The sequence below is a fragment of the Rhinolophus ferrumequinum genome, chromosome 20, assembly GCF_004115265.2.
Source record: "Rhinolophus ferrumequinum isolate MPI-CBG mRhiFer1 chromosome 20, mRhiFer1_v1.p, whole genome shotgun sequence".
In the NCBI taxonomy this organism is placed as follows: domain Eukaryota; kingdom Metazoa; phylum Chordata; class Mammalia; order Chiroptera; family Rhinolophidae; genus Rhinolophus; species Rhinolophus ferrumequinum.
The window spans coordinates 1,928,335-2,050,230 of record NC_046303.1 but is presented as its reverse complement, the minus strand read 5'-3'; the positions used below and the strand labels follow the sequence as shown (position 1 = coordinate 2,050,230).

The window sequence follows — 121,896 nt, the reverse complement described above, 5'->3', positions numbered from 1 at the left end:
TTCTCTATTCTCATATTTTTAATGAATCAAGTAATAGACAGTTTCATATGGACCTTGTGCTTTGTAAATATTATCTCTTCTAGTCTGTGTTACAAACATTAATTTAATTGCCGTGGTTGGTACCGTGACTCCCGTTTTACCTATGAGGGATCTGAGTCAGAGGCCAGCATTCAGTAAGAGCAGGACTGGGATTAACCAGATGCCCCCTCGCCAGCGTCTTCACGGCTCCGTTCCATAAAGCGAAGGGGCCACACCTGTCTGGTGGGATACTTAGGATCCATGTTACATGAAGGCTTCGGCCTTTGTCTCTGGTGATGGTGATTCTTGGAGTGGAGGAAGCTGACGCCAGGGAGAGAGGCTGCTGCTAGGCCGCCTTGCTCCTCCTCCTCTGCCGGTTCCTCCAACCCGCCAAGCAGCACGCCCAGCCCTTTTCCTGGAAGCATCAGGGCGTTCCCTTTGGATCAATTTGCTCTCCTCTTTCCTTCCAGCTGGAATGCCCCAAGTGTCTTCAATACTGAGCGTAATATTCTCATCTGTCAGGTATGCAGGAAAATGGTGGTTGGAGATCTTTTCGTGGGTCCACCTGGGAGCTAACTGATGTGTGATAAACTCGCACACGACCTGGCAGATGCACTTTCACGAAAGAACTTACAAATATATATCATTGTTTTCCGTCTACAGCAAACTGTCTGTGATTCAGAAATGTAATAAAGCAGTCTTTTACCATATTTTCCCCAACAGTCTGCTAAAAATGATAACAGAAGCAAAGATTTTACATTCATGTGGTATTTTGTAAAGCATCACACATATTTGTATATTTGTAAATGATGCCATTTAAAATGACTTTTTTTTATATTTTCAACTGCTGGCTCTATGGAATCAATATTTAAAATTCTTTGAAAATCAATTCAAATCACATGTAAAAAGCACCGATACACAGTGTCTAGACAATGCTTCTCCCGCCAGCTCCAAACACACAGTGAGAGTTTGTGTAGCTGCACCCACACAGATGGCAGGCAGCTCCCCCAGGCTACACCCAGGCCCACTGACCGCTCACACCCAGCTTCCGTGGCTGTGGGGCTTAACGGGAACGTCCAGCCACCGGCTCCGTGCTGCTTTTGTCTTTTGTTTTGATCACATCCTGCTTATCCCCAGACTTGTATTTCAGATCTCAGTGAGTTCAGAGGGTGTCTAACAACTTGTGTAGATGTGTGCACACACGTACAGGAGGAAAGCTTTGGCCTGGGAAATTTAGATAGTTCTAAGGAATGAAGCGAGGGAAAATTATCTCACCCAAAGACTACTGTTGTTTTCTTCTTTTCCTTAAGAAATGGGTTCAGTTTGTATTAAATTTTTGTCAGTATTTTAAAGGTTTCTAACACACCTCTTAAAAGCCATTGTGGGGACAGAGCCAGGAGTACAGTTTCCAGGCTTTTGGCCTCACGTGGAAAGGTGCTGGCTCAGGTAGTAGATGGCAGTCAACTGTGACTAGTTGGCCACCAGCTGTTACTGGTTAGCCATTAGCCACTGATATAATTGCCATGGCTAAGCTAGCAAGAGCGGAGTGTGGATTATGGATTGCAGAGAGGCGCGGATTGCAGCTAGCAAGTGAGATTGGTTGGCAGAGAAGCGGACAGCAGGTTGCGGATCGTGTGGCTCCTGCTTCCTGTGTCTCCAACCCAGCCACCAGCAAGAATATAGTGGTATCACTCCCCTACCTATGGCTCTGTGGGTGTTCCTTTTTGGACTCACCATGTCCTGCGTTCTTATGTGGGGAGTGGGACCAGAAACCCCACATGACACCCTGCGTGACACCCGTATTGTTCTAAATTTCACCCATTCGATTTGGTTCCAAATCCACATCACTCGGTCCTTTTACGTTGCCCTCCGTTTTTATTTAGTGGTATTTGTCCTCTTAAGTGTGGGCACGCTGTTTATTATACCAAAAATGTTTCTTGTAAAGACGTTTCATTTAGGGCTCAAATGGAGGGCATGTTTTGTTTCTCACTCAGTGTTGCTATTTGTAGGATCTATATTTTTATGGTATTGATTTGTCAGAATTAATCAACAGCCTACAAGAAGGTAGATAGGAAGTAAAGCTTTTATATGTATGAAACCACTCTATTGCAATGATGCCTATTTTTTAAATGGGAATGCTTTCTTCTAGAGAAAACAGTGAGGGAGGTAGGAGCAGTTGGTGTGACCTGGCCTCTGGTCTGCCAGCTGGTGACTGGAGGGAGCTCTCCAGCCTCCCCCCACCCCCACCATGGCTGGGGTTGTCTGGATTGGGGACAATCTTTGGCTTTGTTTTGAAAAATTACAGATTTAACATTATGTAACATGGACATACTACTTTATAATTACTTTATATTAAATTTAACTGACGTTTGTGAGGATTAAGTGAAAAATGTGTGCAGAGTGTACTGCACTATAACTAACCCAGGAAGGCACTTAATACTTTTTTTTAAATCATCAGTTCCATAGGGATATGAATTCCTCATTGAACCAGTAACGACTGCCGATCAGGAGGTAGCAAAACTTTGCTTGAAATTATAAATGGTGATACTGATGCAAGTTAATGAGTTTAACACAGACACATCCTGTGCCTGAAAGAATGAATCTAACTTGAAAATCTGAAATGTCAGATTAATTTCAGAATCACTCTATTGCTTAATATAAGTCGCTTCATATTTTTGGATATAAACATAGGTTGAATAATTTGAAATAAATTCATGCAATACATTTGTAAGAATGAGTTGGATAATCATTTCACAATAATTATCAGGTAATTATGAAACAGACCTATTTGAATTTGGAGATTTATGGCCCTCGAGAACTTCTGAACTTGAAAAATGAGGCTCCCTTTTTAGTACAATGCCCACACTATAATATTTTAGAATCAGGTGATTTGGTTCACACTTTCCTCTCTTTATAGTGAAGTTATTGAGGGTATCACACTTGTTGAATAGAACAGTTTCATTGTTAATAATCTCAGCAAAGTGTTCTATGGGAAAAGAGAAGAATAAAATGTCATCCCGATATAGCTTTACAGATGAGAAAGTCTAAATTAATGGCGAGAAACAGTAACCGAAGAACAGCTGGTCTCTCATGGACAAAGGTGCACACGGCCTCCTTGTATTTCTGGATGTGCAGGGTCTGTCGCGTGTTCGCTCACGTCCTGCTCTGTGGGAAGAGGGACGCGGGTTGACAGCAGACGGGAGGGAGGAGAGTTACTTCAGCTCAGTCACAGCCACCGAGCTCCAGCTGTCAGCGGTGTGCCTGGGACACAGGCGGGTCACGCTCCTCCGGACCAGGGACCGTCCATTTCCCAAGACGATATTGTGTTCTCGCTCCATATGCAACAAAACGCCAGTGTCCTGAAATTCTCCAGATGTTCAGGTGCCAATGCCATCATATGTGAGCTCACCGCCCACCCCGGTGGCATTACATCGCCAAGGGAGGCAGCAAGGCTGTGGGGAGAGAAGAGCTGCTGTGTCGTTACGGATATCATGACCCACCTCCCACAGAGGCCAGGGCCATTTGGGGGCAAAATCATAACGATACAACCTGGTCTAAAGTATCCACCTTGGTAATGGTGAGATGGCTGGTGTCTGGTTAACTTTCGGGAGGCTGATCACACCTGAGCCACTAGCTGATACTTCTCCTGAGTATTTGCGTGAACATTTCATGTGCCTGGAGCTCCTCTGGTCCAAGACGTCCTTGAGAAACAAGATGAAGATGCAACAAGCCCATTTCTGGAGGACTCAGTGGTGGTTTTCTGTTTATCGCTGTCCACAGTGGTTCCCCTTGTCAGGAATGACAGTGTTGTCAGTATTTCTTCACAGTTACTCGGCCGTTGATGATGGAAGCGTCCTGACAGAGTGAATGCTTTTTTCCTGTACCCTCTGCTCTTCCCAGGAAGACTTTCTAATCTCCCTTTGCTCAGCTCTAGTCAAGCTCCCAGCACAGCACACTGTCGTTTCTTATGTATGTTATGTCAGAGGCCAGAAGTCCATAAAAGCAAGAAGCCATGCTTTATTCCCTTTTGTGTCATCACAATACTGTGGCCTTCACAGGTGCTAATTTAAAAGTGGGGGATGAGTCAACGTATTTTCACTTCAAGGCTTCACGTACTGACCATCATCCTTCCTCACCCTACACCTGTTAAAACTCGACCGCCTCTTCCATCAGCGTGCCCCATGTTGGCGTGACTGATAAGGCAGAGATACCCTCTAATGTGCCTTGTCACACTGGCAGGAGTCACGATGGCTTCTTTTATTCCCTGTCCAAATGGAGAGAAATGGAGTCGGTTTGGAATTATCCGTAACTACAGGACCATTGTGGGGGCAGGTGGCCTCCTGCTTGCTTGTTAACAACCTGCATGGAAGAACCGCCTTCTCGCACTGGGCTTGAGGGAGGGCTGAGACAGGCTGTCTCTCACAGGGCGTGGCTGTGTCTGCCACGCTGGATAGCTGGCCGTCCCATGACAGCCTGGGTCCACTGACAGGAGAGCTGGGCTGTCTGTGCCACATTCAGCTTGCGGGTATCGACGTGGTCAGCAGTTTGGCTTTCCTTAAGCCTCCTCCAGAGCGTTGAGGGACTGCCCCACTTTACCGCCTACTTCAAGTAACGCCAATCGTGCAGCCCACCCCGTTCCTCAGTTTAGGGCATGATTTAAAGTCATGCTCAGAAGAGAAAGTAATGTAAGTAGAAATGAAACACGTATGTATCCATCCAACATGGGAGCTTTGGAGGGACAGAAAAAAGTGCGTGTCAGTTATCTTAGACCTGCATTTCTTAGACCAAGTGACAGAGACCCGAGGGGATAAAAGCAGTAAATTGTGTGAAGGAGACATTATATTTGTGTGAATTGGACTGGATCTGCTGAGGACAGACACCTAGCGTATCTCTGTAATGAAACAGAATTGGGGCAGGATTTCCGGAGAAACCGGTCCCATTATCCCACGGTCCATGAATGGGTATAGGTTCCTACATGTAAGCAGAAGCAGCCATAAGCAGCTCGTGTGATGGGATCGGCACTGAAAAAAATGCAGGGCCATAGGGAGGAAGGTGACAACACAGCAAGTTTAATCTGTATCTATAGAAAACATTTATAGAAGCTCTCTGATGTGCAGATTATAGAAATACATTTAATATATAAGAGTGCACGTTAGTGTACTTACTGTGAAAATAGCACATTTATTTAGAGAGGGATTTCATGTCCAAAGTTCTTGTTGATGATTGGAAATATACCCATTCCCTCCTCTTACAGTAATTGTTACCGAGAAAAGCCACGGTGCCCGTAGTGTTCCATTATTCCTCATCAAAAGTCTTCTCCTTTTGCGTGGTATTTCCCAGAGTCACCGAGAACGTTCACATCAGTAGAAGATTCTAGAAAAAGTCAGAGTGTCCGGAGGGCCCAGCGCCTACATTTGCCGGCACTCGTGTCTTGTGCACATGGCCTGCCGCTCGATCCTCCATGTGCCCTCCTCGTAGGTACAGTGGCATATGGTGCACTCGTCCGTCTTCACTTCTCTTCCAGCTGGGATGACAGCAGTTTCTGCAAAGCAGTTTGGACCTGAAATGCAGAAGCAGGTTTTATATTACGTGTGTGCATAAATATATATTGTATTTAATTAGGCAGTTAGCTTTACAATGTATGTTTTATTCATTCTCTTTTATGAAGGACAGTGGAAAAGTTATAATTTCAGTAATATGCAGTGCTCCCACATTTTTATCCGATATATAACCAGTGTTTTAATATTTTGATGAGTGACAGCGCTGTGCTTTTCACTAACAGATTCTCCCACTCAGATTCTCTCTTATACACAGGCCAAATCTGCGATCACTTGATTTAATGACTTCTAAATAAGCATAGAAAAAAAACACCATAATGAATCGTGACTTTCAAAGAACCAGTCTCATTCTTCATGGCACTTTTAGGAGAGAGACCTTAAGCAGGCAAGCTGCTTGAAGTAACCCCACACCAGTGCGACTTCCACACACCTGTTGGAGCAGCTTCTCATAGGTCACCTGGACGGCTCCTGAGACAGGGCTGCTGGTCCCGCCCCCAGAGCTTCTGACTCGCAGCTTTGAGATGAGGCCAGAGGACTGGCTGTGGTAACAAGTTCCAAGGCCCATCTCAGCACGTTCCGGCGTCACTCCTGGGACAGTTGTCCCTGAGAACTGAGGACCCCTGTGATTCTGCTAAGGTGCCACACCCGCATTTTACAGAAGGACAAGGAGCTGTGGCTGCAGAACTGCCTACCACTTCCCTCTAACATGGAGACGTCAGCAGCCTCTGCAGCCTAAGGGCCCAACTCTGAGCCTGAGCGGCGGGCTCGAAGTCTCCTTCTCCCTCCCCTCGCTCCTAAAGTCTGATAACATGCTCACTACCGAAACACATTTAATTATAATGTGTGAAATCATAAAAGAGATGAAAAACGTTCACCTATGAAATTGTAAAAAGCTAAATGAACCCATCAGAGCCCCAGGATAAAAGCTGGCCTTTGTGTAACTAGTGGCAGTGAGTGTAAGCGCTGCTGCCTGTGAGTCAGCCAGTGTCACACCCAGGAAACAGCCGGGGTGTATGGCCCCGGCCCCTCCTGGAACTTTCTCGTCGTCCCCCACTCTACCGGGCCCAGGGCTCTTCCCTGGGCCTCTGCCATTCTCCCTTGGACACCTCAAAGCGTGACCGATGCTTTCTCTGGGAAGAGCCCCGAATCACAGTCTCACTGTACTTTCTCTCCTGACCACTAGTCCTGTGTTTCCAGAGGGCAGCTGTCCACACCGACTGCTGACCCCCAGACCCAGGCCCAGCCTGGGCCCAGCATGCTTTTGTGTGGCCTGACGGCCTTTATTGGTGGAAAAGTCACTCTCCTTCACCGCGTTGGTGAATTGTAACACAGTACCGCACCAGATAACCACATTTGGGTCACCCACAGACCGCATATATGACAGTGGTCCCGTAAGACCAAAATGGAGCTGAAAAATTCCTATCACATAGTGACGCCCTAGCAAGGGTAACACAACACATTACTCACGTTTGTGGTGACGCCGGTGTAAACAACCCCACTGCCTGCTTGTCGTATAAAAGGATAGGACATACAGCATGTACCATACATGACACGTGATAATGACAATAAACTTCGTGTTACTGGTATGTGTTTTTATACTATGCTTTGTACCGTCACTTTAGAGTGCACTCTGTCTACTTGTAAATAAAACTTGCTACAAAACAGCAGCCGTGTCCCGCCAGCAGCCGCCTCATACATCTCGTGTTTGCCGCGTCTCTTGATGGCATCATTTTCTCTTCTGCTTCATTTCATCTCGTGCTGTTTTATAAGCTTAGTGTAACCTAAGTGCACAGTGCTATAAGAAGGCTCCAGCCACCCACAGTCGTGCGCCAGGCTGTCACGTCCACTCATACTCACACTCACTCACACTCACACTCCCTGACTCACCAGTCCTGTGGGCTCCACTCATGCTCCGTGCCCTGCACAGGTGTGCCGTTTTTTATCTTTTACACCGTATTTTCACTGTCCCTTTTCTATGCTTAGATACATTTCCACACACACGCACTTCCCACTGGGTGACAACTGCCTGCAGAGCTCAGTACAGTGACATGCTGCATGGGCTGTCGCCCAGGAAAGAGACTGCCCCACCCAGCCCAGGGTGCGGGAGGTTGTGCCATGCAGGTGTGTGGACGCCCTCGGTGATGCTTATACCACCTGCTCCACCTCACTGCTGCCGACGCTCAGTGCCAGACCCAGTGCAGCGAAGCCAGGGTGGAGGACGGGTGTCAGTTGGAGGGAGCGCCTCCCACCCTGGCTGACGCTCCGCCATCAAGGTCCTGGAATGCAGGGTCTGTGTCCAGCCCCCATTCTGCCCTGGTCAGCAGCACACAGGAGCCTACGGCAGGTGTGTTCACTTAGCCAGTGCCGAGCACATCCCACCTGGAGCCTGAACCTTCGGGGACGGCTGTCATTTGCCTACCACCGCGCTCCTGTCTCCCAGAACTGCCGTCACAGTGACAGCCCTCGGTGCCCAGTGAGCCTCTCCCTTGTCTGGGGGCCGCTGGGGCACGGGACGTGGCTCCATTGCAATTTCATCCCAGGGTCTGGTCTGCATGGAGCTCAGAATACGGAGCGGCAAGTTCCGGGTCTACAATTAAGTCAGGAATTGACACGAGCAGAATGCTAGACTGATACAGCTGTGCTGATGAGTAAGTGGCCAGGATGTGTGACACTCAAGGGATGTGAGCCCCACAAAGACATGCTGCTGAGGAACAGGGACCCACACAGGTGTCTGGGGCACATGTCCTCCTCTTCCACGGAAGACTGAACAAAGAGACAGTGGGGCACACAGGACAACAGGGCGACGGAGAGAAACCCCGGCAGCCTCGGGCCAGCCTGTCTGGGGCACAGAAACTCAGAGCGAGCACCAATCATCTGCACGCTTCCCTCTGGAACCTCGAAGCAGGTGAGCGTAATTCCCAGGTGTGCTGTTTCTCCACCTCACTGTAGGTCCTGTCCCCTCCCCCAGCCCTGACTCCTGAGCACGAAGCCCCCACATTATTTACACTGAGGAAGCAGCCTCGGCTGCACTTCCTCCCTCACACACCTGGCTGTGAAATCCACAGGGCCCTGGCCTCCAGGGGGCAACTAACACTGGTTTTCTCCCCTGCATTTTCGGTTCACTGCCAAGTAAAACTACACAACTGAAACTGTGTTCGGGTGTGTGTTCTTGAGCACATGCGTGTTTTTCTGTTGAGGATCTAGTACAAAGTCATTTTCTTAAGCAAAAAGTTGAAAAGACAATTAAAATAAGGAAAAATGAAAAAGACACTCAAATATGCACGAAACAGAGTTCTGTTTCCTCTCATCGAAACTCTGTTTCCTCTCGTCGTTTCTTTGAGAGAAGACGATGCTGCCACGTGAACACCCACGCCCGCGTGGCTGGGGCAGCGCGATGGGTCACGTGGGCTTTGCTTCCTCTTCGCTCCCTGGGAACACGCCCGGGTTGTAGATTCCTGGGACTAGGAGGTTACTCCCGGTCATCGTATTCCAGCCCTTTCAAGTCGGTAACATTTACCATATACCACCCAGTCTCCGCCAAAAGTTAAAAAATAAAATACATGTCGTGCAGGAGATCCTGCTGACTTCGCCATGTGTCATGCCAGGTGTCATGCGGGGTCTCAGCTCCCACTCCCCACATAAGAATGCAGGACATGGTGAGGCCAAAAAGGAACACCCACGGAGCCATAGGTAGGGGAGTCACACCACTATACTCTCGCTGGCGGCTGGGTAGGAGACACAGGAAACAAGAGCCACACAATTCTCACCCCTCACTGTGCCGCTTGCAGGCTCAGCCACCATCTCCTTGCTAGCCCCCACTTTTTTTGCTAGCCCAGCCACGGCAGTTATATTAGTGCCCAATGGCTCACTGGTTACAGCTGACGGCCAACTAGCCACAGCTGATGGCCATTTGATCACAGTCGATGGCCATTTACTACCTGAGCCAGCACCCTTCTATGTGAGGCCGAGAGCCTGGAAACTGCTTTTTGGGGCTCTGTCCCTACAATACATCTTTATGTTTAAGTGCTGAAAGTCCACACGCTCTAAGTTCTCCAGAAGCGTTTTAGCAAATAATCAGGACCACTCAAAGGAAGGAGGCAGGAGAGAAGTATTTTCCAATGTTCTGAAATATGGTAAAAGTTTTCCGTATTTACAGAAAAGGTCTCCTCCGTCAAACGGGGTGGGTTCGTTAAACCTCTATGCCGATATGACTGAGAAGCTCGGAGACAGGACTAGTGTTTCAGAATCTTCCAAATTCACTTGACCATGGAGACCTTTATTCACAAACGTTATTATCTCGTGGACATTTATATCCTACAGCATTTGAAAAATGAAGCGATACAACGCGAGTAAACAGTGCCGCGACCTCTTCGCACAGCGCATGCAGAGCCCAACGATGGACGCTAGGGGGCAGTGCAGGCCAGCTCCCCGCAGGTGTCTGGGATCCCCGCTCCCGCATCACCTGCCGCCCCGCGTTTCCTCAGGAAAGGGCACTGCTCACCTTGTGACGGTGCCTCAGCCACAGCTCTACATTTGTACTGGCCTCGATTACAGAAGTATCAATTATATTAGTAAGTTACACCTGACCTACAACTATTAGGATGACAATCTCCTTATATCCATGTGGTTCTTCCTGCCGAGAACTCCTGTTCGTTCTTTGTTCCCACAGGAGCGGCTGCAACGTGGGGAAGTTGAGGCTGAGAATGTTCACACTACAAAGTATTACACCTTGGGCAGATCTTTTGTTCTGACTCCCTCAACATACAGATAGGAACATTGAAACAGAACTATGTACAGAGTAGAATCGAGGTTAGATATCAGACTTTTGCGAAAGGTATATTTGTCTCTCAAACTCTTTGGATGCAATCCGCCAGGCCAGATGGCCTCCCCACTTCCACGTTGCAAGTGTGACTGACAACACATGGGGCCGCTCGTTCCTGTTGCTAGGGACCAACTAAGGCTTCCGGATGCAAACAGACTATTTTAGAAACATGTGAATCAAGTTTCTCAGGTATTTCCAACACACACTTTTTCTTCTAATAAACTTTTAGCGGTCACTGTCGGACGCCAAGTGCAGACGCCTTGAGGAGCTTGTGGAGCAAAGGGCCCACCCAGGGCAGCAAGAAGGGTCGCCCAGGCTTCTGTCCAGGCCACAGCACTGCGGCCACCTCTTGTGTCCTCACATGTCACGGCTCCGGGTCGCAGCCCCGGAACCACCCCCTTTCTGTGGCCATTTTCTGCCTGAATTTCCAGGTTTTGCCATCCTCCTCTGCCCCTGTTCCCACACACGAGGCACAGACATTTCAAGCACATGGGACAACACCGGCATTGTCGCGAGTCTGTCTAAATGGTGTCGTCTTACTATTTCAGTCAGACCCAGCTTTATCCAACACTCTGGCATGTCATCAAGTTTAACAAGTAGCATCCTGAAACGCTCCTGAAAAGGGGGCAACTCCTACAAATGGCCCTTTGCCAAATTCCACAAATTTTCTAAAAAGTTATAAACACAACATCAGCGATGATGATGAAGTGAGCGTGGAGTGAGTCAGACATGAGGGGACAAAGCGCTGTGACGCACCACGCAGGGACAAAGGATAAACCTGCCATCCATGTCTGGTCTCACTGGCAATTCCATCTCCAGACCGCAACCTGCAGATGTGCGCATGCTCCAAGGGGCCCTCCCACCTGCCGGAGGGCGTCCCCCAACCCCGCCCCTGGGCCCTGGGATGCGCTTCTGAGCAGGGACGTGGGGGGACACCCGCCACTAGCTCCGAGAGTTCCTTGAGGGTCCCAGGTTCTAGCTCCTGAAGCACCCCTCCTTCTGAAGGGCCCCCTTCCCACTGAGCCCGTGCAAAGGCTAAGTGGGCTTCGCGAAACCTGACCGGTGAGTGGGGGATGAATGACAATGTTGTGAATTAGGAAGAAAAAAATCACCGTATCCCTAACGGAGTGAAACATGTCAGCCTGCAGTTCACGGCCCCGCTCTCACCTAACCCGGCACATGAGCAACAACCAAGGAGATGGAGCGAGGGGTCCACCACAGCTACAGAGCTAACAGAGACAGGCCACCAAGTCGCTGAGTACAGATGAGGAAAGGTCATCCCAGGAGTGGTTCTGTGTCACGTCACCCAGGATTTCACCCACAGGGCGCGAAAGAGGGAAGTGAATCTCGTGGGCCCTATCAGCGGTTAACAACTGGCTCTGAGAAAGAAAAATAAATAAATACAAATAAAAAGGAAAGAAGCCCGGAAATGAAGTTACCATCTGGCACTTGGCCCACATCCACCCTGGAGCGGCCAACGTGTGACGCTGGGCACAGCCGCATACCTGGAAAGATACGTGTGCCCATGAGCCCATCCAAGTGAGAAAGGTATGTAGAACGTGCTGTGAACAGGAATGGCTACTCGATAATTCTAACTAGTATCATTTTATGGAAAAATAAGACCTACGGCACACAAAAAGGAAAATCATGGGAGAATTAACTATAAAAACCACACATTTCACACCCTTCATAAAAGCAATTAGAAGTGTAGTGAGAAGATACTAAAGACACGAAGACGGGTCTGGCTTTGTGGGCTGAGCAAGCAGGGGAGACACACCAGAGGCACCTGGGGAGGGCTGCTGCCGCCCAACACTGGACCGTTCCCTCTCAGAATGCCCCTGAAATCATCGGGCCGCACCACCACGGAAACCGAAATAAAATACTTTAACAAAAGTATTAAAAAGGCAAAACCAAAAAAAAAAAAAAACAGTCAAAAGCAAAGTAAAAAAATAACTCAGTAACTGAAAAAAGACTCATGAACTACAAAGCAGGATACTAGAAGTCTTACCGGGTACAACAATTGTAAGATATGTATTTTCCTATGTACTAAAAGTTAAATGTTTTTGACTAAAAGCAAAGAAGCATGAAAATGTGGCTAGCAAGGAACATAAATACAAATAAAAACTCAGAAAACCTAAATAGAAAGATTAATTTTAAATAACGCATCATTTCTTTTAGAAAACAGTTCATCACATTATGCAATTTTATTATAATTTCCATTATAAAATGTTATAATATATCATTTTATAATGAAAAATAAAATTAAAAATACAATGAAGAAATAACATTTTGAAATATGCGCATACCAAAGGGCAGACCAATGAAATACTGAAGAAAGCCCATTTGAAATAAAAATCAAAACATGCCAATCACACCAATTCTAATCACCTCCATTTAGCATAAGGCGTATTGGATGATGGTTTATGGCTCAGGAGACATCATCACACTAGAGGTCAGGCTAATGTTAAAAGAAGTTTGCAACTTCAAATAGGAATGTGTTTATATCTAAATAATACAGAGCTTTTGCTAAAAATGACCCAAAGTTACACAGATGATTTCAATAAACAGAAGAGAAACCCCATTTACCAGGGACCCTCACGTGCCTCACTGGGCTCGGTGGTACCCAGGCCTCACTTTGTCTGCATTCACCCAGCTGGCGGCTTCAGACACGCCCAGCTCTTGCAGGGTGCCTCCAACCCCACTGCTCCCCAGCCTCTGGACCCCACTGCTCACCACCTGACTGCCCCACCCGCATGTCCCAGAAGCATTTCAAATGTATGTCATAGGTTAACTCCCATCCCCCCCAATTCCTCATTCGACCAGTTTTCCTATCGCAGGCAGCCTCCTGTGCCTCCTCTCTCTCTCATAGGCCACCTCCTGGGCCAACACGTCCCAGCAGGTCTACCCGGGGACAGCTGCTCACCACCTCCAAGTGGTGCCACCCCCATCCCTCTAGGCTCTCCCGGGGTCGGGGTCATCCAATCCTCAGAGCTTCCTCCTGCAGGCGGGCAGAGGGATGCAACCAGCACGTTAGCTAGACCGTCCGTCCTCCACACCTCGCCTCTGGCTCCAGTCATCGCCACCTGGCCCGTGGGAGGCCGCCTGCTGGACCAGCTTGGTGCTCATCAGGCTTCTTCACCCAGCCTGCCTTCCTTCCCACTCTGCTTCCAAGGCCAGACAGCTCTCCAGACATCCCTCCTCACCTCCGCTTTTCGGAAACCTCTTGCACATCTAACCCCGTGTTGGCTTCTGTGTGTCGGAGGTCACAGACAAGCGCAGGGAGGGAGAGAAAATCCAGGTAACAAAGAGACTGGAGGTCGGAAGAGAGCTGACATAAAACATTCAAAGGCCCATGGATGGAGGCAATGGAGCTGAGGGCGAATGGATTGCTGCTTCGGCAAGAACAAGATGCAGGAAAGTTCAGACAAGAAAAATGTGTAGCTGAAATTTATAAGCTTAGGGGTAAAAGTAGAGACTCAATCATTCCTTTTGATAATTTTTGCCTGTACTTCTCGAATGGGACAATTCTGACATGAGAGCTTTAAGAGGGTTCCACATTAGTCTCTTCAACTGAAACCTGGGGGCGGGGAAGTTAAAAGCTTGCCAGGAATGCAACACAAAGCATCTCTTCCATGTGCAAACTTTGGACAACTTCTTGCAAGAGAGGGAGTGTCGCCTCCATTAGTTTTGGTTTCTGGTACGTTAATAGGAGAACAGAACAAATACTGGTTACAGCACCACTTTGTTCTCAATTTAGGGCATATGTAAGTCTATTCTTAAATACTTATATACAAGTATTTTCTGTTTTAAATAATTTCTAAAACAGCAAAATAATCCGTGACAACAGTTAAGCGAGCAGATGGCACTTGGCTGCTAATATAGAAGCTGTGCACACAATGGGTTAAAGACTAAGTAAGGCTGGAAACCTTAACACTCCTGGAAGGAAACAGGGAACAAAATCCTTGATGGTGGTCTTGGAATAATTTCATGGATGTGACACAAAAAGCACAGGGGTAAAAAAGCAAAAATCAACAAGGGGGACGACATCACATTAAAAAGCTTCTGCATAGCAAAGGAAACCATCAACCAAATGAAAAGCAACTCATAAAATGGAAGAAAATATCTGCAAACCATTCCTGCATGCATTCATGAATGCATCACGGAAATGTGGTATATGCAAACAATGGAATATTATTCAGCCTTAAATAAAAGGAAATCCTGCCATTGAGGACAACATGGATAAGCCTGGAGGACATTATGCTAAGTGAGATTAGCCAGACACAGAAAGACAAACCTGAATGACCTCACTTATACAGGGAACCTCAAAAAGTCAATCTTATGGAGGGCCGGCCCGGTGCTGGTTCAGGTGGTTAGAGCTCCATGCTCCTAACTCCAAAGGCTGCCGGTCTTGAAGCTGAACGGCACCCTCCACAACTAAGATTGAAAGAACAACAACTTGACTTGGAAAAAAGTCCTGGAGGTACACACTGTTCCCCAATAAATTCCTGTTCCCCTTCCCCAATAAAATCTTAAAAAAAAAAAAAAAAAGTCAATCTTAGAGAAACAGAAAGTAGGAGAATGGTTAAGGAGGTCTGGGGGGCAGGGTGGAGAGATACTAGCCAATGGGTACAAACTTCAGTTATAAGAGAAATAAATTCTGGAGATCTAATATACAGCATGGTGACTAGAATTAATACTACTATATTGTATATGTGAAAATTGCCAAGAGAGATCATAAGTGTGCTCACCACACACAAAGAATTAAGTAAGTATGTGAGTGATGGATAAGTTAACTAGATAGATTGTATGAATCATTTCACAATACACCACATTGTACACCTCAAATATGTACAATTTTTATTTGTCAATCATACCTCAATAAAACTGGCAGGGGAGGGGAAGAAAGAAAATGTTTAAATCCCTAGATAAGTAGACATGACAACAGAAGGGGGCCGGGGGCACCGTGAGCTGAAGCTTCTGCAGCATCTGGGCAGTGAGGACAAGTGCCCGTCTGTATGAGACATGGACGGTCAAGGGCGTGGACTGAAATGTCTGCATAATCACTGAAAAAAGCAAAAGCATAGAGCTTTTGAGCTAACGGAAAGAGGAATAAACTGTGCTCAGTCATCTGAAAAAAAAACCAAGAAAGGTGGAGAAAACCCAACCTAAATGACACAGGACACTAAACCCTACAATTAGAATACGTTCTTTAACTGCACCCACAGAAAGCCCAGACTCAAGGGGAGGGAGCCAGATGGGGGAGCGGCAAGTACTGACGAGTGGGGGGTGGGAAATGATGGTGGCACTTTTGGAAACCACTACTTGCAAAATAATAGTAATAATAACAATAACAATACTGTAAATAAAAGCAGCTGATGCTGAAAACGTGATGATAACTCTCCAGGTGTAGAAGTTAGGACTAGATAGGAAGCTTGTAACCCCTAGGTCATGGCGCTCTGTGACCTCCACACTAATAGATAAGTCACCACAGTTCCAAGACCAGAATTGGTCCATCCCTGACTCTGAGCTTCGGTCATGGAAAAGGTCCTGCAGGAGGGTGGCCACGGATGAGTGGATGAGCAAGGGACTCGGTGAATATGTCTAAGCACCCACTGTGCACCAGGGAAGGCCAGGAGTCTCCCAGTGCATTTCACAACAGCACAGTGACGGACACTGGCGGCAACGTCCTTCCTTCCGGTTCCCCCAGAGGAGGCTGACACCCAAAGCTCCGCCACCCCAGAGCACCCTAAGGAATGAGCGGTTACCTGTCTTTGAGCCGTGCAAGCCTGTCAGACGGAATCGGGCCAGGACCCTCGAGGAGCCCGTTAGAAGCAGCGCCCGGGTAAATTTAGACTTTGCGTTTTAAGTCGACTTGGCAGGTTGTGTCATGTTCCTTAGATGTGAAGGCTGAGCAAATAAAGCCACTCTACAACTGTAATTAAGAGAATCGCTTGCAAGCTAATCATGCCATATTTATTCATCCCAAATAAAACTGTGTTGACAGGTAATGATTGAACATAGATACGGGCTGTCAGAAAAAAGCGAGGAGGAAGAGGGTCGTACAATAGGCTGCGATGTCAAGGCTCATAAAAAGGGAACTTCTTCCCCTAACTCCGGTCCTGCACTGCTCTGAGCTAATGCTCGTACCAGTCTCCAAAGAGGCGTTTCACTGAAACACTGAGTGAACTATGAATGATCTAAAAGAATATCCTTCCGAATTATTTCCATACGAGTGTGTGGTCTTAAGAGCTTTTACATCCATTTCATTATTTTTAGAACTCTGGGAGACAGGTGTTATTTTCCCACTTTACAGTTGTGGAAACGGAGGCTCATGGATGTAAAGTGACTTGCCCAAACTTGTCAAACACAAAATGGCAGACAGCGATGTTAAAATCTGGTCTTTTAAATAAAAGGCAGGTGTGTTTTCCACTGAGCCAAACACAACAGCTCCCCATGAGAACAATTTCCCTGCATTTTCCAATTTTCTTGGACAATCCATTTCGTATCCTGTCACGTGGGCATGACTTAGTCAGCGTCTCTGGAGTCCAGCTCCTCACCACGTTTCCTACCTGAGACAGCCTTCCACATGAGCCACCACCCACAGAACGGCCTATTTCCTTAGGATGAGCTTCTGCAAATACTTTCTTGGTCACGTGTTCTGAATATTTTCAATACTTGATACACATCGTTAACTGGTTAAAGAACTGTTGTGTGAGTCCTTGATTTTTGAAAATCTTCCCTCTCTCTGGACTTCTCCTCCCCCCTTCCCACCTGGAGAGTGGACACACACTGTTAGACCTTTCTCGGAATCACTTCCTCTACCGTCCTTCCTGGGGCCCTGGATGGAATGAGTCCTCCATTCACTGTGTCCTTCCCAAATGCTTAATCTACAGCAATTATCAGAGAATTCTGGTCAATGTCCGCCTCTTCTCCCAAATGGTGGGATGGCACATGTCACTCCTGCTGACGTCCACAGTGTCGCTGAGGGTTTCAGCACTCAGCTCGTGCTCCATGAATAGTTACAGGAAAGTAAGAGGAAGTGTAACTGTTTTCCAAAATGGTTTTCCAAAATGCCTGACAATTCAGACAGATAAACAACGACTGCTGTTTTCTTGAATTGTAGCTTATCCCTCTGGAAATTATACTCTAGAAAACCCTACATGTGTTTCAGACAGGAAAACTTCCTTCCATGTCACCTTCTCAGGAGGTGACCACGTGACTAGCTCTGGCCAGGAGACCATTAGCAAACGTAAGGCGAGCGGGCACCCTGGGATCTCTAACTACTCTTGCACCCCTGAGACCGTCATGGCATGGTGCCGAGCTGGCATTAGCCGCAGGAATGGGTGACGTGCAGAGGATGCAGAAGGGGTGGAGGACCTGGTAGTCAGGGCAGCAAAGGGACAACCAGCGTTAGATGGTGGTGAAGCAACTGACATCTGAACTAACTCGAGAACATAAAGATGTGCTCCATTTGCCTCTGGGTCTAGCTAAGAGTCAGTCTCCCAGCTGGTGGGAGAGAGATGAGCCTGACGTTCTCCAGACATTCAAGGAAAGCTCGACCAAAACACTAGCCAAACACTAGCTAAGGAACAGAGACTGCAGTGACACAAATGACAAAGAACACTGTCTCTGCAAAAACAGTTGAGAAAAGTCACCAACCAAACCTATGAGAACAACCTTCAACAGCAAGAAAACCAGCAAACTTGTGGAAGACGGTGAGACTGATTTCAAAGTTTATCACATTAATAATCAAATGCCAGTTTCACACACACAGACACACACACACACACAAATAAAAACACACATACCAAAATATATAGGATGCAGTGAAAGCAGTGCTAAGAAGGAAGTTTCCAGCTGCAAATACATTATGAAACAAGGAAAACCTCAAATCAATAACCAAATTTTACAAATAAAAGAACTAGGAAAAAAAAGAGTACACAAAACCCAAAGCTAGCAGGAAGAAAGAAATAATAAAGATTAGAGCAGAGGTAAACAACAGAATAAAAAAACAATAGTAGAGAATAAATAAAACCTAGAGTTGATTCTTTGTAAAGACCAACTGTATTGACAAATATTAGCCAGAATGACAATGAAAAACTGAGAGAAGACAAATAACTAAAATCAGAAACGAAAGTGGGAACTTACAGAAATAAGAACTGTCAGACTTACTATGAATAAGTGTACCCCACAAGTTGGATAACCCAGATGAAATAGACAAATTCCTAGGTAAACAAATTAAAATTAACTAATCTTGACTCAAAAATAAGTAGAAAATCTCAAAATGCCTATAACCAGTAAAGTTATAAAATCCCACGAAAGTAAAGTTCGGGAGTGGATGTCTTCACTGGTGAGTTCTATCAAACATTTAAAGACGAATTAGCACAAATGCTTCTCTAACTCTTCCATATAATATAAAAGGAGGGAACACTTCCAAACTCATTCCAAGAGGCCAGCATTACTCTGATACCAAAGCCAGGGAGACGTCACAAGAAAATAAAATATAGACAAATATCCCTAAGGCACATTGTGTCCCATTGTACCCTGGGAACTTGGAGACGCCTGAGGGCCAACAGGGTTTTGGCTCATAGTATTCGTCCAACGCCCCGTAGAGCACGTGGCACAAAGCAGACAGGCATCTGCTGATGCCAAGGAGATTTCAAGCATGTCCCTATGTGCCCTGGGGACAGCAAGAAGGCTCCGCTGTGGGCAGATGCTGGCGACAAGCCAGGCACCCACGCGGTGCAGCCTGCAGTTACCTCAGGAGAGCTTCTCTGCACAGCCTGTGCCCCCCACCCTGCCCCAGGGTTCCCCCTCTCTGGGCGGCCCTCCCTGCTTCAAATAGGGGTCAACACCACCCAAGTCATTGGCAGGTCATGATGTGCAGGCTTCGGTTTCTGTCTGAGCCTGCAGTTCAAGGATGCTGCCACCAGATGGCGCTTCCGTCTAGGTCACAACCAAACCTGTTCCATTTTGGAATTAGAGCAAAGGGAGGGTGAAGTTCGGACGCAGGGAGGAGAAGCCCAGGTCCCAAGGGCCTGTGCTGGACCAGCTCTGGAGGAAGTCAATTAAAACAGGGGCACTTACCCCCAGACACAGGCGATGGGGCTCCGAGGGAGGCTAGGAGACGAGGCACTTCTCCCTCGAACAGTCCCCATCATTTCCCCGCAAATGAAAGCGACAAGCCATGCAACCAGGAGCAACCACGACATACCATTACCCAGGGACGCTCTTCAGTCCTTCTGCCCCTGGTCGGAGGTCATTATAAAGGTTTGGTTTAAAGGTGGAATGAGATCATCTCCCTACAGCGCTGGGCCAGAGCGACGTCCAACACAAGCGTCCCTCTTTCAGTCTATCAGCAAACACGTCACCCACAGCCCCAGGCTGCCTGGTGGGCGAGGCTGGACGGGGTCTGGGAGTGTCATCCTCTGACCTCGCAGAACACACCACAGGCTGCTGGGACGCTCTGGCCAGGGATGCAGGACCTGGGTGGGGCCCAGGTCACTCAGCTGGGGACACAGAGTCACAGGCTGCTGCCTCCATCTTTCTGTTACTCTCTGTTTCTGAGGGGTTGACACCCAGGGCCCTGCTGTAGGAATGGCTCCTCCCAGGGGCAGAGAGCTCCTAGAGTAGGGGACAACCCCTAGAGAGTGAGGAAGTGCTTGTCTTACGTAAAACACCCACTCCAGGTCCCAGCCCCCAGCTCCTCTGGGGGGCCCTCACACCCAGGGCCACCCTCCCTCTGCCCTGGTCACCCCAAGACCAGAAGATGAGGGCAGGCCCTGTGCCCCACAGCCCACTGAAAGAATTCAAACTCTCCAATGCTAGGCCTGCTCGGCTTCCTCTCCCGATCCTTCTGGCAGAAACCAGAGTAAAGACTCTCACCCCCATTTCCCCATCCCCTTGCCCCCTGACCGACCCTGGTGCTTCCCCGTGTGGCCTGCGTGGCGTGGGTGCTCCTTGTCCTGGGAACTGGGAGTATAACAGGCTATCATTTTAATGGCAGTCGTCTCCTGATCTGTTGGCCTCGCCATTCCTAAAATCATAAAACCTACACAAAGGCACGTGCTCTACAGGAGGGTGGCAGTGATGGCACGTGGCTGACACTCACAGGTCACTGCCAGCTCTGCACTCAGGGCCACACATGCACTCATGATGTGACCCTCACCACAGCCCTACAACAGAGCGCACAACATGATGCCACTGGGGAGAGATGATGCCACAAGGGACAGGATGGTGCCACAGGGGACAAGACGATGCCATGTTAAAGATGAAAGACTGGGGATTACAGACAACGCGTAACTTAAAGGGTCAATAGCTGACATTAGTCACATCCGGAATTTATAGCCTCATCCGTCAGATTATCAAATGCTCTTGCTTTTCATTTCTTACTATTATGTTCCACAGAAAATTCTTATGCTCGGGCAATGACCCTTTTAAAATTTATTATTATCATTTATATAACAAGGCCACCTCTATGGCTTGCTGCTCTTTTACAACACTTTGTAAATGATAAGCCAACATTTTCATAGGTATCCAGGGCTTGTAACGTAGGCCTCCTGCTCGGTGCAAGCTGGAGTGCCATCCCGCACGCAGGCGCTCCCCAGCCTCTCGCCGAGGGACTCGCATGTGCCATCTGTCAAACCACTAAGGAGTGCTTCCAAAAACTCAATCAGATGTTTGCATCATAATATTTTACCCTATCCAGGCAAAGCTGCCAAGTGTCAGAAGGATGAGGAAAGCCTGTTCTGCCTGTCACCTGATGCCGGGGACACGTACATGTGTCAGAACACACGGGGAACTGTGTGCATCTCTGTGCTGGGGAATCAGATGTGTGGTGGGGACTCACGTGTCAGTAAGCCTTTAGGCCTCATGGGTACCGAGATGAAGAGTCTATATTGTGCCACAGTTCAGTGCCGAGAAGACCGCAGAGATAATACCAGTGTCATTAGGATAAAGGGACAGGGTTCATGGTCTTAGCCATCGATCTTCCGGGAGACAGTGCCCAAATACTGCAGGGCCACAGCCAGCCGGGGCTGGGAGGACGTGCCAAGCATGGGGAAGGGCAGAGGCAGAGAGCCAAGCGAGGCAGAATGGGGGTGTTCTGCAGGCGTCGAGTGTCCCACCAGCCTGCCGCCCAGTGTGTCCCTTGGGCAGCAGCGAGGCTGAGGTCCCTTAGAGGCCAGACCACAGAAGTGCTTGAGAGGATAGAGAATTGATATGAATGTCACACTTCTGATGCTACAGGATATTGGCAAGGACTTCAGCTGGCAGCGATGTGATCATGTTTTCATCTTCGTTAATATTTCATCAGTGGACAAAGGAAAAAGGGGATGGGAGGTCACAGTATAAGGGCCTGATGGATGGAGGAGAAAGGGGAGGGTCAGGGCCATCAGGAGGTGGGGAGGCGCCACTCAGGAGCAACCTGATGAGGAGGGGCTGTGTGTAAGGCAGGGACAGAGGGAATAGTGAGTGAAGATTCCAGGGTCTGGCTGTGAGACTGGATGGACGAGGGACCTGAAGGCAGCGCTGGGTGGGCGTCTGCGGTCATTTTGTTGGGGGAGGGGCAGGAGGAGGAAGAGCTGCTGGCCTTTCATCTCAGGTGTGTGTGTGGCTGCGATGTGGAGGGGCCTCCTCAGACAAAGTGGGAGCCCCGGGTGTGGGCGTGGGGTGTCCCCATCAATCTGGGTGACGACTGAGGGAGAGTGCGTGGAGGCATTCATTCTAACCTCTCCACCTGTAAAGCAATTTAAACACGGACGCCGTGCATTTGGGTCTCTCGGGAGGTTACTCAGCTCCCCATTTTCACCACGCCGGGTACGCGACGCCAAGTCTGTCAGGGACCTGGGAGCGCCAGACCGTCTCCTAAACCTTTTCCTATTGATGCTTTCCAGGGCAATATTTATACGGTGTCACCCAATTAACTGTATGCCCATTAATGACTGTATATTTATAACTATTATTAGGCCATGAAAGAATAGCAAAATAGTCGCCAAAGAGAGAGAGAGAGAGAGTGGAGGAGCCTGACCTTGGAATAGGACTGTCCGGTTGGGTCACTGGATCGGACACGCAGCAGCCGTGTCACTTTGGCCTGTCACCCCCCTCCATGTCCCAGCCTCAGTTTCCTCTTTTGTAAAGGGAGGTGATTAAAGTTCGTGATCTCTAGAACTCCATCCACCTGTTGATCATCTAAATTTCTACGGGCGCTTACATTTTCATACACCATCAATAATTTTAATGATGACACTTGTGTTTATAACACAGCTCCCAGGAAGTCCTGGAGACTTTTGTGTGTTGAAAAATGAATCATAGTCATGAGTAGGACCATTGCGACTTTACAAGGATGCTGGTTAATTGTTCCCTCAGAACTCGGCTGGCAGGCTGCTGCTGTCTTCTCCAAGAGCACTATGAAACCACCGCAACCCCCAGGACAGAATGCCCTGGAGCCCGGCCCACTGAGGTGACCCCCTCCTCCTGCAGCCACTGGGAGGCCCCCGGCTGTGAGCACCCCATCTCAGCCCCAGGGGACTCCTCTTCCCAGGTGACAAGATCCCAAGAGGCAAGAGTCTGCTTGAATTCCGCCCTGGCTTGTCATGCCTCTGCCAACAACCAGGCGTCCCTCAAAAGTCCAACCTGTTACCCTAGGAAATGAAAGAGGACCGATCTGCTCAAAAAGACATTATTTAAATAAGGGATTATCAATAAATCTCATTCTAAGTCTTTAATGCAATCATGTTCAAGAGTCTCAGATGAGAAATGTCCCTCACTCACATGGCATTTCGCCTTTACTGAGTCTGTCCTCCTGGCACTTACTGGCCAGAGATGACAACCTGACTCTGCCCCCCAGTTTTATCACAAGGCTCCCACGTGAGCAAGAGGATTGGAAGAGCATCTGCAGGAGACACCCCCATCCTCGTAGCTACTGTAAGTGTGATCCTCGCATGAACTCGGGCCGTGTGAGACTTGCGTACCGACTGGACACTCTGACCTCGCCTTGAATTCCTTCCACTGAGCCGTGCACAGCATTATCCTATCAATGCACATAGAAGGTTATGAGCAGAGTTTTGAACTTTATGGATGCATTTTCTATAAGGATTTCAAAGATTTTTTAATGATGTTATACCATAGGATGAAAGGGAATATTTCATTTAGGTCTCAGAAAAAGAAATAAATATGCTCCCCCAAGGAACATATTTTATTTCTATTATTAGCACCTTGGGTCAGGGAAGGGATTAGAGTTACCCCCCTGACTACTAAAAAATGCAAAACAAAATGTATATTCCATCTCTAATAAGTGCATATGACCTTTGGAAAGCATTTGGGGTCATAACCTTGCTATTGGATTTATCTTTTCTTCTTCCTCTCAAATTGCATCACACTTAAATTTTAAATCTCTTCATTCGTATCTTGTGTGAGCCTTGTCAAGTCGTTTTTGAAATGAAGTGAGGTACAGTGGATAAAACTGATTTTTCATGTTCACTTTTCAACCCTGACCTTCAAAGAACCCCCAGGACACCAGTGATTCCCCTGAGCAAGCGTCCAGCTCTGGTCAGGTGCTCTGGACCCAAAACTCCATCCACCCCCGCACCCAACCTTCGAGATTCTAAGGCAGAACTTCACGTGAAGGATCACTCTTCATTTTTAGCGAATCAATGGGGACCCAAAGTCTTTCACATGCCCCGGGCACATGCGTGCTCTTGCCTGGCTTGGCAAGCACATAACCATGGTTACTTATTATTGGTTCCTTTGCAGTTAATACCTTGTTTTCCTGAAAAGAAGACCTAGCCAGGTCATCAGCTCTAGTGCGTCTTTTGGAGCAAAAATTAATATAAGACCCGGTATTATATTATATTATATCATATTAGATTATTATATAAGACCCAGTCTTAAATTATAATAAAATAAGACTGGGTTTTATATTAATTTTTGCTCCAAAAGACCCATTAGATCTGATGGTCTAGCTAGGTATTATTTTCGGGGAAACATGGTACCAGTTTTTGCAAAAGATAGTCACGGTTTTCAACAATTAATCTAAGAATGTCTACAATTAAGTAAGTTCAATTATACGACTCAGGATGGGAAACCGTTTGCCTGGGCCACTGAGTTTCACAGGGCTCTGCTTATTTAAATATTCCCTCATTGATATCACCATTGCGATTCTTAATTTAAAGTCCTCGCATCTCTATGGAATATGTTTAATAAAAATGTTTTAAAAAAACTGGGTCGTTTTTGTTAAAGTTCTTAACTCACTTCACTAGTTGCCACATATCATCTGTAAAGCCAGTTCTTAATGTCAGACAAAGCAAATAGCTTCGACTTCAAAGACTAAAATTTCAAGTAATTATTGACTATATTCTTTAGCAATAAATTGTGCAAGCGTTCTCATGTCTTTGGAAATCTTCTTCAAGGGCAGAGCGACTTATCTCTAAGAATACACAGTACAGATATATCCAAAACTAAACAGCGGCTTGGTTGCTTTTGCAGACTGCATATATACATCAATCTTTTGCACATCAAAATTCTGAAATATTTTGCCAGACTCCACAAAAGATTTTTATAAATTCTGTGCATGTCTAAGAATAGTTTTTAATACAAGGTGAGTAAAAGCCAAAGACGAAACATTACTTTAAGTATAAAATATTAATGAAAGCCATAAACCAACACATTTATCTCTTAATTTAATTAAAAAATGTTTTACCAGTGTGGTTTTATTCATATAAATACAATTTTTTAAGTTATCTGGATAAAGTATTCCATCCAGATTAAATTTGATACTTGATGCCATGTTGGATTAATCTGGGAACAGCATCCCAGACTTTGGCTGAACTGAGAAGGAAGACAAACGACCTAACAAAGTCCTATCTGCCGGCTCCTACTCACGGTCACCTACAACTAGCATGTAGCGTCCAGGAATGGATGGCCAAGGATTCTTCCAAGGCAACTGAAATGATCTCTGATCGTCGTACATAAGAAATTTAGTCATGATGCCATTTTAGAGGCTTCAATATTTTTGTCACTTATTTAAAAAATACTGGTCATTACAACAAATTGAAGAAATATGTGAAAAGGAAAAATATTCATAACTTTCTAAGGCAGATAGCCAACATCAATAGTTTGTGTATGTCCTTCCAGTGACAATCAATTGCCATTTTTAAAAAACATTTACTAATAGTTGTTCCTGGTGTGTGAGAATACTGCTGATATTTTTGTGTGTGGTGAACTCTCTTTTTAGTTCTCATGGCTTCTCTATGGATTCTTTGAATTTTCTGCATCCTGTCTTCTGTGAATAAAAACTCCTTCCTTCCTCTGCAAAGTTTATTCCTTTTCTGTTCACCACTTGTCTCCCTGTATTTATTCGGATTTCCAATAAAGTGTTGGCTTTTAAAATGGTGAGAATAGTTATTTTCTGTTTCTTGAGAATACTTACCATGTTTCACCTTTAAATATATTTGCTTTAGGTTTTTGTTCATTTTCATACCACATTCAGATCTTTAAACTTTGCTGTTATTCTTAAGACAATTTTTATTTCTTAGTCATGAATGGGGACTGAATTTTGTCTTGTATTTCTTTTGAACTTTAGAAACAATCACACATTTTCTCATTTAATCTGTTTACATGATCGATGACCTTAACTGATTTTTTTTTTGTCTTGCCCACCTCTCAATTGATGGGTAAATGCTCGTGATCAAAAGGTGTTTTGTGTTTCATACTGAGAATTTGGTTAATGTATTTTATGTACTAACGGTTGTATTATGTTTCTAAGTGAGATTGAGTTAAGGACACTGTCTTTTTCATGTTTCTTGGCCCTTATAAAGAGTGGGGAGAGTTATATCTGTATTCAAAAAAATGCAAGAGACACCAGCTTATTGAAGTTGAGGAGTCCTACTTGTAAAACAATCTGGACATGTTCTTTTGTGAGCAGATTTTTAAAAACCAAATCTATTTATTTAATATTACATAGCTATTTAGATTTTTATTTTTTCCTTGAGCCAATTTTGGAAATTAATATTTCTCAAAAATTGTTTATTTCACTCAGGTTTCAATATTTTTGCCAAAATTATTCATTTTAATCTTTTTCTAATTATATAGAATTTCAATTATAGTTGCAGCTCTCTGCCCAGATTCATGCTCCATATAATGGTTCCACAGAGTTCCTCCTGGGAGTGAATTAGCCACGGGGGATAAAGGATAGAGGACATAGGAACATAGTAAAGAACTTCACGACTCCACCTTGGAGTTCGCCTCATGGCCCACAGAGCCCAGGAAATGTCACCTCACCAAATCAGAACACCCTGCTCAGGGGTCAGAGAGGAGTGTTCTGGAAAATAACAAGCCTACCTCACTCCCAAATCCCACCCACCAGCCGAGGCCCCGGGAGGGCCACTGCTTGTCCTGGCCAACCAGGACATTTCCCCAAGACACAAGGTCAGCGTGTGTCTCTGGGCACAACAATCCAAAGGACTGCTTCCACCTTTACCTCTCTGGCCGGACCCCTCCTCTGAAACTCCAGACTTTACAAAGCCCTTGGGTCTCTAATAGGCTATCAAACTCAATACATCCAAACTGAACTCCTAACTCATCCCTCCCCACCATCTTGCTGCACCACATTCTTCTCAACAAATACCATGCCCATTATCTAGCTGCTCTGCTGAACTCCTCTCTTCCCTCAGGCCCAAGCCCATCCATCAGCAAACCTTACTGCCTGACCTTCACAGCGTCCTTTCATCTCCAGTCCTGACCCTGGGCACATAATTGCCTGGATTTTGCACATTTCCAACTCCTGGGGGCCGGGCCAATTTTCAGTTCTGCACTTTTAACTCTGGGGCCTAATGGAACTGCGGGTGGGGACTTAGTAAACGACTGAGGACAGCTGTGGGCTACTGGCCACAGCCCATCGTCCAGAGCTAATGAGACCTTAGAAAGTCGTGACAATGGTGATTTTATCTGAAGGTCAAGGACCCCCACACACACATGTTTGTGTTCGGAAAAATGGCTAACTGCAAAGAATAACTGTTCCCTATATGAAGCAGATGAGATGCACAGATGCCCCCTTGTTTGTCCGTGATTAGGCCACACACAGACCCTTCAAACTCCCCATTCTTTTCCTCATAAATACATGAGCTGAATGAAATTCCATAGGTGATGAATCCAACATTTCAGAGGAACCAGAGAATTCTAACAGCACCTCACAGAAGAGCAATTCTTAAGGAAAGGGCTTCCCTTCTGTTCTGGAAATCCTACTTGTTACAGATATTTTTACCTGTAAAGAAAAAAAGATCCTACAAGTTGGCAAGGACAGAAAAGGAGACTGCCTCGGAGCTCTTCCTGCAGACTCTGAAGAAGGGGAGAGCAGCAGGACGGCCTGAGCTCTGTCACAAGAGAGGGTGTCACCACTGCAAATGCCACGTTCCTTATGCTGACTGTTCTTTTGAAGTCAAAACAACAATGTTTCAGTAGCTGGAGGACATGATAAAAATCTGTAAACACAGTCTCATGGCTGTAAAAATGACTACAAGCAGCCATAGAGATCTGAGACAGATTAAGTAGGAAAAATACCATAATCCAAAAGATAGCTGATGATGTCCCAGTGAATCAGGGTTGGCCTGCAGTTAGCACGGAAAGTCTCAAGAGGTGGTCATCCTCCAGAAGGAAAAGGAGCCGGATCAACTAAGAAGCAGAGCTGGGTTTGTGGTTTTTGTTCTTTGATGTGCTCATCGTTAGACAGCTGAGACTGCAGAGGACCAGGTGGACTAAATCCAGACAGTGAGGCATCTTCTGCGAGAAACGAGATGCATCCACGGCCGGCAGAGTGTCTGGCAGGTGGAGGCGACCACAAAGCTCCCCTACGTTCACGGCTTCAAGTGCGCCGGCCTGATGGGTTACACAGCAGAGAGCACCAGGCGGGGGGCCAGTCTGCACCCTGATGTCCATACTTTCTCTGGGGTTCACCAAGTGCACCGGGGGAGTTTGGGACAGGGCAGGTAACAGAGAAACTGCCAGAGAGCAGCAATGCAGGAGCACAGATGGAGAGCAGGGGGATCCCCCAGAGACCCAAAGAGCCAGCCATCAGGCTGTAAATGAGAGAGACTCTAATAGTTTAGAAAGCTGGCCGCTGGAATATAACCCTCAAAACTAAAAATTCTCAGGGCAGACTGTTGTTCAGATCCCCAGTGCTGCTAGAAGGGAAACCCTGATCAAGCTGTGAAAACATCTGCAGCCACCTGAGCAGAAGCAAGGTGCAGACGCACAGATGCACACCTCACACCCACCCGAATGGCTGTGACGGGGTTCAGGGCAGGCAACCCCCAAACATGCCACTCTGGCATACTGATGATTTTCAATTAAAGTTTCTTGAGAAACAGTTGGTGCCAGCAGGACACTCCTTTGTCCCCACGACAGCAGGAAATAAATCTCCCATGTGAAGGTGCCCTCCCTATACCAAGAGGGTAGACACACCCTCATCCGAGGATCAGGGTCAAGAAGTCCGTATAAACAAACCTTGTTACTTATTCGTTAATTTGCTAAGCCAAACAAAAACTTCGTTGTTATGCCAAATCTTCACAAGTAATTGCTTCTTTGTCTAAAAAGGAATACAAACAGCCTGCCTTGGCCCCTTTTTAAATTCCATACCTATGGGTCCTCCTTAGAACAAAATTAAATGTGTTTGTTTTTTCTCCTGTTAATCTGTCCCATGTCAATTTCATTCTTAGACCAGCCAGAAGAACGTAGAAGAGTAGAAGAAATTTGTTTCCTCCCCTTCAGCTGAATTTACAAACACTGACAATACCAAGTGCTGGTGAGGATGATTAAGAACTGGGACTCTCGTAAATTGTTGGTAGGGCTATAAAACAGTATAAACCCTTTGACAATTGTCAATTCCTTATGACTTTGAACACTGACCGAACACTTTGAACACCATGACCCATTCCCTGTTACTTACCTCAGAGCCATAAAACTCTATGTCCACAAAAAGACTGGCACAGAAATATTCCTGGCACTGTATTCATTATGGACATTATAGCCCCTCAGCAGGGGAAGAGATTTACACATTGTGGTGTCTTTGTACAACAGAGCACTATTTGGCAAAAAAAGAACCAAAATACAAATAAGCACCAAGGATAAGTCTCAGAAATATTGTGTTGAATAAAAGAAGCCAGACACAAAATATCTCATGCGTGACTCCACTTATATGAAGTTTGGAAACACACAAAAATTATCTAGAGATACAAACCAGAACGTGGGTTCCTCCAGCCGGGGGAGTGGGGTGGGAATTAATGGTAATGTATCTAAAGGACTTTTCTGGGGCGATGGCTAGGTGAATGTGCATACTTACCAAAATGTAAATGGGAAAATTAAGAGCTGCATATTTTATTTTGTGTAAATCATTCCTCAATAAAGCTCGATCAGAATTTTGCAAACAAAATTCATTCTGAAAACATATTTAGAGAACAGCCTGAGGAAAGTATTACATTTTTATACTGGAAAACTCAACGACTAATGTGTGATGAGATGTTTCGAGGGGCTGTCCCAATGCCCCATCACACAGTCTCCTGGAAGGAAGGTGAGGCATGGAGCGCAAGGGTCGTTACGCAGAGAGAGCTTAGAATTGTTCTTTGTACCAAGCGGACCTCCTAAGTGGTGATTACTGTTAATAATAGAATGTCACGGTAAGCATGGCAGAAAATGAAATAAACTTTCTTTTGAACATAATAATAAAATCTGAGAAAATAAATTTAATCACATGCAATTACCTCTTGTCTCATACAAAGAAAAAGAGGGTAACTGTTCCACAGAGCAATAAATACAAAAATGAAAAGTGACAACAAATGCTAGCAACGAGGTTGAACATACGGGAAAATGGGGGCTCAGCATTAATAAAATACTAAAATGGGCTGGACTTTTCTATAAAAAGAAGATGCTACTGCGTAGAATATGAACAAAAAAATTAAAAAACAGGTCAAACAACCTTGCTAACTATTAAAAAAAAAACACTTAAAATTGATATGGGAGAGCTCCCTCATTACAAAAGTTTTAAGCCTCGCTCTCTACAGAAATTTTAAGTCTCCTTTCCCCTGGTTTCTTAGCTCCGTAGCCCCCGGCTTTGATTACTCTTCTAATCAGAGTCTGAACCCTGGACTACAGATCGCTCCTGGCCTGAATCACGGAATGTCGCTCAGGTAACTACTTGAAAGCCTGTGACTTCCCAACATCCCCCAACCATTCCAGACTCCGCAGGCCAGTATGCGTGTTGATTGTAATCACTGAAGCCTAATGTTCTTTCCAACCCATTCTGGGCCCGGCTTCTGGACAATGGACGTCACCTAAATGACGAGTTGAATGGCCACAGGCTCTGTAGAGCTAATGGATTAATTAATTAAGATCTATTTTTCCTCATTCAGGGGCCTTAGGGATACAGAGGAAACCCCAGCAAGACTGCCAGTCCAACACGGTCTTCCAGGCAGATCTCGAGACCCTTCCTCTCATCTAAGATCTGAGGGGTGAGAGTTCTGTGAATCCCCCAATAGGGAGCTACAGCTCTACACCCCTGCCCAGCAGGAAGCAGATACAGAAGAAAAGACCTCCGAATGTCCCTCAACTTCCCATAGAGATTTTATGGGGATCACGTCTCTCAAGGGGTCTCTGCATTGCTGCCCAAAGACCTCTCTGTGCCCAAAACTTCCCCTTTCCATTGTAATTACTTACCCCTATGAGGAAACAAATGGGTACAAAATACCCAACCAGAGTGAACCAGCCGCTCACACCTGCACAGTAAAGGCCACAACGACCTTCATTGCACCTGGACACTAACATCATAACAGACTGAATTCTGGGAAGGAACATGCACATTCTAACAGGATGAGGTAATAGCCTCTTGTCAATCACAGGTGTCAATCCAGTGGTCCCACGTCCAGAAAGGAACAGTCCATTCTAGAGAAAAAGGATAAAAACTCCAAGTCGTCGCCATTCAAGGCCTTTTGAGCCTCTTCTTTTGCTCAGCCAGCTCCAAACTCTTTGGAGTGTACTTTTTTTGCTAATAATGCCACCTTGGGCCCTTGAACCATTCTCTACTGCTCGGGTCCGCTTCTATGTTTTTGAAGTGTACTATCTCTTCTAATAAACTACTCTTTCACCACTTCATTTCTGTGTCTTGTTCAATTCTTTGCTTGAGACGCCAAGAACCTGAACATCACGCCGAGAAGGGCCCACTCTACGGTAACAAAATCAATCTACATATGCTAAAGTTCTAGAATGGACAAAGCTTCACTCTACTTGCATGAGTATGAAAGTGTAAGAATGGACTGTATAAACCCAAGAGTTTTGAAAACGACATAAAATCTAAACATGCAAAAATGCAATCCTTAACTCAAAAACACAATTCAATCTATAATATCTAATTGTGTTTGTGTTATCAGAATATGAAACACCAAGTTCACCAAGAAATAACAAAGATATTTGAAAATATAATAAGTGTTACATCAAAATCTGGGATGGTTACAAGGATAAGATGTGTACACTATGTACAGTGTATATAAGATGAAGAAAAACAATTGTAGATAAACTATTTTCCTGACTTGTTAAAGATAGAAAGTTTTACCTAAGAAAATATAGATAATTATTGTAATATTAACTTTACTATAAGGAAAATAATATGTAGCACTTGCTGACAAAAATACATATGTATGCTTATGTTGTAAACGTATTAGGTGCTAGGTTCTGTCAAATAACTTAAGTCAGCTTTTGTGATAATGTTTTTCACACTTTCATATACATACTCAGATCAATCTAGATGCATAAGAAATCTACTAAAAACTTTTTAAATGTAACTGATACAAATTTCCTACCAGATTTGTAGTTTATAAAAAATTAATAATAAAAATTATCACTAGTTTTCACATGTAATATATACTTCATTCATTTCTAAATAGTATATAATTTCAGTATAATTTCTTCTTTAGTTGAAAATAATTGAGAGGATTTTCCTTTTTTCCACTGGAATTTTCTGAAGCACACGTTTGTTCTTTCAGACACAGACCCTGACTTGTTCATCGGTACATCCTACACTTAGGGTCACACCGGCTGCCTCATAGGTAAAAATCACTGAATCACTGATTGTGAGCTTCACCTTTGTGAATCCACCAATAATTTATTTATGGCCTGGTACATAATCTATTTTAAAAAATATTCAGAGATGTTTAGCAATTTATTTTCTTGTTTGGCTACAATATTTTATTTGTGAGAACACTGAATTGAGCTTGTGAAAGAATTCTCATATCTTCATTCTAAAAACTAAAAGTAGAAGAATTCTGGTAGTTGTAGGTGGTCCAGTTGAAAATCCTCCTATAGACAACAATGATGTAAACTAGACAAATAAGAAACTATTAGAAGGCACTGGAAAGCCACCAAAAGGAAGAAAGAAAGCCGAGAGTGTTTACTCTGAACAGACACTGACAAAAAAAGGGTAAGATAGGAGCTTGCAGCTTTTTGCCCGAGGGTTCCAACACCCTCTTTCTAGTCCAGTCGCAGAAAAATTAGTCTTACCACCTCAAGGACAGGCAGAGGTAACAAGACAGATGGAAATTTAGGGGGGAAATCCTAGATGTGAGAGAGCCACAGAAAGGATAAGACACAAAATCCAAGTACAAAACCTACTGTCCGCTGGCTGACCGATGAGTATGCATGTGCAGCGGGACGTCTGAGGAGCTAGCCAAAAAGTGCATGCAAATGAGACAGAAGAATACCCTTGCAAGACAGAGTGCACCAAGTACCATCTGTGAATATGCTGCTCTTTTGACCACATGCATTTCCCAACGCACGTGCAGCTCATGCAAGAGAAAACTGAAGCCTTATTGGCTTGAGGTGTCAGAGGACACAGGTGGATGGGTAAATTTAGGAGAGAAACGTGGAAGCAAGAAAACAGAGAGCCTGGGCTTAAATACTAGCATAAACTGTACACGTACATGGCTGGCCAATTAACAGTGAGGCCCTCAGAGGTCCAGGCTAAGAAAGAAGCAGCTGAAGGCACAAAGGAATGTGCAAAGCTGCCACACTCCAGAGGGGACGGCCGTGTTTACAGTGGAGCCCAGGGAAGCCCAGTGCCTACTAGAAAGCCACCGAGCCTCAAAAGAAATATCAGAATCCAGAGTTGCTGTAGCATCACATCTACAATAGACAGTTTTTAAATAAAAATTATTAGCCATAAAAATAAAAGAACAACAAATATGCCTGCCCCAAACTGAAGGAAAAACAACAACAATATAAAAACCGACTTGAGAGGGTCTATGTGTTTGATGCTAAAGACAAAGATGTCCAAGCAGCTAATAAGGTATAAAGAAGTTTTAACATATGGTCTGAATGAGTCTTAATGAGTGAACATATAGGAAATGAAGACAGGAAGATGAAAACTATAAAAAGAATTCAGTAGAATTTTAGATCTGCAAAGTATAATAACTGAAATGAAAAAAAAAATCACTAGATGAACTCAATGGTAGATTGGAGAGGGAAGAAGAAAGAATCAGTGAACTTCTAGCTATTACATTGTTTTGTGCACCTGAAACTAATAAAAAATGTTTAGGGCCGGCCGGTGGCTCAGGCTGTTGGAGCTCCATGCTCCTAACTCCGAAGGCTGTCGGTTCGATTCCCACATGGGCCAGTGGGCTCTCAACCACAAGGTTGCCAGTTCAATTCCTTGAGTCCCGCAAGGGATGGTGGGCAGCGCCCCCTGCAACTAAGATTGAACACGGTACCTTGAGCTGAGCTGAGCTGCCTCTGAGCTCCTGAATGGCTCAGTTGGTTGGAGCGCGTCCTCTCAACCACAAAGTTGCCAGTTCGATTCCTCAACTCCCGCAAGGGATTGTGGGCTGCAGCCCCTGCAACTAGCAATGGCAACTGGATCTGGAGCTGAGCTGCGCCCTCCACAACTAAGACTGAAAGGACAACAACTTGAAGCTGAACGGCACCCTCCACAACTGAGATTGAAGGGACAACAGCTTGACTTGGAAAAAAGGCCTGGAAGTACACACTATTCCCCAATAAAGTCCTGTTCCCCTTCCCCAATAAAATATTTTTTTAAAAATGTTTTAAAAAAAGGTATACAATAAAAATTACCTAATTAACAAAAAGAAAGGGAAATGAACAGATCCTCAAAGACCTGTGAGACAATGTAAGAGATTTCCACATGTGTACTTTTGGAGTCCAAAAAGAATAAGACAGGGGAAAAAAAAAGCACAAAAATAACTGAAGAAATAATGACTGAAAATCTTCTAAATTTTTTGTGTTTAACAAGGTTGAAAGACACAAGATTAATAAACAGAAATCACATTCTTTCTATGTTGAAGCAACAAACAACTGGAAAATGAAATCTAACAAAAACATTTCCATTTAATGTTAGGTTTTCCTAACATTAATAATAATATTCATAATAATATTAATAATAACATTAATAATAATATTCATAATAATATTATGAATTGAATTTTAAAAAGTTGTGCAAGACCTATACAATCAAGATTATAAAACATCATTGAGAGAAATAAATGGAGAGATATGTCATGTTCACGGATTGGAAGACTCACTCTGGTTACGATCTGTATTCTCCCAAGTATCGATCTATAAACTCAAGGCAATCCCAGTCAGAATCCAAACAGGCTTTTTGTAGAAATCAAAACCTGATTTAAGCATTCTATGACAATGCATAGCCCAAAACAATTTAAAAACAAAGTCATAAATCTTATAGCACCTGATTTCAAAGCTTACAATAATTCTACAGCAATCTGTCTCACATTGACATAAGGATAAACATGTAGATCAATGCAACAGAATAGATGGTCCAGAAATAGGCAAAACAGATATGATAAATTGATTTTTGATGAAAAAGTCAAGGTAATTCAATTTGGAAAAGATAATTGTTTCAGCCAGTGCTAGGACAACTGGATATCAATAGGGGGAAAATCAAACATTACCCCTTACCTCCCACCATTTACAAAAAGTATAGACCACAGACAATAAATCTGAGACTTGAAATAATAAAACTTCTGGAAGCAATACAAGATAAACTTTTGTGACCTTGAATGAGGTAAATATGTCAGAGGACACAAAAAGTATAAACCATTAAAGAAAAATTGATACATTAGGCATCACCAAAATTAAAAATTTCTGCTCTTTGAAAGATGCCATTAAGAAAATGAAAAGGCAGGTTCCAGTCAAGATGGTGGCTAGGTAAATTCTGTGCTCACTTCCTCTCACGACCACATCAAAATTACAACTAAACCACAGAACAGCCATCACTGAGAACCATCTGAAATCTAGCAGAACCGAAACCCAACAACAACAGACATGCAGAAGAAGCCTGGTAGGAGGGGCAGAGACAGGGAACAGGCTGGTCCCACCTCCATGTGTGACCATTAAAAATTGGGAGGGATATGTTGGCTGCAGGGGAGTTCCAGAACCAGGGAGAAAAGTCCCCATAATTTCTCATTGTGAAAACCAGCAGAGATTGTGACTGAGTGAGACGAAGGGCTGCTGGAGTCCCAGACGCTCCTCCTAAAGGGCCTGCACTTGGATTTACTCACCAATGGAATCACTGGCTCTGAGCTCCAGTGCTGGGGCAGCAGGTGGAGAGGTGACAGGGACATACGGGGGTGAGGGATGGGTGGAACTGAGTTGTCTGACTTCAGAACGAGGAATGGAAGGGCAGCTTTCTCCGGGACAGAGAAGCTACCGAAGGACACTGTTTCTTTGTTGAGCCCTCCCCCTCCCTGTATGCAGACACAGGTGGATGTCATATCTGAGTCTCCATCAAACTGTCTAACATCTTTCATCTGTCACATCCTAGGGATTCCCTGAGAGGACACCCCAACCAATTTTTGGGCACAGCCAAGGCATTTCCATGCCTTTTTCGTACAAACCGCCTGCCTTAGCTCATGCTGCAGACTTTCCTAGGGTCTCTCAAAGGTTCTCAGAACCCAAACAAGCAGCATCTGGCTTGAGCATGTCCCTCACCTCTGGCTGAGCAGCCCTAAGTCTGGAACTAGTGGCAGCTGGCCTGGACCATGGCTTGGCCTCTAGAAGCACTTCCAAGCATGGCACTGGTGGTGCCTATCTGTGGTTTGCTTTGTGGCTCCTGCCAGGTAGCCCCAGGTTGGACACAGGCTAAAGCTGAACTTGACCTGCAGCGGGTCCCCTTCCAGGTGGGCTTGGGGCTGGCACGTCCAGTGGCCAGCTTCAAAAGGAGCTGGAGTTTCACTCAGCCACCTCCACACCCATGGGGCAGACTGGGCAGGCACCAGAGTCCTGCTGAGGCAGATCCTGCTCTGTAGGGTCAGCCCCTGTACCACAGCTCCTCCACTGTAGTCATGGCCAGTACTCACAACCAATGGGCACAAGGGCCAATCCCTCCCACTGGTGTATAAACAGCAACCAAGGCTCAACTACAAGGTGGGCATACACAACCCACACAAGGCACACATCTGGAGTGCATGGCTCAGATGACCAGAAAGACTGTGCCCATCCAGGAACACTAAGAGGGTCAAGGAAATGTTTTCTCCCTATACCAGGAATAAATATTTTTGGTACTGTTCATAAACTCTCAGTTTCTTAACTACATAATCTCATTTTTGAGAGATTTTGTTTTTCAAGTCTTATTTTAAATGTTTCCATAAAGTTACCTGGAATTTTTTTCCAAGTGACATTTTAGGCTTATAAATTTGATTGTTGGTACATTAAATTGACTCCTTGGAAGAGTATATTTTTAATTGAGAAATTATCTCTCCAGATGCTGAGGTACCTGGTGAACTCAAGAACATCTGTTGCATGGAAGACATTGCTGTTTCTTATCACTGTTTTCATGGATATGCCAAATATCTCCATAGGTACCCTCTTCATAGCACTGTAGAGTAACTTTCCTTAACACATTTAAGACAAAGTTCACCATTTATGATTTTTTGAGTGTTCACTGAATTCAGATGTTGGAAAAATCACAGGCCTTCTCCACTTTATCATTTCAGTAGAGAATTCCTAGAGATCCAATTTAAACATATAAGCTCAATCAAAACATTCTACACCAAATCTGATATATTCCAAAACACAATAATAAAATTTGGGAATTAAATCTTAAACATGAGAAGGTCCAGTCATGTAATTTGCTCAGTCTCTCCAGAGACATCTCAGAGCTTTCTGGTTTGAAGGTTTTCTTTCAATAATGATAACTTTCTAAAACTTCAAAATCTGAAGAGTTGGGGTTTTTCCCCCCTATTTGTTGAATACTGTGATTAAATGTTTCTGATTGATTTTGAAGTAGGCAGCCAAAATATAGAGAATCCATTTACAAAAGATAAGTCAAAAAACCTTGTTAGGAACATAGGTTGACCCCAAAGCACTTCTTCCAAGGGTCAAACATTTCTACAGAAAATCCAGGTGCAGAAAGAGGCACTACTGCCAAGCTGCAATTTTTTTTTTTAATTCACAAAAAGACATGTTTAGAGAACATTTTTAAGTTTTTGACAATTACAGCTTTGATATCTATTCTAGGATACCACAGTTTGTTTGGACAGAATTATGAATAATATAGTTGTCACAATCAACTTCAAAGGCATTTCTACTCCTGGTTCCTTAAGTTAGTAAGATTGTGATTTTGTAAGGGTGCTTTGCTCCCAAAAATGTATTCACACTAGCAGTCAAAAAATAATTTTACTTTTAACATTGAACTTTAAAAGAAAAATGCATCTAAAGAAATAATTAGCTATAGCAATAGATGTTCTACCTTTGATGATTAATTTCTAAAACTTTACTTTGATTCCAGGAATTGAATTTAAAACAAACAAACAAACAAACAAACAACCTGAGTTTGTTGTTCAAAATAACTGAATTGATTTCCTCTCTGAAACATAGGAGAAACTGATATAAAAACTGGTGTTATTTAATTTTTTCACTACATTTTTCTTCTGCTTTTGAAGCCAACATATTAATGACTGTTGTCTTATTTTCTGTACAAATATAAAAAACCTGCAATTGAAAATGACACAATAGAATATATAGATGATGTATTGTAGAAATGTACACTTGAAACCTACACAATTTTACCAACCAATGTCACCCCAATAAGTGTAATAAATAAATAAAAAAAAATTAAAAAGAAAGTGAGAGAAGTTAATTAGGAGGAAGTAGCTCTCAATGAGAAAACCTGTTCAGGGAATGACAGGTAAGTAAGTCTTCTACTGCCACATGTGTTAAATCATTGTCTTTAGAAAATCTTCTTAAAATTACTGCTAACTTTTGAACTAGAAGCCAATACTTTTTAAGCAGATTTATGTTTTCTAGTTTATTTGTATCTTTCAGCGAATTCACTGCACCCCTCTCTCATCAATGACTAGAAAAGTCTGTGCAAATTACAAGTTCATCAGCAGTCGCCTTGTGAAACAGAAAAATCAATACTAAAGGTTGGCTAAATGTTCACTTTCTTCCTAATTGCATTTTTTTTTTTTTAGTTCACTGCTAATGAAATGATTAGTTGCCAAACAGAAAAGCATTGTTTTGACTCCCCTTCTGGAAGGGCCACCATTGAGCTCAGCTCCAGGCAGCAGGAGGGCTCAGCCCTGTGCACACCCACGACCTTTTCAGGGTTCCTATCCTGCCGACTTCCCAGCCTCGCTGTTCCTTTGGGGTATGCCTGTCAATTTTCATCTTTTCAGTCATTTCCAATGATCCCTTTCTGCCGGTTTAGTTGGGAACCGCAAAGGCACCGTAGGCTTAAACGATGGAAGAGCCAACTCCAGTGAGATGAGCTTTCCTTTGTATCCCCGGCATATGCATTTACACATATTTACGCTCCTTCAGAACACTAGACAAAAATCAAATTCTTGTCAGTTCCATTTGAATTTGTGAACAAAATGTCACTAGTGGAACATTTCATAAGGAGGTGAAAGACCCATTTGCAGGCATTGGATTTCATTTTAATTATATTTTTCAAAAAATTTACATTCCCTACAAAATTCCTCTAAAGTAAGAATAGACTGGATGAAATTGATTTCTTGAAGACCCATATCCTTTTATTCTCCCCTGCTTATAAAATCTTAATGAATGAGCCCTTCCTTCAGGCTTTTCATTACTCCTGGGGCCCGGCGGGAGAGTCTGAGTGCCTTCATTATTCTCACGCTGGATTTCAGATAATGAACGCCAAGCTGCCCCGGTGATAATCGTTTCCTGGAGCCTGGGGTTGGAAGCAGTAGCATGTGAGATGTTTCTGGCACTCAAACGGGTCAGGGCCCATGGAAGCCATGGGGAGAGGGTCAGTAAGGTATTTACAAGAGCTGAAAAGAAACATTTCCTTCCAGGGAGCTTGGTATGGTCTCTCTCTCTCAAAGAAAGGACAGGAAGCTTGGTCTCTCTGCTTCCTTTATTTAAAAGGGATCAGATCTTGGAAATACATAAATATTTTATTTTACATTTTAGTCTGCACAGTGGTCCCCACGTGTGGGCATGGCAGGGGAGAATGGTGTATGAAATGAGTAAGTTCCATCCCCAGCCTTGAGGACACCGGGGGGGAAAACAGGAACGGGTCCTCAGGGCGGAAGTCCTCAGCAGGGGTGTGTCCTGTGAACAGGAAAGTGGGAGCACGTGCAAAGCAGGAGATGGATGCTGGCACTGGCTCTGGAACGGGTAGTTTTGTTTGTTACGGGGGGTTGTAATGTGCACCAGGTGAAGTGAGCCACTGAGGAAGAGCAGGTGAAGGGATGTGTCTGTGGCTCGGTAGATCCTACACGGGAGGCTGGCCTGGGGGGGCAGAGGGCACGGGGGACAGGCAGGGGCTCTGGGACTGTGCCGTGCGTTTCCAGGGGCAGGGGAGAGGGATTCGAGTATCTAATTACTAGAAGACATGTGAATTTCGGGTTTTTAGGGGGAAATGTGAGACGCTGTTGTAAGTATTAATCACAGGTACTCGATTTGTTAAGACCCTCCCCCTCCTTTAAATTGTATATGATATATGAATTTTTAAAGGCAAGTTCATATGCATTCTCTCCCATTTTACCTATTTCCTATCACAGATGAGGAAAGTGAGCCCCAGCTGTGGCCAGTGACTCCCTTTGTGGCACAGGAGGAGACAGCAGCGGCGCAAGCACAGCCAGCAGCCCTTCCGGAGCTTATGTGTCTCCCCATCCACGAGGGAAGGTGATATGGACCTTTCTTCTCTCTGTGGGTCTTCACAGAATAACTGTTTGTCTTGGCTAAAATGCTTATCTTGTTCATTTACAGAATGACTTGCTGATATAACTAAGATGGAGAAAAACAAGAAAATGTGTGAATTAACACGAGAAGAGAACGTTGTTCTTTCTGCGCACCCAAAATGGGTTGCTGAGTAACGCTGTCAGAGATATTTATGTGTTCGAGTCAAAGCGTAATAGACTGTTAGCACTGATGGGCCCCTCATCTGGCCCATTTGGAAAGTGTTTGCCTCTGAATCTTGCTCCCCAGCCTCTGAACGCTGAGCAATGGCTCTAAGCGTCAGAAGAAAAGCCAGCTTTGAAGGCATCCCATGTCCTTTCAGTGTCCACATGTCAGCCTCACCCTCCTGAGGTGAGAGGCGCCAGCATGTACCTTTGTGCCTGCTGTGGGCGGCTCCTCATGTGACTACAGAGTTGTTCAAACTACTGCTAGCATTTTTACCCAATGTTACGAGAATCAGGCTCTAACACAGGTTAAAATAGACATTCTTTCCAGAGGCTTACAATTCTTTCATCTGAAAATCTGAGTGCTCCTAATTAAAGAATCGGGGATTTTTTTCTCCCGTGTCACAATGCTTTACTCAGTGACGGGTGATGGGCCTTCAATAGACACTCAGCGAATGTGTGATTAATGGCAGGTTCAACGCACAGCTGTCAGCGTTGCCCAATGGGAACCGCTCCTCGGCGAATGCGTTCGTTGTAAAAAAGATGAGACGCAATTTTCAGAACTGGCAGTGTAGAGATGCCTCCTGGGGCAAGGGCTGTTTTATACCTGAAGTTTATCATCCTGAAAGACAAATACAAGGTGTGGGGTTTGCTGTTCCCATAAGTGCAGACATCTTCTGATCAGCAGCGAGGAAGTCCACGCTAAGCATATTCACCAGCTATTCTCCGGGGATGGAGACAGACTGGGTGAGCTGTGCGGGCGCTGTCTGCCTTCACACCATCTATGCTGACAGCTCATTTCTCCCGAGTGCATCCCACCTCAGCAGTCTGGACGCAATTCACGTCGCCTCGGGTAATGGCACCAATGCTCACTCTGTTGACGTGGTGGGGATGCCTGCCCGTCTTGGGATGAATCGCTTTATTGCATATTGTGGCAACTGTTTTCCATGCCTGAGGACACCAGCTGGAGAGATTTGAGACCACTGCTTTACTGACCAAGAGGCTCTGAACGGATGGGTGATGGCAAAGGAGGATGGATGGATGGATGGATGGATGGATGGATGGATGGATGATTGTCCAGAGAACAAATACAACTGGAAGCGGAACCTGGTCTGCTGCTTCGGTCCGCTATGGTGTTCATGGTACAAATTCAGGGCATCCTTGAAAGAATCTGGTGGTGGGCGTCACATTTTAGCACACGTTGAAGTACAGCTTCATTGGCCAAAGCCGTCCTGAGTCCCCACCCAGCAGCAGGCGTGACGTGGCTCATCGTGCGGTGAGCGTACAAGCTCCTATACAACATGGTCTCATCTGCGGGTGAGGAAACTGAAGAGGAAAAACTGAAGGAGGTGATAGGGATCCCCCTGGAAAGTCACTGCTGCCAAGCTCCAAAGCCAGGGTGTCTCTCACTACTTCAAGGAATGTAGTCTAACTTGACAGCTCAAGATGTTGAACAAAGGGCATCTAAAAGCCATGTCTTCCATTTGAGTCCACAACCTGCTCTCCCGAGGGCTCTGAGCCCTACAACCAGAGTGACCATAGAGTTCGAGCAGAACTGTGCTACTTCCATCCCGAAGCCCCTTCTCTGTGCCTCATTGCCTCAGGATTTAATCTGACACACACCATGGCATATAGGTCCTCCATGAGCTCATCCAGGCGCTTCCTCAGCTGTCCTTCCAGTTCCAGGCTTGGGGAACTATTCCAGCCACAAGCAGGGTGCCTCCAGCCCTGCACGGGCCCAGCCCAGGAGCACACTGCTCCTCTCCCTCTCCATCCACAACCCCGCCTGCACCCCTCCTCCCCTCACAATGCTCCTCGACCTTCCCCTCACCTCCTCCATGTTTCTGGAGAGTCTCCTGTGCATTTTATCTCCTGTGGCATCAGCGAAGGGCCATCCGCTATCTGTGGACTAAGTTAATGTAGCTCTAAATCCATCATGTTACTTAATTGTCACAAAACGTCCACACATGTAGCCATGTTAATGTGTCTATTTTACAGGCACAAAAAGGATACAGAGAAATCAAGTGGCTTGATCAAACTCTTACTCTGAAGACCTCATTGTATTACATACAGCACAGTCCAACAGCTGATTTTCACTCCAGTGACTTTCAGACATCAAGAACCATTTCAGTTGTGCTCAAAGTGACTCTGTTAAGAAGGTAGACCAGTATAATACCTTGTAGAAAAAAATGCCATTGAAATATTTTGAAGTGTAGGGGCTTAATATTGAAATGATGAGCACCACTTTCCATAAATTATTGAAAGGTTAACAGGTTTATCATAAAACCAGAGGCTTTATAAATGTGGGGAAGCTTTTGTCACACAACATGGTGATGTGTATCAGAACCATGAAAATGTTCCGAGCCTGTGACCTAACCATCTCACTCCCGGGCATTTATCCTAATGAAATCATTCAAAAACAAATAAAGGCTATACACACCATGATGTGTCCTGCAGTATTGCTCAGGGTTGTCAACACCTCCCTCACCACTTTCATCATAGTTCAAGTAAAGCCGCAGACACAGTCATTTACAGGGCCACGTCCCCTCTAGTCTATGAGCTCATTAAGGGCGGGCACATCTTGGCATCTGCAGTGAAATCAATAATGAGTGTCTCAATGTCTTATAAAAGCAATACAGATGTGCATATGCACACACACACACACACACACACACACACACACACACACTCCTCTCCAAAAACCTACAGGGAACCCAATGTTCAGGAAGAGAGCAAGTTTAATTACGGTGTCTCCACAGGTCTTGCACCAGAGTACGGTGTGATTTGTATGTTATGTCCCCTTTGACTTTCTTAGTGATTATTCTAAGAATTAAAATATGCATCTGAATTGATCACAATGTAATTTCATTAGAACAGGAAACTCATTGCTTTTCCTCTCATGTCTTTGTACCAAGAACAGGCGCAGTCCCAGAACTGCAGTGTTCCGGACATGGTGGTAAGTGGTGGCCACCCAGAACCTAACATGTGTCCCTCTGACAGCAGAACCGGGAGAAGGACACTGAGGTTCAGAGAGTCGGGACTCCCCATCATATTTTTCCTCTCTCTTTTCATCTCTTCATTTTGTTTTGATGTGTTGGAATTATTTACCATTTGCCAGATGTTTTTGCAGATATGAGTACTGCATATATTTTTTCAAATATGTGGGCAGTTTTTCTCCAGCTAAATAGTGTTTGATGAACAGAGGTTCTTAATTTTGTAAAGAGTCAATAGTGAGGCCATAGGGGAGTCGGCTTTTCCTTGTAAGAAGGATCTTGATATGAATCTCTCTCTCTCTCGCTCTCTCTCTCTCACACACACACAAACACACACAGCCCATTCAGTTCTGTCCAACTCATTACATGTGATTTAATTACGATGTTATCCTATTGTCTGAAATAAACAGGAAAAAAACAACAACAAAGTATGTCTAATTCTTAGTGCTTTTCACATATTTTCCATGAAATTGTTTTTAATAATTTGAAGTCTCAGTATTTATCTTCACATTTTCCTAAGTTTTCGTCTCCTCCAAAAACAGCCATATTTATTTCCTTGTGGAAATAAAGCTGCAAATTACTGTTAAGCAACACTGATGCTTGAGGGAGATATACAACGCCTGTCCCTAGTGCCTGTGTGCTCTTGGTAACATCGTACCCCGTGGGCATGGTGTGTCCCCTTAGAGAACAGGAGCTGATCCTAGCGAGGCCCTCGTATTTCAACAGCAATGTCTCACTTCAGCAATTCTCTTCGTCTGCATATATCACGTAAGATGCGTGTCACGTAAGATGAGTGTCACATAAGATGTGTGCCACGTAAGATGCGTGCATCATGTAGGATGCGTGCACACGTGCAGGATGAAGGGACTGGAATTCAGGGGTGCCGTGGACCTCACCCCTGAAGTGCACCTGTCACCACAGAAAACCTGAAATCTTGCAAGTCAATATAACACTCACTGTTTGGATCACTGGGGAAAAACAAAAACAGTGCCACACTAACAGCCATTATCAAAAGAGAATCCTCAGGAGATTGAGTTCTACAAGTCAATAAAATGAATAGATTAAGTTACGTTTGATTTGTGATCGTTTATTTATAGTCCACGCATTCTTGGTTTCAAATTTTCACTCCTTTGATGCAAATGACTTTGGCAGCTTGCAACTGAGCTGCAATTCTCCTTCTGTCAGGAGAAAGAGCTATTTAACGCTGCAGGTCAAGACATGAGAGTGGGAGGGTGAAGTCCAGTTTACTGAGATCCCCAGGTAAAGCCTTCATAGTCCATCCAAGCTAAGTCTATCCGAGCATTTAATTTCACCGAAGGTACCATTTTCGATGTCCTGTAAACTGTGATCTATCAGACATGTAATTTTTGTTTTTATAAAAACATTATTTTTTTCTGTGCGAGTGGCATGGATGGACTGCCATAAATTATTCACTAATCTCAGTCATTTGTACAGAACATTCATTTCTGATAGAAACTGTTTTCATCTTTCAAGCAAATACTTTACTAAGAATTCCAAACACCATGTGCCCTTTCAAGGTCAGAAAACCCGACAACTAGAGACAGCTGAATGCCAAATTATATCTGTTGACTATGTTACAACAAAGCTTAATAGTACAACTGTGATTAGACACATTGAAGTTTATTCTAGTTATAGTCCTGAAAATAAGTCGTTGATGTTTTGATATAATTGGATCAAACATTTGAATACAAATCCTTTTGTAATCTGTAATCCTTCTTTAACCTAGTTTTTTAAAAAACATATTCATCCTCCTAAGAATCTCTAATATGCTACCCAAAATAATCCTGCTTCACTTCATCCCACGCTGTCTCTCAAAGTAGAGAGGCAATGGGAGAGCATCTGGAAGTTTGCCACCGTAGCAACAACCACCTTCTCTCTCCAAACACTATCGCTGCCATATTAAACATCCTGTGAATTTCAGAGTAGACCTTCTTTATATGGATTTTACTTTCGAACATTCTTTGCTATTAAAAAATAAAATTATACCTTAATGACAAAAATTGAGTATAAATAGAATGACTTTAAATCCTTATAAAATGTTAACATACTCACACATGATAAAGAATAATTTTTATCAAGAATTTAAATAATTTCTAAATATAACTCTCTGACTCTGTGTTCTAAGCGGGATATATCCAAAGGGCAAAAATAAATGCAAAGAAATACTGAACTTTACTCAGTAGGTTTCATGCTGGTGGTGGTATAAATAGAAGGTATATCCTGTGTGTATTGTGGGAAAGAACAAATAAGTAAAAAGATGGTGCTGGGTTATCCACAGAGATGGGGAGAGAGCAGGAGAAAGACAGAGCTCAAAAGAGATAAAGCAAACATGGCAAAATGTTAATAACATGTAAATACAGTGAAGGGTACGCAACTGTTCAAAATCATTGCAAGTTTTCTGCAGGTTTGAAACTTTCATATTTTTGGGGATTGAAAAAATCCTCAGGGACTGAAACCTTGATTCCCCATCTTTTATAAACATCCAAACGAAGATGACCTGAATGTCTAAAGCCCCACCTTTGTTTCCTACCCTAAAAGACGAGACAAGCATGCAGTCTCTGGGACCCTGGAGGTGCCAGATACCTGAGCAGGCTGCATGTAAGCCATCACGACATTCCCTGAGACTCAGCGGGAGGTCAGGGCTCTGCATCTGGACATCAGCCACCGTCATCCCCCAAGAGACCACAGGCAACACCTGTTCGCCTCACCAGGCTGAAAGTCCACGCCCCAGCAAAGCGCCACCAGCCTGTCCACCGGCTTCTCCTTCCAAACCTCAAGACTCTGCCCTCTTGTCAGTCCTAACTAACCCTAGCAAAGTGAACCTTGCTGATTCCCTCCACCCCGCAGCTAGTGTTGGGCTTTATTTCTCAAAGCTAGTCCATGCTCAAAGCCCTGATCATTTTCAGGGACTCACAGCTCATGGTCTCCATTTGTCATAATTAATACACTCGGAAGAACGGCCTACTCCATATCAAGTCCCACTAGGACATCTTTTGATGCCATCCACTGACGTTCAGACGACTGCACAAAGCACTTCTCCGCAATTATTTCACCGGGTGTTTACACCCCTAACACAGTGACTTTCTTCTTTCAGAGCTCTCCTTCTTCCCTGGAAACTTCTTCCTCTATTTATTTGTTTCAAGGGTTTTCCAATTTGCTGGTGAATCTGGGTACCTGCGTGTATCTAGTGAAAAGTATCTGTGCTACGTCCCGGCCCACACCGTCTGGCTGGCATGACTGCAGACTCCCAGAATTGTCTCCGACACTAATAGCAGCCCTATGTAACCACCTGCCAATAATGCAGGCCACATCACACGGCGGCCAAGCTCGGTCCAGCAACGCTGCCGCTGGCGAGCTGACGACCTCACAGGTTCGCCCGTTCCGTCTCTGAAATGCTCAGGCCATGGAATTGTTCTCATCTTTGTGAGCCAATCTGTGGCTTCTGCCATGAATCCTACCACAGGCCTAGCAGCCACGGCCACGCAGGGACTGGCCCATCCCTCTGGCGAGGGAAGACGTTCGTACACTTGAAGACTTGGTCATGTCTCCAATGTCAGCTCTCTTTGAAGTTACACTCAACCGCTTTATCAAACTGTCCTCTGGAGCCATAATGTCAAGACCATTCTCCTTGGGAACGCACTCTTGTCAAACATCCTCTTAGAGTGGAGGCCCAGAGTCACACTCAGTACTTCAGGTAAGAGGTAATTCTCACTGCTCGGGAGGAAGAAACACTCTGCCTTTATAAATTATGATCAAGAACGCCATGCCATTTCTAATTCACACAGCAGACAAGGCTTTTGATCTACCCCGGGCTCTCACTGGATATAAGAGGAGCTTCTCTTCCTGCCTAATTTGCTTATGAAAAATATTCAATTATGTGTCAAGTTTTAATTCACTGAGTAATGAAAAGTAAATGGGCCTAACCGGCATGTTTGATTTGTCTTGGAAAGGGGAACTGCTTTGCAAGAACAAACAAAGTTAAATTAAAATAAGTGACTCTCCTCAATTGTGGAAATTGGATGTCTCCGCGAAGAACCTCACGTCTGTAAACACGGGGCTGACACCAACGAGAGAGCACCTGCCTTACTACAGAGCCACTCCCAACTGTCCCCGGGGGCCTCGAGGTTGCAGAGCATGCACGTGACTTTGTGTGGAGAGACGTGTGCACGCTCACACCTCTGTGCGTCTTTCGTGGACCGGGAAGTAAGAGACGAACCCGTGCGTGGACCGTGGGGCGGGAGTTGGCGCCCGCCCGCCTTTGGCACGTCACATACCGTTCTTGCAGATGGGGCAGCACTGGTCGGGCTCGTACACCGGGTCCACACACTCCGTCTGGGGACACGCGGACACTGTGCACAGCACCTCCCCATTGGCCTCACAGCGGCACCTCTCGCATGGAGACACCTGGAACAGAAGCCCACGGTCAGGGGGTGCATGCTGCCGACCTCGTCTTTCAAATTCACGTTTTCCTTCCCCGAACATTCTGTGAAGACATCTAAGTGTCTTAGGAATGTAAACAAACACAAAATGATCCCGCCCAGGGATTTTCAAAGCGTGGACACAGTGGTCCCGGGCTTGGGTGGGTCCCGCGGGGGCGGCAGCAGGGCTGGGCCGCAGGGCTCTCCTCCCCTGTCAGGGGCTCGCGCAGCAGCTGTGTTACCGCCATCCCCATGCTGAGCTACCTGGAGGAAGACTACTGCTTAAGTACTAAGCAATAGGATGTCGTATTGAATTCTGGCCCAACCCCTCCTCACGCAGGGGAATCGCTTTTTCATAGCCCTGCCAAGGGCCACCCGACCTCACCCGGCACACCCCTGACCTTTGAGTTAGGAAGGGGTGAGGGAAGGAGACACTTCTCAGAGCCAGGCGCCAGCCAGGAGCTGTCTGAACGTGACCCCTTCTAACTCTCACCGCAACACAAAAACATGCCGACTACACTTCCTGATGAGGAAACAGACTCAGGTGTCCGGCAACCTGCCCGGAGCAGGCCCTTCAGAGGGGGCTCCAGGCCCCACAGTGCACGGGGTCTCCTTCCCAGGCCTCGTGGGTGTCCCCTTGCACCACCCCGTGTGACCGGCTCCTTCCACGCACTGCGCTTCACCTGCCTCACTGTGCTTTCCAGCCACGGGCCTCAGTTCTAAGTCTGGGATCACTGCAGTCAAGTGTGACGGCAGTTCCTGCGGAGGCCGTGCCCCGCCAGCAGCGTCCCCCACAGGAATTTGCGTGGGCCATCATGTGGGTCATTCCGGCCCTGACAACCACCAGGGAAATGACTTTTCATCTGGGCTGACTCGGGACAAAGCAGAAAGAGCATATGGGGACCCAGCAATAAGCAGCAGAAGCTGTGACATGGGAATATAGGCTTTAAGAGACAGTGGACATGGGTAGACAATGTCAAGCTGAGATTCCTGGGCTGGGAAGCCCCGGATGACTTTTGTGTACGACACAATGACACCAGCACTTGTCAGGTAAAGGACGCACATGACATTCTCAATGCTTGCACTGTCTACACCATGCAGAAAATAAAACCTGAGGTCTCCACCGAATGGCTTGTTATTCCATGAAGCAAACTTGTGTTTGAAGGCATGTTTCTCAGGCACCAGACCACAGCCAATATGGCTGGGAGTCAGGACTCAGGCCGCTTGTTCTAAGTCAGACCTCCCCACCTAATACTAAGGGGTTCCTGGGACACAAGTCACATGATCGAGGTCTGAATCCTGCTCTTGACTCTGTCCCGAGTCTCTGCCCCCGTCAGACACTTCCTCCTGCCTCGCCTGCCCACCAGTGACTTGGGAAAGCCAGCCGGTTTTTCTCCACCCAACCTTAAACACAACTTCCTGCCTTCTGCTGCCAGAAAAGGCCACTGGCCTGGGTAAGAAATCCCTTGAATCCTGTTGCGACCGCCATTAAATTTCCAATCTGGAACGATTTAGTGTGACAGCTGGAGTGGGTGCCATGAAACCCCATTGCTGCCAAATGCGTTGCTCCCCGTGGCCACAGAGCAATTCCAGGCTGAGTGCAGATGCTTCCCTAGGAACAGGCACATGGGAGGCAAGACCACCCAGAGCAACCTGCCAAGTAACTATAATGTTCTCATAGATGAGATTAGTTTAAGCACAGAAAAGAAAGAGAAGTATGAGCTAGTGGACCTCAGCACGGACCTTTCTCAATTAAACTATTCAACATCAAATAAACTTTTCTCGCCATTTCTCTTTTTCTTCCATCAGCAGAGATGCTCCACTTACTTTTCTAAACCCCGCTGTTGGATTCTGCAATGACTAAAATAAGATGGACATGAAAACAAAGAGAAACACTGAAATCTGGGCTGTCCCTCTTCCTTCCTCTCTCCCAAGCCTTCTCAACTCTTTAAGTCCCAGGAGCCCTTGAATTCTTCTGGGAGCTCTGGGCTGGAGCACAGGGTCTTTGTCACTGAGTTCCCAGGCCCCGTCTGCAGGTGTGAGGCCAGCCAGACTCACAAGTGCCAAAGCCATGTGTCTACCACATCTAAGGCTGTTACAGTGACCGAGCCAGTGGGAGATGCTGGACGGGCTAAACACTGGGTAAACACTGACCGAGTTGAGAAAGACATGGTTGCAAAGATGCAACAGCTAAAATCAACTTACACAGCACATTATGAAAAACATAAAACATAAAATCTGTTTCTGGAAGGGTCACTGAACACCTCATAAAGAGCCACGCAAGGATTCGATGCCACATGTAAGGAAAAGGAAGAGAGTGAAACCTTTCTAGTGAGAGAGGTTACGGTTACACATTTAGCCCACGAAGGGAAGAGAAGATACAGACACGAGGATGACACAAACACCCACGCGGTGACGTCACAGGAGGGACCTGACGTCACAGGAGGGACCTGACGGTGAATGAAGGGATGTGTGGACACTGAGCAGCTAAAGCCCCAGCCTGAGACCAGAAGCTGAATTTCAAGGTTCTGAAGCCACCCAGCCCTGACCTCAGGGGACAGGGTCACACCACGCTCTGCTTATTCTGTATTTTCCTACCGTTCGACCCTGTGAGTCAGGATCTGCTTTAAATAGCTAAAGTTTATATTGAGTAGCTGAGGACTCGTGCTCCCTTACTCACTCAGTCAAACTTCTTTTCAAATCCAAACATGGGAGACACGAGGCACGCACACATCCAGCTTGCAGCCCGGGGAGGACGCACACGGAGGTCATGGGACTGACACCTGGGACGGCTTCTCTGGGTCCCACCAGCAGCCCCTCCACCCTCCACTGACCAACCCCAGGGGCTCACCACTTTGCAGAGTCCTGTATTCTCCAGGAGAGACACGGAGACATGACCCGTGCTCAGTCAGGGTGGGAGCGGAGATATGAGCACGAAGAGGAACTAGCAGGATGGTGGGAAGTGGCAGATGCCAACTGGCCTGCACACATGTTAACAATTCTGAAGGCCCAATGGTCACTTGTGTTTGGGACAACGGGGAAGAGATCAAACTAGAATGTTGTCACGTTAGTGGGGAGCACTGGCGCACGTAAGGAAGGGACGGCCGTCGAGACAAGCAGGGGCCTCACGGACAGGTCCCTCCTGGGCAGAGAGCCCAGTGGGGATCCCTAGGCCCGTATGGCTCCAAGACCAGTGTCCTGAGAGGCTGGGCCGGGCAGCTGCAGAGAGCAGGGGCCCTAACACCAGGGCTGCCAAGAAGTATACAACGGCAGCCCCCCAAGGCAGCACAATGTCCCCACGGCCACGAGACCGGCCGCAGCTCAGCACAGGAGACCTGGCTCTACCACAGGGGACAAGGCAAGAAGCAGGAGATGTCACGGGGACAAGGTGCCTTTCCCAGTGCTGTGAGGCTACGTGCGTTCTTCCCGGCACCATCTTGGGAGGAATACAGGAAGGAGGCAGACGTCTTGGGAGAACTCCTGACCTGCTTAGTACTTACCCCAAAGTGATGAGACTCCTAAGACTTCAAAAGACTGAGATTTGCCAGAGGGACCTTGAAACTTTAAACTGACAAGAACAAACGCTTTCCACCATCATCTGGTGTGGGCAATTCCACAGCTACCAGAACTGTTCTAAAGTGAAAGAACGTGGTCCCAGAGTTTGCACATCCGAGTTTTGTTTACACATTTTACCCCATTATGTGATTATTTCCACGACCTCAAATCAAGAAACAAGTCACCAGAGGCACAAACTGCAAACAGCCTTCCCAAGAGCAGTCTTTGAGTGGCCCTGGATGACAAGCAGCCTCCCAAAACCAGTGTCCCAGTTTCGTCACCAGATGGCGAAAGTGGCCTTTCCAGTTGCTGAGTCCGTCTTTCTGAAAGTGCCCAGGGTTACCCTTACTTAGCAGGACTCACCTAGAAGGAAACCACCAAGTCCCCTTCTTTTTAAACCACGGGGTCTTAGTAGCTTCTGATAACCCGGAAGGAACTGTGTTATTTTGGAACTGGAGGAAAAAGCAGGAGTGGTGTCCTGTAATTCTGCTTTCTCTGGAGTGAAAACCTACCCACAGGTCTGGTGAACTGCCAGGAATGTCACAGCAAGTCAGGCACCGGCCTGAACTCAGAGTCTGGTCCGGCCACCGGACCACTCACATACTGCCTTCACAAGGACGTCCTGGGCCGTCCTTCCTGATTTCGCCAGCCCCTCCTGACTCCTGCAAGAAGTCTGGAAGATGCCATGCAGGTCAAGGCTCCCTTTTCAACAGTCACCTCAAACTAAATTTTTCCCAATCCTGCTTCCGGCTCTGACCTGAAACTGTCTTATCAAACTAGCCCACGCCACCCCGAGCTGTGTCTCCAGGCTGGAAAGCCACAGGTGCCGAGGGTCAGGCCCATCACGGAGGCCCCTGCCCAACAGCCTGCGTCTTCCAGGCTCCAGGTGCTGTGTCACCAGCCGCTGTCCCCAGGGCCCGCGCGGAGAGTCCAGACCCGTGTGCCCCTCCATCCTCTCCTCATGACACAGAGCAGCTCTAAGTGACGGGAACTTCATCCACAGCCACCCTCCTGCCTCCAACACGAGCTGCTGGCCAACGTACAGGACGTTTCTGCTTCCTGTGCCCTGCAGAAAGATTCTTTGGTTGTTGCTGTTCTCTGTCTTTCCATCCTCTGTCAGAGAAGGGATTTGCACAGAAAGGGACTTAATTAAGAACTGTCCCCAGAAGCTGTCGGCTTTCAGTCTCAGGCAGAAAACGAGTCTGCCTACCGCACAACAGGTGAACAGTGCAGCGGCCTGAGTAGCCAGCCCAGCACGTCTCTCTTCTCGGCACCAAAGAATAAGTTCTCCTTCTTCACAGCTGAGCTGGAGGCAAGACCCTCCATGGAAGCATCCTTCAAATCCACTAGTGTAATTCCCTCAGATCAGTGTAGATCACACAGGAGCTCCCTCACGAGGGAGCAAACGCTGGCAGTGTCTGCAGGGCGAGTTCCTCGGGTGACAAACAGCCGAGTAGCTAAGACGAGAATGAGGAAGATCCTTCTGCCTGCAGATCAGACCTGGTCAGCATTCTGGAAGCACAGTCAGGTTGGACCCTGCTATCAACTGAATGTTTGTGTGTCCCCAACATGCATGTGTCCCAGCCCTAACGCCCAGGGTGACAGTATTTGCCGGTGGGGCCCCTGGGAGATCCTGCGTCAGGTGAGGACATGACGGGATCAGTGACCTGAGAAGAAGAGAAGAGGCAGGAGCTCACCCTGCTTTCTCTCCACCGTGTAAGGACAAGCGCCCTCAGCAGCTTGATCTTGGACTTCCAGCCTCCAGACTGTGAGAGGTAAATTCCTGTTGTCTGAGCCGCGGGTCTCCGGTATTACGGCAGTCTGAGCTGACAAAGACACCACCCGCACCCTGAGTTTTGCACGGGAGGCGATGCGAGCCCACGTGGGCCAACCCTGACCTCCACACCCTGGTCCGCAGCCAACAGAGCAGGATAGAGAGCAGAGGCCCACAGGGGCGGGGAGGAAGGGCAGAGCTGGCTTCTCCCTTCATACATAAGTGATTAAGGTTAAACGGCTTCCAAAGAGGAGGCTTTTGAAAGACAGTGTGAGGGGCAGTGTGGGCTCTGGTTCTCCTGGGAATCACACACTGAAATTCTTTCAGGAATCACCAAGGAAACAAGGCCTTGTGCTGGGTGCAGTACCAGGGAGCGGTGGGGACTGTGGCAGATGGGGAGGTCACTGAGGACACTGCAAGTGATGGGCACACCCTTCCGGACACAGACACACACACTCACACACACACACACACTCACACACACAGCACACACACTCATACACACACAGCACACACTCACACACACTCATACACACACTCATACACACACACACTCACACACACTCATACACACACTCATACACACACACAGCACACACACTCACACACAGCACACACACAGCACACACACACACAGCACACACACACAGCACACACACAGCACACACACACACACACAGCACACACACACACAAATGCACGCACACACGCCGTACACACACACCACACACACACCCCAGAAGGAAATAGAACCCACTGCTCCCACGTGGTGTCCCTCGTGAGATGGCCGTCGTGACGCTCACCCTGAGCAGGTGGAAGGACGATGGCCACAGGCACATGTCAGTGTCCTTTGCCCAAAGCTGGCCCGGCTCCAGGAAAGGGCTCACTCCCCAGCTGTGACGGGGCTACGTGGACGCCCATCTGGGAGCCATCTGAGGCCAGAGCCTGGCTGGCTGGTTGGTGCTCCCTCAGAGAGCCTTGGCTGCTGATCACTGGGCCAGTGCTGGGCCCGGGGGGCCCGGGGAGAGGGGGGTGGGCGGGGGGTGGGGGGCTGGCTCTGGTCTCGTCCTTCTTGATTCCTAGCATCTCCCCAAGCACCCTGAAACTACGCGGGACACTGCCAGCGGTTGCTGCAATTAATGAAGCCCCTTCCATGGGGTTTAAGCTCGGCTGGAGCAGACATTGCAGGGCTCACTCACAAGAAGGGACCCAGCTTGGCTGGCACTCACACACACAGGCAGCATGGTCCCCGAGAGCTGACCATTGAATTGTGTCGGCTTTCCCTCACTGTCACCACGGAGCAAGATGAGCTATTTCCTTGGCTTCTTGGAGGGCACGCAGAGCCAGAGGGGAACTTTGCTACCAGCGGGAGGCGACCTGAGCTGAGACTGATGTTGGAGCACAGTTTATCCCTCGGGCCACCCGAGTCCTCTGCTCCTCACAAGCCCAGGGAAAGGCAGTGGCCTTGTCAGAATTCTTTCTTTTCCAATCTTCCCACCCCTGACATTTCTGCATGTGTGACAACATGGCTGAACTGCATGCGGGTCGAGGCGAAGGTGCCCAGGGCAGCTGTGCTCCACGTGACAAGGGCCTGTCATCACCCCGGCCGCCTGTGGACTCCCTCCCTGCACTGCAGCCGAGGGAACCAAGATCCACCGTGACAGCCTGTCCGCTGGCTAAGGGCCCGGTGTCCCCAGAACATAACTGTCACCAGTGCAAGCGTGTGACCAGCAGCAGAGCTTGAGCTCCCGACATCTTAACAGTCTGAGCCAAGGCTTGCTTGAAACTAATTATGTGTGTTACTTGCTCCAAGCCTCCTAAAACAAAAATACTGAGTTACCTTTTCAAAACGCATCTGAAATTTGAAAGTAAAATATAAGTAAAAAACCGTCTTTAAAGCTGGACGAAGGAAGTATAAATGAGTGTCGCATGTCACCGTGTGAGGAAAGCACCCGTCTGGTTGAGTTGATGTTACTAGTTATTTCTGAGCTGCCTCGTGAGCAAAGGCTATGGAGAGCCAAGCAGGAGGGACGCGTGTGGGACGTGGTGAGAGCTTCATTACAGGAGGGCAGGAGCAGCCACCCATGGCCGATCGGGGCTCAGGGATATCTGTGACCAGGACAACGGCAGGAGTCCCTGAAGATGGTCACCTACTTTGTGATTTGGCCTAAACCTGAGCTGGCCCCAGTAATATTATTTTTCCAAAAACTTGTAAAAGTTGTATTTAATGGCATTTCCTGTTTGTTTAAAGATAGAATTCTAAACTCAAACTTCAGTAAAGACACACCCACCCCCATAGGGCACAGAACATTAGGTACATCTCCAGTTAGTCCTCATCACCCTGGAGACCCAATTTCGTCTACAGTTGAGGTCTCAACCCCAGCACCCCGACATTGGTTGTCAGGGGCTGCTCTGGACATGAGTATTTCAGCAACATGTCCGGCCTTTACTCACCGATGTCAGTAACACCCTCCCACCCCACCCTCCCATTATGACAACCAAAGATGTCCACATACATCGCCAAATGCCCCCTGCTGGGCCAATGTGGCCCCCCATTGAGAACCACTGGTCTATGGCTTATTGAACAAAGGTTCATTCCTTCCTCACTGGGTGACTTTACTTCTGGGATCATGTTCCTGTTTTCTGAATTTCATCCTTCAAATTGCATTTTGAAGTTCTTTTAGTAAAGGTTTCTTGGTGATATGCTCTCTATTTTTGTCTGAAAATATGTTTGTTCGGGCTCATTCCTGAAAGACAGTTTTGCTGGGTGCATAAAGTGGATTAACACTTATTTTTTTCTTTGTTCTTTAAAGATGTTCTTCTATTTTTTGGGGGTTTTCTACTGTTGACAAGATGTAAGCTGACAGCCCACTTGCTGTTATTTTATAGGTAGTCTTTTCTCTCTGGTTGCCCCTAAAATCTTTCTTTTGCCTTTGGTGTTCTGCAGTCTCTCTATGATGTGGATATATTTTTATTTATCTTCCTTAACATTCACTGGGATTCCTGAATCAGAAAATAGTAGTCTTTCAACTAGAAAGTCATAGACACCCACATTCTCACTATCTCTTTCAGAATTCTAACCTGGTGGATATTAGACCTTCTCTCTCTAGTCTTATGTATCAAGACATCGCCTTCCTGTGTTCCATCTGTGTCTGTGTTTCACTCTGGATCACTTCTTCAAATCTATCTTCTGGTTCACTAAATTATTTATAATCTGTATCTAATGTACTATTAGACCCTCCCATTCAATATTAATCCAGTTATTAAAGCATTCATTTATACAAGTTCCACCTGCTTCTCTTTCAAAGCTGACTAGGGTTTGGGGTACACCTGTGTTATTTACCCACACTTTTTATTCCAGCAGTGGTTTCTTTATGCACATTAAATATTCTCATCTATATCCCAACGTCTGTCTGGGTCTGATCTGACTGCTGTTTTGGCTGACTCTTGTTCACAAAGCCCTTTCTTCTTGTGTGTAATGTTATTTTGACATAATGCTCCTTGGAAAACAATTTATGGGATTCTTCACAGCCTGGACAGTGGGTGCATTCCTGCTGAGTGCATTTGCTTCTGTTAGATACCAGCCTGGGACCCCTTTGAACAAAAGTATCCCACTTGGATTATTTGGACCGCTCAGAGAAGCATAAGTCTCGACTCCACACCCATAGGAGGGCACATGCACTCAAGATGTAACTGTTCAGAAAAAGCCCACACAGGCTGAGGCCCGTCCAGGGGAGTTTGTCCGCATCGCCCCTTTGCAGGAGAGGCTTTTCCAGGGAGACCCTCCTGAGCTGATCCTCTCCACTTGGGGCCCTGGGCTTGTCACGTGTCCCAGCCTGGCCCTGAGCACGAGGGTCGGGCCCCAGGCTTCAGTAGTTGCCACTGCAAGGCTGATGTTCTTCTCTGGATTCTGGCCTCCACCTTTAGGGATGAATTTTTCTTTCTTTTGTGCCATTTCAGCTGTGCTTTTAAGATGTGTTGTATGTGATAGCCAAGATTTCATGAGTTTTGTACACATGGGTTTTCAGGCTATCAGTCTTCTATATCCCAGCCAAGGGGTGGTCATCATATTTAAAGCAAAATCATTCTTGCCATGAGTGGACATGTGCAGAGCCACACGGTATCTGGATTTTCCATCCCTCTGTTTTTCCACTGCCCTGGGGCTTCCGAGAGAACCCACAGGGCCACAGGCAGACATCTGACGTCATCCTTCCCCACAGATTCAAAGGCACTCTGTGTCCTGGCTGCACCCCAGTGCCCGACAGAAATAGAATGGCCAAGTAAAATCCAGCTGGCAGGATGTCAGGCTGGGAACAGATAAGCAGCAAGGGTTTCCAGCTACGTGGTCAGAACCGGACCATGAAGGATTGCTACAGCGGACATCGGCTGGAGTGGAAAACCATGTCCTTTCCTCCAGCTCAAAATCGTTCCATTTGAGACAAACTCTTGTCTTCACCCTAGAAGTCGGCTCCAGGGTTCCTGTCATTTACAATCAAACCATTGCGAACAACAGAGCCTCGATGAGTGGCTTCTACCTGTGTCCCCCACAGAGCCCCTCTTGATGCTCCTGCACACCTAACACACGACAGGTCACTGCCCGTTTACTGAGAGGACCCAGGAGTTTGTCACTGTACCTCCAGTAGCCAATCCAGTGCATGGCATCTAGATATTCAATTTTTTTTGCATAAATAAATACAAGAATGATTTTTTATTTGGAACTTATCAGATTTTGAGATATCATCTGACAAGGAAATATTTATAGGAAAATATTTATAGAGTCACCCACTAATGACGGCAGCAGCCTCCACAGGCAGTCATCCTAGAGACCAAAACCCATGCTGGGGGCAGTCACCTCCCCTAAGATGCACACGCAACAGACCACACCTGCAAATCCACAGTAACTCAGCAGTGGGCTTCTCCCCTGTTTGTTCAGAGCTTTGTAGGTTCAGACTGCTCCCATATATATCTCTTTTACTTCTATAATGTGAGAGATAAGCGGATACTCTCCACTTTTTACCACTGGAAAATAAGGAAGCTCTGAGAATTGCTCACGGCACAAGGATGAAATAGAACAGGGCTCACACCCACCATGTCTTTAGACACAGGGCCTCTGTCCTTGAAGCTGAGTGACTGTCCACCCAAAGGAGGGGGGCGGTGCTGAGCAGCGTGGGGCCTGAGTTCCGAGGCCTCCTGACACCAGCTGGTTGTATGATTTTTGAGTCAGGCATCGGTTTCCTAGGGTGAAATTTCTCTATGAAAAGAGAGGCATGACAAAGCCATGTGGCTAAAAGAGCACAGGTATATCGTGCCAAGTGGGGGTGTGGTCAGCTGGAGAGTAAACGCCCTTCTAAAGGGACGCCCACTCCGAACCTGGCAGATGGCTGCTGCCTGGGGATCGTCTCATTCTCCACAACAGATTGGCAATCTGGATATTTATATGAGCCTCTCACTTAAATTGCACTAGTCAAACAAATGTCACATGCTAGGAGCTAAGCAGAACACCTCCTTGGGCTGGAGTCGGCTCTGGGGCCATCAAGCTGTGCTGTGGGCTGCTACTGTCCAACGTCCTGGCCCCTCCGGAGACCTAGTGTTCTGTTCTCTGCCCCCGAAGACCGACCCCTCGTGCTCAGGGAGCCCCTGCAACTAAATGGTTCTGATCTCATTACAACTCAAGCTTTCAGACTTTGAAGGACACATACTTACTTTGTCCTAGACAGCTTGAGTCAAACGTAACATAAATCCACATAAATAAACAGTTAACCAAATTGATCCAGCATTTACTGGGCACACACGTGGGTCAGGTGCTCCAAGCCTGGATGAGTTTTCCCTTCCCCAAGTACCTGTTTCTCTTGGCCACACACAGAATGCCACTTCGTCACTGTACCATCATAAAGACAGGGTGGCAGGTGGAGGTATACAATGTTCAGATCCCAGCAGACGTGGACTCACAACCTGGCTCCTCCACTTACTAACTCAATGGCTTTGCTCCAATTACTTAACTGTTTTGAACCTCAGTTTTCTCTCCTTTAAAATAAAGAAAATGCCACCAATTCATCAGCTTGTGGTGTAAATCACCCCCTCCCAAATGTATAAAACATACGGGTACTGATAAGTATTGATTCCTGCCTTCACATTGTAACAAAATCAGATTTTTATGGTGTTTATCTCGCCATATTCACAAATCAAATTGGCGTGGGGCTTGACAGTCCAAGCTATGCCTCCCCAATCTGAGGCAGAAACACATTTGAAAGGTCCAGAGAAACCTCATGGATTCCCCTTTTTTGGTTAGTTGCTCCTGTTTAAATGGCTTTAGACAAGAGGACACACTGAGAAGTCTGGAACTTACAAAATCTGACTCGGAACCAAAACAAATGCAGAGGCAGCACCACCGGCGCACACGTTAGAGTGGCTTAGGGAGAAGAACAGAAACTTCTCACAGCTGGGTTCATTTTCCTTTGAGAAGGGAACTAACAATAGCATTGTTTTATGTTAAGTAACATCAGCCAGTAGGATATAGATACCATTAAATTGAAAATGTGAAGAACTGTGTCTTCCTCTTTATTGGCACTTTCTCATAATTGCAATAGAAATCTATTTAGATGGAGCCTTTGATTCCAAATTTCATGTAAGTTGTGTTTTTCATTAATAAACTTCTAGAATAGAGATTTTGCAACAGGTTTAGTCACAAGTCAGACCCTGAAGCCACAGGGGAGGGTCTGGTTGCCTCAGTGGTCCCAAAGTATCTCACCAGCAACCCCGCTTTCCATTATCTCTAGGTCAACAGTCCTCGAGCTTTGAAAGACAGTCTGGCAAGCAGCACTTATTAATAATTCATTTTCTCTTTTCCTTCAAAGACTCACACAGTTGCCAATCGGAGCTCCCGATCAGCTATGCTAACCGGTGTGGACTCACCAGACGGATATCCTCCCTACGGAAAGCAAAGCGATGTGAAGTATTAGTTCTCCTGCACGGCCTTATCTCAGGGAGTCGCACAAATTCCACTAGGTTCTCTAAAACACTGAAACAAGCTAGCAGAGCCCAGGGCAGCAGGATACCCACGAGGGGAACAACTCTGGTTGCTCAAAATGGAATCGTTTCTTATTAATGAATTTCAAATTTGATGTGCTGCTGGGCTGCTTGGTAGTCACCGGGGGTCCATGTCAAGCTGCTCACTAGAGCCTGTCGCAGCCAGCTGTGTGATATGCACGCTATGAGGACCCGGTGACATCAGCAGAGCGCTCCTGAAGTGTCGCTTTACATGGGCTGTGGAGCTATGTTTGTCAGGCAGTGGTTTAGCAGTGATCACTTTATGGATTCTTCCTTCCAGTCATACCTGCTTCAGCTCCTCCCCCACACACACTTCTGGGCCCTCACCTACGAGGCCAGTCACGGCCACTGACATTCTGTGTTACAGGCCGGCCGGTGTCCACCCCTCCCAAATTCAGATGGGGTTGAATCCCTAACCCCCAGTACCTCAGAATGTGACTGTATTTAGAGAAAGCGTCTTTACAGAAGTGCCTAAGTTAAAATGAGGTCATATGGACGGGCCCCAATACAACATGACAGGTGTCCTTCTAAGAAGAGGAGATGAGGACACAGACGTGCACAGAGGGATGGCCACGTGAGGACACGGGGAGCAGACAGCCGTCTACACGCCCAGGAGGGAGGCCTCAGGAGGAAGCAGACTTGCTCACGCCTGGATCTCAGACTTCCAGCCTCCAGGATGTGAGAGAACACATTTCTGTTGTTTGAGCCGCCTGGTCTGTGGTACTTTGCTATGATGGCCCCAGCAAAGGAATGCACCCTAGGAAGCAGACAGCACACCAAAACACCTCCCATTTCTGAAAAATACAGACCAATAGACAGGCTTCCTTATTCAAATTTGGATGCCTGCTGGTACAAGTTGAAGGCCAGGACACGGTACAATTTGAGAAGCAGTGGAGAACATTCTACCAGTAACTACGTTTTTATTTGGACATACAAATTAAATCGCAAACATCCTGGAGGAAGGAGGATATTATCTAATCATTATTAGCAGCTTAATGGTATTTTGTTGAAGCTGAGAGTGAGGTCTGCTGGCATCAGGCTGAGACCAACCGGGCTGCAAGGGAAGGGAGTTTCAGCGGGGAAAAGAGCATGGAGAGATGGGGAAACACAGGCTCGAACTGAGGAGAAACTTGGGTGGCGAGGACAGCAGGTAGACATGTGCCCCCGGAGAGAGAAACACAGAAGACAGGGAGGAAGCACCCCCTCTCACGGGCCAAATGCACATCCCAGGCACAGGGCAGGGTCTCCGGTTCTATCTGCTTCTCACGCCAGACCCACAGTGAGCGCCCAGCCTCCGCCAGTAATTTCTCCCCCGGGAAGCAGAGGGCAGACTGTTCCAGTGCCTGCGTGCCTCCCAGCAGAAGTGTCCCCACAGGGGCCTCCCTTTCACCTCCTTCCTTGCAATGGAAACAGGGTCCAAACTGACCCGACTGTACCACAGCCTCCGTTTGAGTTACATTTTCTTGAAAGAAGCACAAGGCATTTCAGACAGGAAGTGCTTGTCTTTTCCATTTTCCATTTACTTTGTGCTACGCAAACCGCAGGCTACTGCTTGTCTCTCTGAAGCCCAGGATACCCAGGGCAGGCACATGACCAGTGGCTGTGCCCTGGCACTTGGCAGGAAAACAGTTCCCCATTAGTGCAACTTACAGACCCCTTGGACTCACAGCTGACCCCGGACCCTTCTATATTCATCCTTCCAACACCCCAAACGAAACACCACAAACCAAAATACGGACACTAAATGACTTACGTAAAGCCACACTAAATTAGAGAAATGCCTAGAAATTTTCCTGATAGTAACAAAAATTAACAGGCATATATACACACACAATGAAATCGTCATTTACTTGAACTCTAAAGGAGCAGGCACATCATTAAAAACGTGTGGCAACTTTGCAACATCTGGGCACGGGGTGCACGCTTTCAGCTGGTAACTACTGGACAAAAGTGAAGAATGAAGTGTCACCTGGAGATGAAAGGTACACCCTAATGCTCTAAAAATGAGCGCATTGGTACTTGAATTCTTCCCAAGATTGCGACCCTTGCAATTTCCCTTTGGCTGTCATCTCCCATCTCCCAAGTCTGACACACATTCTTCCTATTGACCAATGTTTGACAACAGGAATCAGAGATCCCCCTCCCCATACAGAACGCAGCCTCATGGCATCTAGCACTTAGCAGTGAATTACTAGACACAAGTCTGGAATCTTCCGTCTACCTGTATTTGGGCTTTTCAGCCCACCTCATGGGGCACTTGTAAGATGACTGGAATTCCACACAGGGCAACAATACATGTTACCGACTGAAGACCAGCCACTTATCTTTGCTCTTGTAACACTCAGATTTTCTTATGAACCAAAACCTCAAGAGCACCGTTTGGTTGGGTCCGTGCCCCCAGCCCTGTCCTAGGCCAACAGGAAGGAGCTCGTCCCCTGGGCCTCACCAGCACCCAGGGCCACCATGGTCGCCATGGCCTCTGCACTTTCCTCTTGCACCTACATCATCTGGGAGGCTTCTGCTGGACTCCCCAGGAGGCAGCTGCATTTGGGGGGGCAGGGCTCCTGACTACTTATGTTGTGTGGCCTGGCCCGAGGCCTGGCTCCAGTGAACTCCTCACCAAAGCTGTCTGTGTTTCTCCAAGGGCTGGTGAGTGGCAAAGCCAGAATGGAAGCACATGTAGACTGACTCTACATGCCAATCTTCTCTGCACACTTTGTACATCATCCCTAGATCTGTTCTCCTGGCTTTCTACTTCTTCAACACTCAGGAATTCAATCCTAAAACTCAGCACCTGCAGCTACACCCTGGGCACATCCTGAATCTGCAGATCTCAAAGTCTGTGTGCACTAGGGAACCCCACATGCCTTTTCTGCTCAGCTTTGGGGGTTGTAGGTCCCAGGATGCCCTCTGCTGCCCAGGAAATCTCAGGCATGCCAAGTCCACAGGTCATGTCCAGGTAGGCCATAGGTTGAACCTACCTTGGGGCTGAGGTGGGGGTATAGGGACAGGCGGTTGGAACAGCTAAACAGCCGTGCAGGTATTTCCCAGGCCCGCTAGTGGGAGGCAGGGCTTTTGGAGTGCACGTGGGGCCAGCGCATGCGTGCTGGGCAGCACTACCCCCTAACCCAGGCGCCATCAAGGGCTGAGCTTCTGGTTCAAACACTGTGAGCAGGGAGCGTGCGCGGCGTAGGAGAGCTGTTCAGCTTGACACCGGAGTCTGCTTCTGAAGAGTCGCATTGCCTTCAACACGTTATTTAAATATTCTGTCTCAGTTTCCTCTTCTCCAAAAACTGAAGATAATAGACAATAAATCTGCTTTATAGCATGGTATGAGATTTAACTAAGTTAACACGTGTGGAAAACACAGCCTGGAGCCTGACACACAGTCGGCATTCTGGAGATGGTCAGTGCTTTTAATATTATTACTAGTATTCATCTAAGATAAAAGTTTGTACCCATGGACTGGGCTTCCTGTTTTTGCAGGCCACCATGTTTTGGTACCCAAATAAGCCAGCATTTTCTTTTTCTTTGCATTGTTAGCGCATTTGCATGATACCCCAACACATAATCTCAGGAAATGGCTTATTTATGTGAATGGTCTCCCTTAATTGGCTATTAGCTGAAGAATATATCCCAAATGGCAGGGTAAATTACCCTGTGTCTGCAAACAGGTTGAGCATTTCAGCCTCGACACTTTTAAATGAGGAGTAGTAAATTAATGTTGCAAGGACAGCTAATTAGTGTTCCGGCCAGTCCCTTCCACGCCGCGGGCTTCACTCTAAGGAAACCCTTTTAAAGCGAAGACCAAAGGGATCGCCGTGGAGTGGCCACCCCGCTTTCAGCGATTACCTCTGCACTGAAAGCAGAGGCCTTGCGCAGGGGCGCCTGCACAGCGCACTCCCCTCTGGGAAGCAGAGAGCGCCTCATCTCCAAAGCGGGGCCACAAGTGCACAGAGCGGTCTCGCCCCGTCCTGGGAGGTGCAAAGTCGCCCGCGGGCGCTCGCCTCTTACCACGAACTCCTGCAGAGTCTGGTAGGTCTTGCCCCGGAACTCGCAGTAGTTCTTCCTCTCCTTGCACTGAGGGCAGCACTGGCTGGTGTCGACGTGGATGCAGCGCGGGTGCAGCCGCGGGCACTCGGGCTGCGCGCACAGCGGCCCCTCCTCGGTGCACAGACAGGGGCAGGCCGACGGGCCCGGCGCGAACTTCTCTCCGATGGCATACACGAAGCCGCTCTCGTCCACGCAGCCCTTGCCGCGATAGTCCGGGTACGCGTACTCCTCCGGCGGCTCGGTTGCTGGAGCAAGGTCCGGCCCAGCCGCGTCCTGGGCTGCCGCAGCCAGGGGCTCCCCCTGCGGGGTGTCCCCGCGGGGCAGGACCTGCAGGTCCCTGGCCTTGGCGCCCTCTCCCTGAGTGGCCCAGGCCTGCTTCTGTTTGCTCCATGCCTCCCGGCCGGCGAGCCCGCGGCCGCCCTTGCTCTTCCAGTCCCGGCCACTGCCGCTCTCGTCCCTCGCGGGGCGCCCGAGCTCGCTCACCCGCCCCGGGCCATCCCGAGACGCGTGCTCGCGCTTCTCCTGGCCGGGCTGCTCCGGCGCCTGGGCCAGCTTCTCCAGCGGGATGCTCGGACTGCACAAAGCCACCATCAGGCAGCAGGTGACCAGGAGGGAACTGGACAGCGCGCCAACTGCCATCGCACTGGAGCTGGGCATCCCCTACCACGTCCCGGCTGGCGGGCGGGCGGGGAGCGCGGCGGAGAGACGAGTTGCATTCACAGCCCTGGGGCGCGCCGCCGCCAGCCAGGAGCCACCGTCCCTGCGGAGAGAACGGCAGCACAGCTGAGCCCGGCGGCCCGCGCGCGCCCAGGCCCCCACCCGGCCCCGCGCCGCCCGGCTACCGCAGCGCTCTAGATGAACGAGCTGGACCGTGCGGGCGGGGGCCGCAAGCCCAGCGTCGGTGCACAGCCGGGCTGCTTACACATCACGAATTGTGGAAACACACATGGAAGCGAAGTCCCAGAAAAGCCCGGCCCCGCAGCGTTTCGCACGTAGTCCTGGTTAGCGGCGGTAGCCGCCAAGGGCGGGTGGGAGCCGCGGAAAAGCCGCGAGCAAGCTGGACCAGCCCCCACTCCCCGAAAACCTGGGAGAGAGCCACGTAATTCAGGAGCCCAAGGTGCCCCTCCCTAGGCTCTGGCCACACTTCCCAAACGGCACTAAAGGGAGAATTCCGCAGTGGAGTTGGAGACTGAAGACCATGCTGGAAGCTAGTGGGAAACCCTCTGTTGCTTGCCTTAGGGCTTTTGGGGAAAAGGACAAGAAAGGGTTAAACAAAGCTCCTAGGACCCCCTGATTCATTTCCAACAACTTTTTAAATGTTTCCAGTGCGGGAGCAGGCGCGGCTTCCCCGCCCTCCTCCCCAGGCCCCGCTGCCCTGAACGACGTCCCCTGACCACCCCTGGTGGAGGGGTCGGGGATTCCGGAGGCTTGGTTCCTCCCCGGGCTACGCGCCCACCCCGCCGCTCAGTGACTCCGGAGGCTAGGAGAGACCCTCGCCCAGGCACAGCTCTGTCGCGTAATTGCTTTCCCCGGGAGGGGGTCGTGACTGCGAAGCAGAAGAGCCCCGGGCGGCGCTAACTGGGTAGTGGGGGAGGCTGGCGCTGGAAGGCGCAGGGCGGGGCGAGTCCCTCTGACTCTCCGGGTCTCGGGAAGCCTTTCTGGATTCCAAAGTTTCTGTCGCCCAAAGGGGCTGAGAGAACCCTCGTCACCACAGGGTGCGGGCGGCCCAGCCTCTCCACCTGCCCTACCACGCCCCCACCCCAATTTGGCGCGCTTCAGGTGTCTCCCTCCCTCCTCACCTGGTCTCCGGTAGTAGGGCTCGGGTCTGCACGCCCTCTGCTCACTCCCAGCCCCTGCCTGGTCCACCTCAGCCCAGGGAGAATCGCCCATATTTACAAACTTGGGGAGGGGGAATCTCCTCCGGAGCAGCAGGGAGGCTGAACGCTGCCTTGGGCACAGACACCCGACAGGTACCCTCACCCCTGAGGGCGGGCGCCCAGCCTACATACATGAGCGCAGGGCGCCGGCCGGACTCTGGGCTCGCGGTGGGCGTGGGGACAGCAGCGGCGGGTGCGGCCCCAGGGCGCTGGCACCCATCCTCCCTGTGGCCGGGGACCCGCGCAGGACGCACAGCGGAGAGCACAGCTCCACCTGCGCGCTCCGCCCTGCGCGTTCACCGGGCTAGGGCGTCTCCGCCAGCTTGCTCATCGCGCGGCGGGCGGCGGGTAGTGGCGGCCCCAACTCGCGTCAGTGCGGGTGCCGCCCTCCGCCGCTCATCCATGGGTCTCGTCTCTGTCTCCACAACGAATAGCGCCCTAGGGGCCGCCTCGGCTTGGCCAAGCTCCTCTCCTCCCGCAGGCACTGGGAGCGCTCCAGATAGGGCAGCCGGGATGCCAAGCAGCCGTGGCGCCTCAGAGGGACAGGAGACGCCCGGAGCGCGACAGGCGGGCGAGTGGCCCCGAGGCCCGCGTGGGAGCTCGCGCGCCCGCCTCCCCTGCCGCAGCCGCTGTCTGCCCAGCGCGCTCCCTGCTCCCTCTTTCCCCACAGATCGCTCTGCCGGGGTTTGGAGGACCTCCCGCCCACTTGCTCCCCTTGGCCGCACAACCTACCTGTCACTCTCCCGCGCTCGGCCGTGTCCCCACCTCCGTGGCGGCCACCAGTCTGGCCCTGGCTGCCATTCTTCCCTGCCACTCACTCTCCACTGCCCTGGGCTTTTTTTCTCTGCACTTTCATCTGGGCTTTTTTTTTTTCTTTCTTTCCTTCATTCTTTTCTTGAATTTCTTCCTTACTAATTGACCCCCTGTGGCTTTTCATCCTGGGGACATCTTTGTTTTGCCGCGGTTGAAAAATTTAAACCAAACTGCGTTGGATTTGGAATGCAAAGGCCTGATTAGTGTAGCAGACAGTTGTGAGCGGTTCCCTCTTTACATTCAGAAACCCGGAGGGATGGAAGTGCAAGACTAAGAAACTCCTAAAAATCCACAGGGAGCACTTCTACGTTCTGACTCTCTGCAATCTCTCTCCCGCATCCCTCGGTCTCCCCTTTCCTATAAGAGGGACTCGGTTTATATTTGCCAAGGAATGGGGGAACACATGATACACGCATGGCCAAGTGACGGGAATTTGCTGGAAATGAAGAAGCAGGTTCGCCTTGGAGGGAAAAGCAAGGCAGGGTACACTGGGATGGAGGCGAGTCAAAGCAAAAAGTCGGAAGGGAAGTGGAAGAGATGTTGAGAGCGCCGGAAACAGCTCTGCTCTTAGGAGGCTGAGATCGGCCATCTGCTGGAACTGAGAGCGGCGGAGGTGGTGATTGTGACTTGAGAGTAGGAAAGAGACTGAAATAAAATGCAAATCCGGAATGAGGTCAGGACGAGTAAAACATGGCCGAGAGGCAGGGGGCCTGTGGAGACTGAGACGCAGACGCACGGAGGGAACGAGCACCCTGTGCGTTTTCTCCACACGTACGGAGCTGCCTGGAGATGTGGAGGAGAGCTGGCTCTCCAAGTGGCATGGAGACGGTGCGCTGCCAGCGCTTCCAGCCTGGCTGGGTGAGAGGTGCAGAGCAGCTTCCAGAAGAAGAGCCTTCTGGGATCTCCTTTCCAGGTCAAGTCGCAGCACTGTTAGGGAAAGTGCAGGGCTCCCTCACTGTATCCTGGGGACCTCTGGCTGCCAGGACCCCATCCATGAGGGCTTCTCTCACTTAGCTCTCACCTTTGGGAAAGCCGTTTTTAACCTGAATCTGAATTTGAGGCAATGAAAAGGAGTAGCTGTAAAACCTTCATCTTTTGGAGTTAGAAGGGGTGAAAGCCTTCTTTCCATGTGAAATCAAGAGTCAGCAGGACTGTGGTTCAGGCAGAAGGCTGACTGACCACTACCTCAACTTGATGAGCAGGAGAAGCCACCTTTGGTGCTCAGGTGGCTTTTGATGGGTGTACACAGAGCAGGCCCAGCTGCTAAGGAAGCTGCTAATTAGAGTTCCGCTCTGGATTGGGGCACCAGGCTGCAGCGGCAGCAGCTCAGTGCCCTCCCCGCCTGATGCCAGCCTGATGCCAGCCAGGGTGGAGAGTTACTGCTCCCTGGCCGGCCGGCTGTGCAGGCTGCCTGATTACAGTGCATCGCAGGGGCTCGGGCCTTCTGCACTCAGTCGACAGTCAGCAGCATCTGCTCAGATCATTGAGTGGATGACTCAGATATTCTTCTAAAATCTGGGGCAAAAGCATGTTGCTTGATCGGAGTTTCCAGGGATCCATTTTTAATCTAAAGCCACTCACTGTATTAACATCGCAGGCGACATACACACTGACCAATAAACATGCTTCAGAAAGGATTATGAAACGGAGCCAGCTGCATGTGAGGGCCTCAGAGAACCCTCAGCAGCTGGGACACGTGTGCGGATCCCACTGGCACACTGCTGTGCCCCGGAGGAACTGGCCTGGGGCTTCAGGCTGTGCTTGCATTGTTTAGGGTTTTCCTCCTTCTTTTGGACAGTCCCAAGGAGATGGCTGCTGGCAGATGCTGGGTGCCCTGTGGACTCTGGGCAAGATTTTCCTTGGGGCTGATAAAGGCGTCTGGAAGCCACCCTGGAACCCTTCTGAGATGGGTGTGTCTTCTTTGTCTGCTTCCCTGGCCCAAGGTCTTCTGATGAGTCAGGCCCCAGACCTGGCTGTGGCCCAACCAGGACCCAGCATTATTATACTCTGCTCCCGGGTCCCCCAAAGTGGGCTGAGCCCAGCAGAAAGCAGTGTAAGGAGGGGAGGGCATTTGCCGGGAGACTGATGACACGAGTGGCGGTGCATGTGTCTTTGGTGGAGTCCGGCAACTGTCTTCCTGGGATGTCTTTTCTCCCAGGCCCCAAGCTGGTTGGCTTCTGGAACCTTCCATGGTATGCCAAGGGGACCTGGGAATCCTCCAGGGCATTTCAGGGCTCTCCCAGCTACCACAGGCTCTTGGAACGACAGACCTGAGGGTGGGAAGCCAGGAGGCTCACCCTGGACGCAGCGGTCGGCAATGCCTCTTGGCCTCTGATACCGGCTGGAGGAGCGAGCCAGTGTTTCTCAAGAATCTGGGTCGTTCGTTACAAGGAGGTCCCAAACTACTTCTGCATGGAACCCAAACAGGAACATCCGGACATCTGGGACTTAGGGGTCAAGGGCTATGACTGAGCCATAAATCTGAGGTGAAAGCAAAGCTACAGGAATTCAGGAAACGGTCAGTGGTCGGCGCTTAAACCAGGAGAAATCAAGGATCAAGGGACACTGGGAAGGACGGGATGCTCAGGACATTGCAAATCCGCCCTCCCAGGCACAGTGCGGCCGTTCCTTCATACAGAGCCCTCTGGAATCCACGTCTGCTGGTCTTCCCCTGGGTGGGGGTGGGTGGGGGTTATTTGGGCCTGTGACCCAGAGCAGGGTACATTTGGGGGTTAGAGGGAGTAAAAAGGGCAGCAGGATTTTTGTGGTTCAGGCACAAGGTTGACCACTAACTCAACGTAATGAGTGAGAAGCCACCTTTGGTGGTCAGGTGGCTTTTGATGGGTGTACCCAGAGCAGGCAAGGCTGCTAAGGTAGAAAGTTCTGCAGTGCTAGCTAGCAGGCGGCACAGGCCACAGCCACTCCCCCGGAAATTCCCACCATCAAATTGCCCAGGGAGCTTCCCACAGCCTCCTCCCCCACCCCCCCCCACACCCCCAAGTCTGCATTCCTCAGCATTTGTTAACAGAGCGCCCATGTGTTATCTCTCACCTTCTATGCCCCAACCCCATTACCCTGAGTCACTTCTGTATTGCCAGCATCTCTAGCCTGTAACCTGGTCAGGACAAATGTTTATCAGATGAATTACCGAGGAACTACAAACAACACAACACCAAGTGTCTTTCTGATCTGGCCTTGGCCTTCATTTCCTGTCCCCCCATGGCCAGCTTGGGCTCAGTCATGCACAATAATTCTGCAAAGGCCTGCAGACTTTTCTCTCCCCTGTGCCAGGGTCTCCCAGGCACTCAGTCTTCTCCCCTCACTCAAGAACCTGTGAGTTAGGTTTTAGACCCAGCTACTGAAAGGAACTCCTTTCTTTCAGCACCAGACCTAAGGAAGCCAGAAAGTTTTGTGAGGTCCTGGGCCAAGAAGAACTCTTGTTCTAGTGCTTGCCGATGCCTTCTGCATCTCAGCCATCCCTTGCTCTTCTGTAATGTTCCAGAAAGCGATTCTCTAAGGATTCAATGAAGGGTTGAGGGATTTAACACCAGGCCGCTACACTGGCCAGAGAAGAGGTGGCTCAGGAGTCCAGAGAATGTGACAGTGGGCAAGACCTGTTCAGTTGGTCTTACGTGCTTAGGAATCAGTCGTTATTTTATTCTTTACATCAGTTTATTCCGTTTGGTCCATTATTCTGGCAATCCTCATTCTTTCTTCCAGTAAATTAACTGGCCAGCCAATATTTACTTCCTCTAGAGCTTTAATGAGCACCGCTTCGAGGTGCTGTCTCCAAGTTAGGAGTGCTCAGCTCGCCACTGCTGGTCTGATGCCACACTGACACCAAGGCTCCCTGGGTTCTTCAGTGCAGTTTTTCAGGTGACACCAAAGCCACATTCTAGGCTTGCATCCACATTGTATTTCTTTGTTGGGCCCCAAAGATATTGTTATTACTATCCCTTCCTTAGAGGTTTACTTATTTATGTCCACACAGCTGGCCTTACACATCCACAGGTGCACATTGTGCCACTTAAACCAACCCCGGTCGAAAATATCCCCCCTAAAATTTGATACTGTTGTGATGTGTATTATCCAGTCAGGACGATATGTATGAACAGATAGATGGTTTTTCTTGTCATTTTTCCCTAAACAGTATTGTGTTCCAACTACTTACGTAGCACTTCCGTTGCATTAGGTATCATAAGGAATGAGAGATGACTTAAAGTACACAGGAGGATGCCCATAAGTTTTATGCAAATACTCCGCCATTTCCCCGCCTTTCGTGTCCTCACTGCTTTTTTTTTTTCTTTTAGTTTCAGGTACACAAAACAACACAGTGATTAGACAGTTATATACCTCACAAAGTGATAACCCCAATAAGTCTATTTATTACCCATCTGACACTGTACACAGTTATTACAATATTACTGACTATATTTCCTATGCTGTTCTTTATATCCCCGTGACTATTTTTTTAATTACAGTTGACATTCAATATTGTTCTGTATTAGTTTCAGGTGTACAGTGCAGTGGTTAGACATTTGTATAATTTATGAAGTGATCGATCCCCTGATAAGTCTAGTACCCATCTGACACCATACATAGTTTTTATAATATTATTGCCTATAATCCCTATGCTGTACTTTACATCCCCATGACTCTGGTAACTACCAATTTGTACTTAATCCCTTCCCCTTTCTCACCCAGCCCCCCAACCCTCCTCCCATCTGGCAACCATCAGTTTGTTGTCTGCATCTATGAGCCTGTTTCTCTTTTGTTTGTTCATTTATTTTGTTCCTTAGATTCCACATATAAGTGAGATCATGTGGCATCACGCCATTTTATATAAGAGACTTGAGCAACTTCGGATTTTGGTATCTGTAAGCATGGGGGGGGGTCCGATACTGAGGGAGACGGTACTTATTTTATTGGAGAGTGTGTGTAGGTAAATAGATATAGTGATCTATGGCTAAAATATATACATGTTTATATCCACCCTCTTTCTTCTGATACCAAACACTGACCTGCTTTTCCTCTAGAGAACCAAGTCCTGCTACAGTCAGCCACCTGCCCCCCAGGCAGAGCTGTTAGATGGGGCCATGGACCAGGTACTGCCAGCAACACAGTCCCTTGGCCACACAGTGGTTCAGGGACTCTCACGTGACCTTGTTTTACACTTTGAGAGTCAGACCCACCACTTCTGCTGGAACCATCTGAGAACAAAAGTGTTTTTGTTTGTTTTCCCTTTGGACTTGAGTCTTATAAAAAATTAAGGTTGGACCTACCCAGGGGCATCACGAGTTGTAAATTCTGCCTGAAATGATGACAGCACAAAAGAAAGTGGAAGCAGGAAAAGAAGACAAACTAAGTCCTGAAAATGCTACATGAGGTCCTCATAGTATCAGAGAATGCTCTACCTGATGTCCAGTGAGGAAAGCCAATGTATGTCTTTTTATGCCCAAGATGATTTGAACTGGAGTTTTCTGTCACTGGTAAATTCCAAAGCCCTGACAAATAAAATGATGCATTGATGGAATTCAGCAATATCACAATTTAAATAGTGGCCCCAATATATTTGCAGACACCGAAATCCCACTGTAGTGTAGAGTGTAAGTAGTTTTTGTCGTATAGTCAGTATTCCCAAAAGGGCTCTCACTTAGAATTTAAGCCACTGCTTTTTCTACACAAGAATTCCTTTCATGCCATCCCAGCCAATCTGCTGTGTGCTCAGAGGCAGAATTGTCTCTGGATTGTGCACAGAGCGGCCTGTGCCAGCTCTGCCCCATTGTTCTGGCAGCCCAGCCTCCAATCAAGACTTCTGGGTCTCTTCCAATTATAACACCATTTAGAAAGGCTCAGCATTTCCCAGGCCTGAATAATGTATGGATTCGTTTAAAAGGGGAAAATATTCTCACAGACCCCCAATGTTTATCTAGTCTTTTACTGTAATTTTACTTAAATATATGCAAACATAACACAGTACAAATGTTTAGGCTTATAGCTTTCAGGCAACTATAAAAGATAAATTTACAGATCGGATATAAAATCAACGGAATGGAAACTAACCCTATTAGGTTAAGCGGACTGCGCCCTGGAAGCTCCCCACTGCTCACAGCGTGGGAAGCCGTGCCTCTCCTCCGGTTCTTGTGAGCTCAGCATCCTGAGAAGATTCGTGTCTGTTGGGGTCTGGATCCTCCAACATCTTTCTCTATTCAGGTTACTTTAGGGCTTCATTAGCGTGGCTTCTCATAATGTCACTGTCTTCAACCTAACAGAAGCACTGCCTTTATTTATGAAGACTCGCTGTTGTTTCCTGTTGAGTCTGTGAGCATTAAAATTGCACTAAGTGTGGTGTGGGCATGTGCTAACATTGGTGAACTGTGGGAAAAGCCATCACATCATGGCCTCCATAAGGGGCTCATCTCAGGGTCTGGGACACTTGTATCATTGCTAACCAAGTTTATCGAGGAACAATTTATTTATAATAAATTGCACCAATTTGATATACTTGGATGAATTTTGACAAATGTCTATTCATGTGTCAACCAGCACATCAAGGTTACACCTTAGAAAGTTCCTAATTAACCCTTTCAGTTAAGCCCTTATCTGCCCGCCAACCCTTCACACCCTGGTCCCAGAAAGCCTTTCACTTCGCTGCCTAAGGACTTCCTATACGCGGGATCACACCTGCTATAGAGTCTTTTGTGCCTGGCCCCTTTCACTCACTGCACTGTGTCTGAGAGGCCCGCATGTGTCATTCGTACCCGGAAGCCCTTCCTTCCTACTGCTGAGCTGTGTCCCAGGTGCTGCTCTCCCACAGCTTTGCTAACATTCACCGGCTAATGGACATGTGGGCCACTTCACTTGTAGAATAAAAGCTGATATGAGCATTTTTATACAAATCTTGTGGATACGGTTCCTTTTTTTTTTTTTTTTTTTTTTGAGAAGTAAAATTTCTGAGTCCATGGTAGTATGCATGTATATATGAATAACTTTGTAAGACATTACTTTCCAGAACGGCTATAAATGTTTTATGCTCCTACCAGCAAGGTGTGACCTTTTCATTGTCCCATGTGCTTGTCACCATCGATGGAATCGCTGGCTCTAATTTCAGCCACTCTAGTGAATGTGAAGTGGAATCTTACTGTGGTTTTAATCTGCTTTTGCCTTTTAACTCAACAATGTGGAACACTTTTTCACAAGCTTTTGGCCTTTTGTGTGTCTTATGTCGTGAAGAGTCTTCGCAATTACCCTTTTTTAATTGGTTTTTATCTTTGTAAATTGAGTTTCTGGAGTTTATACATTTTTGATAGATTTCCTTACATGTAAGAATTGTGGGAGTTTCCGGTCAAGATGGTGGATAGGTCAATGCTGTGCTTACCTTCTCTCACGACCACATCAAAATTACAACTAACGTACAGAACAACAATCATTGAGAGTGCCTGAAGTCTAGTCGAACCAAAGCCCTACAAGTAGACATGCAGAAGCCACCTCGAGACTGGCAGGAGGGGCAGAGATGCTGAACGGGAGGTGATATCTCGGCTGTGGAGGTCCCTGGGGAGGAGCGAGAGGTCCCAGTGCAACATGAGGCTTACTACCCCAGGGTTCCAGTGCCAGGGAGAGAAGTCCCTACAATTTCTGGTTGTGAAAACCAGCAGAGATTGTGGCTGAGATGAGGGCAGCTGGAGTCCCGGGCACTCCTCTTAAAAGGATGGAGCACAGACTTACCGAAGGAATCACTGGCTCTGAGCTCCAGCACTGGAGCAGCAGCTGGCGAGGCGGCAGAGACATGTGGGCAGGAGCTCAGCTGTCTGGCCTCAGGGAGATGGCTGGAGGGGCAGCCTGATAGAGGAGCTGGTGGAGGCCATCGGAGGCCATTGTTTGTTTGTTGAGCCCTCCCCCTCCCTGCGTCCAGATTAAGGTGGGCATCTCTGAGTCTCCATCAAGCTGGTTAACACCTCTGGCTCCGCCCTGGTGATTCTGAGACCACGCCCCACCCAACTTTTGGGCACACCCAAGCTGCTTCCAGTGATTTCTCATACAATCCGCTTGCCTTGGCTCATACTGCAGACTTTCCTAAAATCTCTCAAAGGTTCTCAGAATCCAGACATGCAGCATCTGGCTTTGGTGTGTCCCATTCCTCTGGCTGAGCAGCCCTAAGCCCAGCATTAGTGGCAGCTGGCCTTGGTTCGTGGCTTGGCCTCTCAGGGCACCTCCAAGCACAGAGCAGGTGGTAGACATCTCTCAGTTGCTTTGTGGCTCCTGCCAGGTGGCCCAGGGCAGGGCACAGACTGTGACTGAACTTGGCCTGCAGCAGGTGACCTCACAGGAGGTCTTGGAGCTGGCAGGCTTCGGTGGGCGGGAGCATCACCTGGTCACCTCCAAGAAAGACACACCCACAGAGTAGACTGGGCAGGCATCAGAGCCCCGCTTAGGCAAACCCGGCTCTGTCTACAAGAGACTCACTTCAGATTGAAAGACACACACAGATGGAAAGTAAAGGGATAAAAGAAAACATTTCATGAAAATGGAAACAACAACAGAAGAAGAAGCTGGGGAAGCAATCCTTATACTAGACAAAATAGACTTTAAAACAAAGACTATGAAAAGAGACAAAAAAGGACCCAGAAATCCTACTTCTGGGTATTTATCTGAAGAAACCAAAACACTCCTTCGAGGGGATGTGTGCGTCCATATATTCATTGCAGCACTGTTTACAATGGCCAAGATGTGGAGGCAGCCTGGCGGGTGTCCATGAATAGATGAATGGATAAAGAGGGGGTGGTACATACCAGTATACACAATGGAATATTGCTCAGCCATGGAAGGGAATGGGTCCTTGCCATCTGTGGCAGCATGGATGGACCTGGAAGTTACTGTGCTGCGTGGAGTATGTCAGACAGAGAAAGACAGATGCAGTGTGATTTGACATATATATGGAATCGAAAAAACAAAATTAACAAACAAAACAAACAGACTCATAGATACAGGGAATATTTTGATGGTTGCCAGATGGGAAGGGGGTTAGGAATGGGTGTAAAAGGGGAAGGGATTAAGAAGTTACAAATTGGTTGTTACAAAGAAGTCATGGGGATGTAGGGTAGAGCATAAGGAATATAGTCAATAATATTGTAATAACTATGTATGGTGTCAGACGGGTATTAGATTTTTTGGTGTGATAGTTGGGGGTGGTTCGGGGACAGGGTGAAAAAGGTGAAGGAATTAAGAAGAACAAATTGGTAGTTACAAAATAGTCATGGGGATGCAGAGTAAAGCATAGGGAGTATAGCCAATAATATGGTAATAACTATGTGTAGTGCCAGGTGGGTACTACACTAGTCAGCAGGGTCACTTCTTAAATTATACAAATGTCTAACCGCTATGCTGTACACCTGAAATTAATATAAAATAATATTGTCAACTGTAACTGAAAAATGTTTAAAGTGGGGGGGAAGATAAAGGAGAATAAGAGGTTCAAATCTCCAGGTATACAACAAATAAGTCATGGGGATGTAGTGTACAGCATGGGGAATATAGTCAATAATATTGTGACAACATGGTATGGTGTCAGATGGTTGCTGATCATGGTGATCACTTCTTTAGGTATGTAAATGTTGAATAACTGTGGTGTGCCCCTGAAACTAATATAACATTGTATGTTAGCTATATTTTAACAAAAATCTTAAAGAATTGTGAATATTTTTCTCCCATTTCCATTGTTTAAAAAGCTTGCGTTTTCAATGTTTAACATTGGAATAAAAACTAAGCTTCATAAGTCCATGTTTTCATTTTTAAATAGTCTTTTGAAAAGCAGTAATTTTTAATTTTTGCAAATTCCAACTTATCAAATTTGTGTTTTATTCATTAGTGCTTTTTGTGTGTGTTTATGCTTTCTAAGGCATCTTTGCCTACTCTGAGGTTGAGAACAGTTTTTTTTTTCCATGTTTTTTTTTTTCTTGGGGCTTTATAGTTTTAGCTTGTATGTTCAGGTCTATGAGCTAGTTTAAGGTAATTTTGTGGTTTGTCCAACGGTACAGGTCAAGGTTTCTTTCTTTCCCTATAGATATCTGGCTTTTCTAGTATTATTGTTAAGGTGACTTTCTTTTCAGAATTTGTCCAGGTTCTGTCAAACATTGAATGCATCTTATGGATGTTTGTTCTGTTCCATGGATTTATACATACATACATCCTTACAGCCATGCATTCACACCCCCAGCAAAATCCACGGGTGACAGAATTACTTGTGGACAGGGCTGCCTTTGCTTTGCATGTTCTGCAGACACAGAGGTGACGTGCCAGCCCACCGGTTTGTTCCTAGTTCGCATAGCTTCTCCTCACGCCTTCACACTGTTTTCCTCTGGCTGACTACACCTCCTCCACTCCTGCCACCAGTTCGGTGATGACAAAAGGGGCTCCAGCCTCTGTCACCAGGACAGGCTTATCCTCTAGAGTTCAGCTCTTTCAATATCTGTGCATCCACAGCACCTCAAAGACTTTTTAAAAAAGTTGTTTGGGATTTTTTTCTTGGTACAATGGGAGTAATTTTTTTTTTCACATCCTTCTAAATGCTAAATGGACATGGAACTAGCTTATATGATTTTAAAAGTTATTAGAAGATAAAGGTAAACACCTTAAATTACTGAAACAAATATAAACATCTGGAAGCTTACGTCCCAAAATTCTCAGGTCCTGATTTGAGGGGGGGAAAAAAAGACAATAACAACTGTTTGGGAAGTGAGCTTCATAAGGAAGAAGCCTTTATGCAGACTCTCAGGCAGCCAGCAACCAACACTCCCACTGAAGATGGAAGGCTAAGTCCCAGGCCCTGGGCCAGGGTAAGAGTCTGAGATAAAAAGCAAGGCTTCTTCTGCTGGATTCTTTCCACTTGGGATTGACAGATAAAGGCATAAGAGACTGCAGGAGACATATGTATACTAAAGGTATTGTATGATGTTTATCAGAACCTCAAATTTAACTGAGGAGCCTGCATTTTTATTTGTAATACCTGACAGCCCTATTTCCAGTGTATAATATTGACTCTATTTATGTGAAGTTTCTATAAGATTACATTATAATGACAGTTTTCCCTTCTTCCCAAATCAAAAGCCATAAATGAGTTTTTAACATTCTACCCTTCCATGTGATCAGAGCTTTGCTGACAGAGATTTTTGATTTATAATGAAATCACTTTGTGACCCTGGGTTCCAGGGAAAGGATACAAGCAATTGTTTCATGGAACTAAAATTTCTGTTATTATATTGTAATTATACTGCATCCCTTGAGGGAAAGGACACACTGTCATATTTACTCATATTAAAAGATCATATGAAGGGCATTGGAAAAAAAAGTGTTCATTTAAAGACATTTGGAAAATTACAACATTGTATAAGAAAATAATCAACAATTTGATTACTCGAGAGAAGCTTCTTCACATTTTGATGCATCGTTTTCACTCTTTATATAGATATAGAAGGGTGTGTGTGTGTGTGTGTGTGTGTGTGTGTGTGTGTAGACTCACTACGTCTCAGACTCCAGCAGCCAGCCTGTGACATATCTACAGACATATTTACAGACACGGGCTTTTTGTGACAGCTGAAGGTATCATTGAAACGCTGACTCCACACACGTTACACACACCTCTGCAGTCGCGAAGGCCTAGGATGCCCCTCTGCTCTGTCTCAGTGACCGTTACTCTGGACCTCTGACTCCTCTGAAGGATGCACGCCCTGTCACATCTCCCAGGTGGACTCTCCCTAGTTTCCCTTGCAGAAGGCCATCTGTTCCAGTAAAGCAGCTAATTTCTTGCTTTCTGCAGCTCTGGGTTCAGCGAATGGTTCGCTTTTCTGTCCTGCTGTCGTTTGCTGTCCGTTGGAAGAGCTGTTTCCACCTCAAGCCAAAGTGGGCAGGGCCATCTTGAATGGCAGCCATCCATCCCTGGAGAAGCTATAAAACTGATCCAAACAAGGAAGGGATTGGAATTCCTAGAGGTAGGGCTAGGCCATCTCAGTCACCTAGAAACAGCCTTTATAGGATGTGGATGAATCTCATCCACAGCACGTTTCCTGCAATGACAAATAGGAGTTTTGGGGGCCAATCTGGAGATTCAGGGCCTCTCTCTGTCTGGGGTTCCAACTCGATGCTGATTGAAACGTGAGCAACTTACTAAGAAAAGAGGTTCTGCTGACATTCTGTGGCACTTACAGGGCCTCTTTCCTAGACAAGCATAGTTGGGGAGAAGCATCAATTAGCATTCCAGGCCTGTCAGTCAGGCCCCAGTATTCACGCACATCCTTTTTCCTCCTCTTCTCACCTTTCCCTCAACTCCCCTCCTGGGCTCCTGCACAAACTTGAGCCTTCCCTCCAGTTAAAAGTTCATTTCAGGCTTCTGCCTGCATTGAATCACTTGCAGGGTGGCAATGATGGGATTGAAAGGGATAGTCTTTGAAAGCTGACATGAATTTACATTGACTTCCAGCACTTATTATCTATATTATTGGAGGACAGGTTTGATGCGCTGAGCCTCAGTTCTTCCATTCTTTACAAGATGGAGTCAGTCATGTCCACTCCCAACCGGTGGGTGAAGATATGTGATCTAATGCACATATTTTCTTGCTCAAGCAAAGCATCCACAAGGTTTTAACTCTCTGCTGCCCTTCCATTTTGTGCAGTGAATCAGTCTTCGGCAGTGGGGTTTTTGTTTAGGGAACTTCTGATTAATGTAACTGCTAGTTCTGATTGCCTTTCTTCCTCTTCAAATTCCTGAGGTTGGAGGAGCAAGGGCACAAATACAAACCTTCACATGGGGACAACTCCTTGTGATTGCTCCTCCCCATTGGGGCTGGAGCTGATGCTGTCCCAGAAGCCCCAGGTTCAGGGCCATCTCTCCCACAGTGCATTCTGGGAACCCCAGGCTCCGGCCCGTCTCTCCCGCAGTGCATTCTGGGAACCCCAGGTTCAGGGCCATCTCTCCCACAGTGCATTCTGGGAACCCCAGGCTCCGTCCCGTCTCTCCCGCAGTGCATTCTGGGAACCCCAGGCCCCGTCCCGTCTCTCCCGCAGTGCATTCTGGGAACCCCAGGCCCCGTCCCGTCTCTCCCGCAGTGCATTCTGGGAACCCCAGGCTCCGTCCCGTCTCTCCCGCAGTGCATTCTGGGAACCCCAGGCTCCGGCCCGTCTCTCCCGCAGTGCATTCTGGGAACCCCAGGTTCAGGGCCATCTCTCCCACAGTGCATTCTGGGAACCCCAGGCTCCGTCCCATCTCTCCCGCAGTGCATTCTGGGAACCCCAGGCTCCGGTTCATCTCTCCCGCAGTGCATTCTGGGAACCCCAGGCTCCGGTCCATCTCTCCCGCAGTGCATTCTGGGAACCCCAGGCCCCGTCCCGTCTCTCCCGCAGTGCATTCTGGGAACCCCAGGCTCCGGTCCATCTCTCCCGCAGTGCATTCTGGAAGTCCACAGACCGAGTTCCTTTCCCTTGCGTTGTATTCCGGGAACCCTCAGGGTCAATTCACTCTCTTCTGCGGGCCATTCTCCATGGCTGTTCTTTCCTCATTGGGAACTTACCTAGTTGATTTTGACCTGAGACGCATCAATTTCAAGCACCCAATTAAATGTCACCTCTTCCACAAGGCCTTCCTCCAGGCACCCAGTGGGAGACTACCTCTCCGCTGAGCACCCATTCTGCACCATGTTACGCCATCACGCTGTGGGCTTGTTGAATAAATGTTTATTCGAGGAACTTGTCTCCTTCCCCATTACATAGTAAACCCCATGAGATCAGAATCCTTACCTGCTTCCCCCTTATTTCTGTCACAAATCCTGGAAGATCGCCACATATGCAGAAGACTCACTGCAAATGGTGTTTTAGAAAATTGATTAATTTATTAAAACATAAAGTACTTGCCCACTCGGTCTCCCAAGATTTTTTGCCATTTTATGTCCTTAAAAGTCCATTATTATTGATAAAGCTTCTTCTCTAGCCTCTAGCTGGAAAATGTTAAATAAATTATGGCATACTCAAAGCAGCAGTTATTTAAAATGATGATGCTATTTTATTTATTACAAGGAAAGTTGCATTCTAAGAGAAAAAGTAGATTAGTGAAGGCATATATTTATTATATATGTATATGCACATAAGCCTGGAAGAATAGAAAGCAACACATTAATAGTGATTCTTTCCAGAAAATGGAATTCTATGCGACTATTTTCATGTTTGTTACTGGTGTTTCCTATTCTTCTACCATTTCTGTATTACTTTAGTTTTTTTTAAGGGAAAAAAGGACATGCCACAGCTAAAGAAAAAAGATGGAAATGCCCTAATTTGGGGGCATTCATCTGTTTTTCCAGGTGTGAGTAGCTGCTGCCAGGAGGGGCCGGGTGACCGTGAGTACAGTACAGTAGCAGCTGGAACTCCCTCCCAGGTGTGGACCTGAGTTTGCAAAGCTGTACCATCTCAATGACAGCTTCAAACCTGCCAGACTCTCCTCATTGAAATCAAGTTCTGCAAAGGAAGACTGAAGGATGCTTAAATGCATCGCTATATCAAGAAAAGTACCCATCCCAACCCTTACCACCTTTAATATTGTAAGCAAGGGAAACTCACCTTTGAGAAGCTATAGAAGTAGACAATGTATGAGCCAGACCTGCTTTTCAACACAAAACAAAGTTAGCACTAGGCACAAAGTAGCAGTGTTCCATTTCCCAAGCAGCAAATGTCCGCATAACTACGGAAACACTGCTTATGTGAATGTCATTTTCGAGAGTCCTCTCCCATTCTATAGCCATCTCTGACCGGCCCTGTGATGTCTGCCCTGGGGGCTTTGTGCTCAGTGGGACAACCTTTGCCATTTGTGCTCTACAGGTCACAAACCGGAGACATTTCTACACAATTTGTGCCCTCTGTAATAACTTGTTTAACCATGGGAAATATGTACACAGCAGCCACATTAAGTAAATACTGGGTCTTACTTAAAAACTTTCTCTGGCCTGTCCTAGTTCTTACTTCTCAGAATATAATGAGATGCTTGGACTTCTCATGAACAGCACCATTTGGGGAGGTGTGCGCTCCTGCGCGTTATTGAGTTTCCTGGAAAAGAAACACCTAAGAGTCTTCAAATGTGGAACATGCCTCACTACTTGCTGTGCCGTTTTAAATCTGAAGGTAAGTGCTCACCTTTCCCTCTCCTCCTTCCAATTCCTGTAATTACCCTGATTAAGCCTGCTGATAGGTCTCACTGATGTAGCCATGCCACTCTGTTCTAACGCTGTGTCACAGATCAGGAGATAGCAGAGTGGTTTATCCCCAGTCCCACAGGAGCCACCAGCACACAGCTGCTCATCAGTGAGACGCTGTGCAGGCCTTCCACCCCACCTCGGGTTTCTCCAGCTTCCATCTCCCTGCAGCAGTAGCAGCAGGCCTACGAGATTCCCCAATGGCCTGAATCTCCTGATGACTCACTACTCTCAAACAATCAAATATTTTAAGTTATTTTATTTTATGGTGGTAAAAACACTTAACCTGAGATCTATGACATAAGACGAACTATATGGATTGACTTTCAAATGTTGAGCCAGCTTGCACTCTAGGGATAAAACACACGTGGCCACGGTATCTGATCATCTGTACATATCGCTGGATTGTATTTGTGATAATTTATCGAGGATGTGTGTGCATCTTTGTGCATAAGTGATATTCTGTGGGTTTTTTTATTTGTACTGTCTTGGTCTGGTTTGGGTATCAGAGTATGGCTTGTATCATAAAATGTGTTCTCTTTTGTATTCTGGATGAGTTTGTGTAGTTTTCATATAATTTCTCCCTTAAGTGTTTGTTAGGATGGGGCAGTGAAAGCATCTGCTCCTACAGTCTTCTGTGCTGAAGATTATTAACTGTCAATTTAATAGGTACAGGACAACTCAGATTATCTAGTTTTTCATTAATGAGTTTGGCAGTTGGTGCCTTTCAAAGACTTTTCCATTTCAGCTGAACTCTTGAATTCACAGAGTCAGAGTTGTTTATAGTTTTCCCTTTTTATCCCTATAATGTGTACAGAGTCTGTAGAATGATGTCACCACTTTTATTCCTGATGTTTATAATTTGTTTCTTCCATGTATTTTATTGGTCATTCTGGTTAGAAGTTTTATAAGTTTATTGATTTTTTTCAAAGAACCAGTTTTTTGTTTGTTTCATTGATATTTTTCTCTATTATTTTTCTATTTTAATGTAATTGACTTTGGTTCTTATTTTTATTATTTTATTACTTCTACTTACTTTGGGTTTAATTTGTTCTTTGTTGCTTTTTTTTATTTCTCAAAGTGACAAGTTATATCAATGATTTAAGACTCTCCTATCTGTGTAATATAAGCATTTGATGCTATAAATTTTCCCTTGAGCACTGATTTAGCTGCATTTCACAAATTTCAATGTGTTGTGAGTTTTCTAGAAAGAGTGCAATGTGGCCATGGCTGCCTGCTCTCTGAGAAAGTGCCTCATGTTGGTGGAGATGGGTGGGGCAGGGTCCCAGGGGAGCTCACCAGGCCAATCAGACCCAGATTTGGCCGTGGGAACAGGCTCAACACAGGAAAGATGGAGCCCACCTGCCAGCTGCATGGGGAGAGGCCCCCCTCACAGGGAAAATGGTGACTGTTCTCCAGGCCTTGCATGGAGCCCACACTCCTCAGTCTGATTCCCCGAGTCACCGTCCCTCCATGGAAGCCCCAGGTGAGTACCTGCCCGTGAGTTAGTCAGTGCGCGGGACATTTAAGAGGGTTTTCCGCAGCCTCTGTCCCACCCAGTAGGTCAGAATCCCCACTGTTTTCACAGCCAGATGTTGTGGGGGCTCCTCTTCCCGGCACCAGTGCCCTGGGCTGGGGGGGCTGGTGTGTGGGGCTGGGGTCCCTTGCTTCTCCACGGCCGAGATACCCCACCTGACTCTCATTCACCACACGCAGGTGTGGGGTTAGCCAGTTCCATGTCTCCGTCCCTCCTACCAGTCCCGTTCTGGCTTCTTCTTTATACCCTTAGTTATAAAACTTCTTTTCCACCAGACTTCAGAAGGTTCTCCAGGTTGATTGTTCTATAATTTAGTTGTAATTTTAATGTTTTCACGGAAGGCAGCAGCAGGCACAGTGTTTACCTACTCTGCCATCTTGGATCTCTCCCCTGAGCATGTTAATTTTTGTTTTGTTTTAGTTTTCTTCTCCCAATATGGTCCTATTTATTTTAAGTTTTTTCCCTTGTCATTTTAGGAAATGTCTCTTTTCCCTGATAGGCGTTTTCTTCAGCTGTATGTCAGATAATATATGGTTGTCTTCTCCTAATTAAGAGTAGGGGATTGACCCCTGCAACTAAGACTGAACACAGCACCTTGAGCTGAGCTGCCGCTGAGCTCCCAGATGGGTCAGTTGGTTGGAGCGCGTCCTCTCAACCACAAGGTTGCCAGTTCCATTCCTCGAGTCCCACAAGGGATGGTGGGCTGTGCCCCCTGCAACTAGCAATGGCAACTGGACCTGGAGCTGAGCTGTGCCCTCCACAACTAAGACTGAAAGGGCAACTTGAAGCTGAACGGCACCCTCCACAACTAAGATTGAAAGGACAACAACTTGACTTGGAACAAAGTCCTGGAAGTACACACTGTTCCCCAATAAAGTCCTGTTCCACTTCCCCAATAAAATCTTTTAAAAAAAAAAAAGAGTAGGGGGCTGAAAAGCTCCTTGGAAGTTCTGAAATGGTAGGGCTCGTTAACTTTGACCTTGACTACAGTTGGAGTGAGGGAAGTACTGATGCCCTCTCTACGTCTTTCCTGCAGGGTGAGTTGAATTGCTCAGAGAAGAGCCCTCCCATCTTCCACTGTGGCTGAGCCTCCCTTCGATCCGTCATTCCGGGAGCTGTCTGAGGAGGTGACTGCTGGGTTCCCTGCATGTAGCACTCAGCCTGCACAGTCCCTGAACTGATGACAGCACCTGCACCCAGCTGACCTTTGAATTCCCTGCTGCATTTCCAGGCTTCTGGCGGTTATCCAGACGCATACAGTGGAATAGGGAATCTCTGCACTATTGTTTCTCAACTTGCCTTCACACAATCCTTTTTTTCTTCTTTTTTTTAATGTGAATAGGTTACTTTTTATTCTAAATAACACATCTTTTATAAAATTTCCTGGGTTGATTGAAAAAGTGAAGGGGACCCGGGGGGATTAATGGCCACACCCTGGGAGCACAGTCCTACCCCAGCCCATTGAACACACACAGTGAAGGGTTTCCATGGCCCAGCGCGAGGGATGGACATACGAACAACAAGGTCAGTTGTGGGGACAGAGCCAGGAGTGCAGTTTCCAGACTCTCAGTGTCATATGGAAAGGGGCTGGCTCAGGTAGTAAATGGCCATCAACTGTGATCGGATGGCCATCAGCTGTGGCTAGTTGGCCGTCAGCTGTAACCAGTGAGCCACTGGCCACTAATATAACTGCTGTGGCTACACTAGCAGAAAATGGGGGCTAGCAAGAAGAGGGTGGCTGAGCTAGCAAGAGCGGGTTGCAGTTTGCACAGCAGATTGCAGTTAGCAAGTGAGGTTGGTTGGCAGAGAAGTGGGTGGCAGGTTGCAGATTCTGTGGCTTCTGCTTCCTGTGTCTCCAACCCAACCTCCAGTGAGACTATAGTGGTCTGACTCCCCTGTCTGTGGCTCCGTGGGTGTTCCTTTTTGGCCTCACCATATCCTGCGTTCTTACGTGGGGAGCAGGAGCGGAGATCACGCAGGCCGCCCCACACGACACGGGTGTAACATCGTAGACACAGGGGGGAGCATTTTTGGCTGAAGTCCTGTAGTTTCTAGAATTGTTTCTCTAGACCACTCTCCCTGTATTTTCTTCCATTTCTCAAGTCATCTGTATACCATATGAATATCCTGCGCTTCATTCACTGCATTCACCTTTAGGTCTGTAACTCTTCTGTTGTTTTGCATAGTTAATTGATACAAAACACTGAACTTCTATATGACACTACAGGAGGGACAAAGGCCTAAAACATTAAAAAAAAACCATCCGTAATGTTCCAGAATACTAGCCAATAACCAATGACTCACTATGTAGCTATAAATGTAAGAAAAAAACTTTAAAATTTGAAATGAAATATTCAGATATGTTCAGTATTAGTAACAGTTATAAATCCTCTGTAACTTTACTTAAGTGTATGTTGACAGCACTCTTGGCCGGAATGCCATCAAATACGTGCGTTCACTAGTTTTACACAGATTATAATTTTTATCTACTAGAGTTTTGGCAAATAGTTTTAAAATGCAGGTTAACTTGGTTTCTGCTTCATGTTTTACAAAGAAAAGAAGCTGATGAAGTGGACAGATGATTGGCAAATACTAAAAGCACTCCAAGAAATATGCTCATGCTGTTTTTTGCATGAGAAATACTGAAATGTATTCTCAAGATGTAAAAAAGTATACGGTATCCAAAAATTCCTTTGAACAGTCCTCTGAATTGCCTCTGGTAATTTCTTCAGCACACAGGCGTGTGACTGCAAACTCCAAGGTGGTGCTCCCCAGGGGGAATCCCAGGCACTGAGTCCGATGCTTCTGTCTTCACTGTGTCGTCACCCAAGCTGGGTGCTGCAGGTAGGTGTCTGCACCTGCCTGAACCAATGGGAATGCTGCTGCGGCATGTAGGTGACTCCGGGCCCCTGGGGATCTGCCAGGTGAGCTCCGGGGTCCTTCTGAATGCCATCTATTGCTGGGGTTCTCCTGGTGACACCGACAGCCAGCGCTGCCTGTTGCTGGTATGATGTCACTCTTGCCCTCGTGTTGCATTGACCTGAGGGGATCTGCCCAGGTAGCGCTCATGTTCAGAGTGTTTGACTTCTTTGGTGTGTAAGGGCACCTCCCCAGCACCTGCTGAGCCTGTGACACACACTGCCTGCGAGCCATGGGCTCCACAGGTCCTGGTTTGGGCTGTGGTCCCCTGGGCCGTATGAGGGCCACCCCACATCTACAGGAGTGGCGTACAAGTTGGGAGACACAGCTGATGATGGGTCTGCCAAGCTGGCTGTGCTAACGAGCACAGAACTCTGCAAGCCTGCCAGGTGGAGCCACCATCTCATGAATGCCATCCAGTGCCACAGGATGGACAGTCGTTTGTGACGGGTCCCAGCTGCAGTGGTACATTGGTCATCCCTGAGAACCTGGGGACAATGACAGCCCACCCCGGCCTTGGGTTGGGGAATCCATCATGTCAGGGACCTCACTTTTTATTTGTATTTATTATTTGACATTTAGGTCTTTGATCCATTTTGAGCTCCTGTGTCAGGGGTGTGAGGTCGGTGCATGTAGAGGACCAGTGGCTCCAGCCCCATTTGTTGAAGAGACGATCTCTGCTCCACAGTGTTGGCTTTGCTCCTTTGTCAAAGGTCAGTTGACCCTATTGAAGTGGGTCTATTTCTGGGCTCTCTGTCCTGTCCCAGGGACCTGTCTTTATATCTTGGTTACCATAACTTTACAGAAGTCAGTCAGTGTCAGTCCTCCAACTTTGCTCTTCTCCTTAAATATTAACGTTAGCTCTTTTGGGATTTGGCGTCTCCATATCAATTTTAGAAACATTTATTTACAGACCCACAAAATTACTTGCTGGGATTTTGATTGGGGTTACATTGAATTTATAAATCAATTGACCAGAGCTGACATCTTGATAATATTGAGCCTGCCTGTCTATGAACATGGAAATAATTATATTTTAATGTAAAATAATTATATATTAGAAGTGAACAATTAGCTGATGTTTTTATGAGAAAATCATTTTTCAGATTAAATGCTATCGATGAAATTATCAAACATATAATTGTGTACATGAACATTTTACATTTATATTTCCAATTCTCATTATAGGTGATTTATTATTTTCCTTTATACTTTTCTGTTATTTCCAAATATTCTATGTGGCATGAATTATGTTTATTATGAATAATAAAATTTGGCTCAACAATTTAGGTAACAACTTGGAGACTTCATTTGCCTGAACTTTTTAGACATGATGTGAATGTAAACGAGGGTTTTGCATTTTGAAACCTTAAGTTTCTTGCTGAGCAGTCTATACAATGATTTTTTTTCCTTATATGGTGTCCTGGTTTCCACAAAATGTTATCTGGCAAGCACCCTTTTATAGATGTACTAAAGTGAACTTTAAATTGTTTTCTTTCTAAAGCTAACATGAGAAATGCCTACACAATTGCCACTTCAACAGCACTATAAAATGTCTCTTCTAATTGTTTTCCTGTCAAGGAAAAGATAAAAGAAAGATATCAAACACAGATCATCCTTAAAATCTTAAGTGCTTGGGGGACTAAAAGCCTTTTCCTCATTTTTAACCATGAGACTCCCAAGTTTATTAGCAGTTCCCATTTATTCTCTGCACTACGCTTGGTACTAGGAGTAACGAGAACAACGACAGATAGTTACTGGCCTGGGGTGGCTTCCCGAAGGAGGTGGGTTGAGACTACAAAAAATGGTAACTCTGTTACTAATATGGTGAATGCTGCAATAATGTTAGAATCGGTACTTGGTCAAATGTATGGTCTCCTATGGACGAAGGGGGTGGTGCTGAGGGGTGGGGGTGTTTCGGTCAAGGTTCGGTTGGTATCTTGTAATTCCATATGGATGTGGGCATCATAGTTTCCACTTCTGCAAAAAAAAAAAAGAAGGCTTTGGATTTTGATGGGGACTGCACTGAATCTGGTGGCATTGTCATCCTAAGGATATTAAGTCCTTCAGCCCATGAACGTGGGTCATCTTCCCATTTTCTTTAGGTCTTCTTTAATGTCTTTCAACAGTATTTTGTAGTTTTCGGTGTGTAAGACTTTCACATCTTTAAATTTATTTCTAGATATTTTGTTTGCAAGCGAGTGTAAATAGAAATGCTTCCTTGATTTGCTGGAGACTTATGGACAGCAGGTTTTCCGGTTAATTCACTTCGCTGGTTTTGTTGAGCTTGTTATGTTGTAAGTAGATTACACTCAGTCTGCAGGAGAAAGGAGCCCGTTTGGGGCCCCCCTCCTGCCAGGCCAGGGGAAGGGAGTGGCCTGCGTGTCCTCTAGTGGGTGGGAGTGGCTGGCACAGCGGCTCAGCCCTGGTCTTCCTAAGCAGGTGGCCTTCCCCTTTCTACCTTTCAGATCTCTCTTTTCTTTGTCTCATGTTATTTCATACGTAGCTGTGCTTACCTCAGAGGAGCAGAGACACCAGTCCATGCCTGTTGTTTGGATCAGATGTCCTGAGTGTCTCTTTTTATAAACATTTTTATTGAATATTAACATTCACACCTTACACTGCATGTATCTCTAGTGTGCAGTTCAATTAGATTTTACAACATGAATACCGACATTTAAACACCACCCAGATTAAGGAACATAAGTGACGAGAAACTCCGGAACTCCCTCTGTTTTTACCTCATCCAAGGTTATCACTATACTAATTTTGAACTTTATATAAATGGAAACGTACAGTATATACTCTTGTGGATATGGCCTCTTTTATTCAACATCACTTTTGTGAGACGCACACATGTAGCTACAGTTTATTTTCATTCCTATATAGTATTCCTTCACTGTAGAAATATGCCAAAATTAATTTTTATCATTTCAGTTAGTGGTAAACGTTTTTTTTTTTCTAATTTGGGTTTCTAAAAATAATGCTTCTGTGATCGTTTTTGTAATCAGGATTAGGAGTGTATATGTATGTATTTCTGCTTGGATATGTTCCTAGCCATGGACTTTCTGGGCATACAATATATGCATATTCAGTTTCAGAAGACTTTTGTCTTCTTTAAAATGTATTTTCTACCACTTCATTGTTGTGTGGTTCTGAATAGTTAGCATTTGTAGGTTAAGTATGTAGCATCCCTTCTAATATATGGTGATGGAAGGAGAACTGACTCTGGGTGGTGAACACACAATGGGATTTATAGGTGATGTGATACAGAATTGTACACCTGAAATCTATGTAATTTTACTAACAATTGTTTCCCCAATAAATGAAAACAAACAAATAAAAGAAGTATGTAGGATCATCCTTGCTGTACTCTTTCATGCATTGTTTTTTCCACAGGTAAAGATATTATACATAATGACTATTTTACATTTATTGTTTCCAATTTTAATAATTGTATCTCTTTTCTTGCCTTATTGCACTGAGTAGCAATACAAGTTCAAAACATAAAATTTGAGATAGCACCTTTGCATTTTCTCTTCCTGCAGAGAACACTTTGCCCACATCATTACTGCGTATGATGTTTGCTATAGGTTTTGGGGTACATAACATTTTTCATTTAAGTACATTCTTTCTAATCACAGTTGGCTTGCAGGTATATTTATCATTAAGGATTATTGAATTATTTGATCACTTTTTCTCTAACTTTATCAAGTATCACAATTTCCATCCCCCTTGAAAATGTAACGAATTTCATTAATATTAGCCAACTTTGAATTCCTGAGATTCCATTGCCATTTATAATAAATTTGACATATACATATTATGTATTATTTTATTTTACATATCATTTTTTGTTTTATGTTTGTTAGATGTTGTTGCTTGTATTTTGTTAAAATTATTGCATTTATAAAAATGCTATTAAGCTTATTCTATCTTCATAGAATGTGTTGGGGAGGCTTGCTTTTTTTCCTGTATCCTATAATTATGTAACATCGGAATTATCTATTTCTTGAATGATTGGTAAAATTTACCATTGATATCATAAAATTTTTGGACTTAGTTAATAATTGTTTCTTTGTTTCTTCTAAAAATAACACTAAGTTTCATTTTTTCTAGGAATTTATCAATATATTCTTTGTTTAATAACAATATTGTTATTAATTATAATACACATTTTTTATTCTTATTCTCTGTTACATTTTTATAGTTAACTTTTTCATTCTTATAATTGTTTATCTGTGCCTTCTACATTTTTTGGCACTGTTTCTGAACTCCTACTGTATCTCAGGCAACATGACAGATTCTTTCTGTTTGTAATATATTTTGCTGGTATTATTCCGAACTCTGCAATTGTAACCATTGTTAAGTGTACAGTTCTGTGGTATTAACTATATTCGCTTACTGTTACTTTGACTATATGATTAGTATATTCACCAATGCTTTTGGCATTGGTGAGTCTGCTTTGTTTCTGTTTCCCTAATTTCTGCTCTTATCTACTTCTCTTCTTCCCTTAGGCTCTTCTCCTATCTTTTCCATGTTCGCAGTTAGATGCTTTGTCCTTTTTGTAAGGCTTCCATCACTTGTAAAGCAAGCATTTATGACTATGAATTTTCCTTTAAAGCTCATTGGGTAGGAATAAATATTCATTATTTTTCAAATATAAATATCTTCAAATTGCTTTTTGACTTCTCTTTTGATCTGTGACTTGTTTAATACAGTTTTTAAACTTTTCAAACGTATAGATTTTATCTCTTTATCTTTTTGTGGTTAATTTCTAACTTAAGTGCATTTCATTGAGATAAATGTTTCTCTGTGATTGGAAGCTTTGACATGTGCTGACGTGGCAGAAAGAGAATCAGCATTCCTGTGTGGTTCTATTTGTTCATTAAGTCAAGTTGATTCTTCCTCAGATCTTTGAGAGTCTTACACATTTTTACATGTTGTTTTGTGTTCTCGATCTACTAATTACAGAACACAGTATGCCAAAATCTCCCATTAAAATCTTATTTTTTCCCCCATCAAAGTACAGGCTACCCTTTACCCCTTTCTTTTAGTATAAATTTTTTAAATATACAAAAAAGTTAAAAGCATTTTATAGTAGATTCCTATAAAACCACCCCCTAAACATGACAGTTAACATTTTGCTACCCTTTTCTCCATTTGTCAGTCTGACTTACTCTAGTACATTTCAAAGTAAACTGCAGTGTACTTCCTTACCCGCTTAATATTTCAGCATGCATAACATTAAGAAAAGTTCAATATTTGCCGATGCTTTTAAAATGCTTTGGGGTAAAATTTACTTACCATAAACTGTACAAATCTCAAAGGTATCTTTTGGTAATTTCCAACAATGGTACACACATGTGCAACCCAAATCCCTACCACAATACAGAAGATGAGAATCCCCCTAAGAAATCCTTGCCAATCCTGGGCAACAACTTTTCTGATTTTTTTTTTTTTTTTTAATATACTGGGGGTGCCAAAAAAGGTATACACATGACTTGTATTCATCTTTTGTTATCGGTATATGTTGAGTATTACAATGTTAATACACTTTTTTCCTTTCTTAAAACGTGTATACATTTTTTGGGCACCCTCTGTAGATTAGTTTTTCCTATTTTTGAACTTTATATAAATATAATCATACAGCATCTTTTAAAAAAGGCTTCCTCCATACTTAGTGATTTGGAGATTTACCCAAGTGGCTGTGTTCCATTCTTTTTATTGATGAGTAGGATTCTACAGTGTATGTGTGGATGCACCACCACTGTTTGGATTTTTGTAAATTGTAATGTTATGTCAATGTTAGATTTTATTCCACTCAGAACACATTCAGCCTTTTTACCAAGCTTACTGTTAACTGTTTCAGAAGAACCAAATGCCTACCCTCAGAAAGAAAATGCAAGCAATCCATCCCCATGTGAACGTAGCAGGTGTAGGAAACAAAAAGTAACATTCACAGGTTCTCCTCCTAAAAGAACAGCTTTCAGAGTTCAGTTTGTGACGGTGCCATGTATTGTGTGGATTTGCTTTGACAGGTATGTAGCCTGGGAGCCAATTTGCTTAGTTGAGATCATGTATCTAATTGTCCTAAAATGCCCATCTGGATAAAGTGCTTGTTCTACAGGCAGATAATACAGCTGACCCTTGAACAAAGGAATGGGGCAGTGTAGGCGTGCCAACCCCTATAAAGTTGGAAGTCTGCATATAATTTAAAAAAAAATTTTTAAAAATGTTCCATTAGAGTTGACATTCAATATTGTATTAGTTTCAGTTGCACAACATAGTAGTTACACATCTATATAACTTACGAGACGATCACTCCAATAAGTCCTGCCACTCACTGTACACAGTTCTTACCATACCACTGACTATATTCCCTATGCTGTAGTTTACATCCCCATGACTATTTTGTAACTGCCAGTTTGTACTTCTTAATCCTTTCCCCTTTTCCATTCTCCTCACACCCATCCTCCCAGCTGGCAACCATCAAAATGTTCTCTGTATCTATGAGTCTTTGTTTTGTTTATTCACTTTTTTAGCTCCCACACATATGTGAGATCATATGGTATTCTAATTTCACTTAGCATCATACCCTCTAGGTCCATCCACGTTGTTGCAAATATACTTTTAACCCCCCAAAAGCTGCAGTTGTCCCTGGGATCCACAGGGACACTGATACCAAAACCCAAGGATGCTCAAGTCCCTTAAACGGCATAGAGCAGTGCACCCAGCCGGCCCTCTACACCCGCAGATCGAAAACACTGTTCTTTTTAAACTAACATACTGCTTTTAATCCACGGCTAGTTGAATCATCTGACGCAAACCCCACGCGGATACTGAAAGCTGTGTATTTATTGTAGAAAATCTGCATAGAAGTGGACCTGGGAAGTTCAAAGCTGTGTTCTTTAAGAGTCAACAGTATAATGGATGTGAAGTAATTTTAAAAACAAATAAGTCATTATACAAATGTAAATTCTTATTACAACTGTTAATCAATTTTTTATTGTTCCTTAATTCGTTCTGCAGAAGCTTTTTCTTAATTTCCAAATTTAAAACTGAACTATTAAGATTCAAGAATTTAACTTTGTTACAGTTTCTGATCAGTGACCACACCACCATGGTTTTGGTTCAAATTTCTTTGGTAATAGAATTATCATACATAGCAAAAATAGTTACTTTTTACTGCAGAAAAGATTCTTTATTCTCTGCTTTCTCTAGGAAAAGCCACACTGTAGGTAATATGAAAAAGCAACACTTCCTTTGGTTTCTCCTTGTACTCCAAAGTCTACAGCCTGGGTTCTGTACTCTGTACATTCTTCTTCAAGTAACAGGTTATGGAGGAATGATAAGGCACATGGAGAAAGACTTGTGTATTAAAGATTTACAAGGACACAGATTTGTGGGTAAATAAATTTGTGTATCATGAAACTACATGAGCAAAGTATTGGAAACAATCTCTTTATGCAATTTATATGGATTAAATAAAAGTTGATATATCCATGTGGTAAAAAACTATGTAGTGATCCAAATATTTATGAGGCATTTTTATGAGATTATGTACATAATTGTCAGTGTAAAAAGCAGTAGTCAGGATCACTCATACATTGGGATTTCAGTTCCATATAAAAGTTTGGCAAAATCACTGGATGGAGCATATATAAAAATGATTCACTGCTTTTGTGAGTGGTGATAACGTTGGTGATTTAAACTATTTCTTACACTTTTCTATTTTTTCTAAATTTTAAACAATGATCACTTTTTTAAAATGTCAGAACATAAGAAAAATTGTATTTAAAGATGCCGAGGCTCTCCGTGCTCTTTCCGGAATCCTGGCCAGCACAGCCCTGCTCACAGCCACTGCTGCGCCCGGGACCCACCAGCCACGTGTGCGTGGACGGTGCCTGGAATTCCTGTCATCGCTTCTGCTCTCAGGGAAGCGGACACTGACCCACTTCCTGTCCTGGCCACCACCTCCTGCACGGGGGCCACCACCTCCTGCACGGCGGCCACCACCTCCTGCACGGCGGCCACCGCCTTGCCTTCCCTGGTTCCGGATGACAGGGTGAGACTCTGTGGTTCACCTGGGACCATTACTCACACGTTTTGGAGCCCAGTCTCTACTGAGACAACCACATCAGTGCGTCCTCAGCGGCCCCTTGCTGTCCCTGCTGCCCCCGCTGTGGGCTGACCTCTGTCCAGGCATCAGGCCAGTGAAAGACTGGCCTGGTAGTGTATGTGGCACCCCCTGCTCTTTGGCAGTAGGAAAGAAAATTGACTTCCCCATGCATAAGAAATGCATATAGGCGGTAACCACTCTTCAGTTAAAAACAAAAGTAAAATCAATAAAGCCACAAACCAAAAAACAAACTGTGTGACCTGCGAGGTTCCCTCACCTGCATAACTCAATATGTTTTTGGTACTTTCTCTACATGCTTCCTTTTAATCCTCTTCAGGAGTCTAATGACCCTTATGCTATATTACGGATTTCCTGTGCTGCTGCTGATAAATCACTTCTCTGGTAATGTCATAAATTCAGGGCTTACAATGTCTGCTGACACCGAGGTCCATGAATGAGCTTTGGGAGGCAGCGCCCCCGAAGCCCTCTGTGCATGGCCTGCCTAACAGCCCTTCCTGTCCTGGCCTCTGCAAACATCGCGGGAGTTTTTTCTGTGACTCTAGCTCAGTTATTAACAATCAGGGATCCTGGCTTCTCATTGGAGTTGTACCAACTTGTACTCTGTTTCTGGTAGCTCTTGTTTCGTTCTGTACAGACCTTCTTGGGCCTGGTATGGCCATGAGTCCCTATTGTTCAGTCGTTCCTACATCACACCTTAATAAACGCCTTCCATTTCCGTATTTTGGATATTGACCTATTGATTCATATCTGATGAGTTTATCACTCTCCTGCAGATTTCATTTTGGACGCTGTATCCTCCACTCTCGTCCCCATACGCCCCACGAAGACCTATGGTCTTCTTTTCCCCTGTGTGCACCAGTTCTCAAGGGCTTCTTCTCTTAGAAAGAGCTTCTCCCACCCAGTACGCAACTCAACCAGAATTCTGCTTATGTACTCAAGGTTTGACAAGACATTGCCTTAGCATCATTATTCTACACATAGAATGAAGCTAAGCACATATTTTGAGCCGCATCACATCATTAGAAAAAAGTTCAGAGGAAAGTTGAAAATGTTTACAGAAACCCAACATCACCCCCAAGACACAGCCTCTTCTACAGCCCCTGACCACGTTCGGTCTGTGCCAAAGTGTAACTGTTCATCTTGAGGCCTCTTGTGGCGGCTGTTCCTTCCACGTGGTTCAGAGATGAGCAAAGTTGTCTTTCCAAGGACAGCAGGCTTTTAAGCACTCAGAGCACACTCAGCTTTGTCACAGGTCTCCTTGGGGAGGAGAATAGAAACACTGCTGATTTCTTTTTCCAGACTGACTGATTCACTTGCCTACACTCCCAAGCCATTCATCACCTTTCTGTGATTTTGTTTTTCTGCAAGAAGCAGTGCCGGGGCTGCATCCATCATTTAAAGTCAGCCTTCGTAAAACTGAAGATGGATATCATGTTCAGGAACAGACGCCTCGGCCATCGTGAAGGATGGAGGCGTCATTTAGCCAGAGTCAGATTCCCTGCCATCTGCGGCTCCTGCAGTGGGTGTGGCTGAAATGTACTTGCTCGTTTGTACTGCGTTTCAGTCGTGCTTTTGTCACTTCAGCCTCTCACTCAGGCTACTTTCTGAGGACACCTATGTAGGCACTGCCCTCTTCAAGAAGGGTCTCAAAATGAGGCTGATCGCTTCTGACTGACTATTCCAACAGCCTCTGTGCTCCCCCTTCTGCGGCCATGTGTGGCGTTCTGAGATTCAGGTCTGGGGGTGGCAGAGTGCTCTACTTAGCATCAGATGGAAAAGATGGGGGAGCATAGCCCTTGGGAAAAACCAGTAATTCCCTGAGAGGAAGCTCTTTCCCCAGGAGGAACTGGCCTGGGGTCACCTTTTTACCTCTTACTTTGCCTTTTTAAGCTTTTTGGAACAAAATTATTATCAGTGGGATTATTGATATTTTAAGAAAGGCGGTGAGGCTGGCGCTGGCGAGGAATGCGGGTTGCCAGGGGCATATTGTGGACACAACATGATGTGTCACTCAGAGCACTCACTGAGCCTGGGCTTAGCGCTTAAACTCTGCCCATTGGTCACTCAGTGTTGTCAGACTCTACAACTGGCTTGAAGACGCTGACAAGTATTAACTCACCTAGTTAAATATTTTGTACAACAGGCGCCAGTTATCCATCTGCACAGAGAAATATACCATTCCTGTGAGACTTAATTTTCCTGTGGAATCCATTGTTGCTGCCCTCACTCTCTGAAGACAGGACAGCATGGGAAAGCTGGGACAACCAGAACGCTGCTTCCCAAGCTCAGAGCTCACTGAGCTGAGAGGATTTCCTGGGCTAACTTGATGCTGCTGCACTCACAGCAGGTGTGTATTTTCTCCCAGGACCAGATCATGCTCAGCCCCGTGGCAGGCACCTCTTCCTGTGGAGAGGGACACAGGCCTTGCACAAAGTCCGCTTTCCTGGCCCTCGTTCTAGTGCTTTCCTCGCTGACCCACCTGTCTTAATATAGGGGGCTTTCCCTCTAAAGCCAACCACATCTCTGCCAAGTGGTGTTGTTTCATTTGGATTGAGTCTTGTTATGCAAATGTGTATATTTCTGTCCTGATCTCCTAAATTTGCATGTACAGTAATTCTCAAAGGACAATATCTGTAGATATTCAAGGTCATAGAGTGGGGGATCAGGCAGGGAGAGGATTTGTGGCCGTCGCAACCTAGAAAATTTATTTTCATAAAAAGGGAAGAGAAAAATGTAAGCCTGGATTCCTCATCCATCCAACCCCCACAAAATGTACTGTGTATGTACCTTGGCCTTGCTGTGATTTCATTTTTCTCTCTATACTGTCTCTCACTTCTAGTTCCCAAGTTCCTCCCATTCAAATCTTCTCTATTATATCTTAATTACTCTGGCGATCCGTTAGATACCTAGAATCCAAAATTAGTTACTCTCTTCCTTGATATCCATCACTGCCAATGAAATCTTTCACTCCCTTGAGTATTAGAAAACAAAGTCAATTGGATTGTGCCGACTAGGGTGAGTTCAGCATACAGATGGCAAATCAGCATAAGAAGAGATGCTCAGTATCATTTGTCACTAGAGAATTACACATTAAAATAACAATGTGACGCCACTACCACTTATTAGAATGGCTAAAATCCAAAACACTGACAATACCAAATGCTATTTAGGATGTGAATCAACAGGAACTCTCATTCATTTCTGGTGGAAATGCAAATGGTAGCTACTTGCAAGACACTTTAGCAGTTTCTCAGAAAACTAAACATAGCCTTAATATACAATCCAGCGATCACACCCTAGATTTTTATCCAACTGATTTGAACACTTAGGTCCATGCATAAACTTGCACAAGAATGTTTATAGAAACTTTATTTATGATCACCTAAAACTGGAAGCAACCAAGATGTCCTCAATATGTGAATGAATAAAAAACTGGTACATCCAGACAATGAGAGTACTCAGCAAAACAAGAGAAATGAGCTATCAGGTAATTAAAAAAAAAAAGATAAATCCTAAATGCATATTGCTTATTAAAAGAAGACAATCTGGAAAGCTTCATAATACATGATTCCAATTATATGACATTGAGGAATCAAAATGATAGAGATGGTAAATAGATCAGTGTTTGCTAGAGGTTTGGAGGAAGTAGGGGAGAAAGGGGTGCTGAATAGGTGGTTTTTTTAAGGTGTGGAAACTATTTTGTATGATGCTGTACTGGTAGATACATGACATTGTACATTTGTGAACTTATAGATATTTACAGCACAATGAGTGAAACTTGATATATGAAAATTTAAAAAATCATTTAGGATATCAGGGGAACTCAAAATGGAATGCAGTATGTAACAAAGCATCCTACCTGTATTACAGATTCATGAAACCACCTCATTGAAGGTGGTAGTGAAATAAGGCGATGACCTAAGTAACTGTGGGACTGAGTGGAATCTGTAAGTCTCAAGGCAAAAGTAATTTCATATGAGCACTGGCCTCTGGCTGATAAGGTTGCTTCCCACAGGGCTGCAGTGTAATAATCCTGACACTCTCACACACATATAATGGAATGGAATAACGAGGTGAATGGATGGTAAACGGGTGGAGCCAGGTTTCTCACTGTCGGAGCTGGAGTGATAGCTAAGCCAGGCAAGGAGGCTAGAGTGATCCTTGTGGTCATGGATGAGAGTGGAAGACCTCAGCAGGGGCTCGTTTTCCAATTACAGATGCAATAGTTACGTCAAGGAATATTTACAGCTATGTGCATACAGCTATATGTATAGACCTGAGTTTGTATGGACACATTTATTCCCTTGCTCTGTCACCTGAGCGGGCATAGAAGCAACAACAGCCAGCTGCAGCGGGCACACCTAGCACCTAGAATAGCTTCTAATCCCCAATAAAAGAAACCAAGGCTCCTAGAAGAAGTGGCTAATTCTAGGACTGCGTAAGATAATCAAAACTGAGCCTGAAGCATCTTGTTGGACCAAAAAGTTAGGGACTACTAAAAGCAAAACAAACAAAGCAAAGCAAGCAAGCAAACAAACAAAAAACAACGTGATGGCGATATTGCAAAGGTACACAGAAGACAACTGAAAATCTTCCAATGGTCAAACTGGAAACTTTCAGCAAATAGAGAAACAAAACTATATTGGATTATAATCCAAAGCATAAAGACAATATCCACAAGTCCATTCTGATATAAAAGATTGAATAAATGGAAAACTGGGGCTGAAGAGTCAAAACTCCTGTACAGAATCTCTAATAATTTGTGTTGACATTCTGCCCTCAAGTAGGTGGAATGTAACTCCCATCTCCTCAAACGTGGGTTGTGCAAAGTGACTTCCTTCCAAAGAAGACACTAGGAAATGGGGTGAAAAGAAGGAAATTCACAGTGGAGAAACCTGACCAGCAGAACTGCCAGCTGCAGTCATAACCCATGAGGATAATATCCGCCCTTGATGTGATGCCCTCGGTGCAACGGCACTTTACCTTGGTGGTCATCCCCTCCCCACACCCAGCGCCCCAGTATAATCGTGATGAAAACATCAAACTCTTAATTGAGAGACATTCTATAAAATCCCCAATGAATGCTCTTTAAAAACTGTCAAGGTCATCAAAAAACATGGAGAGAAACTGCCATATCAAACAAGCGTCTAAGGAGACATGACAACTACATGTTGTATCCAACTGGGGTCCTGGAACATAAAAAAAGAAAAAAGATACTATATATAAATAAAGGAAATCTGATCATCAAATAAATATACCGTATTTGTATAAGTGTTAAAAACAGGGAAAACTGGGTGCGTGCTAGCTATATAATTTCTGCAGTTTTTCTGTAAATTATTCTAAAATGAAGCATTTATTTTAAAAAAGCAACTAAAAGAGCTGTTTCACTAATGTTTTGGCTTAGCAATTAGATTTACATGTTTTAAAATTTTTTTATTAAATGTATTGGGGTGACATTTGCTCATAAGGTTACATAGGTTTCAAGTGTACAATGCTGCATCACATCATCTGTACATCACACTGTGTGTTCACGACCCAGAGTCAGTTCTCCTTCCATCACCATGTATTTGACCCCCTTTACCCCCTTCTACCACTACTCCCTCTTCTCCTCTGGTAACCACTAAACCTTTCTGTGAAATGATCTGTGCCGTCCACACTGGAGGTCACTTGGGATGAACTGCAGCACCAGCATTGGCCTCGCCAACCGGTTACCTGGTGAGGAGACAGAAAAGAGGCTCTGCCATTGATCCCTCTGGCATGGGCACTGAGGGCATCAGAGCATTCCATGGGAACATTTGCGGAGGTTCAGACAGTGGCATCACTGGTTTTCTGCAGGTTTCCTCTTTTTTCTTTAGCTTTAATACAAGCATATGTGCAGTGAGTGGTGGCTAAAACAGAAGCACGAGCAGATGTCAGAAGCCTTGTGAAAGTCTGGAGAGATATTTCATGAGTCTTACACACTTCCGTCCAGTACTGGTCCCAGCGTCTTTGGAAATGTGCTTCTCCAACCCAGGAATGGAACAGCGCACAAGACAGTCCCGTGGTTGTGAGTGGGGCCAGAAGGCAAGCTCCATGGTAGGTCCCAGCTGTGATGTGAATCTTCCTGCCCTGTGGTCCAGTGCATTTAATGGTGCTGGAGGAGAGATACACAGGAAATGCAACTCCTATTAGGAGCTCGGCCATCCTTCAGAGGAGACTCACACGCGGGTAGGTCCTGAGGGCTAGAGGGCAAAGCCACACCCTTCTCTGCTGATAACTGTCTGCCAGGGGTAACAACTAGCCCTGGCCAAGGGGCACCAAGTGACAATGACACATGGATTTCTCCTTATGAACTGGTTGAGATCCAATCACCAAAACACAAGGCTGATGTGTTTGGCAGGAATAGATTTCAGGCTGGAAGTGGTGCATGCAAATACTGAGGTGCACGTCCAAGGCTTTCCGGGTCTGCACGAGGTCTGCACGAGCTGAGACCAACTTCTTGTTGCTTCTGAATCTTCCCTCAGCCCAAGTCTGTGGCCTTAAGAGGAACCCCTGTGGCCAGCCAGTGATGTTGAAATTAAAATCAAAATGGAGATCAGACTGGAGAATTCCCAAGCAGACCAAACCATTTAAGCCGAGTAAGCGAAAACGAAATCTAGCTAATTTCATGAACATAAGCAAAACTTAACTGAGGTTATCTTTTGTAAAGCCTCTGAAGGTCATCAAAAAACTTAAGTCATGGTTCTGAAAATGGTAAGAGATAATCACGTTTAACCAATCGCCTGCCAGCTGGTAACTCCCATTGCAATAATCAATCATTGGAAACGTTAACAACGTGCTCACTTTCACTACAGAAGCTACCGTGTAACGTCAGACCCCTGAGCTTCATTCCATGCTGGAGCTCCCCTTTTGCAAACTGTCTTTCTGGTGTGCGCACAATATACTTTTACTGATCACTACCTCCGTGATTCAGTGTTTCTACTCCGTTTGGTTCTGAACGTTTTGGTCAGTGAGAAGGAACAATTCTTGGCCCTGGTTTTCAGAAGGGTCTGCGTAATCTACTGGCATCAGCGTAAGTGAATTGCTGCCTCAATGAAACCCCACACAGGAGTAGCCCTGAAAATTAGTGGTTCTGGGCAGTCCTTCCAGAGTGAAAACTTCCAGAAGGAATATCACGCTGTTCATTTTGAATAGAAGGAGAAATAGCCAGAGATGTAGACATAACTTATTCATGGGAAGTGACTCATGCGTTGGACAGTTAGCTGAGGATTTGGGAGTGATTGATGGGCTTGTTTCCAACACGACGACCAATTCTCTAGACACCAGCTGGGTGTCCAACCATTCACTTCCGTTCTGACACTAAGTACCTGCAGTGAGCGCAGACCCCACAGCTTTCAGGTGTTAGTCCCACAACACCCCCCCACACCTCAGAACCCAGTTGCAAGTCCTGGGCCACGATACTTAGGATGGACTGGCTATAAACCCGGGCTTCCCACGGGCAGCCCCAGGTCCACTAACTCTCTAGAATAGTTCACGGGACTCATTCCTTACATTTACGGGCTTATTAGTGAGGATTGTCGACTTAGGATACATTCAGACCCGTAGAGAATTTTTATGAGTTAATTTGAGTCAAACTGATGACAAGCAGGATGTCAAATTCCCCAGAGTGACAGTTTCGCAGTTCTTTTCATACATTGGGAATTAAGGAGTGAAGTAAGAAAGATTAGAAAAGCGGGAGAAAGTGAGGTGGGGAAATCTCTACGACTGGATTCCGTTACAGGTTAGTGAACAAGATGTGCTCCCTTGAGGGATATATATATAGTTTACAAGGTCAAGCTCCCAGGTTAGTAAAAGCAAGAATAGAATTGTTTTCTCATACTTCAGACAATTGCTAATCAGTAATTCAGCAGCTTGGCCATCGTGCTTCCGTTTTATTTATTCATTCTTTCCTCACTGGGCTTCCACAGATTCCCCTCAGGAGGACCAGACAGGTCCCTGGGAAGCAGCTGATGCACTAACATTGTATCCTTATCATGATGGATTGGAGGACACAGATTTCACCTCCCTGGGTGTAAATTTAATTTCTATGCCCAGAATGCTTCAGCCAGTTGCACTGGTCTTGACACATACCCAATAATCTGGGAACAGCTAGCGTGACAGATTCATGTTAAATGTCCACTGATGAGTCAGTTGTCACTGGGAGATGGCCTTCTTTAAGACTGGATTGCTATTTTATAAGATGGACTATATGATGGACCAGGACCAGCATGTGAATAACTTTTGCAGGGTCTTTGCTTCCTGTCCCTTCGATTCTGAGATCTGTTGGTCTAGAGATCCTAGTTTCCAAGAAAGGAACGCTTTCATCTGTGGATGCAGCGTCAGCCCCGTTCAGTGGACGGTGAGACTGCCTCTTGGTTGTTTTTGGCTCCTTAGAACTCTGAAACAATTGGCATGTGAGACTACTGCACTCTTTGGGATAACTGATCCCAGTTATTAAGGAGAAATTGGGGTACTACTCACAATTAGAGTAAGGGTTATTTATCTGGAAACTAGGAAATTCTTTAGAGTGTCTCACAGTAATTCCAGGGTCAACGATAATAGTTAATATGTGACTATAAGGACTCGCTAAGTGAGGATCATTAAGGATTTTACCAGGTAAAGGTGAAGAGCAGTAAGGAGCTAATTGAAGCAAGAGCGCCAAGGAATGGGTGAGGACGGGGGCAGTCATAAACATAAACGACCACTCTGGGCCAGGTACAGCAAAGAGGACTGAAATAGCTACAGAGTTTTACTGTGCATACGACCAGTCACCAACGATTTCCTTCCCACTCTTGCACGCGAGGGCTGTTGGTGGTATTTAGGTGGGAGCTGAGCAGACCAAGCAGAGTCATGTCCACACCACAGTGGAGCACTGCAGCTCCACGGTATCCTGGGCTGGACATGGCGGTGGGGACCTGGGGGACTCAGCTTGCTGGAGAGAAGGTGAGAGTGTCTTCGTTTGCACGGTATTGTTGGCCCATGGCACATGGAAGTGTGGTGGTGTTCCTCAAGGGTAAAAGAGTGAGGGCTGATGCTGAGTCCTGATGTGGATGGCTGTACGCGTCCTGAGCTTGCCGCCCTCAGATTCACCCCTAGTTCCCCTACTCTCTGCTTGTCTCACAGCAGGGCGCATCACTGCAGGCTGAGCGCTCAGGCTTGTGTGTCAGCTGGCCCCCGACTAGGTTTGGTCAGTAGGAGGCACTGGGGAGGCTGGAGGAGGGAAGGAAAGGGGAGAAGCCTTAGGCAGCACCTCAGATGTAGCAGGATCTTGTCTGGGGGCCCAGCCTCAGGCAGAAAGACCCACTCTTGTTCCTGTGTGTGTGGGGTGCCTCTAGCTGCCAGACTTTGGGAAAGTCTCTTCTCTTAAAACTGGTGACAACGACTTCCTGATATTGCCAATTTCTGGCTTGTTTCATTATCTCCCTTCACCTGTTCAGCTCTCCCATAAGCTGAGTAACCCACTCCCTTAATTCAGTTCTCTATTTCAAACATCACTATGGTGGCTCCTGGCTTTTTGGTTGGATGCTGATGAACAAGGCCAGTTTCGTGGATGTGCACCTTACACGGTTCTTATCGATTTAGGGCTCAGCTGTCACCATATTGAGCAAGAGACCCTGTCATTTCATCTTGCACTGGGCCCCTCAGATTATGTAGCCAGTTCTGCTAACGAACACACTGGAAGCTCAGAGTTATCTGCTGTGCGAGTCTAGAGGGGTTTTTCCTTCACAGGATTGCCTTCCAAGGGTCCTAGACATGGGGTGGGTTGTTTACTCAAACACAGAGCTCGGGGCAGCCTGCAGCACCAGCAAGGAGTGAAGCGGTGCTGGCAAAGCGCAGGTTCCATGAAGCGTAAGGACTGAAAGGCTGACACTGGATTATAAACAAGATGATGTGATGGAGTGAGGAGCTGAGGGAGCTGGCAGTTCCCTGAGCATGAACGGTGCAGGACACTGGCGTCCCGTGTGGGTGGTGCCCGAAGACCTCAAATGGCCCATCCAAGTTCACGCATCCTATTTTGTGCATAGACTGTTTTCCCATCTATACACTATAGTGTGAAGACCCAATTTCCTTTCATACATATTAATGCTTTCATTGGGTCATCTTGGAAACATGGACAATTTCTTCATTTTGTCCAAACATCCTGAAAAATGTTTGTGTCTATGTCAATGAAAATTTAAAAACTCAGCCTCCTGTAACAGAGCCCTGCACACGCCCGGCAGGGCTTCCTCTGCAGACAACACATGCTCACCCCGGAACTCCCATCTCCCTCATTGAGTCCACTTGCTCCTTGAAGGTTTCTATCCAGAGAATAGGAGGTTTCTAAATCCTCAATGGAGGGAACACATCCAAGCATTTGCAGTTAACTTATAAAGAAAACAATTGCAAATATTTATATAAGGCATGACACGTCTCAGGTAGTACATTAACCACATGCATCTGTGTTATCCCCATAAAAAATATCACGGAATAAGACTGCTGCTACGCTCATCTTACTGTTGAGAAAGCTGGGGCTTAGAGAGTTTAAATCACGTGTCTAGTGTTCCACAGACAGTGACTGTGGGAGCTGAGATCACACCGAGGCAGTCTGCCAGCAGACGGCCCCTCAGCTGCCTGGCTCAACGTGAAACGTAATTCTGGTCCATTAGCATACTTCCTTGTACTGAATGTGGCTAGAAAGACTCTTATGAAATAATGGCATGGCTAATACCAATTCTTCTGTTTAACCCCTGAGCCTCCACACGAGCTGCTCAGGCTCCCAAGTCCATGTTGCCCAACAGGACACCCCACTACCACAGCCCTTAGAACACTGGGTCCCCTCACCCACTAACCAGCCTGCCCTCTCCATCAGTCCTGGGGCTTTTGAAAGAAATGGAGCTATCTTTCTGATATTGTACTCAAACCCAAGTTCGTATGCTCGATGTGCAGTAAGACCAAGCCCTAAAACAATGACTATGCAACAAAGACAGAATTTACTTCAAAAGGCAGCCAAAAAAGGAGACAAGGAGAAAGCCCAAATCCATCTCCTTAATGCAGGGTTCGTGGTGGGTTTTCAGGGTTTAGGGGGAACAGATATAGGGAAGCGCTGGCGGGCACGTTTTAACTGGAGGACCTTGGAGCTTGGCCATGTATGGTAAGGAGATTCAGCACCGCGGCCCCTTCCTTCTGAAAGGGTTCAGGTGTTCAAGTTCAGGCTATGTCCCCGTCCTTTGATTTTGTGTGTGTGTGTGTGTGTGTGTGTGTGTCAGGGGTGGGGGAAGAGACTTTGGTTATGGTTTTGGTCTGTTGTCTGTGAAAAACAACTCAGTATCATATTAAAAACAGGACAGGGTCATTTTGAGCTGCTTCCCCAGTTACAATACCAGCCTTCAGAAGAGTGTCTAACCACGTAAAATCAGGTAACAACCACCAGCTGAAGAGGTGAGTGAAGGCCCATGGACAGCTCTAGAGCAGCATTTGGGAGGTCTGAGGGGAGGGGCGACCTCTGCCCTCTGTCACACTGATCAGCCCTTCTCCTAAAAGTTGGCTATTGTTGATTTTTACGAATACGGTTAAAAGGAGATTCTTGCTTCAGATTTTTTTTCCTTCTGCTTCTTCTTTTTTTCCCCCATCCTTGACAACTCTTTCAGATATGGGAACTCCATAGGGAGGATTTAGGGAACGTTGATGCTTTTCCAGCCAGCAGAGCCATGTGGTACTTCTCAAGGAATTTTAATTTCTGTCTTCGGGGAAACCCCAGTATTTGGAGAGTGCAGTAGTAATTCTCTGTTGATTCTGGGGGAACCCAGATTTTTGGTAATTCTTCTGTATTCCCATCCCTGCCAAGTTACCCTTTTCTTGACTGAAGATGAGTCAGCAGCCATGAAAAGGTACAGTGTTATTTAGGTAGCGTGATGTTTTACTTCTATCTTCCACGATGTTTATACAGCTTTGCTTTTCTCATTCCCCTCCCACTAAGCCACTGGGAGGAGAGGACTCCACAGAAGCTGCTGCCTTATTTGTTTTCCTTTCCGACTCATAGGATAACATGATTAGTCACTAATGAAAAGGCCAAACTAAATCAAATTTACATTCTGATTGTGCATGGTCATATCTCACCCACCGAGGTTAGATGCTGGCACGGTGAGGTGAAGCAAGTAAACCCTCCCAGAAAATCAAGTAGAAAAGCTTGACTGGCTGTGACCTCCGCTCTGACATTCTCTACATGTAGGATCTTGGGACAGTTCCTTATTCTCTCTGAAGTGTATTTCCCTTTTCTATACAATAGAGGCAGAATTTCAAAAATGCATCTATAACAGTGTTTGACAAATAGTGGGCGGTCAACGCATGTTAACATCCTTTCCAATTTTTCTATTAGGAACTGGATATAAAATGCATGTAGTGTAAGCACTTCATCCTTTTCCAGCATCTTAACCAGCCAAGTGTTCTGCCTCTGCCTGAACCTCCAGTGGTCACTCCCTGCCCTCCACGGGGTCTGGTCTAAGCACAAACAGGAGAGAGACTGTTCCTAGAATGAGCGGAGGAGACATATCATGGGCAGGGCTGTGCAGTTTTGGGGTTTGGCTGTTCCTCTGCGGGGCATTCCCTCCCCGATGCCCCAGGTAAGGAGGCCGGTGTGGCTGACAGACTCGGTAATGCTCCTGATGACCCTGCCTCCTGGCTCTCGACATTTTGCTAGTCTTCTCCCCTTGAGGTGAGTGGGGTCCATGGCTTGCTGTTTGCCAACAGAATGTGGTAAAAGTGCTGTCACTGTCACGTTACATCTGGTAAGACTGCCAGTGACTCATTCTGGAAGACTCTGTGGTGTTCCTCAGTGGTGGCACTCACACTGATCTTCTGCTCAGAATCACTGAACAGGACAGAGCATGTGGGGCCCCTCTCAGCCTGGGACCCTGTGCTCTGAGGTTCCCGCCTACAAGCGCAGCCCTGAACCAGCCGTGCCCCCTGCAGGTGCCTGCATTTCCTTCCTCGGCCCTCTGACTACTTCTGTCCCTGTGTCCACGTTGGGCAGCACCATTTACTGGCGCTCGCTCGAGGCCAGGCCTTCCTGCTTCACCTGCTGCCCCCCGGCAGGCTGCCTGACTGCAGCTCCCCACTTCTTGGACAGACCACCTGGAGGTCACACTGCGTGGCTTGTCTTCTTGACGCTCTCTACTGATCTGTTTCATGCGCGGCCTCAGTGGACTTGGCCTGGCACTGCCTACCCCCACCCCTTTCTTGGTCCCTGTATTACAGGGATAGATGGAAGAAACATTATAATTTTTTCACCGAGGTACAGGAAAACAAAAACACTGGATTCCCTTTCCCTCCTTGAACTAGCAGATGGAATTTTATCCTTGTTTCTCTTCATCATCTTGGCTTTTTCACAGCCTAGTAAGGTCATTTGGGCTGCCGGCATCCAATAAGTTTGCTAATTGTCCTGGCTTTCGTCCACTTCAAGAACTGATGAACGCACTGCCCCTGTGTTATCACATTGATGATACATTTGTAGGACAAATCTGGATGAAGGCGAGGCCTGCAGTCTCCATGTAATTAGAAAAGCAGGTATTTTCTTCACACAGGGTAAAGCATGTGCAACCAGACGTGCTTTAACGTCTAATGGGGGATCTTGGGAAAATTTAAGACTCTTGTTTTTGTCACCAAAAATAATTCCACACCGACAGAAAGGTTTGAAGTTTATTTGAGCCACGTCTGAGGGCCAGACCCAAAAGCAAAATCTCAAAGGAGTAAGAGAACGGTCTGAAGCACAGCGGTTTCCCAGTTCATTATCCATTAGAATGAAAGAAGAAGACAGACGTGAGGGGGTACATGGAGCCAGTGGCAGTAGGTGGAGAGTCAGGAGGCAGCAAAGCGGGGAGGTGTCTGGGATGGATCAAGAGCAAAATGGAGAGACGCACACTTTTACGCCGGTGGGGAGGACTGTTGGTGTGTAACACACACAGGGTATCGAGCTGTGTGAGTAAAGGAGAAGGAGGAGGAATGTCGGGGTTGTCTCACCCGGATCCTGATACTGGGGTGCTACTTTCTGGAGAAGAGACCACTCTGACATTTTAAGTATGTTATTCCAGATGCACACAAACAACGGACAGGCTTCTCAAAGTAAAACTGAATCCATCACACAGGCCTCGGCGGTGCCTCCCCTGCAAACGTGCTCAGCCAGCAATTTTAGTGACCACACCATCCTGTGGGGTTACTTTCAGTTCTTAGGCTTGTCAGGCCTGCGCGTAGCCCCCTTTCAATCACATGCATAAGAGATCAAATCCAAATACACTGCTTCTTTTTTCTTTGTGGTTAATGGATCATTAAGTGCCTCACACTTTAATTTTGGAAGGAATAGAGAATGTTACTGTACACATGACTTGTATATGACGAGTGCATATGACAGAAACGTTGTCAGATGTGGCCACACTTGTTCCCATGGACTCCTCGTCAGCCCCATATGAACCTAATGCCCAGGGCTCACCTGAACTGCTGATGCCCGAGAGGTGGAGCTTATGTTGCTCTCGTACAGGGGAAGGGGGAGTGAACAGAAAAGTCGGCATGGGGGCCTCTCCCTGCTGTCACTGGCTCCACCTCTGAGCCCCCCGAGAAGCTGCTCTGGACCACACATCAACAGGCGAAGTGGGCTCTTCTCCTGTCTCCGGACCTGGGAGGGAACCTGGCAATTATTTCACTGGACCAGACGCAGGTCTATGGTCCTTGGTGGAGACGCACACTTTCTTTATCGCAGACCATCAGCCACTAACGACTTTCAGTCTTCACTGAAAGTGCAGAGCTGGATTCAAACTAACCACGAAGGAGAAAATGCTGTAGTGCTTTCTTCTTTTAAAACCTATTGCTTGAGTCACTGATTCTGAAGGAACAAAACAATTTTCCTCCTTGTCTTTTCAGAAGGATTGGTGGGGTCCATGGTTAGCTGGACAGGCCTTTGAGTAACTGTGTACCCACTTGTGACCGAGTGGCACCACATAGTGACAATGTCATGCTTCCCATTTGTTCATGGCATCCTGTCAGCCACGATGCTTGTTGCACATTTCCTTTAATATTCACACTTCCCTATAATGTTGGTATTAGAATTTCTTTTGCAACAAGGAAACTGAGGCTCAGAAAAGTTAGGAGCTCAAATATGTGATTTCAAAGTCCAAAAAACTGAAGATGATGGTGCATTTTCAAGCCAGGATGCTCCACCATGTTTCTTAAATGGAGCTCAGATGGTGGAGACAGCTCGGCACGGGCTGTAAAGATACTTCAGTCAATTTAAAGACACAGTGGGAGGACACACTTTTATAGAAGGGCAATGTATACGTTAAATAAAAATTAGTCAGGTGGTAACTTCAAAAGTTCTGTATTCAATAAGGGTATAAAAAGACACTTAAAGGATACAAGTGTGTTCCTTAATTGTGAGAGGGTTTGAAATCCGATCCTAGTTGCTTTGGTTTCTTTTCTTTGGACACATGTAAATGAAAACTACAGACACACGTGTGTTCGTTTGCAGGGGTCCGAGCTGATCAAGGCGAGCGCCAGATGGCAAAACTCCTCTGCGGGAGCCGGGCATGAGCACTCCATCTTTCACCAGAGGACCACTGCTCCCATCCGTACGTTTTTCAGGGGAGGGAGAATGTTATTTCCTACCAATGCATCCCTTCCAGAGTTTTCTTCCTGCTAAACAAATATGACTGCTGCAAACCCTGAGTGGAGCCTTGCCATGATTTCCCCGAAGTCACTGCTGAAGGCAGATCTGCTGAATCACCGGCCCGCTCTGCACCCTCCTGGTATCCACACCTCTTGTCCTTTGTGTTCATACCACGAAAACAAGGGGACGTCCTTGGTGTTGGGCTGTACCTCGTGACTGGTTTGGGCCCCAGGGCAGCAGCCGGCGAGACGGGCTTCTGTTGTGTCTGCACAGCTGGCAGAGCCCTGGAGTTCCGCTGTGGCCCTGGGAAGAACATACTCCATGGCCTGCGACCCTGCGTGGACGATGAAGGGCATATGGACAGTCACCGCCACTGATCCGCTAACACGGGAGGGGGTGGGGGGGAGAGGCAGGTGCGGGGACTGTGCCATTGAGATCCCGGGCTGCAGCGAGCACATGCTGACTGCCACGAAGTCCCGACAGTACTTCTGGGACCTGGTCCCTCCTGATCCTTTCACTGCGCTTGCCACCACTGACGGTCCCGAGTCATTTTCCCTGGTGGCTTCAGAGGACGGCAGCTCCCTGAGCAAGTCATGCTGGTCCAGGCTGTATTCTGGGGCTTGCATGCCTGCTGTGGTGTTCAGCCCTGCATCTACTGCCTGCTCCTCCAGGAGAAGACAGTCACAGGGTTTGGGGCAGTGGCTTTGGCGGAGTGCCATGGGCCTGCACGCTGGACAGCGTGGGTCACAGTATCTCAGTGGTTTATGGACATTACATCATAGAGATCATTGCTTACATGAGTTTAACCTGCTCAGTAAGGTTTGCTAACATTAATTATCTTTTGATGTAAGATCCATATAAGGGTGGGTTTATCTTGGGAAGTCACTTATTCCCATCTCCCCGTCTTCTCTCTCCCTATGACCCCAAAATGGAACTCACTGTCTGGCATTGGGATGAGGGGGAGCTCAAACTCTCCAAGGGGGAAATATTTCTTTGTTGGTGCTGGTGGGTACATCACAGGGGTCACGGCCGGGTGCACTGAGCGGAGCTCTCTTCTGCCTCCATCTAGGCACCCAGCTTCCCAGGGCCAGTCCGCTCTGCCTCTCCCCCTCCCCCCTCACTGGACTTCCTGTTTGCTTCTAACCAGGAACAGCCTCGTGCTGGTGTGTTTTCTTCCGAAGGGACATGATAGACGTGATTACTCATATGTGGAGTAAACAAATCCAGCAGCTTCCTTCTGGGAACCAATAAACCTAGAAGCTATTAATTTAGACCGAAGCACAGGCATTTAAAAAGCTTTTCCCTTTTTAATGATGCATTCCTTGTAATTCTATTGTGTTACATTTGGGAAATAACACGAGAGTCCTCTTGTGGCTAATTTAACACCTGTGTTCTAAAACGGAAAGGTCTTTTTTTCCCTTTAACCATCAGTGCTTTCATTATATTGCTTTTCTAAAGAAGAAACAAGAATGACCTGCTTACGGCACATGTGCTCTCCCTTATTCTTAAAGAATAAGATCACAAGAATTAAAGAAAACCACATTAAATGTCGGTTCCAGCTGGCACGGCTCCAGCGTTTTCCAGGACACTAGGTTGGGAATGAAATGAACGTCAGCGTTCAAACGTGTGGGCTGCCTTTTGACCAATTTTGCAATCCTTTGGCGCCTATTTCTTTGTAAAAGTTATGAGGAAATAACCACTGTTTTCCATAACTGTTTGCTAGCTTTGAAGCAAATAATTAAGTACTAGGGATTTGAACTTCTAAAGAAGGAAACATAATACGCACAATAGGAAAGAGTTGCCATTTTGAAGTCAAAGAAATGTATATCTGGACCACCTATTAACTGTGGAAATTAAAAACAAAAAAATCTTCTCCACGTCTCAGTTTTCTTAACCATAAAATGAAAATAATAACAGACAGCAGAAACTTATTGGGGGTTAAATGCAAAAATCTCCAAAATAGAGTGAATACTTCGACTGAATGATGTTGGTTTAGTTACAAACATGACTGAGCTGGTGTCTCTGTCATTGGAAGGACAGACGTGGCCGGGGCTGCTGCCTGCAGCTCCAATGTCAGCTTCTCACTCGCTGTGTCACTCTGAGCTAGTCACCACCCTCTGTCACCTCAGGTGGGTCAGCCACAGTGAGGGCGATTACTGAACCAACTTCGTAGAGTTCTTTGAGTAGGAACATACATCAGCGGGTATGATTAGGACCCACTTAGTAGCACCGCCTTTCTGTGGGACAGCTCCCCCTGCCCGCACCCCGGGCCACAGCCTTAGGCAACCTCTCATCTACTCTCTGTCTCTTAGATCCACCTATCATGGCCATTTCTTGTGATGGAATTATAAGCATGTGTTTTCTGTGACTAGCTTCTTTCAGTTGGCATAAAGTTTTGAGGCTCATCCATGCTACTACATGTATTTTACGTTTTCATCAGTAAGCTGTGAGAGTTTTAATTTGTCCACATCCTGGCCAACATTTGTTATTTTTTTTTCTTTTTTTTTTTTAGCCATTCTAGTTGGTGTGAGGTGGTAACCTCACTGTGCTTCTGAATTGAGCTTCCCTAATGCCTAATGATGTTGAATATCTTTTCATGAGCTTACGGCCCTTGGAATGTCATTACTGGAGAAATGTCTATTCAGACCTCTGTCCATTTTAAATGGGGTTATTTGTCTTTATTATCAAGTTGTAAGAATTCTTTGTGTATTCAGGACAGTACCTATCCTTTATCAGATATATGATTTTTAGATATGTTCCTCTTTTCTTTTTCTTTCTTTCTGTCTTTGTTTCTTTTTATTAGTTCAGGTGTACAAAACAATGTAACAGTTAGATATTTATGTCCCTCACAATGTGATAACCTGCCCCACATACACTACCCCTCTGACATCATATGTAGCTGTTACAATTCCATCGACTCTATTCCCTATGCTGCACTACACATCCTGTGACTACATATTTATTAAATTATAGTTGACATTCAATTAAATGACATTAAAAGAGGGCAGAGGACCTGGATAGACACTTCTCCAAAGAGGACATACACATGGCCAATGGACATGTGAAAAGATGCTCAACGTGACTGATCATCAGAGAAACGCAAATAGAAACCACAATGAGATACCACCTCACTCCTGTCAGAACGGCTGTCATCAATAAGTCAACAAACAACAAGTGTGGAGAAAAGGGAACCCTGGTGCACTGTTGGTGGGATTGCAGATTGGTGCAGCCACTATGGAAATCAGTATGGAGGTATCTCACAAAACTGGAAATAGAACTACCTTATGACCCAGGAATTCCACTCTTAGGTATCTATCCAGAGAAATCCAAAATGCTAATTCAAAAAAATATATGCATTCCTAGGTTTACTGCAGTGCTATTCACAATAGCCAAGACATGGAACACCCCTCGGTAGGTGACTGGATTAAGAAACTGTGGTACATTTATACAACAGAGTATTACTTGGACATAAAGAATAATTAAATCATTTGCAACGATATGGATGGACCTAGAGAACATTATGCTAAGTAACATAAGTTAGATGAAGAAAGACAAATAAATACCATATGATCTCACTTATATGTGGAATCTAAAGAACAGAATTAATAAGCAATCTTCTTTTTCTTTTTCAACACAAGAGGTAAAAGCAAACAGCTTCTGTCTCTGCAGGATATTAGGGGTTGTTACTAACACAGTAAAGCCTAAAATTAAGCTCGTTCTTTCCTAATTCTGTTTGGCTGCACTGCCCCCTTTTGCACAACCTGTTAAATGCCCTTTGTCACAGATAACCAAACCTCCTGTCTCAGATCTACCTAGACTTTGGTGAAACAGAAAGCATGTCGGTTGCGAGTTGGGCAGACATGGATTGTTTCTACATCATTCGCAAATCACCTACCTTTTCTGAGCCCAGTTTCTGTTTCTGTAAAGGGACAATAATGTCCTTCCGTGGATGATAGGAGAGATGACATGGCATGTGGAAGAGGGTGGGGCATGTGAACACATAGGACATGAACAAATGGTGGCTTGTCCTCTCTTACATGGGTCACAGTGTACGAATACGGACAAACCCATCAGGCTTGTTCCTGGGCAGCTGCCAGGACTCCTACTCTGCCAAATCTCAGATGCTGCTGGGTGCCCCCCTCTCTAGCCCTGGGCAGAACCTCTGGGCAGCGCTGGACAGGGCAGACGTCCCTGTACCCTGCACGTGTGGGATGGGAGTTGTGCAGTGTAGTCAGCATTCTTGGTTGAAAGTTCAAACAGAAAACAAACTCCTACAGTGGATACTGGGAGTTTTCTGAGCTCCAGTAAAGGGCCTTGGTACAGGCTGGAAAGGGGCTGGGGCTGGAATCCAGGGAGGTCATGCAGCTGAGGCAGGTCCAGTTGGGTTGCTACCACTGGCAAGACCATCAGCACACACGCTGTGCAGCCCCCACTACATTACCTCGAGCTCCGCTGGTCTCTGCTCCCTCCCGCCACGTCCACAGCCCCGATGCAGGTGGTCGGCACTTATGTGGTAGCTGGCACCACTCACGGGCCATCCCCTGGCTGCCTCCGAACGGAAAGGGGGCTGTCTGCTCTCGAACAGCTTCCCTAGAAAGAGGAGGCCTCTCTCCACAAACAGCGAACAATGAGGATCCTGAGTAGGAAGAGGGTTCAGGCCTAGGAGTCCCGCGCTGATGAGTGTCCAAAACAGACTTGTGTGTGTGTGTGTGTGTGTGTGTGTGTGTGTGTGTGTGTCTGTGTGTGAAGTGGGTGGGTAAAGAAGGGAGCACAATGATTATCTGCCTTTCAGATCAATGTGGAAGTCACCATCCCTTATGTAAAGGAACTAAGGCATCTGGCTTCCTGAGATTTGTCTATTTAGTAACATAACCTTAACATTTTCAGGCTCTTTTATCATGGCTTTACTTTTTGGGGCTTCACTGAAAAAGGAAGTTTTGGGGACTGAGGGAAGTGATCCTTCCGTAGATGTGAAATCCTGTCCCTGGTGCAGGGTCTGGTTCCTGGTAATGATGTCTGAACGAGCGGCCTCAGATCCTTCCTGAGGCCACACCTGTGCCTCTCTCTCACCTCCTGTCATCACCTCCTACTGGCTCGCCAGCCCTGCTCCTGTCCTGTCCATACTCAACATGGCCGCAGAACGACCTGCTCACGGCACACGTGCTCCCCCACCTTCTCCTCCCCCATTTCTCCTTGGTTAAGCCCCACTTAGTTACCTAGGACCCCATATAACTCCTCACTCAGACGCTGCGTATGTGCATCCTGTGGCCACAGCCCCTACCCGACACCGAAGGACGGTGACACGGTGACACCAAGCCCATTCAGGTTCAGGTGTGGGAACCCAATAACCCGTTACGACCAAGGACAGACCCAGGGCCTGGTGGGCCACCTTCGTTTCCTCTAGGGCCAAATGTTTGGATTTCCGCTTGCCCTCCCCAGGGTTCTGTCCCCAGCCGATCCTGTCCCAAGGTCCGTCCCCAGCTCATCCAGTCACTGGATCTATTTAATCTCTGCAAGCAACAGACCAATTTGGCCGTCCAAGGACAATTTCCTATCAAAGAATCTTCTAATTCCTTTCTTCTTTTGTGTAAACATTGGCACTTACTGACCCTCAGCAGTATTTCTCATTTTACCAAATTAGGCGAGTTATTACCTCATTTGCATACAAGACGCACCACTTCAGACTTGTTCGCAAATCACAGTAATTAATACTTCCTGGCTCTCGAGATCACCTACCTACAAAGCCATTTAAATTTATTAACTGAGTCAGTTAATTGGTAAACAAATATAAAGAACTGCCACTGATGCAGAGAGTCGGGGAACTGAGATGTGGGGGCGCCCGGTGACTTGTGTCAGCCATTCAGCAAATGGACAGCAGGGACAGAGTTTCCCCAGGCGTGTGCTGGCTCTCAGCCTCCCTCCAGACTGCTGGCACAGTCCACACCAATTAGCCATGCAAATCGGGTAATTACATGCATAAACACGCACCGCTGGGTGCACGGCTTTGGCCGGGGACAGCCCCGTGAAGGCCAGACCCTGAGGACTGTATTAGCCAAGTCAGCGGGACTTGCGCTCAACACTGGCGGGAGAAGAAACTCACCCAGGGAGACTCGTCTGCTACTTGGGTTATGCAAAGAACAGCTAGGTCCGTAATTCAGTGTTGTCTGAAATGAAGCTCTCTGGCCATGATGATATGAGATACGCCGTCTCTCAGAGAAAAATCAGTCCATCAGTCACTTAATAGGTAATTTAAACAGAACATTTGTTAAGCTGTTTCATGATGGGCATTTGGGAACAAAGGTGAAAATGCCACAGTGTCTTCTTCCCTTGTGAGAACTGTTGAGGGGCTGAGGTGTTCCAGGTGCTTTTCTGTGTGTGGAATTTTTATTTTCCCAGGAAAACGCAGGGAGGCGTGACTCTTTTGATTTATAAGTGGAGACCAGGGTGGATGAGGAGACTCGCCCGGATCCAAAGGCAGGAGTGAGTACCTGGAAGCCTCCACGCAGCCTCTGTGAGGTCAGATCTCATGGGTGTTAGTGAGCCTACCCTGAACTCACAAAAGTGCACAAATCAAAAGCCATACATTTTCACAAAGTGAAAACGTCTAGGTAACCAACCCTGGGCTAATTCTCACTAGTAATCAGAACGACCGATTCAGGGCACTTGCTGAGACGGTTACTGTTCTGGAGGCTGTTACCTTTCAATCGTCACTGGCCACGAGGTCACCCTCCCAAGGGAAGAGCAGGGCTGGGCTTTGGCAGAGCAGAGATGAGCGGCCCTTCACTCTCCCAGCCCCTCGGTGCTTTGGGAGATTCCCAGCTATACTGAGTGTTGTTCATATTGGGGATGCCCTGGTTTCCTTGATACCCCAGAAAGCTAGCTGCTTACTTACCAGTGATGAACACATCTAGGGAAAAAACATCACACTGCACATGGGAGAGCTAGACACTGCGCGAAGGGCCGTGCTGGTGTGTGCTGGCCAGTGGTCAACACGCGAGACTTGGAATAAGATGTAGGCTACAAGTACATAGACAGGAGAACTGGGAGACGGAGAGAGTGGGGGGAAACGGAGAGAAAGGGAACGTAAACAATAGGCGGTGCTATTCCTATGCATTCGTTCTGCTGCGTGCGGGCTGGGAAAGTGGGGTGAGGCGACCCAGGCAGCACGGAGCCTGGCTTTAGCCAGTTTTACATGAAGGAAGGTGGCGTGACACATGGGGACACAGTCCCCGTGCCTGTGGGACATCAGTGGCCCTTCCTGCGCTTCAGTCTCCTCGCTCCAAAACACTAGAGTTGTGGCTAAAATTACCTCTTCCATGACTTCCTGCCCTAAAGATTCTGTCGTCTGCTCTTGTTCTGAGAGGATGAACTGCACTGAGTGTGGAGGGTGACAGGGCCCCCTGACACCACAAATAACCATCCGGGGGCCACCCTTCCCGCTCACTGATCCTTGCGCGGCAGTCTGCTGGCCGTGTGTGTTGGGGCCAGTTATTTAGACTCTCTGTCCCTATATCATTTCATCTGTAATTATAGGGACAGTAACAGTGACTTCCACGCAGTATGTTTGTGTGTCAAAAGAAGAAACACCTGGGAAGCATTCACAGCGATGTCTGGCATCTAATGAGTTCTCTGTAAAAGTCTGTGCTACTATTGGGCTCACAGATCATGTCCTCGAAGTGACATGACATGACAGGGTTAACTGCCGCACTCCCAAGCCTGGTGCGTGGCTGGCGCTGGAGAGCTGATGGAGGTAAGGATACAGAGACCAGACTTCATCGCAGGGCTCTGTTAGTGTTTCTCCGCGGGGCGCATCCTCTTCTGCACTAACTCCTTTGAGCAGAGTTTTCTAGAAGGAGCCCTGTCTTTCTTCATCTGCTCTTAACCTTGGGGTAACCGCGGACAGCTGTTCTCCGATGCAGCACAGGCCCAGCCCCAAGGTACGGAGAAGCCTGAGGCGAATCAGAACACCATCTAACTCCTTAGGCACATGTGGACTGGACGTGCTCCCTGCTTCCATCAGGCATTTGCAAATGGAGCACGTCTGCCCATCACACTGCACAGTGGGGAGGAGGAAGGGGGTCAGGCGAGCAGCCAATGGAGGCCGGTAGGAAGGGGTGGTATTGTCCAGGCAGGAAGGACGAGTGTTTCAGAACCCCCAGCCTCCCTCACTGGTGGCTTCTGGTGGATGTTCCATCTGTGGCCCTGAAGAGGGGTCCTGGGGGTTTGGCTAAAAGTGGCGATGAAGCTTCCAGCACACTGCTCTGGTCTCACTGAGACCTAGAGGGAATCCGATGGGTGTTCTGGGAACAATGTGGGAAACATCAGGTCCAGAAAGCAATTGCATTTAGACAGAATAATGGCTCCCCAGAAATAAATATGAGGAGGCAAATGTTACTCTCAGCGAGAACTTCAGAACACTCCATCTCTCACCATGGAGAACAGACTATCTCTTTTGATCTTTCCTTTGCAGATTAATTTTTTTGTTATTAAGAAGATAAATAGCACACAATCAACACTTCAACCTGGATAATGTGGAAAGCGGCCGATTAATTCAAAATGAGAGGCCTGAACTCGGATGAACTTAGCCTGCCAGGAGACGCCCATGTATCATGAAGAGAGAATCAGATTAAAATGGGCAAGTGTTGTAATGAAATGAAAGCATCAGGCGCTGGGACTCTGGCCAGCGAGATGCTGGTGGCTCCAGTTTTTCAGGAGGAGAAACCAGAAATCTAGGGTGTCCTGTAATAGGTGTTTATGTAGATCGGCTCTTATTGGTTGAGAAGAATAAGGTTTCTTAAAGATGGAGACATATTTGTATTTGTTTGTGACGTTTTAAAATTCATTATTGTGTATATACATGTAGCATGTTGGCAAATTTTTCTGCCAGACTGTTTACAGGATGGAGGATTAATAGAGCTGAGTAGAACATTTTGAAAGTGTGAGGGGATGATGAATAATAGCATAGTAACAGCTATAGACAGGACCAATATTACAGGTGCCATCTCAGATATGTGAGTTATTAGGCACTGGTGCTTTCTTTCCTTTGAACTAAACGTAACAGATACTATTCAAATAAAGCCGTCTCTCTGAGAGGCTGTGTATATTTATTATAACGTGACAGAGTCTCTATGCAATCTGTTGATAGTGTGTGCTGTAATTTAAAAACTAGTGGTTATTCTCCTTTCCATATTAAAAAGGTATCTATTATTCCAAAGTTGGCCCCTCCTGGTATTTTCATCTTTTCTTTTTTCTTCACCACCCCTCATACGTTTTGCTTTTGTTTGTTTCACGTTAGTATCATACTCTAGACACACTTCTACATCAAAATACATCAATTTAATATAAATTATTTGTAAATTCCATGACGCTTGCATTTTGAATGCCTTTGTCATTGTTGCAGTAACACGTGACTAACAAATCAGTTTCATTAACAGTGTCTCTGCTATTGGACTGTCCCTCTAATTTTCTCTCCCAAAGCAGTGTCTCTTGAAACGTGCACGTCTGTTTCTGTAGATGAGCTTTACGTTGGAACCAATCGGAAGACTTTCACACTCATGAGTGGTTAATAAAGAGGTGTCGCAATTTTAGGAAATGCTTGAAATATCTCTGGGCGGCCAAGTAGGTGGCCTGTCCTCAGAGATGCGTCCACCACCTGCTGTCCACAGTGGCCGCTGCACTGGGCTTCCTGGTGTGGGCACAGGGGTATCCAGTTGGGTTGGAACACCATCGCATAGGAGCAGAGCTCGGAACCTTGTGCAAAGCAGAGACTTGGTGATACCGAGGGAATGGAGACTTTTACTTCCCTTCCGCGAATGCACGCCACCACTCTCCCCCTGTGTGGCAGTCAGGTATTGGTCGTTGCGGAGAGCCCCTCTAGCTCAGGAGGGGGTCTCGCGAATGGAGCCCATTGGGTGATACAGTGCCCCCACCTCGGCGACTGGTCAGGAGGCTGTCATGGCCGGAGATCAGGGCACTGAAGCTGAGGACACCTTATAACAGCCGTGCGAAGAGACCTGTGGTTCCCCGGTGAAAAGCACGGAGCGCCAGCCACACTGATAAGCATCTTTCTCTGGGCAAAGGCAGCATGTGGAAAAGGCGAGAATCCCAGAGAAACCACCGTTCACCGATGGTGTGAAGAGACTGGGCATGAAGACTAGAACTTCCAAAGTTTTCAGTCACTGAGCTGATGGAGTCCTTCCGGATCTAGTGCAGTGGAGTGTTTCTTTCTCTCTCTCTCTCTCTCTCTCTCTCTCTCTCTCTCTCTCTCTCTCTCTCTCTCTCCCTCCCTCCTTCTCTTTTTCCCCTTCTCTCTCTCTCTCTTTCTTTCTTTCCACTGAAAAGATGGTAATGATACAGGAAGCCCGGGTTATGCTGGGATGAGGAGAACAAGAGGCTATTTGAGGAGAAGTAGCTGCCAGGGCAGAAAAAGGCCAAGAGCAGAAGTTACAGGACAGCAGACAGGCTATGAGCATGACAGGGGACGGAAGGAGAGAACATTCCGTGGGTCTGGTTGTGCCAGCTCTCGTAAGGAACTGAAGCTTGGACGAGTTAATTTTAGAATCCATTTGAGAGCATTGATTATCTAAGGAGGCCAGGAACTATCACCAGATCTGGCTGATTTGTGCTTTTTTTCCCCCTCCTTTATTTTCCACCTCATCCCTGTTCATAGAAAGCCCAATGTCCCATATAAGGGAAGGTGGAGAAGGTATCTCAGCAATGGCTGGTCTCACACATTAAATATCATGTAAGGACGGTCCCTTCCACTGGACAGTTTATAACAAGAAACAAGCAGAAGAAGAACTTTATCTGTTCAGAGGTCCGATTCAGCTAAGCATCAGGGATTTGGTACATGTGTGTCTCATGGCTGCTGTGTGCTTACCGACCTGCCTTTGGGGTGATGAGACAATAAACAGCCTCTGAAGGATGAGTGTAATGGAAAAGTGTTGGATCTAATACAATGCAAAGTCGGTAAATACTTTACGGGGAAAGGCCCATGTTTTAAATTCTGCTTTCGTTGACACTGGAAACACAGCTGAGCTTTATGTCATGACATCAGTGGGATGGAGTGTTTTGAATGTGGGTTTAATTCTCG

The 121,896-nt window shown here is 46.3% G+C and overlaps 1 protein-coding gene across 3 annotated transcripts; it reads right to left on the bottom strand.

Annotated features, from left to right (window-relative positions):
- Positions 1–5,071: 5,071 nt before the first annotated feature.
- Positions 5,072–67,297, bottom strand: VWC2 (von Willebrand factor C domain containing 2). Of its 3 annotated transcripts, none has more exons than XM_033088059.1 (4): positions 67,249–67,297; positions 64,601–65,399; positions 48,067–48,196; positions 5,072–5,578 (listed from the first exon to the last, which is right to left on the bottom strand). In XM_033088059.1, exons 2-4 carry the CDS (start codon positions 65,294–65,296, stop codon positions 5,427–5,429), a joined length of 978 nt encoding a protein of 325 aa, XP_032943950.1. In that variant the 5' UTR covers positions 65,297–65,399; positions 67,249–67,297; the 3' UTR covers positions 5,072–5,426. The 3 variants fall into 3 exon arrangements, with proteins under 3 accessions (XP_032943950.1, XP_032943948.1, XP_032943949.1); XM_033088057.1 differs by lacking the exon at positions 67,249–67,297 and adding an exon at positions 66,649–67,099; XM_033088058.1 differs by lacking the exon at positions 67,249–67,297 and adding an exon at positions 66,439–66,636.
- Between the last annotated feature and the right edge of the window lie 54,599 nt (positions 67,298–121,896).

Excerpts from the sequence above, each read along its gene's own strand:
- VWC2 (XM_033088059.1), bottom strand. The coding sequence starts at position 65,296 with ATGCCCAGCTCCAGTGCGATGGCAGTTGGCGCGCTGTCCAGTTCCCTC. Across the intron at positions 48,197-64,600 it reads AGACTCTGCAGGAGTTCGTG|GTGTCTCCATGCGAGAGGTG; the intron begins GTAAGAGGCGAG and ends CTTCTGTTCCAG. Across the intron at positions 5,579-48,066 it reads CTGCCCCATCTGCAAGAACG|GTCCAAACTGCTTTGCAGAA; the intron begins GTATGTGACGTG and ends TCTGCATTTCAG.